Consider the following 144,179-nt stretch of genomic DNA (forward strand, 5'->3'; position numbering starts at 1 on the left):
TTAGTGTATATTGCCAGCCTCTCTGCTGTCTGAGCCTATCCAATGAATCACCTCATGCAGTACTGGCTTTATCCAGCAGATAGCGCCGTTGTATAACAGCAGAAAAAGAGTAAGCCCCCTAGAAAAACCAGAATACAAATTGGATTGGAAAGAGTTAATACCCGCCCATCATCAGGGAGCGGGATACAGCTGAAACAATAGTATCAGCTGTATCCCGCTGTGAATCCCCGATAAGGCTTATAGTCGTCTTTCAGCACGCTGAAAGACAATGATGAGTGACAGGATAACGAAAACTGCACGGTGTCAATGCAGTTACACACAACGATTATGAAAAGACGGCTTTTGAGCGAATTTTAAGCGATAATCGTTGTGTCTAAATAGGCCTTAACAGTGACAGAGGAGGCCGTCCACAGCTCTCCAGATACTTCCCAGGAAGGACTCGGTCCCATCACGATTTTCCCTGTGCATCCTCCATGCTGTGGAGCTCGCTCCCCCGACACATCAGACGCTCTCCTGCCATCGAAACCTTCAAAAGCGACCTGAAAACCTGCCTACAACCTGCAGTGACCCCTCTGCCCCCACTACATGAGCACCTTCTACCCCCACCTAGTGTCTCCTTCCCCCTCCATTGTAAGCCCTTGCAGACCGGGCCTCCGCTCACTTCGCACCAGTCTGGCACTCAGCAGCTCACATTTTCTCATCGTCTCACGTTATGAAATACCGAAGGGTTTCTCCACATATTGGGCAGCGCTGTGGGATTTACGCCCCCCTCCCCAAAATAAAGCTGTGGGACAACGTCTGTGCAGCATTGGGAGTGTTTAAAGGGTTAATCCCATCTCAAAGTAATGGTGTCTTGCTGATCACGTTATGATCAATGGGCGTCTGACCTCTGGGACCCCGACCAAGCCAGATAATGAAGGGGCACTTGGCGCCGATTCTCTGCCATGCGGATGCGTGTGGCGGTACCCTTTTGGCGCACATGTGCAGTACAGGGGTTTATCTTTTCAAACTCCTACCTTGCCATGGAATCCGCGGCCTGCCCACAATGTCAGCTGCAGATGGGTCGCGGATCAGATGGCTTCCATTGAAGCCTTCCGCACGGAATCCGCATTAGAACGGAGAACGCTGCGGAATCCGGAAAACACACCCGCATGTGTAAATTCAAGTGCGGACGCCCCGGCTCAGAGGAGTCGCCCAAGGATAGGACATGCGGTGATTTTTCAGTCTCGCCCATGTGAGCGCACACCTTGGGGTCCGTATGAACAACCCACGGGTTTCACCCATATCGCCATCGCCCAGCACTCACCTGTGTAAGTACGCCCTCAGATTGATGGACAGAAGCCACGCCCACTTACAGGTGGGAAATACTACAAACTGGCGGCTCCCTGACGCAAACTATTGGTAAATTTGTCTAAAGCTCCTCCGTTCTGGCGCATTTGTGGCCCCAGATGTGAGCTGCAGCCATGACAGAAGGGGCAGCACGGCCGCCACACAGCTGGAGCGCGTGCACACACCCGCGGGGACGCGCCCGCCGTTACTCACCTAGTGGGGCCGCTACGTGTCCCCTACTAACAGCCGCCGAGCCCGCTACAGGAGAGCCGCTCACTACGGGACGCAGGATGGAAGGAGAAGGGAGCCGGCGTCCTCTTCGCCACCGGCTCACAGCTGCTGTTGTGCCGCTAGTACTGAGTGGCCGGCTGCTGTGGCATTTCCTCGCTCGTCCTGCGCAGACTCGTCACCGCTGCTGCCTCCGCCCTGCGAGGATAGGATAAACAGTCGCCATATTTGAACTGGGCGGTACTATGGTGATGATTCACTATATAGTCTATTAGCCAACAGTAAAGATGGCGGCGCAAAATATTACGTCATCAACTTGTTACCGGCGGTGTGGAGTGGAGCGTGAGCGGGTGTCAGCGCGGTCCTAAGCGGAGCGGTGTTTAGTGTCCAGTGCAGCCCTTATTACACGGGTGATGTAATGTTCACCCTGTCACGGGTCACATGTAGGAACAAGTCATGTACAGGCACGGTCCTGTGAAGCCATTGGCCGCATGGCCTTAGGCCAGTGTCAGACCAACATATTTTGCACCTGCCATACACAAAAGACATATAACCCACTGATTTTAAGGGCAGCCCTCACGGCAGTGTATTTTACGTGTGCACTTGTGTTCCAAAAAAACGCAGCATGCCCTATATTTGCGCAGGAAAAGAACACGTCTTGAACTCATTAGGCTAATTAGCCATTTCAGTGCGTGTTTTTCTGCACTCACAAAAAATACAGTAAAAAACATGCATATAAAAACGCAACACCCCATGTGCAAAAACGTAGTGCAACTGCTCATGCGCGACCGTTAACAACCTACAGCTGGTGAGCGTGGAAGGGGCTTCCGGGACCTTTTATATTTACTTCAATTGATGACAGATCTGCTGAGTACTACTATCACCATAGAGACCAGGGCGCCGACCGCAGCACAGAGGCCCGGGTTGGTACAGCAGGCGCACCTCCCATTGCATTCAATAAGATCTGTGCCTGCAGTAGCAACCCGGGCCGCTGCGCTATAATCAGCGCGTTTTACGTCTTGCACTGCCCGGAGTGACAGTGGTACCAAGAATCAGCTGATCGGAGAGGATCCAACAGCGGGCGCCTGGCGGTCATCTAGCGATGCCTGTCCTAGGGCGTGAGAGGGAATAGAGGTAATGGGGCAATCTGCCCGAGCGGGTGACGTCACCGCTGTTTGTTGGCGCACGTGTGGAGTGTTTAGACAGGCAGATCCCCGCTGACTTCTCACTCAGCACTTCACATTCTATGTCAAACACACAGCGAGCGGTCAGCCATGATTTTTATGCTGGCTGAAAGTAAGCAATAATGAAAAGTGAACAAATAATAAACGATTTTTTTGCAGTTAGACATAACGATTATCGCTTATTTTTGGTCGTTTGAACAAATTTTGAGCGATAATCTTCCCGTACAAATGGCCCTCTTGAAGGAGAAAGCGAAAAGCAACAGTTCCCCCTCCCCCAGCGCACATCCAGGGCTCTTTTACACAGAACAATTATCGTTAAAAAAAATAATTGTTTGATCGTGTGAATTTGAATGATAATCGTTCAATGTGAACACGGCCGACGATTGAAAGACAAGCGAGAATTTGTTTGCTTCTCGTTTGTCCTTCGCTTTAGGGCAAAAACACATGGGTGTGTTAAAAAGCGCTGAAACGCCCTAAAATAGAGAGACAGCGTTCGAAAATCACGGTGATAGAATTGCCGTGTCTGAGAAGCCCCATGAAAATCAGTGGAGGCGTTTTACAGCACTAAGTGCGACGTTTGAAACGCCACACAATACGCTGTTAAGAACGGGCTGCATGAGAGTGGCTGCTAATACATGGGATCTCTCCACTGCAAAACACAGGCAGCGCTACACTGATTGCGGTCGGAACCCGGACTCGTCAATGAATATAACCGGTCGCTGGACGCAATCATCGCTCCACGTTCGTTTTGCAGCAGTGAAACAATGAGTGCCGTAGCAGCCATGCATGGATTCTATAGGAGAACTGGCTTGCTACACATTTTGCTGCTTACAGGGTCTTCCCACCTTGGACATTTACGGCACATCAACAGGCTATGCTATAATGTGTGATTGGTGTGGGGCTTCCCCTTAGGACTCACGCTTATCTACAGAAGGGGCTTCATGAGGCGGCCAGTGCCTCCGCATCCAAGCAGAGGGGGCCGCAGATCTCAACATTCACTTCTATTGGAGTTACTGAAACAAACCAAATTATGTGAGCCCCCCGTCGTCCACAAAGGCGCTGGTCCCAGAACCTGCATCTACTCCATGTATACACCATAAATCAGATTGGAATACCCCTTTAATACTTTATACAAACCCTATAAAAATGTTACCAAAGTGTTTGGCACAACTTGTTGTGTAGTCACCTCTTGAGGGGAAATGAAGCGTAGTAACTAGTGATGAGTGAGCATACTCGCTAAGGGCAATTGCTCGAGCGAGCATTGCCCTTAGCGAGTACCTGCCCGCTCGAGAGAAAAGGTTCGGCTGCCAGCAGCGGGCGGGGAGCTGCGGGGGAGAGCGAGGAGGAACGGGGGGGAGATCTCTCTCTCCCCCCCACTCCCCCCTACTGACTGCCGCAACTCACCGCTCCCCCGCGTCGGCACACAAACCTTTTCTTCCGAGCGGGCAGGTACTCGCTAAGGGCAATGCTCACTCGAGCAATTGCCCTTAGCGAGTATGTTCGCTCATCTCTAGTAGTAACTCTAGATCGGTGTAGTCTTCATAAACTACAGATCTCACCTAGTAGCACCATGTCACTGTTTTCTTTTCTCCTTTTTATTTTTTTTTTGTTATTTTTTGCTAATCCGGTAGAAAGCTTGAAGTCACAGATCAAAGTCTGAGGACAATACTGTTAAATATTGATAGAAGTACTTCTAGCCTCATTCTTCAGACTGGTGAAATAACACCTGATGCACTGCAAGTGTTTCTTCAGGAACTGAGTGAGTACCTACCTGATAATTACTTTATAACCTCTACAAGTGAGTATCTACCTGATAATTACTTTATGACCTCTACAAGTGAGTACCTACCTGATAATTACGTTATAACCTCAGAGCCCAGTGTTGTTCAGCATTTTTATAAATGATCTGGAGGAGGGAATTGATAGGAAACTGATCAAATTTGCCGACGACACAAAGCTAGAAGGGATAGCTAACACTAGGGAAGAGAGTATTCAAAAAGATCTAGAAAAGCTTGCACAGTGGGCGGCGACTTACAGAATGGTATTTAACAAGGAGAATTGCAAAGTCTTATATCTTGGTAAGAAAAATGAAAAAAGCACATACAGAATGGGAGGAATTGGGCTAAGCAGCAGCACATGTGAAAAAGACTTAGGTATACTAATAGATCATAGACTGAACATGAGTCCACAATGTGATGCAGCAGCCAAAAAGGCAAACACAATTCTGAGATGTATTAAGAGTAGCATAGAGTCTAGGTCATGTGAGGTCATTATCTCCCTCTACTCTTCCTTAGTCAGATCTCATCTGGAATACTGTGTCCAGCTCTGGGCACTCCACTTTAAAAAAGACATAGACAAACTGGAGCAAGTTGAGAGAAGAGCTACCAAGATTGTGAGCGGTCTGCAAATCATGTCCTATGAAGAACGGTTAAAGGATCTGGGAATGTTTAGCTTGCAAAAAAGAACGCTGAGAGGAGACTTAATAGCTGTCTACAAATATCTGAAGGGGTGTCACAGTGCAGAGGGATCAGCCCTATTCTCATTTGCACAAGGAAAGACTAGAAGCAATGGGATGAAACTGAAAGGGAGGAGACACAGATTAGATATTAGACAGTGAGAGTGATCAATGAGTGGAACAGGTTACCACGGGAGATGGTGAGTTCTCCTTCAATGGAAGTGTTCAAGCAAAGGCTGGACAGACATCTGTCTGGGATGATTTAGTAAATCCTGCACTGAGCAGGAGGTTAGACCCGATGACCCTGGAGGTCCCTTCCAACTCTACCATTCTATGATTCTATAATAAGTGATTACCTACCTGATAATTACTTTTATAACCTCTACAATAACCTGGACTTGCCAATGTATGAAGTTGCAAGTCCAGATACAGCTGAGCAATTAGTGGTAAATCACAAGCGCTATCCATGGCAGCTAATACTTGTATAATAGCACACTAAGGTGGTTTCTAAGCACAGCAGTTTGCATCAAATCTCAACTTTTTTGCAGCATTTTTTACCTGGTGTTTTATCTTACATTTTCTTTAAATAACTACATGAAAAACTGCATCTTTAAAAAAAAAAAAAAACTGTGTGTGAAACAGCCCTAAGGGGTCATGTCCACGGCAGATTTTTCATGCGGATTTCCGCAGCGGATACACTGCGAGGCATCATTGAATTGATTTTTTGATGTACTGCGGATCATCTGCGCAGACAAAATCCGCAACTCCACCTCCCAGCCTTTCTCCCACCTCCTAATTGATTTTAACCTTCAAATCCGCAGTGAATCTGCAAATGAAATAGCATGCTTTTTTTGAATGATGGCTGCATTTTGCTCGACAGGGTATTCCTCTTCCTTGTGGAGGAACTTGTTCTGATTTTTGAAGACATAAAAGTCCCCTGTAGAATTTCGAATTAAAGGGGTTATCTGGTTAATTTTTAAAAATGAAATGTCAGGTGCCAATGACCTAAAATAACTAATCAAACAGCATTTAGCCATCTCAGCCCTGGCAATGCAGTACTACAGCCCCGCCATTCACCCGGTATCTGTTGATATCAGAAGTCAGGTGATCGCTGCCTGCCAGTCAGAGGCCACAGTGTCACCATACGGAACTCCTGGCATCTTATTGGTAGGCAGCTGTCACCTGACAGAGAACAGGTGAACAGTGGGGCTACAGCACTGGATCGGCAAGGCCAAGGACAGGCAAGTAATGCTTAATTTGATATTTTAGGACATCTACACCTGACATAAAATTTTCAAAATGTAACCGGACAACCCCTTTAAAGGAACATTCCAGACAAAACTGATGCACTATGTTCTGCCTGGTGCAGAGCCTGATGAGGCCATGTGTGACAGAGAGCAATGCATAGAAAATCTGTCTCATGCCCCCTCTTTGTCTCAAGCCCTGCACTAAACACATCTCAGTGTATCAGTAGGGGCATGGCCAGAAGGCTGGTGGGGCATGTGCCCCAAGTGCTGGGTGCCAGGATGTTACACTGCCTTGTCCAGGGTATTTAGTTACAAGGCAAGGACAGCGAACTGAATTGTTGTTAGGAAAGTCTACCTATGACTCTGGTATCAGTTTTATCCAGCAGGAGAAACAGGTTGGGCATGTGCCCTGGGTGCAAGTAGGAGGGATGGCAGGGTGTGCCAGCACTAAATAGCTGATTGCTGAGTGAGCTGGAGATCTCTTTCTCCCACCCGCCTGCTTCCATTTAGAGTAAACAGGCAGTCACTCATAGATGAACAACTGCCTGTTTATATGGGCTGATTATCGTCAGGTTTTTATGTCTACATAAAATGAACGACTAACGATAAACAAACGAATTATCATTCATTGTTCATTCGCTAGCTGTGTTTACACTGAACCATTATCCTTCAGTTACACATGATCCAACAGATATTTGCTCCTGGGAAGAGGACTTTTAGATTCTGACACTTAGCAGCTGATAGCTCATACTAGGCAAGATCTCCAAATCCTGATAAGCTAGAAACTTCTCTTCTTCACACAAGATGTTGGTTCACTGGCTATGTTCTGTGAGAATTCGGATCCAGCACTTTGTGGGGCCAAAAAAATTGCAAACCCACCAACAGCCTCTCTCCTATAGGAATTAGTGGCAGATAGCGTCTCTGGATCCTGACAACTTAGAAACTTCTCTTCACACAAACATGCATGTTCAATGGATATGGTTGTTCATTATATTACTATATAAATTCACTTATACAGCATGTTTAGTCAGACCCAAGCAATTTTAACCCCTTAAGGACCAGACACTTTTTAGGGATTTTACCCATGTGGTGGTTTTACTACCCTATTTTTTTTTCCTTTAGCTATCAAAATTATTTTTGCTGTGTTTTTTTTTTTCCGTGACATAAAGGACTATTTTTTGATATCTTTTTCACTGACTTTTTTCCCGTTTTTTAGTTTTATTGGGCGTAAAAAGCTAAAAAAAATGATTTATTTAACATTTCTAGTTATTTCTTTAAAATTAGTATATTTACACTAAAATAAAGTACGGTAACGGATTCCTCATTTTTTTCCCCAGTTTCGGATGTTTTGATATAATATGTATGGTTTTGGATTACAGGGCGCTTATAGCGACGTTTTTGGTTGGTGTCGGTTTTGGGTTATTTTCTTTCTTTTGTATGTATTGTTGTTTTATTATGTTACAGATAGTCCCCGACTTGCGAACATTCGACTTGCGAATTTCGCTAGATACGAACTATCTGTTTTGCACAGTATGATGTAATGCTATGGCATTACATCATACTGTGCAGGGACCGGGCAGGCTTCTATCAAGCCTGATAGAAGCCTGTCCGGTCAGATCGCAGTTGCTGGGCAGCCGGGGGCCTTCTGAAAGGCCCTAGGGCTGTCTATGCAGAGCGCCTAGCAAGCCGTGCGCTTGATGGGCACTCTGCATAGGCAGCCCTGGGGCCTTTCAGGAGGTCCCCGGCTGCCTAGCAACCGCACAGCGTCCCGCGATCTCATCGTGGGACGCTGTACGGGCCCCCTGAACGTCGGGTGCAGGCTGTTTCTGACAGCGGGCTCCCGGCGGCAGCAGTTCCGACGAACCGCGCCGCTCGTCAGAACTGTTAGCACTTTAAATACCGCTGTCAGAGCGGTATTTAAAGTGTTAACAGTTCCGACAAGCGGCGCGGCTCGTCGGAACTGCTGCCGCCGGGTGCCCGCTGTAAGAACAGCCTGCACCCGACGTTGTATGGAGCGGGATCCACCCGCGATCCCGCTCCATACTACTACTTGTTCGACTTGCGAACAAAACGGACTTGCGAACGGGCTCCCGGAACGGAACCCGTTCGCAAGTCGGGGAGTATCTGTATTTTGTTTTACTTATGTATGTAATTATGTTCTTTATGATCTATGTCCCCCATGACGTCATGTAAGACCTCTGGGGGACATTCACATGTTTTTTATCTTTTTTTATTTGACACTTTCCCACTGTAGCTGGGGCATCCATAGGAGCCTCAGTTACAGGGGAAAGTAACCCTTAGTCACTGGCAGAGCTGCTCAGGGTCTAGTATGATCCTCCAGCTCTGCTGTAGCAGGGAACCCTGGTGGTCACATGACTCCCCGGGCTCCCGTAGGCATATATCTATATTACTCCCCAAATGCACACCATTCGCAACCTGATTGGTTGTTTGGATTTACTCATTCCCGGTGATTGGTTATTTGGGTTGGCTGATTCCCGGTGATTAGTTATTTGAGTTGGCTGATTCACGGTGATTGGTTATTTGGTTTGGCTGGTTCACGGTGATTGGTTGTTTAGGTTAGCTCGTGCAGAAGTGGAGAGTAATAGGCTAATATGCCTCCCGTAGTGAAAGTTACATGTTACTTTCACTTTCTAGTACACAGCGCTCATTGAGCACTGTGTACTCAGAGAAGCAGAAAGCAAAAAGGGTTAAATACCCCTCCTGCCTTCTCCTCTGGGTTATCAGCTGTTACTAACAACTGATAACCCGTCCTTCCTCTGATTGATTGCAGAGACAGGAGACTTAAAGCGCTGCCATAATTTTACATATGGCGGTGCTTTAAGCCCAGGACCAGGTGCCGTAAATTTACTGTGCCTGGTCCTTAATGGGTAAAATTGATTTTTACCACCTATCCATAGGATTGGTGATAAAAGTCTGATTGGTGGGGGTCCTACCGCTGAGGCCTGCACAGATCCCTAGAACAAGGGTTCTCTATCTCCTTCTCCTCCTCATTGTGGGCTTACTACACCCCCCCACAGTGTGGAGGAGCTTGAATGGAGCGGCAGTCACACATGTACGGTGTCACTTCATCCATCTTCAATGGGGCTGCTGCAGTACAAGCTCTTGGCTACTTTTGTCAGCCCCATTGGAATGAATGGAGCATAGCCACGCATGTGTGACCGTTGCTGCCTTCAGTCTCTATATATTGCTCCATAGTATTACACCTCTTTATTACCGTACCATTAAATTGTATTCTGAATCAATCAAATCTGATTTGTTAAATGATACAGCATGGGTTGAGTATTGTAATACTCAACTTCTCAAGGTTCACCTTTTGGGTACTTGCACATGGCGTAAATTCCACATGGATTTTGACATGAAATCCACATGACATTTGCATGGTTTCTGTGTCCCACTGTTACCTATGGGAATCCATGGATAGAACTGGGCTAACATACCTATAGGGTAGCTAGCTGTGCACAGCATAGAAAAGTCCGCCGCATATCTGCATCAAATCCGCATGTTAGATTAGCGTATTTTACCTCTGTATTAAAAGGGTTGAAATCTACAATGAAAGTCCACCGCGGAAATTGACATGCTATAGATTAAAAAATCCACAATGCAGATCAGTTTACATGTGGGAATGTTTTACTGCATGTAGATGAGATTTTTTTAAACTTTTTTAAAAATATAATCCACATGCATGGTACTGTGATCTTCTGCACATTTTACATCCGAAAACTCTTGACAGAAGATCCGCAGTTTTGCCACCCCTTGTGCAGCTCCCCTTACCTATCTGATATGTCACAGAGAGCCGTGTAGCCATACGTGTGCCTGGGACTGCTGTAAACTCTCTAAACTGCATTACAGAGATCAGCCTGAATACTACAAAGAAATGGATAACGTGGAACTAAGTGACCCTCCATTTGGCTTGGAAAAGGAGTTTAACGCGCTGCTCACTCCCGATGCCATCCGTTTTATAGCTCAGCTCACTTCTGCATTTAGTAATGATGTTGACAAGGTGAGAAATTGTGACAATGTTATTACCACATGTGTACGTAAATTCAATATATAAAGTATTTATGCAAAAATATCAATAAGATAGTGTACTTCTCACTACAGAGCCTCGTGTAGCACAGAGTTTTAAGGCAGCAGAAATGCAGTCCTAAGCTCTCGGTCATGACCTGAAGGTTGTGAGTTCAATCCCCATTTGGTTCAGGTAGCCAGCTCAAGGTTGACTCAGCCTTACGAGGTCAGTAAAATGAGTACCCAGCCTGGGGGGTAAAGGTTGCAATGGCAAATCACCCTGCAAAAACAGTCTGCCCAGAAAACGTCATAATGTGACGTCACCCTATGGGTCAGTCATGACTCGATGCTTGCACTAGGAGACTTTACCTTTACCTACCTCTCACTACACATTATATAATATTCTTCTCTATATGCCATGTTAAGGCTATGTTAGGAAATGTATTATTTCATTATAATACACACCTCTGCTGATGCTGGTCCTAAGTGCAGTCCTAAGCTCTCACTTACAACCTGAAGGTTGTGGGTTCAATCCCTATGTGGTTCAGGTAGCCAGCTCAAGGTTGACTTAGCCTTCCATCCTTCCGAGGTTGGTAAAACGAGTACCCAGCTTGCTGAAGGTTAAAGATGGCAATGGCAAATCCCCCCACAAAAACAGTCTGCCAAGAAAACGTCATAATGTGACGTCACCCTATGGGTCAGTCATGACTCGGTGCTTGCACCAGGGAACTTTACCTTTACCTACCTCTCACTACACATTATATAATATTCTTCTCTATATGCCATGTTAAGGCTATAGTAGGAAATGTGTTATTTATTATAATACGCACTTCAGCTGATGTAGGTCCTCTTTTTGATGTTGAGTCATGGCATGTAATTACCTCCTAAAAATAGTGGGGCACATCTACCAAATTATTTACACCAGTTTTGCATTATACAAAAGTCGCAAAAATTTGGATATGCCTTATTTGCGCCATAATTTGCGACCTTTTACTTTTTTTCGGCACTTTTGAAAAGTGGTGCAAAAAGGAGACAGAGATTAACAGTATGGGGAGCAGGGGCATAACTATAGAGGATGCGGTTGCACCCGGGCCCAGGAGCCTTATGGGGCCCATAAGGCTTCTCTTCTCCATATAGAGATCCCAGTACTATGAATAAAGCATTATAGTTGGGGGCCCTTTTATAGGTTTTGCATTGGGGCCCAGAAGCTTCAAGTTACGCCTCTGATGGGGAGGGCTTCTTATCATCTGACAATCTAATGTGTAAGGGATGCCCCTGACCCTTTGTTCCCTTGGGAAAGCAATGCTGTGAGATTTGAATGTGCACGTTTATGAGGAAGTCAGGGGAATCGTGATTGGCCCGCATTAAGGAATTCAGCTTTCACATGAATTATTCACATACTCACATTTCGATGTAACATAGTAGGCTGAATAAAGACTTATGTCCATCCTATTCAGCCTATTACCCCCAATGTTGATCCAGAGGAAGATAAAAAAACAGTCATGTAGACATGATGATGTGGTTCTCTGTTACAGATATTACGTTGGGTCAAGGAGCTTCAAATTATGCCTCTAGTTAGAAATTAAAGATTTTGTATATAGTAAGGTTTTTTCTATATCTTCCAGGTTTTGTGGAATCGAACAGCACGAAAAGTTGAGCTTGACTTAACCAATAGCTATCCTGATTTTTCACTGGATACTGCACATATTAGAAATGACACAAACTGGAGAGTGGCAGCTGTCCCCCGCAGACTTCAGAACAGACACGTGGATATTGGGGATACAGCACCATCCCAAACAGAACGTTTCCATAAAGCATTGATGTCCTCTGCTCAAGGAATACAGGTATGAAATAGACTTCTTATTCACATAAGAAAGTGACTTCTGGACCTCCACACACTTCTCCAACCCGGCTGTATCACCCCAGACAAGCCACAGCACTCAGTAATAACAAGCATGCAGTCTGTTAAGCTCTATTAATAAATTAGAGTCCAAAAGTACAATGAACTGCAATAAAGAAGTTTACAAGTGGTCGTAAGTTCAAGTTCCCTAGTGGGACTAAAAAAAATAAAAACGTTAAAATAAGTTTAATTAAATTTTTTAAAAGTATGAAATATGAAAAGTTCAGTTTTCACATAAGAAAAGAAATAAACATAATTGTTATAATAAAAGTCAAACATACTTAAATATTGCATTATTTATCTCGGATGGTGAATGTCGTAAAAAAAAATCATAACGCCAGAACTGTGTTTTTGGGCACCCCGTCTGCTAAGAGAATTGAATGAAAAGTAATCAAAAAGTCATATGAACCCCAAAGATGGTAGCAATAAAACCAAGAGGTAGCCCCATGAAAAACAAACCGCATACTGCTCCCAACAGCAGAAAATATAAAAAGTTATGGGTCTCAGAATATGGTTACAGTTAGACAGTAAAACACAAAAAGCTATATAAATTTAGAATCCCTGAATTAGTACAGACCTGCAGAATAAAGTTAATAAGTCATTTTTTCTGCACCATTAACACTGTAAAAACAAAACCCCAAAAGAGAATGCTTAATCAGCTCTCTTTTTCCTCACATTTCCCAGCATAACTCTCTCCCTCTTCTCAGTCCCCACCATGGTTCTCCCTCTCCTCAGTCCCCAGCATAACTCTCTCTCTCTTCTTAATCCCCAACATGGTTCTCCCTGTCCTCAGTCCCCAGCATGGTGTTCCCTCTCATCAGTCCCTAGCATAGTGTTCCCTCTCCTCAGTCCCCAGCATGGTGTTCCCTCTCCTCAGTCCCCAGCATGGTGTTCCCTCTCCTCAGTCCCCAGCATGGTGTTCCCTCTCCTCAATCTCCAGCATGGTTCTCCCTCTCCTCAGTTCCTAGCATAACTCTCCCTCTCCTTAGTCTCCAGCATGGTGTTCCTTCTCATCAGTCCCCATCATGGTGTTCCCTCTCATCAGTCCCCAGCATGGTGTTCCCTCTCCTCGGTCCCCAGCATGGTGTTCCCTCTCCTCAGTCCCCAGCATGGTGTTCCCTCTCCTCAATCTCCAGCATGGTTCTCCCTCTCCTCAGTTCCTAGCATAACTCTCCCTCTCCTTAGTCTCCAGCATGGTGTTCCTTCTCATTAGTCCCCATCATGGTGTTCCCTCTCCTCAGTCTCCACCATGGTTCTCCCTCTCCTCAGTCCTCAGCATAACTCTCTCCCTTTCCTCCCAACAGCAGGAAATATAAAAAGTTATGGGTCTCAGAATATGGCGACAGTTAGACAGTAAAACACAAAAAGCTATATAAATTTAGAATCCCTGAATTTGTACGGATCTGCAGAATAAAGTTAATAAGTCATTTTTTCTGCACCATAAACACTGTAAATACAAAACCCCAAAAGAGAATGCTTAATCAGCTCTCCTTTTTCTCACATTTCCCAGCATAGCTCTCTCCCTCTTCTCAGTCCCCAGCATGGTTCCCCCTCTCCTCAGTCCCCAGCATGGTTCTCTCTCTCCTCAGTCCCCAGCATAACTCTCCCTCTCCTCAGTCCCCAGCATGGTGTTCCCTCTCATCAGTCCCTAGCATAGTGTTCCCTCTCCTCAGTCCCCAGCATGGTGTTCCCTCTCCTCGGTCCCCAGCATGTTTCTCCCTCTCCTCAGTCTCCAGCATACTGTTCCCTCTCCTCGGTCCCCAGCATGTTTCTCCCTCTCCTCAGTCCCCAGCATGGTTCTCCCTCTCCTCGGTCCCCAGCATGGTTCTCCCTCTCCTCGGTCCCCAGCATGGTTCTCCCTCTCCTCGGTCCCCAGCATAGTTCTCCCTCTCTTGGGTTCCCAGCATGGTTCTCCCTCTCCTCGGCCCTCAGCATGGTTCTCCCTCTCCTCGGTCCCAACCATGGTTCTCCTTATCCTCGGTTGCCAGCATCGTTTTCCCTCACCTCGGCCCTCAGCATGCTTCTCCCTCTCCTCGGTCCCCAGCATGGTTCTCCTTCTCCTCGATTCCCAGCATGGTTCTCCCTCTCTTCGGTTCCCAGCATGGTTCTCCCTCTCCTCGGCCCTCAGCATGGTTCTCCCTCTCCTCAGTCCTCAGCATGGTTCTCCCCCTCTTCTCTGTCCCCAAGATGACTCTCCTTCTCGTCAGCACCCAGTATAACTCTCCTTTCTCAGTCCCCAGGATGGCTTTTGGTTATTGTAGGGAAGTTCTTTTCCCAAGAGCTGGTTTTCTAGAATGATTGCTTTGTGTTATGTAGTTTCATAGGTGTGTTTATTGAGTCAGTGCACTCACTCACAACATGTGTATCTGTTAGCTCATATAACAGGTAGCAAATAAAATCTGTTTTTATTGACCTTAAGCAGAATAGATTGCACACTGTGATTTCTGCTATTGTAAGGTATGTTCCATTTACAAGTCATTCTGACCTAGGTGGATTTTGATGATGGTAACTGTCCGACATTCTACAATCAGATCAAAGGGATTTTTAATATTTACCAAGTTGTTCATGGCCTGATACCAGGTAATACGAAGGGGGATTATACCTGATTATTTACATATGCCATGTTTTACTTATGTTTTACTTGTCATCTGCAGGTTTACCTCCAATCTCTGAGGCCCCTGTGTTAATGCTTAGACCAAGGGCTTGGAACATGGTAGAACATAACATGCTGGTAATATATCCTAATCTTTGTGCACAATATATCCCCTGATGTGTTTTGGACTAGACATTACTTGAGCTCTGATGTTACTGACTGTATTTCAGAATCACTGTGCATACAAGTGAATGCATGTATTGTTATATGTAATGCATCACCGTGGGCCAACAGCATTACACGTGTGTAAAGTACTTGTTCTCAGCAGCAGAAGAAGAAAATAAGATTTTGAAATGCAGTGTTTCCTTCAGGAACAACCCAAGCCAAATATACGGTTTTAGGCATGCCATTACTACATGTGTCAGTGATGCACACTTTTCTCAGTTGTACAATGTATAGCTGGCCGACATACCACTAAGGATCCAGGATCTTACTGTAACGCAAAATAGTAGTAATGTACAAGCAAAGTGGGGTTCTGGTGATATTTGGCATGAAAACAGCATTTAGGCCAGTTTCACATCTGAATTGGAACCTCCGGCCGGTTCCATCAGAGATCCGGCTCAAAATACCGGAAGAAAATGCGCTGCATGCAGAGCTTTATCTTCAATCCAAATGCTGGGCAGCTGAGACAGAGCTGTTTGGCCGCATGGATTCCCCTTTCCTGTTCCTCCCCGAATGAAGCAGGAAAGCAAAACCCCCAATGCAAGTGTGAAACCACGCTTAGAAGTACTTTTCTGAAAATTCCATGTAATGTTCTATATTTATAGAAATATAAATTGCATCTAAATACATGCATTAAGTGTGATTTCTCAGAACCTCTGTCCATCAACATGGGGCTGGCCATATATTACACCAGTAGAGGAAATGTAATATTACATGGCAAACACTCAAGATGCTCTTTGTTAGGGCCCTCTGTTCTGGCTAATATAAGGGATGCCAAGGAGTGGAGGCCCCTGTATGATATCATAACTCTACCCCTTTAAAAGGGTTTGCTCTTTAGCTATAGAGAAATGCCTAATGTTTCTTGTTTCTCTCTTTCTCAATAAATTCTACAAAAAAATTTATTATCAAAGTACAAAAAATGTGAAATATTAAAATATATTCCGGAAGTGAGTATAGCAATTTATAGTCTTCAGAGAGAACTGGAGACCACCTTGGTTTTTTTAGATGCACAATATAGTATGATACTTATGAGGGAGAGGTCTTTCAAACCCTCTATCTGCTTTTTACAAGGGTATAAAAGACTTTATCTTATAATTCAGTATATGCTGAACACAACTCTCTAAATGCAGATTTCTCATGACAGGTAAAGGGCAGGGAGGTCCCAGGCCCCCTCTTTGATTATGGCCTACTCATGTACCACACTGGAAGAAAGCTTTATGAAAGTGAATCTGGACCCTTTTTCTATTTATCAAAGGTTGGTTAAATTATTACTTTTCCCCATCAAAATACTTGAAGCTTTTGTCCAGGTCTAGATTAAAGGGTCTGCTATTTGTCCAGAAACAGGGCCACAGCTCTCTATATTCTGTGCCTGGTATTGCTACTCACCCCTATTCATGTGAATGGAGCTACGCACACAGCTCACAGACAGATTTAGCACTATTTCTGTAAAAACAGACTCTTTATTCTACTCCATGACAACCACCTTTTAAAGGGATTTTCTAGGACTTAGGATAAGCCACCAATGTTTTATTAGTTGGGGCCCCAGGAACCCTTCAATCAGCAGAATGAATGGGGCAAGCGTAGTGCCCTCTTCATTGTTCACACGAGCAAAGTGGCTTGTCTATAAGGACGGCTATGCCTGGTAATACAGCTTGTATATTTGTGTGCGGCTGGGGCTGGAGCACATTTAATGGAGCTTCTGGCTATTACATTGTACTGATCAGTGGGGGTTTTTCATAAACATTCTGGGAAATGTTTTTAAAGTACTTTTATGAATATTATACAATTTAAAGAGGTGACATTAGGTTATCCCCAAGAATTACCTGTGGCCAAGCACCTTTCTAGTCACAGACACAACATAAAACACATGAAAGTCACCATATTAAAAGGCAATATCAAGTCACAAAGCCATAGAAGAATTTGGGAGTATAAATTTATAACAACTTTTGACACTTTCAACAGAGGGTTAAATTCTCCAAGATGATAAATGTGTGACTGAGATGTATGAGAAATCTATAGCACAGATAACACTCTGGCCTGGTGACCCCCTAACACTATTTCAGAGACCATAAAACTGTCACATCTTTATCAGTGAACTATTTAAGTATTTATTTATTTGTGTGTGACCCACCATTTGTCAATTTTTATATTTTTCATAGTTAAAGATGTTTGATTTCTCTTTTTTTCCTCATTTACATAGAATCAACTGTTTTCAAAATCAGTTTGGTTGTTCTGGGAAGCAGCATCGGATTGCACAGACATTCCGTGAGATTTCCACAGGGGAAAGGCTGCTTCAAAATCCACGCCATTTGGCGCAGGGTTTGAAGCGGCTTTTTGGCCTATATTCCGCAGCGGAAATCTCTCCCCATAGAGAGAAGAGAGTCAGCAGGGGAAACTGCGCCAAAATTGACATGTTGTGGATTTCCACGCAGCTTGTCTACAGCGGTGACCAAGATTTTTGCAAATCTTGTCCATTTTGTTGCTTCGTCTCAGTTTTAAAAATGCATGCAGAATTTCCGTGCAGAGGATCCGTATGGAAATTCCGAAGCTGTGAACCCTTAGTGTTTGGTCAACAGCTATCTAAAGTGTATGCCATCTTTACTACAGCTCAGTAACAATATTTTTAGGAAAAGGAAGAATGTGATCTTCTGCTTAGACCTTACATGTTCATCATGATAAGAGTTGTGTTCCGTGAATGAAGCAGTGGCTGGACAGCCGAGGTTCGGCTTATTATACGCGGGGCAGGATGACTATAAGATGAGGTGGCTCTAATTTTAATTAATTGGGAAAATATTGCAGTTTTGTGCAGTAAAAATATATATTTTCTTCCAGGTGGAAAGTTTTCTAGAAGCTAGACTCTGGAATCAGATATTTGTCTGGACAGAAGAAAAGGTGAAGTTGGGAATGTTTGAGGACTCTGTTATTGGCACATTTTCATAATGAAGAATCCCATTCATATTTTGCATCTAAAGGCAGTTGGAGATCGTAATACACATTCTAATAATGTAACATCATTTCCTTACATATGTCTGCCACATCTGCCAAGCATACTGACAGATGTGATTAGTATTACAATATATGAGTAAAACATTTTTCCTTCATCGTTTGGACATTTCTGTTTTGGAATCACATGTATAAGGGCTCATCCACAGCAGCGGCAGAGGTTCTGTCCGAAACATTCTTCACTAACTTCCATTAAAAAACAGAATGAAATAGCGCCGCATGCTGCACTATTTTGTCCTGTAAAATGCTAGACGCTCGGACACGAACAGAACAGACTCCATTATAGTCAATCATATGACGGTTCAGTTCAGTTATTGGGTGCAGTTTTCCTGCTCCCATAACGGAACCCCGAAGAGCAAATGTGAAGAAGCCCTTACTGAGTGTAGCCAATATTTTCTATTACACTCCAGACCCCAGGGTTATTTCAGTGCTCTAAAGGGAATGTGTCAGCTATATAATTTTACTAATCAAAAATAGTTAAGAAAGAAAAATTGGGGCACATTTACTAATGTTGGGGCATCATGTGAGCAGTGGAGACACACCAGGAGAGCTCCCACCTGTCATGCCAGCTTGCTTTTCTACCTGAGGCGGTGTTTTTTTAACTCTTCTGTGCTGGCTGCCTTGCTGGTTCCCGGGCCTTTAGTTGTGCTGCACCACGGCTCCGGTTGTAGGGAAGCGGAGGAGCAGTGATAGCAGAGGCTGGTCTGTCGTAAGGCCTGTTTGTTGTTTAGTCAAGTTGCAATGACGAGAGGGAAAGAAGCCGGCGATGTACGTGCGCTTCATGATAGCGCTCAGGCATCTCTGAACGCTACTGCAAATACTTTGCACTGTGAAGCTGACTGTGCAATATTGGAGGCAATATCAAGTACTAAATGGGGCGATCGTGCAGAATGTATGAAACATTTTGACCATTCTGAGTAATGCCACGATACGGGGAATAGGTTCGTAGAATTTGCTCGTTCAACTCCTCCTGCCACGTTGGTAAGAATTGCTTAGGAAACATATATAGCTATATTTGCCTCCTCTGATGGGATGTTTAATATGTTATCCCACTCTGTAATTGAGAAGAATAAGCAGGGCCCTGTTTTATATACTTCATCTGCCTCTGCAAATACTATTATGCAGGCCATTTCAGTACAAGCTAGTGATGTGGATAGGCAAAATGATATAGAAAATGAACCTACCATACATGATGTTTAGCTGTCACTAAAAGCAATAATCAAATAAGGAAGATGGAATGCCACCTATTCAAAGGCAGCATTCCTGCAAATCAATGTCAGACCCTTTATACAAGTCTTTATAACAATGATTGGGAATTGAAAACCAAAAGCTACAAAATTATACACAGACAGCTGTTTTGGGGTTTTTGCCCCTCATCAGTGTGCAGTAGGTTTTGGGCTTGGCTAGTGAGAGGTCTATGACTTAGGTCAGGAAGGGTATCATTACTCCTTAAGGAGAGCAGTGAGGAGACTTATAAGGCCATATTTGCTCCTCTGGGAATTTTGCTAGATGGCCTTATAAGTCAGTCTCCTCACTCACCTCCTAGGTGTCTCCCCTCACACCTTCTAGGTGCTCTCCTTAAGGAAACATTATACCCTTCCTGGCCTAAAAGCAATGCTGTTTGGGCTTTCCTCTCTGCTCAGGTTGGTAACCTGGATGTTGCATTATTGAGACATGATTTGCACAAAGTTACTGAAAGATTGTCTAAAGCAGAGACATGTGTTAATGAAGTGGAAGAAAAAATTGATAATTGTAAGTAGTCCATCCGTAATTTGCAATATAAAGCAGATGATCTGGAAAATAGACTAAGGAGAAATGATTTGAGACTGGTGGGGGTCCCAGAAAAGGTGGAAGGATTGTATCTGAGATCATTTTCTGAGGGATGGCTGATGTCAACTATTGGCAAAGATATTTTGTCAGCTTTCTTTGCTGTGGAAAGGGCTCTTAGAAGTCCTGCTAAACCACCTCCAGCTGGTGCCATACCAAGAACGGTTTTGATAAAACTGCATTATAAAGATCAGTACATTATTTTAAAGTTAGCCATAGAAATTTAAGAGTTAGCTATGGATGGTCATCGTATAGCTGTCTTTCCAGATTATTTGTTGGATATACAGAAAAGCGAAGAGAAAGTTACAGGGTTTACAGCTGCCTTATGGCTCAGTCACACGGGCGCATCGGCACCCGTACACCGTCGCCGATGCGCCCATGTGACTGAGCCCTTCCTGCAGGAAGAAGACGGCTGTACCTCAAGACAGACGTCTCTCTACAGCGCTGAAGAAAGAACACATGACCGGCAATGAAGGCGGTCACATGTTCTTTCTCCCAGCGCTGCGGAGAGACATCTGTCTTGAGGTACGGCCGTCTTCCTCCTGCAGAAACATGGGCGCCGGCACGGCTGAGAGTTGTGATGCAGAGGAGATTTTTTTCTTCCTAGGGATGACCCTCCTGGATTGATAAACATGAGCAATATTCACATGGTCGTATGTGTAAAATGCTGCTAACTATCCCTGCGTATGGCAGCGATTGTGCACTGTGCATGAAAGCGTATTTCCACTGTCTCATAGCTGCACGCATGTAATACGTGGTAAAAGAGAACTTGCAATGTATACAATGTATATATGCTCATGTGAACGGATCAATGAAAATCAATGTACGTTCATTGACTCCATTCACCAGGTATTACGCGCACAACATCGTACGTAATACAAGATGAAAATACGTTTGTGGGAATGAGGGCTATTAAGTAGTCCTGTTTATTAGTGGATTATTAGTACAGAGTTTGATTTAAGACTGATTTTACCTTATCGCAGTGACTGTGCGGCACTTCAGCTCTTCTATAAGACCAGCTCTGGCCCGGTAAGCTCTGCCTGGCGGCTAGGTCCCCTTGCAGATTTCTCCTCTTGAAGTGCCCCTAGTAGTAGGCCTGTACAGCAGTGTGCTACCAAACACTGTCTGCGGCATTTAGCGCCATGTCTGACTCCCGAGCTGAAGGCTCCAGACAGGCCCCAGCCAGAGCCACTCACGTTGCATGCTCTTGCTGTAATTCCAAAATTTCATGGCAACTGTCTGAGTAGTTTTGTCACAATTGTTTTCCATTAAGAGAAGGCAGGCTACCGTTAAACTGCCTACATCCACCCCTGCCATCCAGCTGCCATAGGTTGCCTGTCACATGCAGTGTTGGACCTCACTAAAACGTTCATCTCCATCGTAGACAGGTTGGATCATACTAACCGACTACTGTCCCTGAACATGCCTGATGGAGATGAGTCCTCCACTCAAGATCTCTCTTGTGGTAGACCCCAGAAGAGAGCCAGGCTTTCTCGCTCAAGTCTTCCCAGTCCCAAGCATTGTGATCTTGCCCAGTCCCTATCGGGAAACGATCCATTTCCTCAGATTCTGACCCGGATGAATAACAGGCATCTAAAATCTGCATTATGGCCGATAGCCTGATAGTCGCCATGAGGGACACCCTTCAGGTGAAGGATCAGACATCTACAGCATCTGCAGAAGTATGTTCCTTCAGACGCCCAAAACATTCTCCAAAGGTTTTTCCCCCTCATACGGAGTTCAGGGATCTCTTAACCAGAGAATGGAACCATCCTGACAAATGCTTTACCAAACTAAAGCATTTGGATGTTAGGTACCCCTTCCTGGATGGGTTAGTCAAGACGTTTTCGTCTTCACCAGCTGTAAATCTCTCAGTGTCTCATTTATCATAACAAACTAGCCTTCCGATGGCGGATGCTTCGTTATTCAGGATGTGCGTGACAAAAAGCTGGAATCACTGACCAGACTTTCTTTGAGGCAGTGAGTTCAGCACTGCGACCGGTTTTCCCTTCAATAATAGTTTAATAATATGCTGGTTATTCCAGTTCACATAATACACTTTGTAGAATAGATCTTCTGATAGATACTCCATATATCCTTCCTTATGTTCGTAGAGTGGAATATCTACCGCAAACTATGTCTAATCACTCTCCACTCTATTTGTCGTTGATTATGAATGGTGGGGATTTGGTTTGGATAGAGTTTGGAGGGTAAATCCCTTTTGGTTGAATCTGTTTGATGGTAATGCTAGAATGGAGGGGCTTTATTGGATTTTTTTATTATTAATAATGGCTCTTCCTCAGTATCTACAGTGTGGGATGCTTTGAAGGCATTTGTACATGGTCATTACATACAGATTAGTCTACATAAGTTCCAATTTTGGGACGTTATTAGGGCCCTTTATTGACAAGCTTTAGATGCAGAGCAAGCGTGTATATATTTTTCCACTAATCAGCGACAATCCAAATATTCTTGATGCCACATGCTTTACAGAGAAGGCATGGTTTCACTTCTCTGGCTATGTAAGCTCTCAAAATATGCAGATGTGGGCAGCTGAAAATCCTCCGGACATCAATGAGACACCACTTCTTCCTTTCATCTGCTGCACAATATCATGTTGACATAATTGGCCCCATATTTTTTGACCAGTGCAGCATATGTTTGTAAAGCAATTGGACGTTGAGAAGATTAGCATTGGCTACTTTTAACAGGATTGGGCGACCTGTCACACCTCCAACGCGACTATGCCTGAGATCTGAGTTTTTTTGGGAGGTCGAATCACTTCTAAGGAACGTTGGCTGCCACGGTCACCTGATTTGACACCACTGGACTTTTTCAAGAAAATATATTTATTAGTCTTGTAGTTGCCGATGATATTTTTCCAGGCCTCCAGCGAGTAGAACACCCTATATTTACTATAACAGACTTGTCAGCAGAACTGACAGATCATCCTTAAATGCATTCTTCACACACAAGTAAAACAGCTATTGACAATATGTTTTTGTTGTTAACCACATAGTTACGTCTACCACTTGGAAGCATTAAAGCCACCGTGCTGATTGAAAATGTGCTGGCATCATTTGAGATGGAAGAAATCCTGTACGTGCTAAAGGAGCACTCCGCTGGCTTAAACTGCGGTATTTGGGATTACGCAGCGTCTTTTGTTAACAAGTTTGGTAAGTTGAGAATGAACGTGATGATTAACAAAGACTACAGCAAAACTATAATTTCTCATTTTTGACCCCCTAAACGTCTACATATATGCTGTGTAAGGACCTTCAAACATTTGTTATCATAAACCGATCCCACCGAAGAAAATTAACTTTCATTCACGGACGCGGTGCAGATGTTCATGTGTGAAGTTTTCTGAGTTATCGGCAATGTTGATTCACGGCTCCTGCGTCATCCAACATCCTTTCCAGGATAAGTCACTCAAGAGCGGAGGGATGGGGTTTAGGAGGTGTTGCCCCCAATAACTGAGGACACTTCACATACTTTGTGATTCTCTTGCATGTGTTACGGGACTGAATAAAAGTCTGTTTACTCAGATCTACTAGGTTTATGATGGTGGGCATAGGACATTTGAGCACTCCCTAGCCTACCATCAAGGCGATGGGAACTATCTCTTGTCATGCTCTGACCTCTTGAGCTCTCTATCTTTTTGTAGGGATTGCAGTCTATGAATTAATCTTGAGCATACTGGGGGATAGAAAGAGAAAACAGAAAAAAGGGGAAAAAAAAGGAGGGTGTTGGAAAAAATATTCCTTTGAGTATAGGGAGGATTGACTCCTTACCCTGCCACGCTATTTTTCTCATTGCATATATATGCATGAGTGGCTAGGGACTCTAGGACTTTGAACCTCCTTTACTTAACTATATGCAATTGGATCTGTTTTTGAGGTATTATTACCTCCAGTCCAAACTCTAAACCCAGGGATCTCATGCACGAAGTACTCTCTATCCCTACTCTCACTGAAAAGAGATCCTATTGACCATTTCATCTGGCATAGGATAACGTAAAGTGAGATTGATAGAGAAGAAGGGTTTAATACTTTGAAATAAATAACCTCGTACCTACAACCTTTATCTATCTCTATATCGAGGCTAAACCCTATTAGCTCTAATCGAACGCTAAGAGCTCACTCTCTGATTGAGGACTTTATACTTTAAGTGATACTCTAATTATTTACCATCATAACTCTTGAAATATTATCACTACAACTCTCTAAGTACCAAGTCTCCTGAGGATCCACGTACATTTAGTGGTGAAACGCGTAGAGTAGGAGTACTGTTTACAATGAGTAAAAATATTGATAATTAAAATCTCTGATACACCGCCCTTTTGAGCTGTTAACAACTTTTCAGCTCATTAGGCAGGAAGCTTTAACAGAGATAATTATTTCTCTAGGTTGAGTATTATTTTCTCTCAAACCTGAGAATTTCCGGTCAAATATTGTCGCTTTCAGTAGGAGTACTGTTCACAATGAATAAAAACATGGACTAAAATCCAAATGTCTGACACACTGCCTCTTAGAGCCGTTGATAACTCCTCAGCCCACTAGGCAGGAAGTTTTGACAGAGATAATTATTTCCTCGGGTTGAGTATTATTTTTTCTCAATCCGAGTATTTCTGTTCAAACATTGTCACTATATAAATAAAACTACAGATATCCCATTGGGGGCTTGTTTTAGGAAATTCCATGAACAGCTCCTTTGTAGTTTGTACTCCCAACTGATGTGCGACATCAATAAATACGGAGTATCAGAAGAAACACCAAGCTGTATTATTGAAACCCACCAGTCCATTTCCAATTGACTATTAGGTGGGCTGACGTCCTCTTTACAACTTGGAGTTTATGTCTGTCTTTTGTTGTGCCCAATTGTGTGTTTTTTTAAAATAAAATTTAATAAAATTTATTATTTTAACCAAGTCACGTCTGTGAATAGGGCCTTCTTAAATTTTCAGTTTGACTTGTGCTGCCCTCTCTGTGAATATAATATGGCATAGGACATTTGAGCTCGTTTCCTCAGCCTCTATTTATTGGTCTTACAAGTTTATGGAGGTCAAAACTGATAACAGGATCCCTTTAAATAGTTATGACATTGGTGTTGCTACAATTAATGTGTCAAGATATTAACACTCATAAAACCCAATATAAATACAGTATGACAATACATTCATTTTGCTGTGTGCATGAACTAATTTCTATACAGAAAATACGCCACTCACTGCCTACTAGTGATCCTAATTAGTCAATAAGTGGATTTTACAGCTGCTGTTATGTTGGCCATAAACATAAGAAGGCTGTCAGGTAAACGGTTGCTCGGTCCACAACTATTATATCTCCCTCATACGGCTGTTGGAGTATGCATGTTTATTCTATGGGGAGAGGGAGATAAGCCGCCGGCAGACACTTCCATCATGAGTAATTCAATGTGACTGAGCTTGGTATGCCCCCCCCCCCCCCCCCCCCCCATCAACATCAGTCAGCGGCCCCAAACACATCCGATTGCATCCCAAAGAAATAGTTTGATTTTGCTGAAATGAATCTAATGTAAACTGGCAGCTTTACCATTCCTTGTTGTTTATATCGGCCGAAAGTGCAGAAAAATAACATACTGCACCACAATAATACCTCATTGACCTGAAGATCCTTCTCTTGTAAAACCTCCTGAATCCTTATTATTGCTTTTTATAAAGGTTAAATATGTTCAGAGCTCCAATACATCCTCATGACTTGCACTTCTTCTATATGATTAGATATCTTATATATAATACATCATACCATGAAATACATAATTGATATTATTGTTCTTCAAACAATATTTTAGGCCATCGGCCAGAATTTCTACTGCCGGATCGGAGCAAGTATGTTAATATGGAGAAGCATTTTCTAAAAAGCTACATGGATTTGTTGGTGCAAACATGCCATCGAAGAGGAGCCTTAGCCACCGGCGGAATGGCTGCCCTACTTCTGCCAAAAGACAGAGGAAGTGCGGAGTATCAAAGTGTTATTGCAGCTGTTACACAGTAAGCGGGAGAATACGTACAAGACATTGACATCTCTAATGTGTCTAGTTCTGTCTTATGGAAGATTTGCCTTATTATTGAACTGCACATAAATTAAGAAGTAACTGCACTTTCCCAAAACATGTGAGGTCATAGACACATGCTAGAGGTCTTCATTGGTGAGGGGCTGGGTGCTGAGACCTTCACAGTTTGCTGAAATGAAAGGCAAGAAGCATTTAGCCAAGCACTGTGCCCTGTCAGCTGTGATTCTGTCTCCTCAGTAGCTGAAGGCTGACTTATTGAGGTCAACTAAGCCCTTGACTAGTTAGGATAGATAACTTCCATAGGCCTCATGCACACGGTTATATACATGGTTCCCGTATGCTGCCAATTTCATATAGAATTATGCAGAGAATTTACCTTTGGGATTTAGTAAGAATTGTGGCATGCTCCATTGGATGCCTTTAATAAGGTAGTCTTTCTTAAAGAGACTGTCATCTACATATTGCAGTGCTTGAGGGGGTTCAAAGAAGGGCAACTAAATTAATAATTGGAATGGGAGGACTGGAATACCCAGAGAGGTTATCAAAATTGGGATTGCTCAGCCTGGAAAAAAGACAGCTAAGGGGCGGTCAACTAACTATGTATAAATACATGAGGGGACAATACAAGGATCTCTCCCATGATCTGTCCATACCCAGGACTACGACGGTAATAAGAGGGCATCCGCTACGTCTAGAAGAAAGCAGGTTTCATCACCAACACAGAAGGGGGTTCCTTACTGTAAGAGCAGTGAGACTGTGGAACTCTCTGCCTGAGGACGTAGTGATGGAAAAATCTATTGAGGAGTTTACGAGGGGACTAGATGTCTTTCTAGAGTGCTATGATATTACAGGATATAGATATTAGGTAACCAGCGGGGTTGTTGATCTCGAATGTTGATCCAGGGATTACTCTGGCTGCCATTGTGGAGTCAGGATTTTTTTTTTTCTTCCTCCAAATAAGGCAAATTGGCTTGCTGTGTTTTTTTTATTTTTTTTTGCCTTCCTCTAGATCAACAAGGGCAGGGGATAGAAACAGGCTGAACTAGATGGACATTGTCTTCATTCAGTCTAACTTACTATGTTACTATGTATGTTACTTTTATCCTTTTAAGTTCAGCTTGTGGACTGAAAGTATGTGACCAGCTGAGTCCAGGGATGTAAGTGTCATATTTTCCATCCCCATTGTTTCCTCAATGTGAGCTCTAAAAGCGGCCGCTCAATATATAGAGATGCGCTGCTAAGTAAATAAAATTGAAACAGGCGGACTACCTAGCAGCGCCGCTCAATGCATTGAGCAGCAACTTTCAGCACTAACACTGGGGGAACCACGGGGAGATAAGTATAACACTTACATCCCCGGACTCAACGGGTCACTTACTTTCAGCACATAAGCTGAGCTTATAGGGTTAAAAATAAGTGACAGACCCCCTTTAGAGGCATTGCTTCTAGTTAAGAATAACCCCGTAATACAGCCCTGCATGGAGGCATCATACGTCTGCACAGAGAGTGTCTACAAAATGTGTAAATAGCCAGTCGAATATATTTTCTACAGAATGGCCTTACAAGTAACCATGAAAAATGTTACCTCCTGGATCTGGGATCATCAATTTATGCCTTACTTCTACCTCACAAATAGGAAGATTGCATGTTGGTAATATACTCCTAATTCTGCATTCCAGGTTGAAACTGTTTGAAATAAATGCTGGAGTGGATGGATTTATGGTCTATGACATCGACCTGGTTGCTCCAATGCAAAAGGTAAGAGCCAGCTCAATTGTTACATCATGTAGTATGTTAAAGGGATTTCCCTGGACTATTATGCAAAAGGCCCATCCTTAGGACAGGCTATCAATATCAGATCAGTGTGGGTAAAGCTTTTGGCACCCCTACCCATCAAGTGATTGTATGGCCTGTTGAACACTGGTAAACAATGAAAGGAAGACAGCACTTGCCAATAACAGCACTATACATTTTTAGTGGTTGTGCCTGGTATTGCAGATAAGCTTCATTCACCTGATTGCAGCCAGCTGATTGGTGATGGTGCCAGGAGTTGGATCCCGCTGATATATTGATGGACCAGCCTACAGGTAGTCCATTAATATTATAGTCGCAGAAATCCCCTTTAAAGAGCCACTGCAGTGATTTTAATTAATTCATTATGTAGCTATTCCCCCAGTATATATAAGTGAGCTAGTGTTACCCTGGTTAGTTATTTCTTTCTGTCTGAATCTCCTGGCCTCTTTTTCCTCAGATGGTCATGTGATCTCAGATCTACTTGGGGTTATGATTCATTTTCTAGTAATTTTCTCAGTTTGTGTGATGCTATTACATGGATCTACTGTGTTGAGGGGCACACAGACATTCCTGTCACAGTTACTGATCACACAGTTATAATAGAGGAGATCACAGCTCATCTTCCTGACTGTACACTTATGGGCTGTAGCTTAATAAGGTGAATACAGAAGGTAATGATGATTAAACTGTTCTTCCCTGGAGACAAAAATTGTATAGCCTTAAAGGGGTTGTCCCGCGAAAGCAAGTGGGGTTATAGACTTCTGTATGGCCATATTAATGCACTTTGTAATATACATCGTGCATTAAATATGAGCCATACTGAAGTTATATACTCACCTTCCCTGCGCTGGCGTCCCCGTCTCCATGGTGCCGTCTAATTTCAGCGTCTAATGCCCGATTAGACGCGCTTGCGCAGAAGGGTCTTCTCCCTTCTGGTCGGTCCGGGCACGAGCGGCGTTCTGGCTCCGCCCCTTCTACGCATCATCACGTAGCTCCGCCCTGCCATGTGTGCCGATTCCAGCCAATCAGGAGGCTGGAATCGGCAATGGACCGCGCAGAGCCCACGGTGCACCATGGGAGAAGACCTGCGGTGCATTGTGGGTGAAGATCCCCGTGGCCATCTTGGAGGAAAAGAAGGAAGAAGTTGCAGAGAGGGGATTCGGGTAAGTAAAAATTTTTTTTTAAATTTCAACACATCCCTTGGGTTTGTCCTGCGCTGAACGGGGGGCCTATGCAAAAAAAGAAAAAACCATTTCGGCGCGGGACAAGCCCTTTGACTAATGCTGGGCTGATGCAGCATGGGATTGATTCAAAATGAAAGTAAAAAATCTTCATCACAGTGGTGTCTGATAAGGGGGCTGCACTGCAGGGAAGTGACTGCAAAACACAGAGGAGACCTCCAGAGTGTGACAGACAATCAGATGGGGGGGGGGAAGCATGGATGGAAAAACGTGTTTTCGCTGGAGTGGTCCTTTAATAGACATTGCTATTTAATTAATATATTATAGACTATAGCAGTCAAGTTCAACTTTTTTTTCAATAAATGAAGCAAATAATGGTATATTCATAGTACAAATGTTGGTGACTGACAGCACTATTGAATACAGCTGAATGGGATGTTTCTACAGGAAGCTCATGCATTTCTGCAAGCCTCCTCAGATGTACGGGAAAACTGCAGAAATGCCTTCAACAAATCTCCAGAATGTGAACACACCCTGAAGCACCTACTGCTGGAGCTGCCAACATATAACTCTGAGCCCGACAGTAATTGGATCCTTTCTTGAAATCAATACCAGCTAGTGCTGCGTAGCTGTAAGCACTCTAAGGGGGACTACCCACTACAGTTTTTTTTCACTGAAATTCGCAGTGCTTTTTTTTTAATGCAGGGGTCTATGGGACTTGTAATGTTAAAATCACAATCGCGCAAAATCGCAATTTACCGCGAAATCGCGATTTTAACATTACAAGTCCCATAGACCCCTGCAGAAAAAAAACCGCTGCGAATTTCGCAGTGAAAAAAACTGTAGTGGGTAGTAGTCACCCTTAGGCTAACTTCATACGGGCGAAAGGGTTCATATTCGTGCAGGATTTGTGCATCTCATAACGCACAAATCTAACACGATTTTCTTGCTCGCGTGAAGCTGGCCTTACACATGGCTGTTTTGTGGCTCCATTTTTGATGGAGGCATAATAGGGCATCCATAGAAACGCATGAGACCTTACTGCACCTTCAGCTGCCTTCTTTTTTATATGGAGCCTTACAAAGGGGGTTTCTTGTCAGTCTGTCAGATTCTGTAAGGTCCAAGTGTTTGGAGAAAAAAAATGTAATTGACATGGGAAGACTAGCGCTGGGGTTATTAGTTCATTAAATGAGCGCATTTGGTGATGTAGTGGCTTGATAAATAGGATAGAGGAACAGCTCTTGCATGAACGGGTATTTACTGTGTCAGTCTGCTTTTATGTGGAAATAAGGAAAATGGAACAATACCTCTGCAGCACCACCTATTAGAAAACAGCATTCCTGCAAATCAATGCTAGACTCTTTATAAAAGCCTTGTAACAATGACTGGGAATAGAAAACCAAGCCAGAATCCATACACAGACAGCTGTTTCAGGGTGTTTTCCCCCTCATCAGTGTGCAGTAGGATTCTGGCTTGGCTAGTGAGAGGCCTATGATGTGGATGAGGAACGCTATCTTTTCTCCCTAGGGAGAGCACCTAGAAGGTGCGTGAGTGAGGAGACTTATAAGGCCACTTATACTCCTCTGGGTAATATGCAAATAAGGGAGGTGGAACAATACCTCCGCAGCGCCACCTATTAGAAGGCAGATTTGGTGGCAGTTTTGCATGCAGTTTTCAAGCCCAAGCCAGAAGTGGTTCCAGCAGGAAGGAGTTGAAGTCTTTCCTTTATATTTCCTGTATCTTTAAATGCAATTTTAGTTTTGGCTTAAAAAACTGCATGAAAAAACAGCCACAAAAACCATAAACCTGTTTAGCTTTTCCAGGAGCACACAAGTGGACCAAACCAGTTGCACGTCATTCCATCGGTGAAGATCTCCCAGTCTGACTTACTTCTGATGCCTGCCGTAAGTACAAATCAGCTGCGTTATCCCAGTAACAACAGCATTAACAATTGTTTTCCTATGCTTTACACGGGGTTACACGTTCTTGATGATAAATATCTATCTATATAGATATATTTGTAGAACAGTAGAAGTATCCTTTTTACTGTATCCGATTGACACATCCTTCTTCTCACTGAAGATCTCCGGTTTGTGTTCCTCAGGGAGGCGTCACACTGTTCGGGCTGAAGTACAATATTGCTGTTGGCATACTTTTCATTGACGCCTGGCTTAAAGGTAGATTTAGCATCTTATTGTCCGGCCTAAATCTTTTGTTATTGTACTGTTATTACTTTATAGTATTGTAATTCTTCATATATTTACATGTGGTAGGGGAAGGCCATTTCTTCTATTGTGGAAAAGTGGAGGACTCGGCCACGGCTGAAATATCTCGAGCTCAGGTATGAAAGACTTAGTAGATGCATTAGAGGGCTATGCCATTAAAGACTACCGTTGCCATTAAAGACTACCATTGGGGGCCAATTTTTTTTTCATTTAAATGCATGCAATTTGGATTAACAATCATTTCTGAAATATGGCTATCGACCAAGGGTAAAAAAAAACGCTGAAATAAGCAATTTTCAGTGATAGGTGTCCTGCGTGAACACGAGAGCGGACAGGTACTCAGTGAGAAATCACTCAGTAAGTGCTAGTCGCTCAGTGCAAACAGGCAGTCCCTCTTTAAATCACTGCCTGTTTACTGTGAAAGGTGGGTGGCTGGCAGAGATCTCTGGAGTCCTCTGTCTCCATTCACAACTAACACTCCTGTGTGAAAGCACAAGACCGATAATTCTTGGTACAACTGTTGGGCACTTATGTGCTCACATGTCTCCCTGGCAAAACCACCCCAAAGGCTTATTCAGACATCCATATATCGGCCGGGTGTGAAAACCCGGCCGATATATGCTGTTCCTCTCTGCAGGGGAAGGAAGCAGTGCAATCAGCTTCCGCCCCTCGCCACTATTTGCAATAGGAGGGGGTGGGACGGAGCGGAACTTAGCTCTGCCCCTGTCCCGCCCCTCCCATTGCAAACAGTGGCGAGGGGCGGGAGCTGATTGCACTGCTTCCGGCCCATCCTGCCTCCTCCCCCTGCAGAGGACAGCATATGTCGGCCGGGCGTGAAAACCTGGCCGATATACGCACATCTGAATAAGCCCTAAGTCTCAGTAAAAAAAAAAAATCCGGCTGTGAAGCTAGACTGGCAACCTATGCTTCTTTTAGGGCAAAACCACAAGGGGCATGCACTAATATGCTCATCGCTACGGAGCGCATGAACCAGTTTTTTTTTTAACTACTTTAAAAAAAAAAAAAAAAAAAAAGGTGGGAAGATCGGTCCTGTCCTATCTTTCTCACATGTTGTATTAACTGCGTGATAGAAAGATAGGGCCAGTCTTATTTTTTTCTCCTGCGTGGTACTAACGCGCGAGAATCCCGGTAGTGTAGATGAAACCATTAAAATCAGTGGTTTTGTTTCGTCCCGTTATGTGGCTGCGATTTTCACTGCGGCATGATGGGACACAATCATTCTCATCTGTTTAAGCCCTTACATTGCACGGTTTGCACTTGTGCAGCCTGTTTACACAGGCAGATTCATCGTTGACTCATTCAGTGACAATCGTTCACCTCTCGTTCAGCGTTCACATTCCCTATGCAAAATACTGACCGAGAAGTGTTTTAACGGAACCACAAGTGAACGAGCCGACGATGAGTTTTAGCCCTGCAGAAACTGAATTACGACCGAGAAGCGAAGGATTCTCGTCCATCATTGGCTCGTGTTTAGCCTGAACGATTATCATTCATTTTTCTTTGTTTGAACAGGTATCATTCCGTATAAACGCACCTTTAATTTTACTCCGCTCTCGTTTTCCACAACTTATCAGCTAATTTATGATCACAAAGTTTAAAGTGACCGTCTGGACCTGAACAAAGATGGCTGCAGCACTTCTCCGATTACCTGATGTGCATTAGTATGCATCATTACTCTAAGACACTACATCCTGATGTGATGGGCCATTGTTGTACTGGTCAGTCAGAGCAGCATGTAGTGTCTTATGGTCCATCTACACAGGACGAGCTGTCAGGCAACTAATACCCAACAGCTCATCCCAATGATGCCCGCTCCTGTGCCGGTACACAAAAATGAAACAAAACTAAGAGAAAAGGAACATATATAGACACATGCAAAAAGCAGCCATGTACTTATGAATGCACTGATACAGGAGCGCAGGTAGAAGCACCACAACCCTCAAATGCAGACAGCCAAACTGCTATATGGAGGAGCATAGCACAGGTGCAAGTGAACAGCCACTCACACCCCCTCCTTATATTGAGGGGGCAGCTGCTTAGTACTAGTCAGTGCATTCGAAAGTATATTATTTTTTTTTATTTTTTTTGTCAGACAGGAGCGAGTATTGTTGGCATCGCTCACAGCGCTGCCGGAATAAGGGCAGAGCGTTATCACCCCCCCCCCCCCCCCAACCGCCTCCATTCACGGCAAACAGTCGTTTGGTGTAAACAGCAGTCATTGACTTTTGAACGGCGTGTTGGTCAGTTTTCTGTATGCAGTAACTGAATGGCTGAACAATTTTCATTCAGTCGCTGCATGCATTTACATGGGATGATTATTGTTCAATTTCCAAAAAGCACCATAATGCTAGGTTCACACGGGATGGATTTGCCGCGGAAATTCCATGCGGAATTTCTGTGCGGCAAATCCACCCGTGGCTCCTAATCCCTGGATTTGCCAGCCATGTGGATGAGATTTTGCAAAAATCTCGTCCACACAGGGCGGCTAATCCATTGCAGCAAAGTCAGGCGGAGCTGGCGATGCGGCACAGAATTGATAGCCGCAGCATGTCAATTCTTTTTTTTTTTTTTTTCCATTGCAGCCTCACTCCTCTCTATGGGGAGAGAAAGCCGCAATGGAATGCCAGCGGTCGAACGGCTTCAATGTACTTCCGCAGGTTTTAAAGCTGTGGCTCTCCTGGGGAAATCTCACAGCTTTTGGGTGCAGCCAAGCCGCAAGATTTCCACGGCAAATCTGCCCTGTGTGAACCCAGCCTTAGCATGTTTGATCCTTTTACATTTTCCTTAGCAGCAGTAAAGCAATCGACTTCTCTCTGGTCTTAGGTCTGGCAGTGGATAAGGCACCAGGTAAAATTAGAAGATGACGGCAGAATGGTCACGAGGGGTCTAGTGGGCGCCCTAGCACAGCAAGTGGAGCGCTGGCTGGTGGATGAGTCACAGCTCCCTCATCTGTAAGTACATATAACCTCTTGTGACAGGAAAGAAGCTGGTTTGGGTTTGCAGAACAGTAGAATAGAAATTGCTTTGCTGTCACCTTTCTGCAAATGATACGTCTGCCTGTCATCCCCATCCACAAGTGCTTTACTAAAGCAATGAAATATTTCTTCACAAGTCAATACGGATTGTTTTTTGCCCCAGAAGCCTGGCCAGATGTTACACTGAACTAATGAAGATTCTGCATACATAGTGTTTTCAAAACACAAGATGCGCAAAGTTATGGCCTCTTTCTTTATATGCTCCTCCCTAGAACAAAGTGTCAAATGAGAACCATCATTGAAAAATGTTTGACGCACAAGGCATTTAAAGCACAGAACAAAAAAAAACTGCCGCCACCATCTGTGTATTCTTCTGGTCTTTCTAGTGACACATCACAACACCACCGATATGTCAACATTGTGTTTGTGTTTTGGTGTAAGAGAAATACAATGTCTCAGCCCCCAATCTGAATACATTTTCTCTTCTCAGGCAGGAAGAACGACTACACACCGCAGCTGAATTATTTATGGAAATTGTTCTTAAAAGAGATTTCCCAGAATTCATCACCACCTACCTCAATCTGGATCATACATTCCTCAGTAGCAAGTTCTGAGTGATGGAGGCTCTACATCAACAGGTCAATGACTTACATTGTGCATCGCAAGCTCACAACTAATCAATGTACCTCTAGGCGTATCCATTGGATAGGTACAAGGCCGCTAGCGACTTTTATCTGCATTTGGAAACCCTGAAGTTGCGGCACAGTTCCAATAATCCTGTGATTGACTTCCTATATTGCCCATGTCACATCATGATCCAATCAGTTCATGACATTCCATATCAACTAGTCTTCAAACACTCTTAAATGTAATTTTTCCAGTGCACTGCAGTATGAAAGGTTAATAAAATGTAAGTGATTAGAATACAAAGTATCGACCGCCTCCCTACCGCTTATTCATATGAAGCTCCTTCAGCGGGAATATATGGCTGTAACCGCCCCCACTGATTCACCGGCCTGGCTTCTGTTCAACAAGGGTTTGGCAAGTGGACAAAGTTTTCTATAAGCAAAGAATGATCACTGAGAAATTCTGCAACTTTCAAATAGATTTCCATTCCTCAACATCTAATCCATCAGCATGCGGTCAGTGTATTTCCTGACTGATGTAGTGACATGCGGTGGAGGTAGAAGTATCCAGTGACAACAGTCATCAATAGAGGAAAAAAATACCTACCCTCTGGGAACCTTTTTAACTGGATGCCCGTTAGTTATATCACAGTCTGCTTCCTATTCCGTGTAGAATTCTTTTTTTCTCCTCCCCGTTACGAGGGTGAGTCAAAAATTATCCACACTCCAGTTATTTTACACCTTCTCTTGGCCACACTATTTACACTTTCTGTTATAGGTCACTTTCTACCCAGTCACGGCTGTACAGGTTTGATCACGTTACATCGGTTAATTTGTGACTCCAGTGCAAGAAAAAATAGCTGCGCCACTTATTTGCACGAAGAACAACATGCAGGGATTTTTTTTTTTTGTGGTTGGAGAATGCATCTGATAGATATTTATCAAAGACAGTGCACAGTAGAGAGTTCATGGCTGACACTTGTGTGACCTTTCCTGAAGGAGGAGCGGGATGCTGGGACTATCAAGGGCCGGTATTGGACCATTATTAGGAAAAAGGTTCAACAATCACCAGTGCTTGTAAAAGTGATAGGCTCACTGATGAGTTGAAGCCTAAAACTTAAGACTACTATCCATAAGGTGTTGTGTTATAATGCACAGCCGCGCATACTGTCAATATTCGCCCAAACCTTTGTTTAGCGGTGTTAAAGTAACTTCTCTAGAGTCCCTAAACTCCAGCTGACTGGGGAAGGCACCGGCAAACCACCCTGCAAAAATAGTCTGCCAAGAAAATGTCACGATGCGATGTCACCCTAGGAGTCGGTCATGACTCGATGCTTGCACCAGGGGACTTTACCTTTGAGCCCTGATCTTGCCCCATTAGACTATCCTCCATTTGGTCCCCCAAAAGAAACACTAAGAGGCTGAAGATTCATGTCTAATGAAGTGAAGACAGCGGTGCATTTCTAACTCACAGCTCAACTAAAAATATTTAAAGAACTACAACAGATGGACAAAGTGTATTGAAAAGCAGGGAGTGTCCAAAAAAGGTATTCGTTTTTCTGAAAGTTGAGTAAAATTAATTTTACAGCCAGAATGCAGATAATTTTTGACTCTCGTATACTGATGTTCAGTAGCCCGATTGAGGCCTCTGACCTGAATCGGAGCCTATGTGTATTTGAGCTCTCGGCAAAATGCAGTATTAAAACACATAGCAGAGTGCTCTCCTGTAATGAGCTGTGCAACTGTTACACAAGCTACACAGTTCTCCATATGTCTCTTGTGGGTGAGATTTACCATGCCATGAAAAGTACATGCCTTGTGCCAAACTTGTGGGGAAAAAAATATTTTTTTTTCCGACTGACTCCCTACACCCTCATGGTGCTTTCCACAAGGAGAAACATTACCCCCAGCCCCACATCGATGGCCTCACCTAGCCACACTAGAATCCTACTTGAATAGATGCGGTGGGTATTGGACCTGAAACTTCTGTGTGTTTTCATGCTAGAAGTTCAGCTATAATGACTTCTAATTTGATATATATTGGTAAATCGACCTAGTTTGCAATCGAAAGGGGGGAAATTTATTGAGAGGTTTCAAATGCCAGTCTCATCATCCCTGTTGGCAAAGGATGTGCCCAATATATGAAGCAGCACACACCTCTTCATACATTAGGTGCATCTCAGCATCTCCACGGAAATCTACGCCAGGTACGATCTGGTGTAGAGTTTTGGTATAATTTACGCTATTTGCTGGCATAAACATGTTGTGACGGGGCAGCCACCCCTCCCCCTCCCCCTCCCAACAAGCTTATGCCCTTTTTTCAGGAAAGTGGCATGAGTTGGCATACCTGTCAAGTAGTTTAAAATTATTGCGCAAGCAGGCCTTGTGCAGAATTTTGTGTCTATTTTCTATACCAGAAACTGATGTAAAATGGTTTATAAGTTCTCCTCAAAGTTTTGATTTTCTCAGGTTGTCCATGTAGCACCAATATGGTGCAAACTCTGGTCATTACTAAACAGTCTGCAGAGCCACTACTGTGTTGGACAGGATAAATTCTCCAGAGACCAAAGAGTTCCCTGTAAAAGGCTCATTTACATGCATCAATTATCGCTCAAAATTTGTTCAATTGATGGCATATGAGTGATAATCGTTGCGTGTAAACCCTGCTATCATTCACTCTTTGGCTGAACGATGATTTTAAGGTGAGCTTAAAATCCATTGTTCAGCCGAAGAGACGATAACAGGGACCGCATGCTGTGTTCTGCATAGGAGTTGGAGATTACATTGTATTCAGCCGACAGCCCGTACGAGAACAAAAGGAGCTGCGTGCAGAGCTCAGACAACATGCTGAGTTCTGCAAACAGCTCCCGAAGGCTCGTTTTCATGCAAATGATTACAAAAGTGCTAATGCAAAACGATTGCTAAAACTGTTAATCTTTCAATCGTTTGAAAGATTGTCCGTGTGTAAATGGGCCTTAAGTCAGTTGTGCAAGGCACAAGGACAGCTACATCAACCCTCCAATGCATGGTCAGTTTACAAAGAGGCACGCTGTGCCACAGGAATGAGAGATATAGTAGTATGTACATATGGAGAAGTAGAAATGTGTATTAGAGAACAAGAATACCTCTATTATTGGCAGGGTCACAATTCTTCAGCTACTGGTCTCATAGTACACAGTGTGCATGATCTGTATGAACCAATTGTATTATCAGAGAAGGCAGGAAAAAAAAAAACCACACAGCTGGAAAAACAGTCATGAGAAGATAGAAATATGCTGGCGATCATTCCTGTACTCCATGTATCAAGCTGCATAGTCACAGCATGTCCACAACGCTGTCACCAATTGGTTCAACTCGTCAACTGTTTTTCAAAAGGTTTTATTGCATTATATTTGGTACCTTATGTTTGACAACAAAAAGGAAATGACATAAGTATCTGCAGAGATAAGAAGCTTGTCTGCTATTGGAAGAAGGGAATTCAGTATCTGTTGCTTCATTACAAAGCATAGAGCCTCTCTGGTAACTGAGCAAGAAAGTCATCTTAGAAAGAAAGGGCTTCAAGTATTACAAACCTGCCACTGTGGAAAAAAATCCAGAGGTATCTAAACTGCAGTTACTGTGTTTAATCTGCATAACGTGAACAAGGCCTGCTGAGGTTTACGTCTCGAAAGACCACCAGACCCATGGCAATCCACTCTTCACCAAGCCAGCTATGGAACACACCGTTTAAGAAAAAAAAAAAAACAGACAAGGCAGAGTCCTTTACCACCCGTTCAGTTGGTGTCCCAACACAGTGCGTGATTTCTTTTGGTACTTGCAATACAGTTCTGACATGTTTGGCAAAAAAAAAAAAAAAAAAAAGTTAAAAATTGTTGGGCGGGGCCTAGATTTCATCTCAAACAGTAAAGAGAACTCAAGTTTGTTGCAAATAGGTTATTCTAAAATTGATCAAAAAAAATCAAATTGTAAAAAAAAAACATTGTGTAAGCACAAATTAGGTATCCAGAGTGTCACCATACGGTACTTTGCAGGAAAGTCCTCAGTTCTGGAGATACTCACTTTATTATATGCCACGTGTAGTTCACACATTTCCTTTCTATGTATCAGCAAACTGCATTTCGTGTGGAGTATTTCAGATAGCCCGGTAGACCCCGAGTATCTCTTGTGCCAATAATAAAAAATAAAAAAAAAAATCCAGTGCTAAAACAGCAGTCTGACCCTGTGCAACATCCGAGGTGCCTGCAGGCATGGGGTTATGCTGCAGGCCCCTCTGACATCATTGGGAGCATGCTGTCCGAGATCAGCGATCTCTTAATAAAGGGGGGTTCGTTAATATTTCTGCCACACACCTGCTCTGACCGCTGTAACACTCATAGTGCCCATAAATTATGCATTTTTTAAAAAAAACAGTATTTTATTCATCTTTTATTCCCTCTTCAAATTTTAGCAGCAAAAGGTTAAATTTTAAGAACACGCTCCACCCATATCCTGTCATACATTGTATGGTTTTTTTTCTGCAGCAGGATATAAAACATTTAAAAAGAAAAAAAAAAAAAAAAAGTAAAACAATCTTTAAAGGCAACAACTCTTTTACTCCTGTCAATCTCCACATAAGTTACAGAGCAATACAGCAGGTGCGTGACAAAAATATTAGATTGTTGATATGGTCCAATGTCTGTTCGATATCAGCTGTTCACATTTCGTTAGCCAGTTCCTCTGGTTCTGCAGAACTATCTCCGTTAATTGTGATACTCATGTCGTCTTCATATCCAGGCGGCATGAAAGCTAAAGCGTATGGGTACAGCTTGTGGCAGCTCGCTCGGTAGGACTCGGCAACCTCTTTGTTGTCTCCTAAGCTGCCGTCACGCAAGGCTTCTAGAACCTCTGTACAAGTCTGCAAAATACAGTAAGTTAGAAGTATGAAATGCAGAGCACAATGCAAAGTCTATAGAACTACTAGAACTCAAGTGGTCAGCCCTGTTATCTATGACAGCACTGCAAAGCAGACCGTAGGGGTAACAGTCATTAAAGGGCCACTCCACTTCATTATAGAACGATCATCCTAGTATATCTAAGTCGGCTAGTGTTACCTTGGTTATTTCTGAAACTCCTGGCCTCTTTCTCCTCAGATGGTCATGTGATCTCAATTCTGACCAACTCAGATCTACTTGGGGTTATGTGTTCATTTTTTAGTCAGATTCTCAGTCTCTGATGCTATTATATGGCTTTACCATGGAAACTTCCTATTGGGAGATACAGGCACTCCTTACACAGTTACGGATGATAATCACACAGTTATAATAGAGGAGATCACAGCTCATCCTCCTGACTGTAGCTTATTTTGAAGGTAATGATAAACTGTACCCTCAGCCTTAGTTAATGCATCATAGGATTGATGTGAAATGTAAGATTAAATATTCTCAGCCTTAAAAGATGGTGTCTGATAAGCATCAGCTAGGAGGATGCACAGCCTGAAAGTGACTGGAATACACAGAGACAACCTCCAGAGTGATAGGCAATCAGGGGAAGGCAGGCATGGAAAAAAAAAAAGTGTTTTCGTTGGAGTGGCCCTTTAATGATCCAAATAAAAATGTACTAAAAAGTGTCCCAACCAATGTAAATCTGCTTAATGGGTCGGAAGACTTAATGGTTTTAAAAGGGTTCCACCAGAACCAACTTTTATCACCTATCTGTAGGATAGCTGATAAGTGATCGGTGGGGGTTGCACCACTAAGACCCCCACAGATGCCAGGGGTCCCGCATTTCCTTCTTCTCATCACTGTGGGGGGGTCGCTTCTACTTGCAGTGACATCAAACTGAATGGAGTAGCCGCCACTCCAATTTAATAGGGCTGATGGAAGCAGCAGAGTGCTTGTACTCAGTTATTCAGGGTCATGTGCAACCGCCCTTCCATTCAGTCTTGTCCTCACTGTTGGGGGTGCAGTAAAACAGCAGTGAGAAGTAGAAGCGGACAGAGGACACCTTATTCTTGGGATTGGTGGGGATCTCAGTGGTGAGACCCCTGCTGATCAGACTTAGCAGTTTTCCCATGGATAGGTGCAACCTTCTTAAACTAATCATATGTATGTAGCCTGGCTAGGGAAAAAAAAAAAAGGGGACCATGATGCTTCAGTGACCATCAGGGCCCCTTCATTTTGAACGCTCGGCATCCCAAAGTGGGACCCCATCAAGTATACATAGAATACACCCTAAAGGCCCATTTACACGGAGCAATGATCGCTCAAACGACAGTTTGAGTGACAGCTTTGAGCGATCATTTTGTATAAACTATTAAGTAGCTACTCAGTTATTTAATAGCTTATTAGCATGCAAATGAGGCCTTTAGCTGAATGCAGTTAATAGCCGGAGGTCTCTTATCTCCATTCAGCTTCTTTGTCCTCCAACGGGAAACAATCCTATCAGCACTACCCACGGAGAACTCAGCGTGTGGTCCTGATAAGACCGCACGACAATTTTTAGGCTGGCTTGAATTTAACAATCACTGAACAGTGCGCGAAAAATGCACGATGGACGCAATGATTCTCGCTCAAACGATCGTTTTAAGCGATATTTATTTGATCATCGCTTCGTATAAACGGGCTTTAAGAATATGTCATCAACGTAAAAAAAAAAAAAAAGTTATGATCAGTTGGGGTCTGACCTCTGACAAGTTGGTACAGTTGCCATTTATTGGGAAAAAACAGAAATGAATAATAGATGGCCTGGATGTATAAATGACAGCTTTATACATCACCTCTTTTATCCACTTAACATTTAGCTGAAAAAGGAAATCCATCAAACTACACACTCCAAAACCACCCTTTTAAGGCCTAAAGGCTGATTTAGACAACGATTTTTGCAAGCAAAAAAAAAAAAAACATTGCTCAAAGCAATCTTTTGAGCGATAGTCAGACATCGTGCAGTTTTCGTTAAGCAATCGCTGATCTTTCAGCATGTTGAAAGATCGGCGATCAGGAATTCACAGCGGGATACAGCTGATAGTATTGCTTCAGCTGTATCCCGTTCTGTGAAGACAGGCAGGGTATGAAGAACACAGCTGTCCAACTGTGTTCTTCATCCCCCGTTTGGAGCTCTCAGCTGTATAACAGCCAGGCACTCCGAGCAGAGAACAGCTGGAGTGCAAAGTGATCGCTTAACATTTGAGCGAACAGCTTGCGCTGTAAAAGCACACGATTATCGCTCAAAAGATTTTTACAAAGATAATCATTGTGTCTAAACCAGGCTTTACGTATACATGTCAGAGGGGGGGCAGAATTACCTGGAGGCTTCGGTTTGCCAGGGATTCATCCAGTGCGGTGCCCAACTCCACTGCTCGCTTCTGACTAGAAGGGTCCAGATAATACATCATTTTGGCAGCTGTAACAGACAATTCCTTATTAATACACCTCAAACAAGTACACAAAGATCTGGTCAGATACAACCAAACTGCTAAAAGCAGAAAAGTGCCAAGAAATGAAAAATTCTACGTCTCCGACTGATTCAATTATTGAAAAGTCTGTTCTACGGTGGTCATGGCTGGTGGGAGAGTCACAGTGCCCAATACTAAGTGGCACCAAAACAGATGCTTATTCATACCAGTGACAAGTTATTTAATGCTCATCCCTTCACTTACAGATTAACAGATGACTTTGGGGGCCGAGTTTACTAAAGGGCTTAGCTCCTCACCTCCTACTGAATGAACAGTGGAGAAAGGCGCCTTTTTGTGCACCCAGACAGCTTTGTGAGGGAAATAAGGGCCACATACAGACTTTTTTTGTAGACTTCTAAAAGGTTTAAGAACAATATGAGGCACAAGACCATGTTTAATATACATAAGCCTGCCTATCTCTAATAAGGCCAACCTTCCGCGTCGCTAGACAGTCAGCAGAAGTTATCCAACTGCTGACCAGTCAGCTCTGAGCACGTATTGGACTTTTTAATAATTTTTTAATGGAAGCCCATTTGGTTTTCACTCGAATCTCCCCATTAGTAATATCTCTACCACTGAGAACCTACCTGATAATCTGTGTGGTATAGAGCCAATATTCTCTTTCAGGAAATTGTTATTAAAGTTTGCAGGGCTTGTTTCACCAAAAAGTCTGTTCATCTCCTGCTTTAACACTGTTCTAACAGATTCATTTAGTTCTTTGCTTTCAGATACTGTCAGGGTGGAAGACAAAGTTATTAACAGCATCTACAATACATCCGTATATGTTGTACAGTATTACGGGTGCATATATGAGCCCCCCCCAACAATACAGATGACCGTGTGTAAACCTACCTGCACTAAAGAAACGGACCAAACACTGGTGGAGCCAAGGATGATTGGAGTCTATGGCAAACGCTCTCTTCACAGATTGCAACATCAAAAGGAATTTCTCTTAAAAAGGGCAAGAAAAGGAAATTGTGTCAATTGCCGTGAAGATACATAACTGCCAGCTCAATGTCATCTTCACTGTAAGTTAGTGGCCCACACAGGTTTCCATACCTTTCCTGAAGTAAATTTCAAAGGCATATAGATGTGTTTCTATTTTGTTCTTCACCAAATTCTTCAAAGGTGTTAAAAATTTAATAGCTTCTTCCAAAGGACTGTCAACCTGTTTTACAGATGGAGAATTCTTTAGAAGCATGGCTACGAGCCATGTCACTTATTCAACCTGTCCCACTTGTTTTCTACTGTCCGCACCAATATCCATCATTAAAAAGTTTAATTCTGGTTTTCTTACTTAGCTGCCAACAGGAAAAAAAAATGAAAAAAAGATAGACCATGCTGTTTATCTAACACTGCAATACCTTGGCCAGCTTCTCAGGGATAAGTTCTTCTTTTGGGCCACCAATTTCCTCATCATCGTCCTCTTTTTTCTTCTTCTGGTTCCTCTGCTGCTTCTCCTTCTCGGCATTCTTCTTCTCCTCCTCCAGCTGCGCTTTCTTCTGGGCTCGCCTTTGTTTGTTGCGCAGCTTCTTCAATTCTTTGTCAGACATATTGGCTGCAGTAGACAAGAAAAACTGCATTGTAAGTGAAAGCACACAAAATGTTGGCTAATACTAGCAGTCTCATAAAAGTAGATAACCATATCAGCTATTTAATACAAGTCTGCAGCTAAATCCCCTTTTCTCGTCTGTATTATTGGGGGACACAGCTCTAACCTTGGGTATAGCTTCTGCCACTAGGAGGAGACACTAAGCATAAAAGTGTTAACTCATCCCACTAGCTATACCCCTTCCTGCAAGCATCGTGCTAGCTCAGTTTTTAGCTTAGTGTCGTAGGAGGCAGACGTCTCGCCTACAGAGACTATTTTTATTTTTATTTTCCATTTGTCTCCAAAGCACCAGGGAATAACAGGGAGGCAGGACTCTTCCTGTTACCCACCGAGGAGGGCGGACAGAGGTAAGTATGCAGTTTTATTTTGTTAGTCCGCCGCTGTGCGGACCGTATTGGGTGCCCCCAGTTGTTCTTAGCTCTGGTGCATTGTGTTTGTTTTGTGGCATCGGCCGCTTAGGATGTGCCGCTGCTTCTGTGGGGCCGCCTGACTTGCGATGCGGGCCGTCCGCGGCTCGCATCCTGCCGCACCGGTGGGGCCGTCCGCTCCTCGCATCCTGCCGCACCGGTGGGGCCGTCCGCTCCTCGCATCCTGCCGCACCGGTGGGGCCGTCCGCTCCTCGCATCCTGCCGCACCGGTGGGGCCGTCCGCTCCTCGCATCCTGCCGCACCGGTGGGGCCGTCCGCTCCTCGCATCCTGCCGCACCGGTGGGGCCGTCCGCTCCTCGCATCCTGCCGCACCGGTGGGGCCGTCCGCTCCTCGCATCCTGCCGCACCGGTTATACTGTGTTTTTCTTACTGGCGCCGCGCGGCCATTCACAGTTGCCGCCACGTACGGTGGCGGGAGATGCAGCACCTCTTGCTGCACATACTATGTTGCGTGCTGTGCACCCATGATTGGCCAGCGCGCAACTATGTGCATAACCACTGCATGGCCACGGTAGGCGTTGCGCGGCCACTGTTTTGCGCGACCGCTGTTTGGACCGCGCAGTCTGCGCTTTTCCTCTGCAGCGCTTTCTGGGGCGCACGTAGGTGTACGTCTCTGCAAGGCAGGTGTATCTGTGCCGCCGGCCGGCTCGGAGGCTGGGCCGCCGGACGTTTTTCATTGATGTAATTGACGCTAGCCAGCATGCGTAGCTCTCTACGTAGAACTGGTTACATGGCTACATAGGCCTGGGTATCTTGAAGCTGTGCGGCCCGTCTTCGCCGGCATGCGGCAGTTGTTCATAGCTATGGTGACCTGCTGACCACTCCATGCGCAGCTCCACCTCCTAACCCAGATTCCCCCCACTTATCGAGACCTGTGGTACCTTCCCATAGAAGGAGTACCCATACCTGGAGTCTGGACTCATGGCTTCTCCTGTCTGCTCCAGACCAGCTTGAGCATTGGCTAGCTCCCCTGTTGTCCCTCCTGCAGTTCCCTGCAGCCAGCTACCGCAGTGTCTGTGTCCAGGAGGACATGCGGTCAGGGGCGGCCAGAGCCACGTACTAAGAACGCTCTCGCTACATATGAGATACATCCAGCTGAGGATCTCTTTTTCCTGACAACAGTGTTCAAACTGGTTGTCAGCATTACTTGGGGCTTACTGAAGAACACCGGGTTGAGCCAACACTATCGGTACCTCCCCGGTTGCCCCTCCTGCAGTTCCGTGCAGTCCCGGACGACACGCGGAAAGGGCTACAATATATGGCAACAGTGCACAAACTCTTGTCAGTATTACTCTGGGCTAGCTATGCCTGTGGTACCTTCCATACTGGAAAGAGTACTGTGCACAGGAATTCTCCGGATTCCTTGTGGCCCCTCCTGCAGTTCCCTGCAGGCAGCCTACTGCAGTGTCGGAGTCCTGGATGACACTGACAAGAGTGGCCAGAGCCACGTACCAAGTGCACTCTCGCTGCAGCACGAGAGTACATCTAGCAGAGAATATCTCGTCTTATTGACAAGGTTCGGACTGATTACTTCAGGCTTGCTGACACCTGTGGTACCTTCCATCCGGAAGGAGCACATACACAGGGATTCTCCGCACATCCAGGTCTGGTCCGGATTGGGTCGAGCTTTCACTAGTGGTAGCTCTGGCCCACCCACCCCCTGCGGTCCCTTGCAGATAGCCTAACGCAGTGTCTGTGTTCAGGAGCTGCAATACGAGATTTGCATCCGGCAGGGAGTTTCTACAGGCAATGCTACTCAAGCTGATGGTCAGCGGTACTCCAGCCTTGATGAGGGGACCTGTGGTACTTCCTTACCAGAAAGAGTACTTGCACAGGAATCCTTGCATGCATCGCTCCTCATGCTGGACTGGGGTGAGATTCGCCTAATGGCTAGGTATCCGGTCATTGTCACTCCTGCATTTACCTGCAGGTGTCCTACCACAGTGGCAGAATCCAGGATAACACCCGTCCAGAACCACGTACTACGTGCGCTCACTGCAATGGAGATTCACATCCACCAGAATAGGTCTTGGCCTATGAACAATATTACCAAGCTGCCAGTTGGCCCTTCACCGGCCTTCCTGAAGACCTGTGGTACCTTCCAGAGGGAAGAGCACTATTCATAGGAACTCTGAGCACATCGTGCCTCATCTCTGTTCTGCTGCGGGTGCGCTCGCGCACCGGACCTTTACCTAAGGCTAGCTTTCTCGCCATGACTGCTTGCACTTCCTGCAGGTGACCTTACTACAACCTCCGAATATGGGAGAGCCGCGGGCTGAAGCCGGCCACGAACGCATACTACATGCACTCCTGCCACAAACGAGAGTGACGTCAGTCAGAGCATCTCGTCTTCTGCACGGTCCGGTCTATGTATAGTGGCGATTCTGGGTCTTAACCAGACAGTGGGCTGGGAGGCTACAGATACATCTATAGAGCTCCCACCCTGTCATCTCTATGACATGCTGTTCCACTGTAAGTCCGTCCCCTCTCAGGTGGTCTCAGAACTACAAGGAGATTGGGAGACCATCTATACTTGTACTGTCGACAAGCCTTGGGGTTCGTCCCTTTCCAATATGGATTCCCGTACCAATGTGCCCGGGCAGTGCTGCCAAATTTGTTGTGCCTAGTTGATTCATCCGGTTGCACTGATATCTTGAGACAGGGCCAACCCTAGTTAACTAACCTGTCAGTCGCCATTCCCAGGCTAGACGTCTTCGGAAGCCCAGGACTTCATGCAGAAGGTGGATGCTGTGGGCCTTGTCACAGGATCATGGGGCTGAAGGATCTACGGACACAAGCCCTTTTTCCTCTACAGCTAACTAGGCAGCCGATGGCATGGATGGGGCCATCAGGATACGCAGCATCAGAGCCATGCTGCGCTTCAGCTCTAGGTCCCTCACATTCTGCTGTTAGTCAGCTGCAAAGACGACGACTGCAAGATAGTCGAAAGGTAACCAGGTACCTCCCGCCACAAGCTCTTTCAGCAATGGTCAACACGGGATTTCCACCAGAAGTGGTTATGGATCGCAAAAAGTTTTTCCTTCATTGTGTCCGGAATCGATCCGCTTCCTCCCTCGCGGCGGGACTGGGAAGGGGATATGGCAACCTGGAGTTATATGGAAGCTGACGTACCAATAGGTCGACTGTTGGAAGGCACGCAACTCCCTAAAGTTTCGACGCTGATGACTCTACAGATCTGTTTTGTATGTCGAATTTGTACCGAAGGTTGTCATCAGGAGACGGTAGTTATTGACCGGCTGTATATTCTCTTGTGGCTGCTGGTAGTGGGATCCACTTCAGTGAGGTGTTCGGTGGGCACCTTTCTCGGTAGTGCTCCATTCCGGGGAACGCTCCGGTGGCAAGTGGCCTTGGTCGAACTGCGCAAGAGTACCTCTTGCACATAGCATTCTTCAGTTGCGCTGACTCGATGCTGGTAATCTCGGCAACTCCGAGTAGACTCCTTGCACAGGCCCTGCTTCGCGGCAGTACAGGGTTACAGTACCAGTGAAGTTATGTTCTCAGGCCGGGTTACGGTTCATATTACTCGGACAGCGGGTGCCTTGTCGGAAGCTCTTAATCAAGAGTTTTTTTCCCTGTGGGGGCACGGCGCAGCTGGGACCGTTACATGGGCCTCTTTATGCTCTGTATTGGAGGATGCTGGATTTTTAGGCATCCATTAACGTTGAGGGGCAGTAAGGAACAAATTTGCTCCCTTACACCTGTGGCTTCTTATATTTTCCCGGCCCTTGGGTACTGCTCTAGAACGTCCCAAGGTCAGAGCTCTGTCCCCCAATGATACAATGATAAAGTCACACACTGTGTTGGAATGAGTTACAGTTCGTGAGTTTTGTACTATTATTGTTGTATCCTACTGGCTGCTCCTACTGCTTGCATACAAACTGAGCTAGCACGATGCTTGCAGGGGGCCTATAGCTAGTGGGAGGAGTTAACACTTTTATGCTTCGTGTCGCCTCCTAGTGGCAGAAGCTATACCCAAGGTCAGAGCTGTCTCACAGTTTGGGAAACGCTGGTCTAAGTACTCTGCACAAGTGCCAACAACCCTAGCGGTGACGTCAGCGCTCATCAGATCGTTTAGATGACTGTCGTCCCATGTAAAAGGGACATAAGATAGAAGGGAAACTTTTCCCTAGAAGGGTTTGGAAAGATTTCCCTTCTCTCCACGTTTTGTGATCTATTCCTATTTGAAAAAAACAAAACAAAAAAAAAAAAAACACATTTCAGGAGAGCGGATTTCTGTCACGTAGTTTTGGCCATATATTGACACGCACAAGAACAGTCTTCCGTTAGGTTTTACTAAAAATGGTGAAGAGGAACAACTTACCAGTGTCTGCCTCGAGCTCCTTATTCTCATCCGTTAAGGGGTTGTCATGAAGCTTGAGGTAAATTTCTATTGCGATCCGTGCTGCTTTGAAGTAAAATGGATGTTGTCTAAGTACATCTTCTAACTTTAGCAAATCCACATATGACCTGAGTGTAATTTTCCTCATACAGTAAGTATGAAAATCAAACTGATCATCTGTGATCTCCACAAAATGCTGAAAAAAACCAAAAATGTCTAGTTGTAGGATTAATACATTAGGCGTCATTACAATCTATCAGTATCCCTCAGAAACAGTTTTCTTGAGCACGGTACAATAGCTATATTTTTACACTATTTAGGACGTTTTGGGGAGACTTACTAAATACATAACAGATCACAATGGCCTGGCAAGCAGTGCCAGGTACAAAATGCCAGGTTCATTCTTGCCATACAACTTGAGCTGTAATAGGCCTTCTTTAGCATCAAAATGTAGATCTGGTCATTGCGCACCGCCTACTGATTACCCAAGCTGGTGCTTGATTTAGTAGAAAGAGACATTACTGTTTTGAGCAATAAGTGCCCAGGGCATCAGGGCAATTGACTGCAGAGGGAGCTGCCACTAAGGTGTAACTGAAAGTTACCTTTACACAAGGAGCGATAGTCGTTCAGTGACTAAGGCCGCCTGCAGACGGGCGGGTCGGATCCGGCGGCGAAGATTCTCGCCGCGGGACCCAACCCCAGCAGGGAGGAGCGCGTACTTACCCGCGCCCAGCGGCCCCGGCTCTTTCATGTGCCGACTGCCTGGTTGCCGGCACATGCACAGACCGGAGCCGGCGGCTGGGTGAGTGACGTCTGCGAGCCCCGCACAGAACTAGGACATGCCGCGGTTTGTTTGCTGCGCAAGATTTCGCGCGGCCGTCTGCATGGGAGTGCGTATTGTAATGCACTCCTATGCAGGCTTTCAGTGGCGGAAATCCCGCCGCGGGATTTCCGCCCATGTGCAGGCGGCCTTAATGTGGATTGTGCCGGAGATCTCTTCTGGTCACCCACTTCCATTAAACAACTGTTTGTTCAATGTAAAAGACTAACAACTCCTGTTTACATGGAATAAGTCACTCATTAGTCGCTTCATTTCAGTGAGCTGAAACGAAGAGACTAATGAGCGATTTCTCGCTCAGTGCCGTCAGTGGCTATGTGTACCATGGTATGACTAATGTAGAAAATTGCTGTTTCAAGCGGTTATTTGGTTGATAATCGCCCATCTGAAGGTACTTTTATATTGCAATGCGTTTAGAGCCACATTCTTGGTCTTGTTTTAAAGCTAAGGCTTTAGCTGCTATCCAGCCTGAGTTAGAGCAAGCAGAAGAGGGTTGTATACTTGCAAAATCCCACTACAGCCTGTATGAAGAAGCAGAGGAAGAGAAGGATCCCAGATCTTCTTGCTGTGCTGGTATGGCTTTACATGGTCTCAGGTGAGAGGATAACATGAATTTTTATTCATATCACCTTTTCGTAAAACAGAGCATACTTGCTTTTTGATTGTCATGTCAGGGCAAAGTTTTTTCCCCCTCTTCACTAAAGAGCTCATGGTCTCACTCCCTTACACATCTAATCACTCCATTGCCCGCAGCTAGGTTGCTTATTGACTCCACAATGCAGCTGTTTAACCCCTCAGACGCCACAGTCCTTTATACAATGTTTTAATATTGGAAAAAGAAGAAATATTTGTACAGACTTGTTCTATAAAAATTAATATGTCATTTCTACCTCTCCGACACGATAAAAACAAAACTAAAAAATATCAAAAACAGATGCTTTTCTGATCATCCCTTCTATAAAAAAAACAAAAAAACAATGTTTTTATTTCTCTAGCGACAGTTTGAGTCTTGAAATACACCCACACAAAACTTTATAAAAACACAAAAATATTTTATTTTTACTCAATGAAAAAAAAAATATGAACCCTGTATTGGCATAATAACCCATACAGTTAAGGCTAATGCCCATGGCAGGATTTCTGGCGCGTTCTCCGCGGCAGAATAACGCAGCTATTAGGTTCTATTGAACCCAATAGCTTTTCACATGCGTGATTCTACCATGGGGGGGGAAAATCGCTACATTTATGTAGTATTAATGGAGACCGTGGAAAACGTGCGTTTTTCTGCGATCACCAGCGGGGACTTTTTGTTTACTACTGCGGTACTCCCACAACATTAATCCACGGGCGTATCTCACTCTGTCCGTGGGTATAAGCCCTTACTATAGCATAATGTAAATACTGCAAAGATTATTTTTTTTTTTAAATCACAAATGGTGAAATTGCAATCAACCCCTTCCCCTCCAATTTTCCTCTCAAAAAAACTGTCAAGTCAGAATACTAATGACCATCTGTCAGTCCATTAGTGAGTTACATGCTCTGCCCCTGATCATATGACGGTGACATCATCACAGGTCCCTCATCCCTGTGCAGATTACATCCCCTACAAACCCCTGCGGTCTCAGTTGCTATGGAATACCAACGACCACCTGTCTGTAAGAGAGTGACTGGGTCAGTTACATGTGAAGATGCTACCATCATGGGATCAGTCACTGGGGCTCTGACAGCAGCTGTGTGCTTACAGGACCTGTGATGTCACCGTCATGTGATCAGTCACCTCTGAAGGAAGAGTCTGGGGTCACATGACCAGGGGTTGATCAGTGTGTGCAGGACTCTGCGGTGCTGGTTGGGATCCCTGTTGTATGGGAGGAAAAATGTATGTAGCAAAGCTGTATGTGATGTACATGTAGCAGAGGTGTGTGTGTGTGTGTGTGTGTGTGTGTGTGTGTGTGTGTGTGTGTGTGAGAGAGAGAGAGAGATGCATGTAGCAGAGCTGCGTGGCACATTGTGCCACCAGAAACACTAGTGCTATAATTTCCTAATTACTACTAGTATGTACCAAAGAACTCGTCCTATAAGATATGAGGTTTCATACTGTTAGATTAAAGTTTGAAAACAAATGTTTTTGACCCCTTAAGGACGCGCGCCCCCCCTTAATTTTTTACAGGACATCCTATAACTTCTACCGGTACCATTTTGAAGTACATATGACTTTTTTGATTGCTTTTAAATTACATTTTTAATTGAAGGGATGTCAAAAAAAACTCCCCAAAAAAACGGAATTCTGGCATTTATTTTTCTTTTCTGACAACGTTCATCGTTTTGGGTAAATAATGCGTTCCTTTGATCGGACTTTTAAAATATGGCACAAGTTGTTATTTTTTTTTAAACTTTTAATTACCTTTTATTTTTAATAAATTGTTTAAACTAAATTTTTTTCCCCCTAAATTTCCCATAGGTAACAAGAACTTGCGATAGTTTGATCGCTCCTGCAGTATGATATAATATCCTAGGATTACATTATACTGCGATCTGAAATGGCAACCCACGGCCGCCATGGCAACCCACGGCCGCCATGGCAACCCACGGCCTCATTGCAGGGAGGGGGGGGGGGCAGTGTGGGGCCCCCAGTCAGTCATCGAAGCCATTTGTCGGCGGGTGTTGGCTGTAAGAAACAGCCAGCACTGGCATTGTATGGAGCTGGATCGATTCTCGATCCTCATTAGAGATGAGCAAGCATACTCGCTAAGGACAATTACTCTATTGAGCATTGCCCTTAGCGAGTACCTGCCCGATCGGAAGAAAAGGTTCGGCTGCCGGCGGCGTGCGGGGAGGAACGGAGGGGAGATCTCTCTCCCTCTTGCTCACTGTCGCAACTCACCTCTCACCCGCGCCAGCAGCCGAACCTTTTCTCATCTCTAATGCTCATCCATACAAACCTTCCCCCGCCCCACTCACTGTTCAGACATTTATCATAAAATGTCATCAATTATAGTTTCCTAAGCAGAAAATCTACTTAAAAGGCTTAAATCAATTACATCAGTAAGGCAACTGATTTCTGCACAGACTAGATTAACTTGAGACAAATTTAATTTCCACAATAAAATAAGACCTTCTGATACGCATTTCTGCAGTAAATTCTAGATGGAATAGATGTGCGTTGCTCTCACTGATTATAGAGTAGATGCCAGTGATACATGTCAAGAACCGAACAAACACATGCACATAAAAAAGATCAATGGTGTGATTAATCACTGCTCACTAGGTTATCCGGTAATTAGAGCCAAGGCTGGTGGTGTATCTGGAAAACAAGACTGTCTGCAGAGGCGAACCCCAACCAGCTGAGTAGGGGGAGCCGATAGAAGCAGTGATGTCATGATGACGTGTCAGATGCTCACTAGGATGGATGTAAATGAAGGGGAGAAGCTGTACTTTTAAAAGCTCCGTTTATGACCAGGCAACTCAGTGCTGCTTAGATTATGTGACACCGAGTTGGTAAATACTTTGAGCTAAATACATTACAGGTTAATAATAATACACTCACTCTTTCAATCTCGTGGCATTTCTTAAGTGCTTCACCAAACTTGTTCATAGATCTGTATGCCTGCGCACACTCCGTCTGGAACCACATACACTGCATCTCATTCAGGTTCTCCACAGCAGATGTTCCCTCCTGCAAAGGGAAACCAGATTTAGTAAACAATTACACTTCATTTCCCACATTTTTAGTAACACAGCATACTGATTAGGGTAATTGTGCAGTGCTTTTACTGCCCATTTACTTTTCATGTCTGCATTAATATTTCCGCGTACCAGTATATACTAACCCTTGTAAACTTTGAGCACATTTCCTCCGCCTCTTTTACCATGTTGGCTTTTAGCATGTACTTTGCACATTTTGAGTTGATAAACCTATCTGCCGTGTCCAGAGCTTGCGCTTCATCCATCCACCGAGCGGCCTCTTTGATGTTACCAGCGTGCTAAAACATGAGAGAAACTACATTACAGGAAGAAAACAGATCAACTTATTGGTACTAGCATCTTTGTACAAAACCGTGCTTCTCCTACAGTTCCTACTAGTTCATGTGAATAAGCCCCATATGGCCAATAAAGCACAGCTTGAATTACCAAAACAGCAGCATGGTCCCTATGTGATTAACCCGCTCCGTGCATATTTTCGTTTGTTATTTATGTACAGTGACACTTCAGTAGCTAAGAATGTATGAGATACATATTTGCTTTAAACGGCTATATCTCAGGTTGTATTGCAGACAGAGTTTTGGTTGTCATCTGTATCTATAATAGAGCCTGAGATATAGAAGTTTAAAGTGCAAATTGCAATTACCTGCTTCTCTCACACACAACTATACTTAGGTTTTCTAGCGATGGGAGAGTGAGTGAAAACGCATGATTATGAAACCAATGATTTTCAATGGTTTCACTGTCATTTGCGATGTGTTTACTCAAGCCTCGCTGCGATACAAAAAGCTTTGATGTCTCCCATTGAAATCAATGGGAGAAGATCGCTCAACAGCCTTGCAATAACCAATAATGAGGAGGGGGGGGGGGGGGGGAAGAGAGCTACAGGGGATCTTTTACATATCTTGCCATATTTGGAAAGATAGGGGCATGGCTAAAAGGCTTTCCCAGAGAACGGAGGTGGGGCTAGAGGAATTCTCCTAGTGATTCTTCTTTAGCAAAGAGGGTGTGGCTTGCGGGCAGATCCCACTAGCCCCGCCCACTCTAAGCCAGCGATTTAATAACTATGAGAATCCCTCTGGCCCCGCACCATTCCCCCGCTCTTGGGGAAACCATGAGAAAGTCCTTTGGCTCTGCCCCCTTTCTCTCCTAGCTATGGGGGATTCCAAGGCTGTTGAGCGATCTTCTCCCACTGATTTCAATGGGGCCCCGGCCCCATTCAAAATAATGGGTGATATCGCAAGCTTTTTTGCATCACAACGAGGCTTGAGTGAATGCATCGCAAATGAGAATGAAACCATTGAAAAATCATTTCTTTCATAATCATGTGTTTTCACTCACTCTCGCATCGCTGGAAAACCTATCGCCAGTGGGTAGGAGCCCTTATACAGCATGCATCTGAGGCATTATTGCAGATAGAGCTTTGATTGTGGTCTTGTTTTAAAAGGGCCACAACCGGTGATTTTTTTTTCTATTCATTATGTAGCTATCCCCCTAGTGTATATATAAGTGAGCTAAGTTTTATCTTGGTTATTCCTCTCTGAGACCTTCTCCTTAGATGGTCATGTGATCTCAGTTCTGACCAGCTCAGATCTACTTGTGTGTACGTGAAGTTTCTACTCAATTAGTCTATGTGAGGCATGAATCCTAGCACAGAAACTGCCTGGAGGAGGTGGTGGGAAACACAGAATCTCGATCACAGTGTTATAATAAAGGAAGCCACAGTGTTATAATAAAGGAAGCCACAGCTCATTTCCCTGACTATGGTCTGTAGCTTCTTTAAGTGACTATAAAAGGTAATAATTAAACTTGCCCCCCCAGCAGGCAGAAATGGTATAGCCCCCTAACTAATGTTGTGCTGATGCATCATTGGATGGATTGCAAGTGAAAGTTAAAAGATCTCACTCACAAGATGGTACCTGATAAGCATTAGACAGGGGGGCTGCACTGCATGGAAGTGGCTCCAAAACACAAAAAGGAGACCTCCAGAGTGTGACGGGGATTTAAAAAAAAACAAAAAAACGTTTTCTTGCCGGAGTTGCCCTTTAAAGATAAGAATCTTAGTTTTAAAACACCACCAGCCTAAGATACAGTTAGCTGATGTGAGTTTTAGGCACTAATGCATATAAAAAGATATAAACTTCAGTTTGTCGCAAAATTACAAGAAGGAGCACATCGCTGTCAACAGCCCAAGAAAACTGCAATCAGCAGGTCGTTCTCTTTCAGGAAATGTAGAGCGTTCAGGGCTGCACTTACTGTAACAATGTGTGCAATTCCTGTAATTTATAGCTTGTCATTTTTTTTTCAAATTACAGCCTGAAATGAGAATTTTGGCTTTTCCAGTTCTGAGGAGATTATGAAAATATCTAAGCGGAATATATGAACTTTACACATATTAAATGTATTTTAGGGAGGTGTTGTGCACACTTAGCTACCAATCTAAAATAAACATAAGCATTTATGGAAAACTACGCTTTGATGCAAAATAGCATGAAGGTGCCAGCGTGTATAAAATGCCGATTAGCATTTTTACAATGTGCAAGATGTCTATTTTCAGAAAATACATGTGTATGGGAGTTTAGTCTGTACATGTCAAAAGGCTGAAAATTGACCTGGTCACTGGAAGTGCAAAAGGTCCAAAAAAACCCCAGCAGCAAAATGGTTAATATAAAGAGCCCGTTAGATTTTCTCATTTCCGAAGGCGTCATTTGAAGGAAAAGTAGAACGAAGCCACAGGGTGGAGACATCACTCCCGTACCTTATAGATTTTCGCTTTTACAAGGAAGAGTTCTATCAGGGTTGGTGTGCTCTCTATGGCAGCATTTATGTACTCCAGGGCGAAAGAAGGCTGTCCGATCTTGTCATAGTGCTGAGCTAAATAGTACTGAACCCATAGTAATGTAGTTGGAGGTTCTTCTTTACCATCATCTACGTTTAGAAGAAACAAAACAATTGATGAATAGAACAAAAGATTTTACTTGGCACAGTTCTAGAAGTGAATCTATTGAACATGCGGTCCAAACTGCAGGCATCATGTTGTAGAACAGGAAGAGCGGAGCAGATTATATATAGTTTTATGAGCAAAGAGTCAATATAACCTGTACTTTTTATTCATTTGAACCTCTGCATATTCTGAGCTTAACAGTCCAATGGGCGGAGCCATCAGTGATTGACAGCCATTTCTGTACAAGCTGTCAAGCACCAATAGCATTTTGTGCATTGCCAGGATTCCCAGTCATCCCCGCAGCACAGCTTCATTCTAGAGATAGGTTATAATATTACTATATAAAGATTACCCCTTTAAACAGGGATTTCCTGGACTCCAATATGGATGGCCTATCCTTATTTTAACAGATATCCGATTGTGGGATCTGATTCCCAGTACTGGGGGAGCACTGTGGTCGCATTCATTTTTCACCAGACAAAACTTCGTATGTTTGGTAGTGGCTGTGCACTCAGTCCCATTTACTTTATAAGGTCTGAACTGCAGTACCAGGCATAGCCACTACAAAATGTACAGCACTGTGCTTCATAAAGAATGAAAAGACCTTGCCCAAGTGCTGCAGTGACATCAATTATCTGATTGGTTGAGGTGCTGGGAGTCTATAAAGAACACTGATCTCATATTGATGCCCTAGTCTGAAGGATATGCCATCAATATTCAAGGTTCAAAAAAAAAACCAAAAAAAAAAAAAAAAACAAACCCTTAAAGCTGGAATCAAAAACAGTTTTCAGAGCCAAAGTCACTAATTATTACAGATAACAGGAGAAATCCATCAATGTGTCCTTCACATTTTTTATTCCTTTTGGATCTACTCCAGGCTTTGGTTCATAAAACTGTCCCAAAAACCTCAGGTGAAATTTCAGCTCAAGGGAATTTTACTGTAATGATGTATTCAGCTGTTATATGCAAAAACGTGACCTGCTGTAATAGTACCCACATCCTGTGGTCTCATCAATAAACTTTTTTATGAGACACGTTTCACTGGAAATTTGGTTTAAATTATTGTGCTTGAAAAAGTCCAGATCCTTCAATGTAATGATCCAAATACCTACATGTCTGACATCACATGGACGCTTCACATGCAAGGTGCTCAGATCATGACTTCTACTCAGGACTGGACACAGACAGATAAGAGTAGCCGACTAAAGGCCCATTTACACGGAGCGATGATCGCTCAAACGACAGTTTGAGTGAAGACTTTGATGGATCATTTTGTTTTGTTTGCGGTTTTCATGCACCTGCAGTATGTTTTGGCATTAACGCATGATTCGCTTAGCATTAGATGTGTTTTTCATGCACAAGAGGGGAAGAAAAAATAAATATAGAATTGAAAGGGCATCTAATAGCTAACTTGCTAAAGAAAAAAAATCATCACATGGGCAAATCACATAGCATCTGAGTGCGATCGCTTCACGCTGCCATAGAAAATAATGGTCGATTCTTGCAGAAGAATTGGCCAAAAATAGGACATGCTGCAATTTTCCGATTTCATACTACTAGTGCAAGGGAAAAAAAAATATCGGTCATGTAAATTAACCCACTGAAAATAATTGATGCTTTTCACATGTGAGTTCTATCCAACTGCAAGCACAGAACTCATAATTGAAAGTTTGTATAAATGCAGCCTAAATTCTGCCGCATTTCCGCATTTAAAAGTGTCAAAGTCCGAACCATTGGTGAAAATTTTGACTTGAAATCAGCTGGGTATCCAAAGCCGATTTCAGAAGATATCGCGCTCCCCTCACCTTCGAGGTCTCTGCGCTGTCAGCGCTCCCCAGTATCTGGTAGCTTGTATTGAACGCCGCTGGTGAGGCGATGCCACTTCCACATCGCCTGACCCGCAGTGGAATACTCATTAGAGGCCAAGTACCAAAGATCACTGAAGGCATGAAGACTTCAGCAGTGAGGGGAGCGCGGCATCATCTGAAGTCAGCTGCAGATTTTGACTGTTTTGGATGCTGCCTACATGCTGATTGGTGTACTGGATACATTGCTGTCTGTGTAAATATATTGTATTGAATAGGTGCAGAGTAAGAACGTAATATAAAACATACAAACCATTGATGTTGAACAGCCGGCAACTTTTTAACGATGTATCGTAACCCACTACAAGGTCTTCAATAATCTCCACCTAAGTAACACCATAACAATGCAAACAGATAATAGCAGCACTGCAGTAACACATCGGATGGCAAAACAAATCACCCAAGCTATTTAAAACATATCAATATCAATTGTGGCTATATAGCTATATCTTCTTCATCGGTCACATTTTCTTTGTTGAACACTTAATGCAAGTAAAAGTAGAGTAAAGGGCTACAGAAATAAGACACTGAGTAACTGCACTTAAAGGAACCCTAAACCTAGAAGTGAGGGAAGTCTGGAGTATCCTTTAAAAGAACACATTCCAGTGACTAACTCGATTGTCGGAGGAGCATGCTACAAGCCTTATGCATGAAGTTGTATTTACCTTCTCTTTGTCACTGTACAGCGATCGCAAAGTGTTGAAGACAGGAGGGCAGCCTTTACTAAAGTTCATCCGCAAATACTTATCCAGGCAGAATCTAAATTTTTCACCTGAGGAAAAAAACTTCAATTAGCATAAAGGCTCATTCCAGAAGAGATCACAACGCATGGAAGTTGGCTAAAGAAAGGTTAAGTCCGTCACCTGTTAAGAAGTTTAAAGGCAATCGTCTTGGCACCAAACCTCTGGGGTATTTAATCCAGCTGTCCTCATAAATCTTCAACCTTTCTTCCATAGTGGCTGCATAAAGGGACAAAGGACCATTTTACAACATTTATACAGCAACGTTAAAACGGCAGTTTTTAAAAGGGTTTCTGTTGCAGTTTTGCTGCAGGGAGAAATTAAATGTTCCCCATATGAACACTTCCATAACGCCCCTGTATTAAATCGTGCGAACATGACTGGAGCTTTATGCTATAGGAAGCTTGTATTCTTATGGAGAGCTTTAGAACGGACTGCGACAATACATTGGAAATGCATGGCAACATCTTAAGCCCCTAATGATGCGGCCCATTTTTGACCTAAGGACATAACTATTATTTGGAATTTTCATCTCCACTTTTCAAAAGCCACAACTTTATTTTACTGTCAATGTAGCCATATGAGGGCTTGTTTGCTGCATAGAGAGCTGCAGTTTCTATTGATACCATTTTGGGGTACATATAACGCATTATATAACTTACCAAATGTGATACATTTTTTTTTGCTTAAAAAATAAAATAAGATAAAAAACAAGGGAAATGTGCTAAAAGGTTTACCCCCCCCCCCCCCCGCCTTACAATTTTTTATTTATTTTATTACACCTTTATGTCCCTGTGATCTTATGATTGCTGAAATAATACACAGCAGCACTTCTGTGCTGCTGTGTATTATCTCTATTCATTTACATTAGAAGCCATAGCCCTCCACGATTAGCTGGCTATGCAGTGGGACCCCAGCTGTTACAGCCAGCTTTCGATGCAGATGGCACGGGCCAGCCGTACAAGACATGCCACAGGAACCCTTTTCCTGCCACGACGTACACATACGTCATGAGGTGGGAAGGCGTTCTAGTTTTTGTTCCCACAACCAAGTGGGTTGGATACTCTGTTAGTCTGTTGCAGATTTCACCTTTTCAAAACGACAGATCCAAAGCTAGCAGCACATTTCTAAACACAATGGCTACTTCTCTTTTGGCGTTCTCCAGGCCTGGGCATCTGAACTATCGAGTAAGGCTTCGTTCCCACAGTGTTTTTCACTACGCTGCTGGATTCGGTCACAGGTGCAGAAAAAGCAGCATGGTGATGGAAACCTTCACTGTCATACACTATTTTATACTCTAAATAGAACAGAAACTAAGTGAACCCATGTCAGACAGATACTAAGCTGGTGTCCATTTTTCTGACAACGAGGGGTCCCATCACAATGCTGTTTTTGGCACATGTGACAGAGACCCCAGACAGATCTCACAGCATGTACAGATACCTGTGTGATTGCTCCCTAACGCACCAAGATGAAAAAGACAATTCTGGAAGATGGCGAAATATTTAAGGAGTACCTGAAATGGCTGTTTAATCATTTAGTTCAGACACAGCTTAGAACAGACGTAGGAGTTTACATCTTACCCTTCTATACAATCAGAGCCTTACCGGGCTTTATAGCCTTCTCTAACCCCTTGTAATAAGCCCAGTTCTCCGGGCTCCTGTCCAGCAGACCTCTGTAGACATCTGCAGCTTCTTCGAGGCGGCCCAGGCGCAGCAGCAATTCACCTGCGCATAAGACAGAATACAGGTCTCAAATATTAGGCACAAGCGGAATACATACAGATAGTCACAACAGCACAATATAGCGCTTTAGTAACATTTTCTAGCTGCAGGAAAGCATTTTACCATGTCAGATTGTGGACATATTCACAAGGTGGAATCCAATGCTTATTTTTCTGCTTTGATTCTGCCTAAAAAATTTTTTTTTAAAATGCGGCAGAAATCCGCAGCGAAGCAACGAACTTCTGCTGTATGTTTTGCTGCAGAGCTGAAAATTCCCAACATGGATTTTGCCCATTCACAGGGATAAATCCATGCGTGAATCCACAGCAAAAATTCACTACTTACCCAAGGATTTCTGCCAGGCTTTTAGAGGCAGAATCTGCACAGAAATCCACATTGCATTCCACCATGTAAAATAATATTAACCCCTAAAGGACCAAGCGCTGCAGATTTACAGCGTTTGATTCTGGGCTTTCATCCCAGCTGACAGCGAAAATACAACGTGGAATTAAAGCCTCTGCTGCTGCAATCAAGCAGAAGCAGGTTGGGTCCTCGGCTATCAGACACAGCTGAGAACCTGGAGAAGTGTTTATGCACTTCTGCCTTCTTTCCTGGGTACACAGCGCTCAATGAGCACTATGTACTAAGAAGTGAAGGTGGAAGAGTTTCTTCCACTTCGCGACCCGGCGATCATGGGACCGCTGAGATCTACTGTTAAAGCAGAGCTGCAGGGTTCTAGTAGACCCAGATCAGCTCTGCCAGTGACTATTGTCGCTACAGGGGAATATTTCCCCCTGTAACTGGGGCTCCTATGGACGCCCCAACAATGGAAAAGTGTGTAAAAAAAACGACCATATGAATGACCCCCAGAGGTCTAATTTTAAGATGGTAAAAAAACTCAGTTACATAAATAAAAGTGAAAAAAGATTACAGAATAAAATAAAAATATATGCATAAAATAGAAAATGAACCAAAGCAGACGCCAACCATAACCATCGCCATATGCACCCTGTAATCTGAAACTACACATTATATAGCAAACGTCCAAAACAAAATGAGAAACCCATTCCCATAATATCTTGGCATAAAATTTACTAATTTGAAAAAAAACAAAACACTATAAATGTTAAGAAAGTCTTCTTTAGTCTTTTACTCCCAACTAAGAAAACTGAAAAAAATAAGATATTATAAAAATAACCCTAAATGTTAGAGAGGGAAAAAAAAAGCAGCAAAAATAATTTTTGTATCTAAAAAGGAAAAAAAAAAAAAATAGGGCAGTAAAATCACCATATGGGTAAAAATCCCTAAAAAAAAAAAAAAAAGTATCTGATCCTTTAGGTACAAAACAGCCTTGTCCTTAAGGGGTTAAATGCAAGAAAAGCACAAACTGCTGCCTAGAACAAGTACCTTTAGTTTCCTCCACTGCCAGCTTGTCACAGATCTGCTTTTCATAGGTACAGAGGTGATCCAGTGCCTCCTTGTAGAGTTCGGCTTCCCGGAGAACCTGGTTCTGGTAGAGCAGCAGCTCGCTGTACTCATAGTCAACCTTGTCTGGAGACGTCTAAGAACAAGAAGCACATTGGCTTTTAGATCAAAATGAAGCCGTCGCCGTGGAGCGTAGAGGGCAGGCTGCGCAATATCAACTGGCTGAGAGGAGCTGAAAATGCTATACATGGTTTACCCCATGCAGGATGAACATGACACAGCTCTGTAGATGGAAAATAAAAACGCTCTGGCTCTTGGAATGTGCCAACACAGAAGAAAATCTTTAATAATAATAAAAAAAGTTGTGTACAAAAATAGCAGAACATAAAAACAAAAACAGCACTTTATAAACTTGGTGTCACCGGAATTGCGCCGACCCAGAACATGTTATTGCTTTATTTTGCACACTGGCCACCGTAAAAATCAAATCCAAGAAGCAAAATGACAATCTTTTTTCCTTCCCCAAATCCTTTCATTTTATTTTTTATTAAAGTTGTACATTATATGTGCTGAAAAATGATGCAATTAAAAAAATACAACTCGTCCCACAAAAACAAGCCCTCATACAGCTACGTTGGCAAAAATAAGAAGTTACGGCTCCTGGAATGCGACAATGAAAAAAAAAAAAAAGTTGAAATTAGTTGGTCATGCAGATGCAAAAAGGCTGTCACCAAGGTTAAAAACAGGAAAGTATGTCACCGGGCCGGTCACAAAGCTACAGGGGAATATTCTTCATGTAACCTTTTCCTGACGTGGGCCGTCCATGTAAGCCACTTATTGCAGGATGTGCAGGCACAGCAGCTGCACTCATAGCTATAGCATTACATCATACTGCACTCTGACAGGCAGCCTATCAAGCCACCCCATGGGGACGGCTTGATAGGCAGTCTCCCAAGGCAACCCTGGGGCTTTTTAGAAGGCCCCCGGCTGCCATGACACCTGCATGGCTTCCCCGATCTCAACGCGGGGGAGGGGCTGTGCGGGACCCCCAAACATCGTTCGGGGCATTTAACGGGTTAATGGTCGCGATCAGCCGCAAGGCCGATTGCAGCTATTGCCCGTGGGTGTCAGCTATAATAAACAGCTGACGCCTGCACTGTATGGAGGGCAATAGCAGCGCTATCTCCCTCCATACACATCCTGCAACAGCAGGTCATAAAAACATTATAGAGCCATCACTAAGGGGTTAAGATGTAATTTTTGCCACACAATGAATGCCATTAACCCCTTAAGGACATAAGGACAACGATTTTTCACAGATTTTCATCTGCATTTTTCAAAAGCCATAAAACTTTCATTTTTCTGTCGACACAGCTGTAGGAGGGCTTGTTTTTAGCGTGGCGAACTGTAGTTTTTACTGGATTCATTTTTGGGTACATTGACTATATTGGAAAACGTATTCATTTTTTAATGATAGGGAGAGAAATCGCATCAATTCTGCCATTGATATTTTTTTTATTTATTTACAGTGTTAATTACTGAGCATAAATGACAATACTTTTTTTCTGTGGGTCAGTACGGTTACAACAATACCAAAATGCTTATATTTTTTAAGGGTTTTTTCCACTTTTCCGCAATAAAGACTTTGTTTAGAAATTAATTTTTTCTAAAACGAACCATTTTAGGGTACATATGGCTTTTTTGATCACTTTTGTGTTTTTTGGGAGACAAAATGAAAAAAATAAGCATTTTGCCTCCATTTTTCAGTTTGCTTTTTGAAACACGTTTTTTTTACCGGGTGTTACGGATAGGACGATACTAAATACGTGGAATTTTAATTAAAAAAAAAATTTCATGCGAATACGGGAAATTCCCGCGGCCGGATAGCACGGGATCTCTTCTGATCTTGCGCTATCCTCAGGATGCAAGTGTACGCCCTGTTGCGTTAAGTACCCCGCAGCCAGGATGTACATTTATGTTCTGTGGCGTCATTGCCTTAAAAACTTTAAAAAATTGCAGGAAAAAAAAAACTGAAACAAAAACTATGGCTCAATTGTGTTTTTTTTTCCCCTTCAGTTCATTCCCACAAAGGTTTTTGAATACATTACACGGTGCCATTAAAACATACAATGCACCCTATAAAAAATAAGCCTTCTTACAACTATGGTAGGTCTATGGAAAAATAAAGTTCTGGTCTTGTGAAGCTGAGATGAAAAAACAAAAACCCAAACTGGCTGAAGAGGAAAGGCGTTTAGGATGTAGAAGGGGCCATGAATACAGCTCATTTTCTTACTAAGCCAACTATGCGTTCAAGCACAGCTGGTGGGTGTAGATTTGGTGCACCAATAGGGTTGTTGTACCTGCTGAGTCTTCCGAAACTCCTCGAGAATCTTTGCTGCCATCTCATAATCCTCTAGTAAATGGTAAGCGATAGCGTATCCGATCCAGGAGGCTCTCTGTGCCGGCCGTAGCTGGAGCAGCTGATATCTGGTTTCCTGAAACACAGTTTCATAACTACTATATTACAATAATTCTTGACATTAAACCTTGTATTCATTTAGCAAACACACACTGTAGCAGCAATACTGCCAACCGGGCAGGTGGGAAGCCACTGAACGGGGAGCAGATAATTAGCCATTGGCAGCTGTAGGGGCAGGTTTCAAATGGGCGTTAGATTGACCTGATCTATGGTGCTTATCACATAAGTCAGGTCAAGTGATACTTTTAGGTTAATTATGCAAGAAGTATATGCCAATTAAGGATGCCTGTCCACGGCGGGTTTTCATTGCGTTCCCCACAGCGATAATCCAGCTGCAGGGAACGCAGTGTAAGCTATCCATAGAGTTGCTATGAAGAGCACTCCCCCCCCCCCCCCCCCCTCTGTCCATGACGGAGAATCATAGCGATTCTACACTTGCTGCCGGCAAATCGCAGCATGCTGCGATTCTCCGCGATTAACCCATCTGTCAGACAGGCTGAAAGCAAAGATCCGTCTGCCGGCCCCTGCTCCCGGGTTGCGGTATCCCATGGCGAAAATCCGCCACAGGATACCACAACGCCCGTGGATAGGCAGCCTAACTCGCTCTGTGACAGACTCTAAGGATACATCTACATGAAGCGGAAATGCTGTGAAATTTCCCCTGCAAAGCCCACAGCATTTCCTCACCAAAACAAATCAAATTCTGTATCATTGGTGCAGATTTTGACTCTAAATAGGCTGTGTATCCGCAGAAGACTTCAAAAGATACCGTGCTCCCCTCACCTTTGACATTTTTGTGCTGTCAGCACTCCCCGGTACCTGGCAGCCTGTACTGAGTGCAGCACTGCTGGTCAGGTGATGCCACTTCCACATCCCCTGACCAGCGGTCCTGCACTTACTACAGGCTGCCAGGTACTGGGGAGTGCTTACAGCACAAAAACATCAGAGGCGAGGTGAGAGCTGCATCTTTCGAGACGATTTCGAGTCAAAGTCCGCACCAATCTTACAGATCAAATCAGTTGTGGATGAGGAAATGCTGCAGAATTTGCCATGTAATTTTCCGCTGCAGAAATTCCACAGGATTTCTGCTACTTGTAAACGTACCCCAAGACAGGGTGCGTTACTAATGTAGCAGATGTGCGTTAACTAGTAGTACTGACCACGTCACTTAGGAAGTATGAGAAAACTGCACGTACCCGGTAGCCTTCCAGGTCCCTCATTTGAATCTGAAGTAACGAAAGGTCCCGCAAGATCTGCAGATTGTCCTTGTCCCATTTCAGAGCATTCCTGTAACACTTGATAGCTTCATCATATTTTTTATCAGATCTCTGCAATAAGCCGTACACATGCCAGCCTAAATGACCAAAGTTAAGGCAAACAACTCATACATAGAATTAACACAAGTCACTAAAACAACAGAAACGCGGCATACACAACACACGTCTATGTGGTCCGCGTGATCCCATTGGGAACGTGAAATGTTTCTAGCAACGTTAAGGTGGTCACATTCATTATATAGACGGCGGCTGATTTTGGCTCAGCACCCCCATACACAGTAGGCCAAGTATGTGTGTGTTGTGAATGGGCAGAAAGCTGCAGCCAGACTCCTGTGTTGGAGGCTTACGTCCCGAGAACAAAGGGATCGGGGAGTTCAACTCCAACAGCAAGATCCTTATCTCTCCCAATATTTGCCATTACACATTAGATCTATAGGTTCTGTCCCTATACACTGTATATATGTATACGGCCACCTTTATAGGACGGTCTGATTACTATTATGAAGAGTTCTCACAGTAACGGCATGAATGAGTGTTCGGGTACAAATGACAGATGGAAGCTAATTAGTTCAGGAGAGTCCCGAACATTACATAGGCGGGGGAATTCCTTTGACATTACATTTTATAATCCAAAAAGTTTAATAGTCCAGCAAATAACTAACAAAATATGGAATTCTGGTCCCCAAACATTATACACTTGCTTTTTCATAGTATTTCCAAGTGTCACAATTCTACAGCACTGTAATAATGCATAGAAGGATACAGACATGACTTTTGAGGTCATTCCTAAGTCCTCGGCGTACAAGATCGTAAGCGTCTTCTTTCTTCCCAAGACAATTTAAAGTCAATCCTTTCATTGCTAACGTTTCTAAAGGAGAAAGGAGGAAAAAAAAATAAAACACGCGCTTGCATGTATGAAAATATTACAATGAGTAGCAAGGTTTGATGGCACATGGCTGTTAGTAATATGGAGGCCTTAGCAATTCAGGTGTGGTTGTTGCCAAGTAAATGTTGTGTATGTGAAAGTGCAGAGCTTCTTGGAAAGCTTCCCGTTACTATGTAACAGCCGTTGGCACTAAGCACATGTATGAGATTGTTGGTGAAGACCGGCAGCACAAGCTGCAGTCACGTATGGTGGAGTCTGCTGCGGCATGGCCTTGCTAGTGGCATCAACGGCAGTTGTAAAGTCCATTAGGGATCGTCTTGAGGCTTTTGTTAAGGCTACTAATACCCCTTAGCCCCATGTTGCTTTGGGTCCTATATCAGGGAACCCATCTGTGCAACTTTGCATGCTACGGGACGGATACTATATAGGAGGGTGGCGTCAGTTATTCGTCACCAGTTCTGTATTCTCTTACACACAGCTTTTCCTCTCAATTTACAATACACATTCGATTGATATCGAATTCAGTCTCATCTAGGCTCCCGTATCTCCTGAAGATCCGCCATATTGGCAGTGAAACGCGTAGAGCTAGAGGAGCAAAATAATTAGTTGGCAGAGTTAGCAATCGACACTATGAGCTAGAGGAGCTGCAACAAGTTGGCAGCGTTAGTAATAGAAATTATCCGACCCACTGAGTGGACAGTACTATATTCTCAGTGTCTCTATAGTAGACACATTGAGTCTATCAGGGTTCTCCCCTCTCTATCTGAGCTGAGAGCTGTTGCTCTCCCCTTTATGTGTGTCTGAGCATTTTTTGTCCGTCTTGTCGCTGGAGCGTTGCGGTTTTCCTACTACGTCCGGATACCCCACCCCAGCTGTCTAGCTACTGTGTATGTTTTTAGTAGATTCTAATAAAGGGTATCAATAGGGATCTTTTAACAAGTCTAATCTGTGAAAGGCCCAATATGTAGAAGTATAGCCATAAGAGAGTAGAGTGGAATAAAAAGTTTAATTTTCTGTTTCCTGAAGGTAACATTCAGTTATATTGTAGCGCATATTTACCTCCATGTTCGGTAAATTTCGGATTGGACAGGATCTGTTTGCAAAACTTCAACCCATTTCGATATTGCTTGTGTTCATAACATCTCTGAAAAATACATAGAATATAGGACATTAGTAGTGTGCAAGCCCATCATTTATACAGCCTCTGTGCTATGGCGAGAAGTCACCCCAACTCCGGGTATAAAGGACCAGAGCCTTGTGCTCAAGGTGACCACGTAAACGTTACCGGTAGGGATACGTCACTTCCCAACCATCCGCGTTGAGAGCGCGCAGCAGTACGCAATGCATCATGTACTTCTACATGCTGACAAATCCCCATACGCCATCCTGGCGTGTATGCGCATGTAATACGTGGCAAGATAGAGCGTACTAAGTTCTTTTTCTGGTGCACATTTCATGCGCTATATTGTGTGCCCAAAATCCGCATGTGTAATGCACGGTAAAAAAACACTCATGTGAGAGCCCTGAGGAGATAGCGGGTTAAGCATAAGCACATACAGGCCATGAGTGAGGAGGGAAGTAGATCACACGTGACCGCCATTGCTGGGGTGGAGGCGCTGGGACGGCACTTCTCATACTACTCATGTGGATAGCACTTAGTGGGAGCTTCCTCCAAGGTAACAGTAGTGGTGGAGATGTTTAAGGGCCTTTTACATGGCTAGACTACAGAGCAAGAACTGTCCCCTGCATGTTGGTGTCATCGGGCCACGTAAAAGGTCAGTCAGCCCACAAACGAGCAAACCCTCATCTGCTGGCTAATCAGGTCTTACAGCAAGCATGGAAATAGTCACGGCTCCTCTTCCCGTGTTAAGGCTAAGCTGTGCAGCGGACCCATGATAGCAGTACGGAGATGACCGATAGACCCCATAGAAGTCTATAGGAGAGAGCACAGCGATGACAGTGGGTCAGATTTTCAGATTTCACACGACCTTCACCGGCGAGTATAAGAAATACATCCTCGGCTCCCCCATAACTTAGTTTACGGTGCTGCTCAGAGGTGACAGGGTCCGTTGAAGAATGTTTAGTAATTCAATTACAGATATTAGTTAATGCCAAAAAAAAAAAAAAAAAAACGGATTTATACGATCCAGTTATTATTCTGAACGATAACCGTCCCATGAACACACCTTTATACGGGCAGCGCAAAAACTCCACTGTTCCACAGAATCACAATTAGTTCAGCGCGGTCTATGTGCTGCGGCCGTATTCCGGGTCTCCTTAAAGCAGTAGTCCCAGAGGTTGGTCCCAAGAATGATCCCAGTGAGATCCCCCCAGCACGACATAACTGTGTGCAGCAGACAGACGCTGTGCAGCTACATATATCCTCCATCTCTCGGACGGGAGACTTCCTGGCTTCTGCTGTGACTACAGAACGGCTCGTCCTTGCAGGCTCTCGGCACCAGCTAAATACAACACATCATGCAGTCGGTTCCTCCTGGTATACGTGGGCACACAGTTCCGTCACATAGCTGTGGTAAGTGGAGACGCGCGGGCAGCCATCCTTCATGGAGGAAACAGGTGGGGAGTTATAAATACAAGTGCTGGCTCTGTGTAATGCGTGCGGCTACACCGCCGGCAACTGCTAACACCCAGGACTTATCCCAACGTCTTAGTGTACTTGTGGTGGCTGCACGTTCGATGCTGCGACTACTGGCACGTGCCCACCATCATACCCCATGGCGGCATCTCAAGCATTAGGTCGGGCCGACTGACAAGCGGCTGCGATGCGACATTCCTGAGAGGCGAAGTCAGGTGTGCGAACGCAGCAACACCGATGTGCACTTCAGGTCTTAAAAGTTTAAAGGACTCTGTACCCCCCGACAATGTCCGTAATGTATCCTGTACTCGTCCGCATCTACAAGAATAAGAATACTGCACCCAGATAGAAATGGCAGATGGCTGCAGAACTCCGTTATGTCTCAGGCAGTCATGTCGAGAATTACAGCTGTGGTCCGATTAGACACGGGGTCTTCCCACCAGAGACCATAAAAGTTCTTCCCCTATAAAAGAGGCTACTTTTCGTGTACCTCTTGTTGGGAGATCGATGACTACTAGATATGCCTCTACGATGTACTAGAAGACATTTTGCCCAGTTGACAGAGAGGGCACATCATTGGAATGAAGAAGCAGGATGCCCCCATATAGGCCCTCTGACCAAGCTGTTATGAGGCGTTGGGCGTAGTGGTTGTGTGGGCACACATGGTGCGGACGGCCTAGAGCCTGCCTTTACCGTGAAGTGACAGAACTGCTGGCGTAACCATCTAGGCAGCCCTCATATGACAGCTGTCACCCCTAGTGGTGATCGAGGGACAATGACAGCTCAGTGAGGTGTGCTGGAAATCCTTCTCATGCCAGGGCTTCCAACAGACATTGTTCACCGGGATAATGCTTGCCCACACTGCGAGGGTTTTCCAGTAATTGCTCCACCAGGGTGCCACACTTCCTTGGCTGCCCAGTCAGATGTATTGCCGATCAAACAATTATGGGACCAGTTGGAACGCCAGCTTCAGCCGCCCATGAGTGTGCAGGACCTAAAGGCCCAGTTGTAAAGTCTATGGGCAAACGTGCTGCAGGATAACATACAGAGTCTGTATGCCAGACCGTACTTCATCATGTACCCGGGCTATAGGTGGCCCAGCAGGGTACTAGAGGCTCCGTTGAATTGTACAGTTTCCCCTTCATAAAGGCATCCTCTCGCTCTAATACAGTAATTACTTGTATAGATCATTACTTCATTCACACACATTAACCCCTTCCGACAGCTCCTCCTTGCAGCGTTACCTTGTGTCAGTGACTGTATATACAGAATGCTATGAAGGGAAGGTAATAAACAGGGGCTCAATAGTAATGCAGATCAGGAGACGGTTTAGTGATGCAAAGCTGAACATATCATTGTGAAGGAGCAGTATAGGAGTCCCAGACGCCTCTCCGCCCCGTACCTGTCCGCGCAGAGCTACAATTTACTATGTGGGCGGATGGCAGAGATGCTGAACCAGCAGGATTCCACTTGCAGGCTTGTTTCTGCCTCCCATGGGAGGTCCATGAAGAGGAAGCATAATGTGCAGGTCCCAGCCTGCCGGCCTCACACTATACCCTTGTTGGCAGCGGCCTCCGCACATAGCATACAGCGGGCTGGTAACTTACTGTACATGACCAACAAGGTGTGTGTTGTCAGGATATGTACGCCAATCTTTTACAGGCGATGCAGAAAAGAAGTCGCAGCATATTCTATTCGTCTGCGTGCTTTTGCATCGTATCTCCCATTGTCTTCAATAGGCCGGCGGTAGCAGCGCTCCAGGTACACGCAAGGCGATGTTCCCCATCGAGGACCGCTTATTTCCCGAAGTGATGCCAGGCAGTTTTGACTTACCACCACTTCACATCCGCAGGGAAATTACACATTGGCGAGTGTGATATTGGGCCTAAGTCCCAACCAGATATTGTGCTCGCCCGTGTGATTACATGTCCCATTGTAGTGCGATTCGTCTTCAAGGGTCGCCTATTTTCTATGGGAATGTTAAAAAAAGACACATAACAATCGCATACCGTGAGATCTGCATGCATTTATCATCATAGGTTACTATGCGGACCACATGGGGAAAAAAAAAAGAACCAAGTAGTAAAAAAGAGAAACCGGCGCACGGAAATTACATAGAAAATGGTAAAGGTTTTCACGGAACAGAATCCCAGTTGCCTGTGTGACTACCCCCTCAGGGCTCCTTCACACGGCCGTATTGGTAGAGTATTCCGCATGCAGATTGTGTGTGCGCAATACACTGTACCAATCTGCGATACAGGCAACCATGCTGGCGATCACACGCATCGCGCTACATATACGCTTTAAGATGGCAGCGTGTTCTATCTTGGCGTGAATACACACCGCGACAATGACAACCCGCAGCAAGTACAGTGCATGGCATACTTGTGTGCCGGCCTCGGTGTCAGCGGTGACTACCCGCCTGCTTGGTACCAGGCTACATGTCTCCATTCAACAGAAGTGTAAGAAAAAAGGCTTATTTATAGTTTGCTGCTGAGAGAGAAGTCGCTGGCAACTTTAGATGGCATTGCGCAAATCTTAACACTGAACTGCGTATCTGACAACGGTACATCTCCCCAAAACTGGAAAAAAGTTAATAACTCTGAAATTTACTTTTGGTCAAAATTTTCTTCAGTTTCCGCCGGTCTCCATTGAGTTGAGGTATATAATAGTGACAGAATGACTGACCGTATGAGGTCTAGCATCCACCAGGCTGGAGCAAAGTCAGGCCCGGACGCGAGGGGCCGGGGGTTACACGAGGCCCGGACGCGAGGGGCCGGGGGTTACACGAGGCCCGGACGCGAGGGGCCGGGGGTTACACGAGGCCCGGACGCGAGGGGCCGGGGGTTACACGAGGCCCGGACGCGAGGGGCCGGGGGTTACACGAGGCCCGGACGCGAGGGGCCGGGGGTTACACGAGGCCCGGACGCGAGGGGCCGGGGGTTACACGAGGCCCGGACGCGAGGGGCCGGGGGTTACACGAGGCCCGGACGCGAGGGGCCGGGGGTTACACGAGGCCCGGACGCGAGGGGCCGGGGGTTACACGAGGCCCGGACGCGAGGGGCCGGGGGTTACACGAGGCCCGGACGCGAGGGGCCGGGGGTTACACGAGGCCCGGACGCGAGGGGCCGGGGGTTACACGAGGCCCGGACGCGAGGGGCCGGGGGTTACACGAGGCCCGGACGCGAGGGGCCGGGGGTTACACGAGGCCCGGACGCGAGGGGCCGGGGGTTACACGAGGCCCGGACGCGAGGGGCCGGGGGTTACACGAGGCCCGGACGCGAGGGGCCGGGGGTTACACGAGGCCCGGACGCGAGGGGCCGGGGGTTACACGAGGCCCGGACGCGAGGGGCCGGGGGTTACACGAGGCCCGGACGCGAGGGGCCGGGGGTTACACGAGGCCCGGACGCGAGGGGCCGGGGGTTACATGAGGCCCGGACGCGAGGGGCCGGGGGTTACCCGAGCCATTACTTCCTAAGCTGATTTAGCACGGTTGCCCCCATTTCTCAGGCTGATTTAGTGTATAAGCTCACACATGACTGAGACTAGACGGGAGGGGACGACTGAAAGTATATTACATAGTTTTCTCTTCCCTTAGGTCTGAGGCAGTGCTGGGTAATGTCTGATCACACTGTAGGGGGCGCTCACACCTGCTGGATTTGGATACAAGGATGTGGGGTGTAACAGATACTGCGTTCCTCTACTGAACTCGCACAATGTAGTTCTGTGTCACCACCGGGGAGCAGCGAAGATACGGGCCTTGTACACGGGACCATAAATCCTTCAGATTCCTGCGATCAGGGAGAATCTGAGCCATTGTCGTTCCATGTAAACGCAGGCGCCGACTGAGCGAATTATCGGTCATCCTCCAGTTTATGCTTCAGAACTAAACCACCATCAGCCCGTGTATCATCTATCACCGACTGTCCGTCTACTGTGAATGGAGGCCGGTGGGCTGGAACGATCCCGGCCCGCTCCCTGCCTCTGTTCACTGAGTGATGAGCAATACTGCGCTTTTACACAGCAGCGATCATCACTGGGATGGGATGTTGGGCCTCGGCTCCTGACAGGGTGTTCCGTGTACAAGAGCAATAAGTTATGCTTCTGAGGAGTCCGGGGATGTCGTTTCTATACCCACTCGGCTCCTCGCTCCAGTGCTGTCACGCGTGGGAGTCAGCACCAGCGGACTTATCTCTGCAGCTGTGCATGCACACTCCCACAGAGGACAGCGGGTGCGCAGCCTACACGGAGGAGCCCGCTGTGCATGCACACTCCCATAGAGGACAGTGGGTGCGCAGCCTGCAGGGAGGAGTCCGCTGTGCATGCACACTCCCATAGAGGACAGTGGGTGCGCAGCCTGCAGGGAGGAGTCCGCTGTGCATGCACACTCCCATAGAGGACAGTAGGTGCACGGCCTGCAGGAAGGAGCCCGCTGTGCATGCACACTCCCATAGAGGACAGCGGGTGCGCAGCCTGCACGGAGGAGCCCGCTGTCCATGCACACACATTGCTGGTGCCGGCTTCCATGGGCGACAGTATGGGAATGAAGAGCTGGGCGAGTATAAAAACTGCAGCTCCTCGGGGCCTGCCCTATGGCTTAGTTTATGGTGCGCACTGGTGGTAACAGGTTCCCTTTGAAATGAAAGGGTGAATCTGCTGTGGCTCCACATCACCATCGGCACCCGCGGCACACATCAGCACACATCTGGACTCTGTCACAGCATTGCTGCAGATTTTCTGCTGTGGAGAATTCCCACCATTCTTCACTGCAGGTCAGTGTACCCCAGGAGCAGCAATACACAGCGGTGCTGCTATCTCCAGGACTACACTTTAGGACGTGAGCCCCAACGGCGCGATACGACGCAAGGGTGCCTTTACACGGGACCATCTGTTGGGCAACAGATGTATGACAGCGCGTCCCAGCAATAATCACTGTGCCCTCATACAGGACTGAGACGGCCATGGATCGCTCCAGCCCGCTGGCCTCCATTCACGGTGCGCAGACCATCGTTCATAAGTGATACTGCCCGCTTCCATGGAACATTACATCGCCCAGTCTCCGGCATGCTTGTCGTTCAGTCGGCAGTCGCCCCGTGTGAGAGCAGCGCACCGCTGTCCCCCCACTTCACTCATCATAGTAGGTTTGAGTGGTACTCGCTGGTATCAGCCTGGACCTTTCCCCTGTGATTCTGTGAGCTCCCAGACAGAAGTGATGGGAGAGGTTCTGCCTCTTATCCCCTCACAGTAATAACATGTGCTCAGCCCATCTTAAAGGGGATGACAGGACAGACTGCTATTGGCCAGCAGAGTAGTAGTTCCAGTAACCCCCCAGCTCCGCAGGGCCTGGCCATGTAGTAGCGCTGCATGCTGCGTCAGCGTGGATGCAGACTGCCAGGTACAAGATCATCCAGATGTGTTACCCCGCTGCCTGTCAGGGATGTCGGCCCTCTTACTGGACGACTGCACGCTCGCATCCATTGACTTAGAGAGGCCGTCCTCGCGGAACTCGCGCTAACATATGAGCGTGCTGCAGTTTATCCTACACTAGTGGAATCCGTGATTCCTAGCCGCATGTCTGAGCGACAGCCCGTGCCTTTCAGCGCCCACTTACTGTCTGGGCGGGCACGATCATGGAATCTGTAGTTCCAACCCGCCTGTGTGCGCCCGGCCTAAGAGCACACAGAGGCCGGGGGGACAGCAAGTTGCAGACTTGCCCATTGCGTCCATGCCCGCCGCACACCTGTATGCCGCCATCCCAGGCACCGTTCCCATGGTTACAGTCCGGCTGTCACACATGAAGGACCTGCCAGATAGTGGCGCCATCTCCCCGGAATCATCTATTACCTGTAGCCACAGATGGGTAATATAAGAGCTGCCCCTACAGCGCCCTCCGCTGGGCACCAACCACATATCTGACCTGCAGCTGATGCAACCCCCCCATAATACAGGCAGACCCCCACAAGGGCGAGCAGAGTACAGGCCGCTGAAGGAGCCCTCCAGCATTACAGCGCCCTCCACAGGTCACCGACCACATCACCGGTCTGCAGCTGATGCAACCCCCCCATATACAGGCCGACCCCAACCAGAGAGAGCAAAGTACAGACTGCCGCAGGAGCCCCCAGCACCACAGCGCCCCCCTCCTCACCAGGATCCTTTTGAACAGCGCGTTCTCCTTGGGCGGGAGGCTGACGCTCGGCATTGCGCGGCCGCTCCTCTCCCGTCCACACGAGCTGCTCCCGCCGTCCGGGGACTCACAATGGCCGCCTGCACCGGCCCGCTGTCACCGCTCACACCAGCGCCGGCCTGACCGCTCCTCTCCCCCTCCCTGGCCTGTCAGGGCCCCGGCCGGGTACTTCACGTGGTAACAGAACAGAACCGACAAGAAGCAGAGGCCAAAATGGCGGAAGGAGGAGGGACGGCTTCCCGGGTCACGGGGAGATCTGCGCCTGCGCCGTGACCCGGCGCTCTGCTGCTTCCGCTGATACCTGGACACGCCCATAGCGCGGGCGGCGGAGCAGCCCATCCCGTGTGTGAGGGGGGGAAGACGTGCTACAGGTTGTAGAAGCTGGAGCTCCGGGCGGTGACAGCCCTCCAGCGCCCACTGCTGTCACCGCCCTACTACTACAGCAGCTGACCCTACCTGCTGCGGATTAGGGATTGGACAACAGATTTTAACCCCTTGAGTACAGTCACTTTTTTGTTTGCTCCTCTCCACTAAAGAGAAATCTTATTTTCCCCCTTTCCCGCTGATGGAGTTCTCACAGCTTCTGTTTTTCTTTGGGATGAGTTGTATTTCTTTTGTATTACCGTATAATGTACTGGAAAACTTTTGAAAAGTCCAGTGAGATTGGCAATAATAAACTATTTAGCGGGACGGCTCGTTTTACGGCAAATGCTTTATTCCGTGGATCAGTACAATTATGAGGATAGGAAATCTATAGTTATAAATTAATTTTTTTTTAGAAAAAAATATGTCTGTCATCCCCGTCTGACAAGTATTGTTCTGGCAGCGCAGCGGGGTGACGGCTGGGTTGTTGGGTGACGACCGGACGTTTTTGTTGGCACCATTTGGGGTACATACAACTTTTTGATCACTTTTTAGTAAATGTTTCTTGGAGATAGGTGACCAAAAAAGCGCAATTCTGGAGTTGTGCATTTTTTATACTGATGGTGTTCACCCTATGGGATAAATAATGCGTGATGTTAGGGCGGTCACGGACGCGGTCCTACCAAATATGTTTCTATTTTTTGATCAAAATAGGAAAATGATTTTTTTTTTTTTACCCTAAGGGGTTGTCTGAGTCGTAAGAACTTTGGACAACCCTTCCCCATGCATTAATATAACAGTGATCTACTCCCCGGGGCATTCAGCCCCCCGCTGCGGCCTCTGTGTACAGGACATCACATGGGCTCCAGCCAACTAGCCCAGCAAGGAAGCTCAAGTGATGTCCGTTTTGTCACAACCTACAGAAACCGGTGCGTAAAACCCCCCCACAGTGAACACCGATAGAAATGCGTGTTCGTAACGTTTTTTTAAAATCTTTTTTGCGCACCCATAAACTTTAATGGGCGATTTTGGTCCACGGATAAACCGAATATAGGATATACTAAGATTTTTTTTCTAAAACACACAACATTGGTCTGAGCACAAAAAGTTGCACATCTGAAATCCACCAATTTAATTCAGCGGTTCCGTGTGCCGGCCGGTTGGTAAAAAGTACAGACTGAATATCTCCAGAAACGGGTTGTTCACACTTTGTTTCGGTCTATATCCAGGTTGTCTATCGAAATCCTAGTTTCAGGGATTCAAATGGGACTCGGGATGTGGATGAAGGCAAGGTGTGAACCCTAAGATGGTCTGATTGGGTTGTGGATGACGGCAGGGCGTGAAGCCTAAGATGGTCTGATTGGATTGTGGATGAAGGCAAGGTGTGAACCCTAAGCTGGTCTGATTGGGTTGTGGATGACGGCAGGGTGTGAACCCTAAGATGGTCTGATTGGGTTGTGGATGACGGCAGGGCGTGAAGCCTAAGCTGGTCTGATTGGGTTGTGGATGACGGCAGGGTGTGAACCCTAAGATGGTCTGATTGGGTTGTGGATGACGGCAGGGCGTGAAGCCTAAGCTGGTCTGATTGGGTTGTGGATGACGGCAGGGCATGAACCCTAAGCTGGTCTGATTGGGTTGTGGATGACGGCAGGGCGTGAACCCTAAGCTGGTCTGATTGGGTTGTGGATGACGGCAGGGCGTGAACCCTAAGCTGGTCTGATTGGGTTGTGGATGACGGCAGGGCGTGAAGCCTAAGCTGGTCTGATTGGGTTGTGGATGACGGCAGGGCGTGAAGCCTAAGCTGGTGTGATTCGCTCCACAGAACCTCCGGAATTTTACGGTTTTCTTGTCTAAAACTTTCACAAACCAGACTCTTGCTCTGGACTTCTAGATCACAGATTTTGGCCAAAATAACGCCCCATGCTACAAATGCGCCTGGACAGTAATAACACGTCTTGATCAGCGGTACCTATACGTCCATATGGCCAGTGGTGCCCCCCACACATATAGCAGGTGCTCCTTATGTTCTTCAAAAACTTGTGAAGGGCTTTGGAGAAATGATACAGTTAGTAGAGAAGAGCGCAGCATTATTGTAGCCCACAGGAGAGGACACACAGCCACAACTATAAACTGTTAATCCAGGGCTAGGCAAATATCCAGAATGGCCACCCAACTCTTCTCCCCTCACCATGTAAGTCCATCCAGCTCAACAATCACCTACCTTGCCAACACGTCTCACCAGTCGCTCTACTACACCCCTCCAACAACTCCACAATCCACTCAACCCAGAAAATACACCAAAGTCAGTTTGTTTGAATTACATTTTTTTTTCAGTAAACTTCCATTTTTGAACTTTTTTGACAATAATACTAATAAAAGCAAAGCAAAATACACCAAAAGAGAACCCTACTTCTCCATAAACTCAGTGGGGCCACTAGATAAGGGTGCACTGCCAAAAAACAAAAGGCCCATTTACACTGAGCTATAAAATCGCAAAAAAACGATCGTTTGAGCGATAATCGCCGCGTCTGAACATGCAGCCATCATGCACGTTTCGGGCACTGCTAGTTGATCGTTAAATTCAGTCCAACCTAAAAATCGTCCATCAACCTTATCAGCAGTTCTCCACAGGAAGTGCTGATAGCATTGTTTCCCGCTGGAGAACAAAGGATATGAGCGCTATTAAAGGGGTTGTCTCGCGAAAGCAAGTGGGGTTATACACTTCTGTATGGCCATATTAATGCACTTTGTAATATACATCGTGCATTAAATATGAGCCATACAGAAGTTATTCACTTACTTGCTCCGTTGCTGGCGTCCCCGACGCCATGGATCCGTCTAATTTCGCTGGCTTCTTGCTTTTTTAGACGCGCTTGCGCTGTGCGGTCTTCTGCCTGGTGAATGGGGCCGATCGTGCCAGAGAGCTGCTCACCGCGTCGTCATCGTAGCTCCGCCCCGTCACGTGTGCCGATTCCAGCCAATCAGGAGGCTGGAATCGGCAATGGAACGCAAGGAAGGAGAAGAAAATCCACGGTGCACCATGGGAGAAGACCCGCGGTCCACCGTGGGAGAAGACCAGCGGCGCCATCTTTAAAAGAAGAATAGAAGAAGCTGCAGAACGCTGATGCAGGTAAGTGCAATGTGCTTTTTAAAAACTAACCTATGCTTTCTTTTTAACAGGGCAGAATGTGGGGGTAAGTGAAAAAAATTTTTTTTCGCTTTCGCCGCGAGACAACCCCTTTAACTGTATTCAGCTAAAGGCTTCATTTGCACACTAAATTGCTATTAAGTAGCTGAGTAGCTACTTAATAGTTTATGCAAAATGATCGCTCAAAGCTGTCACTCAAACTGTCGTTTGAGCGAACTTCGAGCAATGATCGCTCCGTGTAAATGGGCCTTAAGCCACTGCTCAGCTTGTCGAAGTGCAGTTGAATAGTGTGGGTTGGCCTGGAAGGAAAGGCCAGAAGGTGGTGGGTCGGCCAGGTGAGTAATATGGGCCATGATACTGGTCCAAAACCCTGTAATAAAGAGCCCCCTAATATGACCTGACCATGAAAGGAGTACTTATCATATTCCATTGGTATTTGGTATGATGTGGGAGGTGGAGGAGTCATCGCTGTTTGGGACCACAAAAAAAGATCTACTGTTGGATGGCACTAAAGAATTCTGATGGACTGTTAAGGTCCATTTACACTGGACAACTGTCAGGCAAACCATACCTAAAACTCGTCCCTGTGTGTCCTCAGTCCCGTGCTGTCACACGGGAGCTACTGGTGCTGGCTCGCTCACAGAGCGGCCAGCAGGGGCGGCTGCAGGAGATTTCTCTCCTCTCGCTCCCCTGCCCCTCTCCATTGAGATAACACAGTGGCCATTCACTATTGAACGTCCGCTATTTAAACTGAACGATGAGCGATCAGCTCATCGTTTATCCAGAATAAACCATGGACGATCAGCTCATCGCCCTTTGTTCAGTTTAAACAGCGGCTGTTCAGTAGTGAATGCCGCTGTGTTATGTGAATGGGAAGGGGGGGCGAGAGGAGACAAATCCCCTGCTGCCCGCTCTGTGAGTGAGCCAGCACCAGTAGCGCCCGTGTGACAGCACGGGAGTGCAGACACACAGGGACGAGTGTCAGGCATCGTTTGCCCGACAGTCGTCCCGTGTAAATGGACCTTTAGGCAGTATTGCTGCTGATATGGCCAACTGTATGTGGATTAGTCAATTCACCAGAAGTCTTTGAAGATTTCATTTAGCACAACGATTATCGCTCAAAAGCTGTTTTTTGAGCGATAATCGTTGTGTCTATCTGCACTGACACCGTGCAGTTTTCGTTAAGCCATCGCTGATCTTTCAGCATGCTGACATACAACGATCAGCCTTATGAGGAATTCACAGCGGGATACAGCTGATACTATTGTTTTAGCTGTATCCCACTCCCTAAACACAGCCAGGTTATGAAGAACACAGCGGTCCAGCTGTGTTCTGCATACCCCGCTCAGAGAGCTCAGCTGTATAACAGCCGGGCGCTCCGAACAGAGCACAAATAGATGCAGAAGACAAGCAACCGCACTTGTCTTCTGCATACCCCCGTTTGGAGCGCAAAGTGATCACTCAACGTTTGAGCGATCATCTTTCGCTGTAAAGGCACACAACGATTATCGCTCAAAAGACATCTTTTGAGCAATAATCATTGTGTCTAAACCAGGCTTTAGGAAAGGAGTCGTTCAGGGGGATATAAAACAGAAAGTTAGGGTCTAGCAGTCTACTGTACTAGAGGAAGTGAGAAGGCTCTGCCGCTTGATCCTGGTTTTGGACAGACTCCGTACAACTACAAAAGTTGGTTAGGTTTGACCAGCTATTGCTCAGTGGAAAATATTTTTGCAGATTTTGGTACGGATCTGTGTTAAAATGCACACGTTACATGCGGATCTCACCTCCTCATTAGTAGAGGTAAAGTCCACCGAAAATCAGTGGCATAAATTGACATGCTGTTGATTTTTTCAATACCACGTTGATTAGTTTTGTTAAAATCTCTTCCCCATGGCTTGTATGTAGTCTTATAGGGTCTTACCACAATCAAAAAATATCACTCATCTAAACGATAGGTGAAAAATATCAGAAAGCAGGGACCTATCACTAGAACTAGGGGGTATTTGTGTAATATGTTGACCCCGGAAGTTTTGGCATGCCCTGGCTGAGCTAGAGGTAACGCCCAGGTCACGCCCACAGCTCCCGATTGGCAGCAGCGTACTCAGTTTGACCTAGCTGTTGCCGAGAGCTCAGTACATCATAGGGACGTTGGTAATCGCTTACCTGCCGCGATCTATGTTGATCGCGGCATGTAAAGCGTTTTCACAGAGAGAGCATGCTCCCTTCATGAGGTTATCGGACCCCCACAAGAAAAATTTGCAGAGAGCCGATGGGTCGCCATGGCAACAGGACGCCAGATACATGTGTCCTGCTTTGCCATCGCTTTCACTGAGCTATCTCCCGTCAGCTCAGTGAAGGTGTATGCGTCCCACAGCCAATCAGGAGCTGTGGGCGTGACCTGGGCGTTACTTCTAGGTCAGCTTGGTCATGCCCACACTTCCGGTGGAGACATATTACACTAATACCATACTAGGGTCCCTAGTTCTTCCTGCCAGCATGACCATAGAAGGGAAGAAAATTAAGTATGATACAAAATCTTTGAGTTACACAAACAGCCAAGTGTTTCATTTGTTTGTTTCCATGTGGAATAATAGAGCTCAGGCTTGATCACTGCTACATATAAAGTCCTCTTCACGATTGTGATGTAAAACTCATACATAAGTTTTTTTTGTGAATTACTATGATAGCATCCAAAAGGGTTGTCCTCCAGCATTCCACTTAACTCAGTTGTAACATTCCATAAGGCATCACATTAATACCATATGCCGTATAATGTGTAGATCCCCCTCATGCCAGTCAAACAGCTCTGATTTGTCGAGGCATGCGCCCACAAGTCCTCTGGAGGTATTCTGTGACAAGTAGCACTAAGATCTTAAGTCCTGTAACACAAGTCTGGAGACCCTGCAGGCCACTCCTTGTCTTCTTAAGCAGTTCATCATGATCTTGCTGTAATATGAACCCCTGACCAACTAGGCATACACCAGAGGATATTGCATGGATGTAGAGAAAAGTATGGCAGCAAACCAGGTGCAGATAAATGATGCAGAGCTTTATTCCTCCTCAAGTCACAGATACATGACGTTTCGACACAAAGTCTTTTTCAAATGCAATGAAAGCAATGGTACAACAGGGTATATATGCAGTCAAACAGCCAATCAGTTGTTAATTGCAAATTAGTACCTCATGTGGAGGGTTTAGAATCAATGCATGGATACTTGTGGGCACTTCTGGCATCAGGCGTCGTCATGGAGAAAGTCATGTGATAGAACGTCATGATGTCACGACGTACCACGCATAGGGGCCTCATACAGCGTGTCTACACTGTCACGTGAACACATGTCATTGAATGTGCCACATGTGCGCATCACAATAAGCGCTTCCAAATAGGGCGCATAAATTAATCGCAAGCTTGCGAAAAAAGGCCTGCGTGTCAAAATGTGCGTTCCAAAGCGGGACGCATAAATACTACGTATTCAATGCGAAAAAAGGTCAAAAAAAGCCCAAAGTGTCAACAAAAGTCCATGCATTAATTAGTCAAATACAAAAAATAATTCATACAATACAGGAGGAACAAGGGCAAAACACAGAGCAAACATCCAAATATCGCAATGTATAGAAACATAACAAATATAACAGCTGGGATTAGTAGCACCAAGGAAAAGGATGCATAATGTACAAATCGCTACAAAAACGCAGCAGAAACCGCTGTATATGCATATGTACAAAATGTGTTTGCAAATAAAGGATGTAAGTCTCCATGTGTGGCTCCAAGTTCACTCCGGTAGATTCCAATATCTCAAACGCATATATATTTCACCACTATAACAAAAGAAAAAAGTATAAATAAGCAAAAATATGACAAACATATCAAAATAAATACCAAATACAAAAAAATGCACAAATAAAAGTAAGACAGATACAGTGAGGATCAACAGCACTATAGATATTGCGTGATATTGTAATCTATATTGAGGCCACGTGGCGTCAAAGTGTCTAAAGTATAGATCCAGCTGAGTTCTTTTTTAAGGAGAATTTTTTCACGATCGCCACCACGTGAGAGCGGGGGCACACAGTCGATCACCCTAAATCGTAGTTGACCGACCGTGTGACCACTCTCCACAAAATGGCGCGAAACAGGTAATGATAGGTTCTTAGTACGAATAGAGCTTTTATGTCCATTAATTCTAGTACGAACTTCAAGCGTTGTTTCTCCTACGTACTGCAGTCCACATGGACAACACAAAAGGTAAATTACGTAAGAAGAGGAACACGTGAAGAAACCTTTAATCGAGAAAGCAGCACCCGTTGATGAATGGTGAAATTTATCACCCTTAAGCATATTATTGCAGCAAGAGCACCCTAGGCACGGGAAATTTCCCGAGCGGCGGGGTGCTAATAATGTTTGCTGTAATCCTGATTTCTTTTCATACAATGAGTGTACCAAGATGTCTCGCAAGTTCTTACCCCTTTTGTAGGACATCATGGGGGGATTAACAAACTCCTCAATGTTATTGTCGGCCATGCGTAGCAATGACCAATGTTTTCTGAGAACAGCAGATAATCGTGTACTTACAGGATTGTATACCGATACAAAAGGGATCCGTCTGGCGGTAGATTGGAAACCGATCTTTATGTTAAAGAAACGGACCGTAATAGTTTACTAGAATACAATAGCTTTCACCCTCGCTCCATGGTAAGGTCTTTACCGTGGAGCCAGTTAATTAGGGTTAAACGAGTTACCATTGACCACAAACTTGATATTCGTTTGTCACAGATGTGCACTAAATTTCTATCACGTGGATATCCTCAAAATGTAATCACTATGGCCACACAAAGACTGACTAATGTTCAACGTGTTGATTTGTTGTCCCCTAGATCCAGGGTGGAGGGTCCAAAACGGATCCCTTTTGTATCGGTATACAATCCTGTAAGTACACGATTATCTGCTGTTCTCAGAAAACATTGGTCATTGCTACGCATGGCCGACAATAACATTGAGGAGTTTGTTAATCCCCCCATGATGTCCTACAAAAGGGGTAAGAACTTGCGAGACATCTTGGTACACTCATTGTATGAAAAGAAATCAGGATTACAGCAAACATTATTAGCACCCCGCCGCTCGGGAAATTTCCCGTGCCTAGGGTGCTCTTGCTGCAATAATATGCTTAAGGGTGATAAATTTCACCATTCATCAACGGGTGCTGCTTTCTCGATTAAAGGTTTCTTCACGTGTTCCTCTTCTTACGTAATTTACCTTTTGTGTTGTCCATGTGGACTGCAGTACGTAGGAGAAACAACGCTTGAAGTTCGTACTAGAATTAATGGACATAAAAGCTCTATTCGTACTAAGAACCTATCATTACCTGTTTCGCGCCATTTTGTGGAGAGTGGTCACACGGTCGGTCAACTACGATTTAGGGTGATCGACTGTGTGCCCCCGCTCTCACGTGGTGGCGATCGTGAAAAAATTCTCCTTAAAAAAGAACTCAGCTGGATCTATACTTTAGACACTTTGACGCCACGTGGCCTCAATATAGATTACAATATCACGCAATATCTATAGTGCTGTTGATCCTCACTGTATCTGTCTTACTTTTATTTGTGCATTTTTTTGTATTTGGTATTTATTTTGATATGTTTGTCATATTTTTGCTTATTTATACTTTTTTCTTTTGTTATAGTGGTGAAATATATATGCGTTTGAGATATTGGAATCTACCGGAGTGAACTTGGAGCCACACATGGAGACTTACATCCTTTATTTGCAAACACATTTTGTACATATGCATATACAGCGGTTTCTGCTGCGTTTTTGTAGCGATTTGTACATTATGCATCTTTTTCCTTGGTGCTACTAATCCCAGCTGTTATATTTGTTATGTTTCTATACATTGCGATATTTGGATGTTTGCTCTGTGTTTTGCTCCTGTTCCTCCTGTATTGTATGAATTATTTTTTGTATTTGACTAATTAATGCATGGACTTTTGTTGACACTTTGGGCTTTTTTTGACCTTTTTTCGCATTGAATACGTAGTATTTATGCGTCCCGCTTTGGAACGCACATTTTGACACGCAGGCCTTTTTTCGCAAGCTTGCGATTAATTTATGCGCCCTATTTGGAAGCGCTTATTCTGATGCGCACATGTGGCACATTCAATGACGTGTTCACGTGACAGTGTAGACACGCTGTATGAGGCCCCTTTGCGTGGTACGTCGTGACATCATGACGTTCTATCACATGACTTTCTCCATGACGACGCCTGATGCCAGAAGTGCCCACAAGGATCCATGCATTGATTCTAAACCCTCCACATGAGGTACTAATTTGCAATTAACAACTGATTGGCTGTTTGACTGCATATATACCCTGTTGTACCATTGCTTTCATTGCATTTGAAAAAGACTTTGTGTTGAAACGACATGTATCTGTGACTTGAGGAGGAATAAAGCTCTGCATCATTTATCTGCACCTGGTTTGCTGCCATACTTTTCTCTACATACTTGGATTACTTTGGAAATTATTTGGATCAATTTCCTTGTGGCGATTGCAAGTTACCAGTTCATCCCTTATTGGGTTAAGGTTGTGCTGTCTGCAACTCTGCTTCTCTTTAGAGGATATTGCATGGTATATCAAAATGCTGTAGTAGCCCTTTTTGCCCAGTGTACCAGTCACCCTGTTTAGGTTGGCAACTCTGGATCCAGCAAAAGAGTCCCAGGCCATCACGCTTCCTCCTCCATGTTTGACAGTTGGTGTTCACCTCCTTGGCTGCGTACAAAAACCCTGCGTGATGTAACAAAGATGTCAAATCTTGATTCATCAGTCCATAAGACCTTCTGGAGTCCACTGGAGGTGCTGCTTGGCCCAGGCAAGTCTTTTTACATTTTGCAATCCTAGCAGTGGCTTCTTACTAGAGATGAGCGAGCACGCTCGTTTAAGGCTGCTGCTCGAGCGAGCATCGGCATTTTCGAGTAACTGATTACTCGTCCGAGCACCATGCGGGAGGGGGGGGGGGGGGAGTGGTAGAGATCTCTCCTCCCCCCCCCCCCCCCCCGTACCCCCGCATGGTGCTCGGACGATTAATCAGTTACTCGAAAAGACCGAAGCTCGTTGCGTGCTCGCTCATCTCTACTTCTTACTGATCCTCTACCTGTCAAACCTGCAGATAGAAGTTTTCTCATCACAGCTGAAATGGAAACCTATTTATTTTTTGCTGCATTACGCTGTACTTGAAGATTTTGTGCTCTGTTGACTCAAAAGCTAGTCATCTGATTTTGCAGCTTGTTCTGCCAGACCTTTTCCCGTCTGTTTCCTCCATTTTTCAAGTGCCTTTTGGTATAGCAAACTGTACTGACTGCCACCTTGGCCATTTCTCTGTAGGACAGAGCTACACTTCTAAGGCTTATGATTGTCTGTCTTCTTGGGTTAATTGCCTTTTTCTTGCCCTTACGACAACAATGTGCTCTGTCCTGAAGAACAAACACTCTCCACATTCTGCCCTGGAGGTTTTTATGTTTCTAACTTACTTTTGAACTATTTCACATTATTTGCTGGCCCATGTGTGTTAATGTCTGAAGGAACTTGTTAACATCAAAAATAACTGGAAAAATGGAGGGGTTCTAAAACATTTGACCGGTAGGGTACGTTGTCATGGTAATTATCTTACACTTTTGGTGTAGAATCTGCATGAACTTGCTTACTTCTAATCTGAGATACGATGAATTGAAGTTTTACGCCCAAAGTCTGAGGCTGTGCTACTGAGAGAGTCATAAAGATCTGATGTGGATACAGATTGACATCCCTACCGGTGGTGTTTTTCGCCCCTGACTTGTGTTCGTGGTGTGAGGGTATGAGGCTGCAACATGGAGCATTTTATGTACACTGAGGAGCAGAGCACGGGCACTGCTTGGTGTAGTGTATGCAGATGGAAAGTTGAGCATCTCATGTGGTACCAAGGCTGCCAGTTTCCCATTACAGACCTATATTAGTGTTCACACATAGTTGCCATTGTTCTAGGACAAATATATTAACCCTTTCCAATCCAATGTTAGCCCTCATCCAACATTAAGATTTCCCTGCATAGCTCCGATGTCGGACGTGGGCCGACATATATTTCTAGCAGTATGCAGGACAGTGCTCCAATGTCAGAAATAGGCTGGCACGTTTCTAGCAGTATGCAGGACAGCGCTCCAACATCAGATGTGGGCTGACACGTTTCTAGCAGTATGCAGGACAGCGCTCCAATGTCAGACGTGGGCTGACACGTTTCTAGCAGTATGCAGGACAGCGCTCCAACGTCAGACATGGCCTTACACATATTTCTAACAGTATGCAGGACAGTTCTCCGATGTCGGACGTGGGCTGACACATGTTTCTAACAGTAGAGTCATTCCATGTCAAGTAGTCTAATGCTCCCCACCTTCATATGTTAAATTTTGAACAAAATTTGTGTATTATACGCCCATGGTATCAAAAGAAATTTCCCAAAGTTCCCTAAAACTTTGGGAAATTTCTTTTGATACCACTGGCGTGTAATACACAAATTCTGAACGAAATCTGAGATAGGAAGGTGGGGACTTTCTTGTTTTAGACCACTTGACATGGAATGACTCATGCAGGACAGCGCTCTGATGTCGGAGGCTGTTCTGCATATGTATATAACAGTATACAGGACAGTGCAGTATTATTTAGACATGGACCGCTGATGGACAGGTCAGGTCATGTGACCCTCCATCAGTGGCCATGTTATGGACGGGAGTTCAGAGCTGGCAGTGAGTCAGAGGTGGCGGTATTCTAGAAGAGTGACGTGCCGGGCTGTGATGGTAAAACCCATTTATTCCTCCTATTAATTTACATCTGTCTCCCCAATCCCACAGTCTTCCCTTACAAACATTTAATCCTTTCCCAACATATAACGTACATGTATGTCATGAGCAGGAAGTAATGTGTGACACGTACGACTGTGTGGTCACTGCAGGAGCCTGGCTGTGACTGGCAGCTACGATAGGAGAGAACAGAAAAGTTACAATGTTAGGAGTCCTTGAATTTGGTGACATGCACAACATTTTTAAAAATATGTTCATTGTTAAGGTGACCAGATTTTCTCAGGGTCAAAACAGGACAGAGGGGTGTGGTCAGGGGCGGGGCTTATCACAATGTAGGATTTCACCTCCGTCGTTATATAAAGGATTTTGCCTTTGATGCGGATTTTATCACATATCTTTGTGCGAAATTCACCCCCACATCGAGAAGAGGTGAATTCTGCAATGGAAAAGGAAATAAATGTGACATGCTGCAGAATTAAATTCCACATTGTATGTCAATTTCCGCATGGATATTGTGCAGATTTTTTCCGCAGAGTGTGGATGAAATTTTCCCAAATCTCACCCACTTTGCTGCTACAGCTACTGTAAATTCCACAGCAAATCCACCCCGTGTAGTAATAGTGTCTCCTATATTGGCCCCAGTAATAGCTTCCCCCATGTTGGTGGCCCCATTAGTAAAAGTGTCTCCTATATTGGCCCCAGTAGTAGTGTCCCTCATGTTGGTGGCCCCAGTAGTAATGTCTCCAAAAACGGCCCCAGTAGTAATAGTGTCTACTATATTGGCCCCAGTAGTAGTGTCCCCCATGCTGGTGGTCCCAGTAGTAATAGTGTCTCCTATATTGGCCCCAGTAGTAGTGTCACCATGTTGGTGGTCCCAGTAGTAGTGTCACCATGTTGGTGGCCCCAGTAGTAATAGTGTCTTCTATATTGGCCCCAGTAGTAGTGTCCCCCATGTTGGTGGCCCCAGTAGTAGTGTCCCTCATGTTGGTGGCCCCAGTAGTAATGTCTCCAAAAACGGCCCCAGTAGTAATAGTACCCCACATATTGGTGACCCCAATAGTAATAGTGTCCCCTATATTGGCTCTAGTAGTAATGTCCCCCATATTGGTTGCCCTAGTAACAATAGCGCCCCCCTCAGACAGACATACTCACCCTCCCCCTGGTCTTCAAAGCGCCCCTGCTCAGCATTGCTGCAGGCGGAAGTGTGTGCGCCCGGACTCCACCCACAGAACCAATAAGAAGAAGTCAGGGGAGGAGGATCCCGGGTGCACATCCTGCAGTAGCGCCACTGAGTGATTACCAGCTGGGGAGCCGCGGCAGCCCGACTGATATCAATTTTATTTTGACCCGACGTTCCAAAAGCCGAACAAAAGCGGAACAGACATCCTTAAAGCCGGACAAAATGCTATCCTGCTTAGGGACTCTGGAGCAAAGGAGACACAGGGTCGCAACGCGGGACTGTCCCGCCTAAATGGGGACATCCGGTCACCGTATTCATTGTACACAGTAAACTACATAAATTTGGTATTGCCCTAATAACTGATCTGCGGAACACATTTTAGGTGTCATTTTATAGTTAAAATAACTGAAAACAACGACTGAATTGCGGTTCGATGATCAACTTGCCTTCTAAAAAGGGAATAAAGTGATGAAAAAGCCATATACACCCAAAACAGAAGTGATAAAACCTACAGCGCCTCCGGCAAAAACATGGAGCGCGGATCGGAAGGCAGGGAGGAAAAATGCAGGAAATAAATTGCCAAAACTTACTGCAAGGGGTTAAAAATTCCCTGAGTTGCTCCTTAGCATCGGTTAGCAGTGTCAGTACTATGCAGCTGATCAGGGCGGGACATGCAGGGGGATGACAGACTAGTGACTAGTCTCCTGCCGCTCCGCCCTCATCTATCTTCTCTGAGGATCGGCGCTCTGCTGCTCTGGTCTAGTCGCTGGAGAGGAGATTGCCGAGTGAGCGGATCGCGCTCTGTACTTGCCGCCATGTTGGTGTCCCCGGTTAGCAGGCTGCTGAGAGGTCCGGCTACAAGAGGTAAGTGCGCCCCGCGGAGGTATACATTGTGCCTGTGTGTAGTGTCGGAGGTGCTGCGGTTGTGTGCCGGCTGTTACACGGTGGAGTGGGTGGCTGCAGGGAGACTGGATGTCCTTGTCATGTACTCTCCGCAGCACCGAGGACAGCGGCTCTGTGGCTTCACTGCTGCGGAATGTACTGTGGGGAGAGGACATAAGGCTTCATACATATCCGAGGAGGCTGCCTGCACCCCATTATACTTCCCCCGCGTCCTATTATATCCCCCTGCACCCCAGTATACCTCCCCGCGCCCCGTTATGTCGAACATACTGAAACCTCCGTGTCGCTCCGGTGAAGAACACATTTTTACATCCCCGCGCCCCCTGCCTGACTGTCACATTCTGGACATTTCCTATGTATATTGCAGTCACTTTCATGCAGTGCTGCCTCCTGTCTGATGCTTATCAATCATCTTGATCCTGACGTTTCTTCCTCCTCCCTTCCTCTGCTAACACATAATGCATCAGCACAGCATCACATGCCAGCTAGAGTCAGTACCATCTCTGCCTGCTGGGAGGACACTGCCATTAGCATCTGTCATTTCTATTCATCTAAATAAGATGCAAACCCCATGCAGTCAGAAGGGTGAACCTCCCTACAGCTGTGTGCTCCTCACCAGTAACCATCAGGGTCTGTCCACACGCAGCTAAAGCGCTGCAGAATTTTCAGCTTCCCCTCACCTTGCAATACATCGCGTCCAGTTACACGTCACGGCAGGCTTTAGTGAGGGCCAGGCCGCTGGTCATGTAATGCCACTTCCAACTCCCCTGACCAGCGGCTCGGCGCTCACTTGAGGCTGCCGGATGATGCGTGACGGGCGCCATGTAGTGCAAGGTCAGTTTTTTTTAGTTGTCGAAAATCTGCAGAAAATCAGCTATGTGTGACAACGCCCTGGGGGGGGGGGGGGGAGATGTTCACACAAAGATTTTCAACAACAAAAATGTGCACCAAAATGCACTTTATTTGGTGCGGATCCACAGCAGACTTTACCCCTTCAATTGCAAGTGCGAAATCTGTTGAGTGATCAGTGGGCATCCCCATGGTCTGGAGAAAGGAGCTATGCAATTCTCCTCCTCAGTTATCCAGCTCTGCCCGATTGAGGTAGGGATCATTCTTCATGATCGTGGGCGTCCCGGAGCCGGACTTCCATCTATCACACACTGATATGTTATTCTAAGAATACCAGCATGTATCTCTATAAAATGGCTTCATAGTGGTTGTCCAATTTCAAACTATTGATGGCCTATCTCCTTCCTCAGGATAGGCCATGGGAAGACTGGTACTGGTGTATTATGTCGCCACCGAAACTAAGGGGTGGTGACATAATACAGCTCGGTCAAAATGTAGTAATACCCCCAGCGTGTGATTGGCTGGAGGCCCGTCAGCGGTAAGGCTGGGAACTGCGGCGGCCTGCCCTCTGAAGTAGTGGTGCTCAGGGCTGTGTAACAGCCCGCCACGCACTGTCCCAAGCTTCAGCGGAGGTGCCCGCTGATGGCAACTCCGCTCTCCTGCCTCCACTGCCTTCAGCAGCTGTGACGGGAGCTGCTGCTGAAAGGAGCATTGAGGGTGGAGTAGCTGTCAGCGGCTGCACTCCCCCAATGCGCTCCAGGGCCACTGATGCAGACAGGCGCTGTCCGTAGGGCGATGGAGCACAGGGCATGGATGGGCAGGACTTGCAGCCAGGAGCGCAAAGGGAAGGCCGGCGCGGTCGGGGGCGGATACCTTTTGGCTGTATGTGCAGGACTTGTGTATGGGAGCACAGAGGGGAGGATGCCGGCGGGAGAGGGAGACTTTTGCCATGGGATGGAGGGTTAGGGGTCGTTTCACAGGCTTACATTATTAGTAAGCCTAACAGTAAAACTAACCATCAATTCCACAGCAAAAGTCCTTCCATGCTGCTGCCCTCTAAGCTCTGCTGGGTCGCCACCCAATCAGAAGCTTGGGGTGTGTCAGGGGAGTTCCTCCATCTCAGCCCTGGCAAACCCCTAACTTCCGGTGGTGTCAAGGTACAATAGTACCAGAAAGACCTACTATTGGCCTGAGTGAGGATAGGCCATCCATAATGTAAAGCTTGACAACTCTTTTTAAGGCTCTGCTCACACTTAGCTTATGCAAAATGTAATTTAAAAAAACTAAGTGTATCCATAGGGCCCCATGTACCAACCAGCGTATGGCAAAATAGCGTCTTTTTGGCATACATCCAACTGGTATGTGTTGCCGTACAGTGACACATGCGGCTACTATACGGAAGCCGTTAGACTCAATGGATGGAAACTATACAGAAGCCGTTCGACTCATTGAATGGAAATTATACGCAAGCGGTTATACTTAAAAAAAAGTCTGCGGATCCGGTCTGTCAGAGGATTTCCCTTTCCCTCAACCATAATGGAGCAGGAGAACAGAAGCCCCAAACGCAGGTGTGAACATAGCCGTAATGTCCTTTTCTTTTGTCTTTTCAGTTCTTTCGCGGTCGATGTTTACCGCAAGGCCTCGTGACCCTTCACAGCCGAACTGGTTTGCTGTCTCCCTAGCCTTCGGGACTTCCGCGGCTCTTTGGGTTTTAGTGAGTATTTTACTTCATAAGTGCTACGTACAGGGTTCAGAAAGGAGGAAAAACTTTGTGTAGAGAAAATATGACCCTGAGGCCTCCGGCACACTAACATGTTTGGGTCCGTGTGCTGCCTGTGTTAATTCATGGGCTACACATGGCCTGATTATAGCCTATGAACATAGATGCTTTTTTTTGGACCGATGGTCCACATGAAAGATCTCATCATCTGTCCTATTCCAGACTGTATCACGGACGAGAAATAGGGCATGTGCATCCTGTGTATAAACTGGAGAGTATACGAATGGGTATGCATGTCCTGTCTGATGCCTATCGGGCGCAACTCACACGCAGGGGAAGTGTGCTGGAGGCCCCCCGTAAATGGAAAATGCTGCACAAGTTCGATAAACTCTGGGCTGGCTAGTCCCGGGCTGGCGCCACCACATTAAATCCAAGGTTGAATACTTTTAGTATGAGGGTATTTCTTGCTAACTTGCGGTTATCCCAAGGCAGCTGAGGGTCTTCAAATCATTGATTATGTTTGCTTCCTCTGGAGTAATAAGGTCTTCCTTAGTTTTCATGGGGTTTGGTGCGTGTGAAACAGGTTCAAGGGGAAAGGAAATGTAGATCAAAAAAACAAAACGGGAAACATGACAGCGTACTGTTCTGAAGATGATGGATAATACGCACACTTTTTCTGTGTTTGGGTTTTGACACCTTTATTATAACACAATTGTTGCCAGCACTACAAAGCTGTAAGGGGTAAGGAGTGGGTTTATAAGTGGGGGAGGAGGAGGTCTGGGTAGTTCTGTTTTTTTTTGTTTTTTTTTAAAGTTATTTTCTGAATATGCAATAACAAAAACTTAAAGGGGTTGTCCCGCGCCGAAACGTTGTTTTTTTTAAATTCAATAGGCCCCCCATTCGACGCGAGACAAACCCAAGGGATGGGTTAAAAAAAAAAAAAGTTTAGTACTTACCCGAATCCCCGCGCTGCGGCGACTTCTTACTTACCTTAGCAAGATGGCCGCCGGGATCTTCACCCACGATGCACCGTGGGTCTTCTCCCATGGTGCACCGTGGGCTCTGTGCGGTCCATTGCCGATTCCAGCCTCCTGATTGGCTGGAATCGGCACACGGGGCGGAGCTACGAGGACCAGCTCTCCGGCACGAGCGGCCCCATTCACCAGGGAGAAGACCGGACTGCGCAAGTGCATCTAATCGGGCGATTAGACGCTGAAATTAGACGGATCCATGGCGACGGGGACGCTAGCAACGGAGCAGGTAAGTGAATAACTTCTGTATGGCTCATATTTAATGCACGATGTATATTACAAAGTGCATTAATATGGCCATACAGAAGTGTATAACCCCACTTGCTATCGCGGGACAACCCCTTTAAATGCATAAATAAATAATAAACTGTCCAAAGTAGACCATCCCATTAAGGCCGGCTGTACACGACCAGGTCGGATTCCGGATGTGGGATCCCGTGCGGTAATCCGACCCTGTGCATGGCCGGTGACCTTGCGTACCTGTCAGTCGTCTTTTTCTTCTGTACTGCAGATGGTCTGGACAGCTTGCGGTCAGACATGCGCAATACAGATTTTCCAGCGCCATCGCTAGGCAATAACGCAGGTCCCGCGACCTTTCTGTAATATTGCGGTAGGTCCGCTGATCGAAACACTTCTATTGAATTCAATGGAAGCCGTTTGTGCGGAGCCCGCACAAAAATAGAACATGCTGCGCTTTGTTTTCCCTCCGCAAGTGGAAAATCGCGATTGATTTCTGCTCGTGTGCAGGAAAAAACGCTTTTCCATAGCATGCTATAGATGGTATTTGCGGCGGAACCTGCGGGCAGGTGCCCTCCCTGGATTCCACAATGCAATTATGCCCATGTGCATGCGGCCTAAGGGATGTTATTTATTTTAGCACCTGGCACTTTTCAATGCTTTCATATTACCGTATATTTGTGTTCCTTTTTGCAGCTTTTCAAACAACACAATGATGATGTTACAGAGTATAAAAGGAGAAATGGATTGCAGTGAACCAGAGGTCATGTCCTAATACTGTAAGTAATAGATAATAAATATATATTGATTATTGCTCAAATTGGTGAAAGATGTCCATGTTTATAATCTAACATAGCCAAAATTAAAATAACCTCCCTCCTGTAAGTGCAAACAAAACTATTTACTATACGATATGCTTTTGGGGTCCAAATTCTTAGTTAGAGGATAAGCTGAGCTCGGGAAAAAACTTTCAGCGCAACACATTGGACGTGACCAAAAGTCATCTATTTATTGATTGACAAGCAGCAGCTTTTATGGAGGCACATGCTTCGATTACAATAATTCAAATTTAGTATTTATTTATTACCATTGGTCAATAAAACAAACACAATATGAATATGCAAGATAAGGAATTTAACATGTAAAATGCCAAACAAATGCAGCACAGGCGAAGTAGAATCATACATGATTAACTTCTCAGAACACAAAAGTACAGTAATTCTAAACAATAAGTTGTTTATAGAAACTATTTTGGAACATGTGAACATCGAGAAACCTGTCATCTCGACTCGCCAGCCAGTCTAAATGCCACATGGCTATCTCCTGCAGCTCTGTCCTCGGTTATTCACTCAAGGCTTTTCAGTAACTATTTTAATATCTATAAAGTCCTCAAGAAAGAGGACAAATGAATATAATGGAAAGAGGCATACAAGATGGCTACCTTACAGAAGATGGCTGCGCATAGGTTAGAACATGAAGTCATATTTATTTAACTAACACTCCCAAGAAAAGTTCTTGATTTGTCTTTTTATTGGCACTTTGTAAAAACAATTGTATTCAGTTGTTTATGATTATATCTTCTGGGAAACCCAGCAAATAGTCAACAAAGCCATCATTACACCCCCACAGAATATATGGACCGCACCTCTTACTGTATACTGAGAATCCAGAAAGCTTATTCACCAAATCATGTGACGTTTTGGCTCATATTAAGCCTTTTCCAACCATTCTTTAAAAGACCGCACAACGACCCCAAACTTTGCATGGTTTAGTGAATAAAGTTTATGGATTCTTTGCATACAGTAAGTACTGCTGAAGTCAATGGGAGCTCTACCTTCTATTGTACTTCCTGCTCAGAACCCAACATGGACAGAGCTGTCAACATATAGCCTACTGCAGTGAGCGTGGGGGCTGAGATTGGTTGATCGCTGGGTTCCTGACCAAATGTTGCATGAACACGACCATGGAAACTGTCCAGAGGGAGATATAGGATCTCTTTTCACAGTTATATTAGAGGAGATCACCGTTCATCCTCCTGAGTGTATAATTATGGTCTGTAGCTTATTTAGGTGGCTGTAGAAGGTAATGATAATTAAACTGTCCCTCCCAGCAGGCAGGATTGGTATAGCCTCAGCTAATGCAGTGCTAATGCTTATTCCCCATTCTCATGCATTGTACTGTACTTTGCTTCTGAGTTTTGCATTAAAAAACTGCAATGTAGATGCCACACGTCAATGTAACTAAAATATACAGCTTGAGTGTTTGTGTGTAGATATTAACATATTCATTATCTCTATTATTTCTTTCAGATGGATTATTAAACCTACCGTGATGAATTCCTGTATACTGTTCGGTGCTCAAAGATTTCAATAAACTAGTTATTATCTACCAATCCATAGCCTTTTTTTCCCCCTATGAATTAGCTTTTTGAAGTGTGTGTATGTGTGTGCGCGCGTGTGTGTGTGTGTGTGTATATATATATATATATATATATATATATATATATATATATATATATATATATATATATATATATATATATATATATATATATATATATATATATAGTGTGTGTGTGTATATATAATATATATATATATAATGTGTGTGTGTGTGTGTGTACATTGCATTATTCCTGCGGGTCTAACTGGTCTGTGCTACACAGGCTGCTATTTTCTTACTCCTTAAAGAACTACTGTATTTTTCACAGGTACTATTTCATTTATGTTATAGGGTATTCAAAAAATTTAAGTTGAGTGAAATAGAAAAACACACCTTCACCATTTTGGGGTTTTTTTTATATGGAGTTCACAGTGCAATAAAAACCACCTTATTTTTCCATCATAGGGCCAGGTGAGGGCTTGTGTTTTGTGGGATGAGCTGTAGTTTCTATTGGTACCATTTTTAACCCCTTAAGGACCAGGCTGTTTTGTACCTTAAGGACCAGACACCTTTTAGGGATTTTATCCATGTGGCGGTTTTACTGCCCTATTTTTTTTTTTTTGGCCTTCAGCTACCAACATTTTTTTTTTTGTAAATCAGATTTTATTGAAGTTTTATTAATACAGAAGTTATCTCTCTAAGTGGGAAGTCTCATATTAACGAAGAATAGACAATCATTACAAATCATTATGCAAATGATTAAGTGTCATAGGCGACAGCAGATATTATTAAATCAGTGCCCATGACTGGATTTTGAAAAACAATCTTTCAGCTACCAATATCTACTTCTATTTACTTCTGCGTTTGTTTTATTTCTTGTGACATATAGGGCGCTTTTTTTTTTTTTCTCCTCTAAATATCTTTTTCACTGACTCCCCCCCTCCCCTTTTGCTTTATTGGGGATAAAAAGCAAAAAAAAAAATATTTTTAACATTTATAGTTTTCTTGTTTGTTTTTTTAAAGTAGTATATTTATGCTAAAAAAAAAGTATGGGAACGGGTTCCTCTATTTATTTCGCATGTTTTGATATATAACATGTATGGCTTTGCATAACAGGGCGCTTATAGTGACAGTTTTGATTGGCATCGGCTTTGGGGGTTTTTCTTTCTTGTATATGTTGTTGTATTCTGTAATTTTGTTTTACTGATGTATGTCATTACGTTTTTTTTACTATCTGCCCTCCATGACGTCATATAAGACCTCCTGGGGAACATTCACATGTGACAATGCTACTAGCTTCAATACAAGATTTAATACGGGCAGGCATGGAGGCTCTAGTACCCTGTTGTACAGCGTCTAGCTTGGATACAAGATGTGATATGGGCGGGCATGGAGGCTCTAGTACCCTGTTGTACAGCGTCTAGCTTAGATACAAGATGTGATATGGGCGGGCATGGAGGCATACAGGTTCTGTATAGTATCCTGTGGCATATCAGCCCACATTTGCTGTAACTGAGCCTCTAGATTGTGCAAACTTGTAGGTTGCTGAAGTTGGTGTCTCAGATGGTCCCATACACGTCTATTGGTGATAAATCTAGCTACTCCATTTACTACTCAACAGCAAAAACAAGATTGAGGTGCTTACCTCTAGGTCTCCAGACACAAACACTGCCACCGTCAGCATCCAAACTAAACCTGGATTCGTAGCTGAAGACAACGAGTGGAACCAGGTTAGCTGTCCAGTTTCATTGTTCACGATGCCATTGCAAACGGAAGCGATAGCAGGTAGGTGCCAAAGGCTGTACACTAGAGATGAGCGAGCATACTCGCTAAGGGCAATTACTCGATCGAGCATTGCCCTTAGCGAGTACCTGCCCGCTCGGAAGAAAAGATTCGGTGGCGGGCGTAGAGCGGCTGGGGAGAGCGGAACGGAGGTGGGAGATCTCTCCCCCCCCCCCCCCCCCGCCGGCAGCCAAACCTTTTCTTCCGAGCGGGGAGATACTCACTAAGGACAATGCTCGATCGAGTAATTGTCTTTAGCGAGTATGCTCGCTCATGTCTACTGTACACGTAATGGGCGCTGTGAGACCAAATGTCCTTCAGTCAAACACCCTGAAAGTTCAGATTGCGCCACCACCCTTCATGATGGCTGTGGTCCACTCAGAACTTTCTGCTGCATTTGCTGCATTGTTGGGCTTCAAGTAGTCCACAGATGCAGCTCTAGACACTCATGCATGTTGTTGGACTTGTAACACCTATATCTATTCTACAATCCAAGGGATCGCAGCACTCCCAGATTATTAGGAAAAAATGTTCTTTATTCCCACAGTGTGGCACAGTAACCGTATGTAAGGGCGGAAAAAGACACATGTCCATCCAGCCTGTTCTCCTGTAATGTTAGTCCAAAGAGGGGCAACCCCTCTTCCCCCCAATGAGGTAGAAGCCAAACATTTCAGCCTATTTACTGGGCCTCAGGGGACAAGACCTGTCAGCTAATCACCACAGCTCTAATCCTTTGTATATCTGCCTGAGATGTAACTGCATGCACTAAAACAACAACTTCTAGTTTATTTTACTAAGAGTGTAAAAAGGCTTCAGTAGGGACCTCTCACACGGGATGGAATTGTCTGCAGGACGCAGCGCGGATGAAGATTTCATCAATTAGTGCAGATTTTGTGGGGTTTCTTTTTTAACTGCGGAATGCGTTCTGAGGAACGTCTGGAGAATTACTTGTATTTTTTTCCATGCAGACTTTAATTGCGGCCTGAGGCTGTTTTCACGCGGGCTCCACAGTCGTCGTGAGCCCAGTCCATTGAGCTTTAGTTATTGTGGAAAGCAGAACAAAAGAAAGTATAGTGTCTTCTCACCGCTGACCAACACCCTAATGGGCCATTTACATGTAACCATTATCACTCAAAAATTGTTCAAGCAAACGAATTTGAGCAATAATCGTGCCGTGTAAATGCGAAAAAAAAAAATGCTCCGTATTCATTCACGTTATCGCTGACTTTCAGTCAACAAAATGGCTATTCGTGGATCACTGGCTTCTCGCTGAGTGTGAACGCTCAGCGCTTCACATAGAGGGTGAAGCGCTGAGTGATAAGGTCGCGATCCAGCGGTGACGACTGTCATAGTAAACGCTCTGCACGAGCGTTAACGACCTTAGCGGTAACATCAGCGCTTGTGCGGTCGTTTAGCTGACTGTCGTCTCGAGTAAAAGGAGCATTACAAAAGTCTAACACTTACAAATTAATACAGTATGTGATGTGTTGCTTACATCCCTTTCACTGATAAGTGCATGCAACGCAATGTAAGGTCTTCCATTGAAAACCATGGGAGAAGCTCTGCAATCCTCACCATGGTTCTCAACCGCGGCGACGGATTCCTTGCATCCCCAAAGTGATACGAGGCTATATTGACATACAAACGCCTCAAATCCTCAGGGAATTGACATGGTGGGTAGTGTGATATGGGGACATGATTCAGAGCCCATACCGCACTCACCCGTGTGAACTTAGCCTTAAAGTTGTATTAACCCATGGATGACAAGTGTAAGGCCTCCTTCACACGTCGCGCTGTGACAATGCTACAAACCGCGTGTATGTGAAGCCCATGCTTTCCTATGGGTTAATTCACACCTGCTATGTGTAGCATGCAATATCCCGACACAAAAACCTTGCGGGTCCGTCGATAGGCCCGCGACTTGTGAGGTTTTGTAGCCCATGTTTCCCTATGGAGCCTTCCTCTCCGTTGCATTGCATGAAAACGCGATTTTAGTGCGCTGCGATGTGTAGGAAATTCTACTGTTAAAGCCCTAGCTGCAGGGGAAAAAATAAAAAAAAATAACAGTATACATCACCTTAGAAGCAGTCACCCCGGCCGCATCTTCTTCATTTCCGTGCAGACTTTCAGTATGGAAATTCCGCCAGCAATTTTAAGCCCAAGATTAACCAGCAAAGTGGACGAGATTTGTAAAAATCTTGTCCACACGTTGTGGCCAGTCTCTCGCGGCTGAGCTCGCTGAAATTGACATACTGTGCAGAATTCAGAGCCACAGCATGTCAATTGCATCGCCGTCTCTGCTGTGGCCATCGCTCCTCTCTATAGGGAAGAGATAGGCGCAGCGGAATACAGGCGGATGAAGCCGCTTCAAAACCCATGGGCTTTGAAGCTGCATTTCTGCTGTGGAAACCTCATGGTACTTCAATGTGGTCATTCTGCAGGATTTCGGTCCCGTGGGACCACAGCCTAAATGTATGATGGCTAGTGGTCTAACCACTGGGACCCCCAGCGATCACAAGAACGGCTGTCCCCAAGTCCCCTGTGTGAATGTAGCAGTAGTACATATGCATGTTCACCACTCAATTTGCTTCTATCAGACTGATGAAGATGGCTGAGTGCTGTGCTTAGCTATCTACATGGAAGGGAACAGAGCAGTGGTCACACTTGCATACTCCCCTTCCATTTACACAGGGGTCTCTGCAGAGATCATGAGATTGGTGGTCCCAGTTCCCAACAGTTGAACTCCTGGTGATCAGACATTTACTACCAACTCAGTGGATAGGTGATAAACGTACTTAGTGGAAAAACCCCTTTAAAAATTCAGCAGGAATTGTGAAACAAACTTGCCTTTAAATGTATAAGAATATCAGACATGTCAAAATGAGAAAGCTTGACAAATTACTAACATTTCCCTAATTGACGCCCAGCCGTTCTGTATACATACAGTAGTAATATCAGTTCTTGATCGGACTACCTCCTCCCTGCACTGATAGTGTGTTGTGTGTGCTACCTCCACACAGTGCTATGTCAGCTCCCTAGTGCTGCGCTTGTGACCTTGGCTCTTACCACTGTTGGGCGAGTCTTAGTAGCCCGTGTGCTGCTGCTAGAAGAATACTGCAGGTTTACAGCTGTAGCTGAGTGCCTTGTCACACTTGTGTGTATATATATGCATGTCTCTTCGGATATATTTCAGTCTGCCTGAGGAAGAAACCTGAGTAGGTTGGAAAGCTCGCTATAACATCATGTATTTTTGTTAGCCATTAAAAGGTATCATATCTACAAGATTACTTGGTTTCTCTTGCTGAGAACAATCAGATGAGTACATTATACCATGATGTGACAAAGTGTTGTCAAAGAGTTATCTAATTTACACTGTACTACTACGGTATATACACAGAGTAGCAGAAATACAGAAAAAACATTGGTGTGTTTTATGATGCTCCCTTTTTCTTGCTATGCTACAGAGGCTTTCTTGTTGCTATTGGCCCAGCAGTAACAGCTGATTGTGGGGGTCCTCTGACTACAGGACTCCCTATGTAGAGTTTAACTCCTGGAAGAGTTTTTTTATTGGTAATTATATTACATCAAGAGGTTGCGTACAAAGTTCCTTCAGCCATTGTAGCCATTGAGTTGGGCAAATCAGGACCTCAGCACTTTTCTCTCTAAGGCCTTGGTCAGACGGGCGTTTTTAGCCGCGATTTGCGCATGCGCATGCGTCCGGCGATTTTATAAAACCATTGCTTTGCAATGGTATCGGACACATGAGCGCTTTTCATGCGCTCGTCCGATAAATTATAGAACAAAAAAATCGCAGATCGCACCTATCTGCGATCTGCGATTCCTGTTCTCTTCTCTATATGCGCTCAATGGGGCCGGCGGCAGCAGCGCCGACCCCATTGAGAACATATAGAAGACAAATCATTCTTCTCTGCCACAGCTGTAACAGCTGTGGCAGAGAAGAACGATGTTTGCCCATTGAATTCAATGGAGTGGCAATACAGCCGCTCCATTGAAAGCAATGGGCTGCCGGCGTGCGCGGGGTGAATTGTCGGGAAGGGGTTAAATATATAAGCCCTTCCCTGCAATTCATCCTAAAATGTGTTAAAATAAAAAAAAATTGTATACTCACCTTTCCGCTGCAGCCGGAGTCCAGCCGCGGCCGCTGTCAGTTCTCCTGAACTGCTTCTCGGCACTATTCAGCTGGCGGGGCTTTAAAATCCCCGCCTGCTGAATGATCTTCCTCTGATTGGTCACAGCCCTGACCAATCAGAGGCCGGTTTCACTCACACACCCATTCATGAATGGGTGAGTGACTGCTGCCTCTCAGCGCTGAGCCAATCAGGGGCAGGTCTGACTCACATCCATTCATGAATTCATGAATGGGTGTGAGTGAGGCATGCCTCTGATTGGCTCAGCGCTGAGCCAATCAGGGGGCAGGTCTGACTCACACCACCTTCACACCCACTGCAGGACGGCCGCGCGGAGCTCCAGCTGCCGGGAGAAGGTGAGTATACAATTTTTTTTTATTTTAACACATTTTAGGATGAATTGCAGGGAAGGGCTTATATATTTAAGCCCTTACCGACAATTCATCCCGGGCTCGCCCGCAGCGCATTGCTTTAAATGGAGGCGGCTCTATTGCCGTCTCCATTGAATGCAATGCGCTGGACAGCTCCGGCCCGTTTCTAATGAAACGCGGCTAGGAGCAGATTTTCGGGCGACTTGCGCGCACCGGTCACGCGATTTGCGGATGCGCATCCGTCATGCGATCCGGAAATCGCGCGAAAAAACGCCCGTCTGACTAAGGCCTAAGGGCGTGTTTGCATCACAATTGAATGCTACATTAATGGTATGTCTGGGGAAATCTCCCAGTGCATATGCTGAGCGTATTCATAAAGCTCCACTGACCCAACAGAAAGCAAAACAGTGCTCATAGGGCCATTGCACACAACCGGGTCAGATTCTGGATGCGAGATCGCACACTGGAATCTGACCTGTGCCTGGCCGGTGACCTTGCGTACCTGTAATTTCTGGTCATGTCCAGGCAGTCTTCTGTACTGCAGATGGTCCAGACGGCGAGACGGTGGACATGCGCAGTACACATTTTCCTGTGAAGTTGCTAGGCAATGACACGGGTCCCGTGACCTTTCTGCAATGTTAGTTGTGAAAGGGCCGCGGGTCCGATGCCTTCCATTAACTTCAATGGAAGCTGTCCATACGAAGCCGCGCAAAAAAGGAGCATGCTGCGATCTTTTTTTTCCCCCTTCTGCGAGCAGAAAATCGCAGTCGTGTGAGCAGACATGCAGATGCTCCATGGGTTTGAATTGGTGTGGAATGCCGTGGATCATCTGCGCAGGAGACTGTTGCAGATTCCGCAATTTAAACCCAGTCATGTGCAGCCGGCCTATGGCATGGGACGTAGATATCTATACTTTTTTTGCCTTTATCAAATTGCGTAATAGCCTGTGCTATTTCATACAGAGGCATCCAGGCTCTGTAGTGGCATATGTTGGAGCCTTCCCAGATCTATATCAGGAAATACTCCCAAGTTCAAACATATACAGTACCTCTGATACCATGATGTGAACCTGTTCTAAGCCTGTAATGGTGAAGAGCATCAAATATTAATGCACATGGTCCTAATAGCTGGTCTGCAGCACTGAAGGGGTAAGTTGCAACATATCAGTTCTTCTATGGCAGTGAAGAATTTATGTCAAGATTCCTGGTGGTCTAGGGTAGTGAAACGGGTTAATGTTATAATCCTTTGAGCTCTAGGGCAGTGGCTCTCAACGTGGGCGTTATTGCCCTCTGGGGGGCATTTTTACTTCTCAAGGGGGTGGTGGAGTGAAAAGGGGCATCAGGGGGGCTGTTGGAACATAAAGGGGTGGTAGGGGGGTGTTCTGTGTTTGCTTTTTGTTGATTTTTTTTTTGTCTAGTAACTACAGTACATATTTCTAAAAAATTAGTAGTGATACCTTGGTTTTCGTCCGAAAACAATCGGTGAAATCCGGAACCGACGAAAAACCGAGACAATTGTTTCCATATGAATCACTTACATGTATTGGGAGTTGTGTGCATCCTGCGCGCCTCTATCATATAATGTATGACTTTTTTAACTCCATGACTCCGCTGCAGATCAATCACACTTTATAACACTGGATAAGCTACAGCACAACCTAACCCGCTGTATTCCATAATGCTGCTGATTGGCTGGAACCGCTTCAAATTTTCACTTGTGTGGGTCTTTGGGAGTTGGCGTCCATGAAGACTACAAGTGTCTTTTCAGAACACTGATATGCCATCAATATTCAAATGAATTCTTGAAATACGGATTCGTCCTTTCTCCTACAAACGGACAGCTTCCCTTGTGCCTCATTTGTAAAAGGCATTTTCGAATGAAGCTATGAAACCTTCATAGTTTGAGTGATCACTTTGCAAAAATGCATTCAGACAAAGTGGGTAAGCCTATTTCATGTTTCCAAGGTTTAAAGTCAAAGTTTGAGAACTGCAGCACTGTAGGCAAGCTATTTGGAAAATCTGCTCTCAATGCTGACAAAGGTCTCCTTGCTTCCTATAAAGTCTCTTTGTTAATAGCGCAAAGCAACTAATCACATACTATTGTGGAAACACTTGTGTTACCCGCAGTAAAAGGATTGTCAGTACTATGCTGGGGCATGACGCGTGTGCCATGGTGAAATCGATTCCTTTGAGTAATGACACCGTTTCAAGTAGAATTGACGAGATGGCTGCTGATGTGAAAGAAATGCTTTTTGGACGTGTTAAAGAACACAGAATTTATGATGCAAATTGACAAGTCTACGGTTAGAGACAATGAAGCATTGCTGCTAGTTTATGTTTGTTTCATGAATTGGAATGAAGAGGTAGTGGAGGAACTGTTTAGGAGAAATCTAACCACCGATACCAAAGGCTCCTCTATATACAAAGAGTGGAAGAATTTTTCCAAGAAAAAAACCTCACTTTAACAAATGTTCTTGCTTGTGCAACCGACGGAGCTGCATCCATGATTGGTCGATATCGTGGATTTATAGCCCATTTAAAATCTGCTATACCTGGCATAATGGCAGTCCACTGTGCGATCCATCGGCAGCACCTTGTTGCTAAACATTTATGTGAAAAAAATGTATGATACTCTGCGCTATGTAATTAATGCTATTTACAAGATAAAAGCGCACTCTTTGAACGAACGTCTTTTCCGCAAGCTCTGTCAAGACCATGACGAAGAATTTTAACGTCTACTCCTACACACCGAAGTGAGGTAGCTGTCAAGAGGAAAGTGCTTACGATGTTTCCCTGAACTTTTTGACACAGTAGTTGAGTTTCTTCGGCCGCATGACTCAAGCCTTTGTGATGTAATTGAACTACAACGTCTTGATGTTGTCTATCTCGCAGATATATTTGATAAACTCAACGAGGTCAACACAAAACTACAAGGAGACAAAATGAATTTACTTCAGGCTAAAGGTATAATCTCTTCCTTCATTGCCAAACTGGACCTTCACATCAATAACCTGAGTTGACACGAGCTCTGTCAGTTTCTGAGTCTTCAAGAATTGCAAGCGAAGATGGAGACAAACTTCAAGATGCAGACTAAAAACTGATTTAGACACAACGATTGTCGCTCGAAATTCACTCAAAAGCCATCATTCAAGTGATAATCGTTGTCTATCTTGCGCCCGTCGTGCAGTTTTTTCATTAAAGATTCGCTCATCGTTGTCTTTCAGTCCGCTTAAAATCCATCGTTCAGCTGTTCGCTTTTCGTTTAGTCTAAATGACATTGTTCAGTCGTTCAGCGATTTTAGGGAAGTTTTCAATGCAAACACTACACAACGATAATACAACTGAAAAGCCTGAAATTTTTCATTGATTTTCGTTAGGTTAAAAACGTCCGTCTTCAAAAGCAAACCCATCGCTCACTTTTATCGTTATAACGAATTTTGAGCGATAATCTATGTTTCTAAATGGGACTTTAGAAGGTTTTGCTCACACCTCAAACAAGCCGAAGCAGATATGCAAACTAGGTTTCATGATCTGTGTACCCTTGAAATACCAACATAGGTACTCAATCCATTTCCAGCAGACGCAGAAGAATTTCATTCCAAATTACAAGAGCAGTTGATCAACTTGAAACATGATATCGAAGCCCAAGCCCTTTTCCAACAATGCGCTATGAATGTTTTTGGGTGAAAGTGAAGGATTCCTATCCTGTGGCAGGAAGTTAAGTTGCTCGTATTATCTTTTCCATCTATGTACTTAGTGGAGAGGGGCTTCAGCGCGGTTCAGCAGCATCTGACAAAAGCGAGAAACAAACTTCAGATATGTGTAAGGGGCGACTTGAGTCCGCGGTTGACAAAGATAGAACCAGATATTGCGAAATTGGCGTCCACTCATCAGGCCCAAGGCAGCCATTAATGACACAGATTGGTTTGGGCAAACATTATTATTATTAGTTGAATTTCATTGTTCTTGCATTTTAATTAGTTTTCTAACCATTAAGGTGTATCTTGCATTTTTTGTATACGTTGTACGTGTCTATCGAATGATAATTAAAGATGGTATTACTGCTTGCTTCCCCCAAAAAATATCTTCTGCAATAAAACCTACTTATTATTGTATCCACAATTCACCTGTTTTTTAAATATTTATCACCTACATTTGACCACCTGCACATGGCCGGGAATCCTCACAGCGGGATGCGACCCGTACCCCAGTATTGAGCTTAGTTCAATGAAGAAAGCGATGAAGGCAGCAGTCGTGGTGCAATAAAGTGGTGGTTTACTCCTACCAATACAGAAAACGACGTTTCGACTCCTTTCTTAGTCTTTGTCAGGTCCCCGGGCCCGCAATCGCCACTAGCCAGTGGATAGCGGTGATCGCGAAAAAGTTTTTAAAAAAGTTTTAAAAAGTGTTCGTTTCACCTCCCCTCATGGATCGGATCCATGAGGGGAGGTGAAAATACTCACCTCGGGTCCTCCACGATGTCCTGGTCTCCCAGGTCCCAAGGTCCCCTTCTGCGCATGCGCGCCCGATGTCAATCATCAGACGCGTGCACAGAGGGGCTCGAGCTCCGGGAAATTCAAAATCCCTCTGCTCCTGGCTGCCATGTGTAGCCAGGAGCAGATGGATGTCACTGGGCACATGATCACTGTTATCCAATGGATAACTGTGATCATTTAAGGTAAAAAAAAGGTGTAAAAAGAAGAAAAAAAGGTTTTAAAAAGTAAAAAATAAAAGTTAAAAAAGCTTACGTTGCATCTCCTTCCACGGATCATATCTGTGAGGGAGGATGAAATGACATACCTAAGGCCCCCGGATTTATCCGCGGACCTTACCCCAGCTTCTGCGCACGCCCCTGTCGCCAGAATGGCGGACGCATGTGCAAAAGCCGTGGATTGCCAGGGTAATTTAAAAATGTCCCTGCTCCTGGCTACAAAACTGAGCCAAGAGCCTGGAGATTTCACGGAAAGCCGCAGTGAGCGGTTCCTGATCACCTGTTTGCCGTTATCCAATGGATACTGGCGATCACGTAAAAGTAAAAAAAAGGTGAAGCTTCATCTCGCCTCACCGATGCGAGCGGTGAGAGGAGACGAAACTTTTTACCGGAGGCCTCCGTATTTGTACCCCGACGCGATCTTCCTCCGTGAACTTTCCCGGATTCTGCACATGCAACCACCGGCAAAAAATCGGACACATGCGCAGGAGTCGGGGAACGCAGGAAACTTAAAATCTCCTTACTCCCAGCGACCAATGGTCACCGAGAGCCTGGAGCAGTGACCTTGTTGAGCGGTCGCCGGTCACGTGATAAAAAGGTAGCGATCTACCTTAGGCCGGTCTCACATGACCAGATAGGAATTACGGATTCCGCATGCGTCTGATCCGCGGTAATACGCAGATCAATCGCATTGGATTACACAATTCTGCTCACAGTGGGTCGGAATTGCGTAATTCACTCGCAGAAAAGAGAACGCAGCAGGTTCTATTTTACCGCGGATCTCTGCAACATAGAGCCCATTGTGCTCCATGGTCGCGGATATACCCGCAGCCCATATGCAACTACATTGTATACGGGCTGCGGGTACCCGTGTCATCGCTAAGCGTCGATGCGGGAAATACGAACAAAAAAAAAGTGTACTGCGAATGACCGCCTGTGTGAGTAGGCAGTTATGCGCAGTACAATACGCGGTCGTAAGCAGGGCTCACAGCTGGGATCCGCTGCGGGCCTCCGCCCGCGGGCAGTGTCAGCCCGGCGTTATTCAGACCGCTACCTGTAATATGTAATTTACAAGAAGCCTCGGGAATGCTTGCCTTCCTGCAGTTCCAGGAGCACCTTGTTGAGCGCCTTCTGTGTGAGACTGCCGCACCTCAGCGAGCTTACGGAGACTCACAGAGTGACACTTTTTACCGCCTCTAGCTTGGATACAAGGTGTGATACTGGCAGGCATGGGGGCTCTAGTACTCTGTTGTACCGCCTCTAGCTTGGCTGCAAGATGTGATACGGGTAGGCATACAGGTTCTTTATGGTATCCTCTGACATATCGGTCCACTTTTGCTGTAACTGAGCCTCTAGATCAGACCTGGGCAAAGCACGGCCCGCGGGCCACATCCGGCCCGCTGAATAGCTCGGACCGGCCCGCAAAGAGTGTCCTGGTGACTCACCAATGAGTCCGGTGTCAGCAACGGGAAGCAGCGAAACTATGCACTCCGAAGCCTTGTCCATTTTGTTCACTTCTGTGCTGTGCTAATAGTTATTCAGGCCTTACTTATTCAAGCACCTCTACCAATGACGTAGGCTTGAATAACTTTATTAAACAGCACATAAGTTAACAAAATGGACAAGGCTTCGGAGTTTGTAGTTTCACTGCTTCCCGATGCTGAGTAAGTGATGCCACTGTAACTTCTGAGTGCCAGGATGCTCGTTGCGGACCTTGGGGAGTGCCAGGACAATCGTTCCACGCTCGTCATTGGTAAGTGTCAGGACTTTTCCCTTTGCATTGTAATTAGAATAATAATACTAATAATATTCACTTTTTAATCTCTCTTCTTGGGGCAGCTCTCTGTGCCCTCTCCTAGGAGCATACTACTGTGTATTAAAAAAATCTATTTTCCGAGGTTAGCTGTTAACCCTTAAATATGGCGGCTAACATTAAAAAAAGAAAAATTGATGCAGAATGCCGAGTTTTTAACAAAGAATGGACTTCTAAATATCTATTTACTGAAACCAAAGGTAAAGCTGTGTGTTTAGTTTGTGGAGAGCAGATAGCTGTATTTAAAGATTACAATTTGCATCGCCATTATGAGACTAAACACGGAGAGAAATACAAGAACTTGACGGAGGCAGAGCGGGCACGGGTATCTGAAGATTTGCTAGCAAAACTGCAAAGTCAGCAAGGATTTTTTAAAAAGCTTCACTCATCCAGGGATGCAGCCGTAAAGACCTGCTTTGTAGTATCCTACAAAATTGCAAGAAACAGTAAGCCATTCTCTGATGGGGAGTTGTCAAAGAATGTTTGGTGGACTCTGCAGCGCTAATTTGTCCTGAGAAAAAAGAAGCATTCGCAAATGTGCCCCTCTCCAGGCGAACTATGGAGCCTTCGTATGTTGGTCTGGCCCTCTAAAACCATTCCAATTTCTCATGTGGCCCCATGGGAAAATTAATTGCCCACCCCTGCTCTAGATCATGCAAACTCTTGAACTGTCGAAGTCGGCATCCCAGATGGCCCCATACATGTTCTATTAGCGATAAATCTGGTGACCAGGCAGCCACGGAAATGGGACAATGTTGCGGAAATATTCCTGTGCTACCATTGCTGTGTGCGGCTGAGCATTATCCTGCTGCCTCTTGGAAAACGCCATGAGAGGAACACATGTGGCTGCAGGATGTCCTGAACATATCACTGAGCTGCTATTGTCCCTTGTACCACTACTAGCCCGATTCTCTGAAAATAAGACGGGGTCTTATATTAATATTTTCTGCAGAAGATTTTACTTTTTCACATGTATAGCTGCCTGGACACTATTTGAATTTACTGTTTTTTTAACAGTAACTTTGGCTTATTTTTGGAACAGGGCTTATATTTCCAGCATCTTCAAAAATCCTGAAAAATCATGCTAGGGCTTATTTTTGGGTAGGTCTTATTTTCAGGAAAACGGAGCTGGGGTGAGCGACTATTGTACACAATGGCCCCCCAGCAGTGTGGGGCTTCATAGAAAGGCAGGATTGAGGTGCTTAGCCCGGGACTCTAACACAACTGCAGTCATCAGTGCCAAACTAAACCTAGATTTGTCGCTGAAGACAACCCGGTTCCACTCTGTAGAAATCCAGTTCATGATACCAGTGCAAACAGGGGCGACGGTGGGGGTCAAAGGCAGTACAGGACCAAATGTCCTTCAGCCAAGCGCCTGGCAATGGTTCGGACAGACACAACAGTGTAATGGTGGCACCACCAGTCTCTGGATGGCAGACAATGAAACAGTTGGAGCTGCTTGTCCTTGTCGAACGATCAGACTCTACTGGTGGCCTGTGGAAGGCGTCCTGAGCCCGATCACCTTGTGTACCCTCACACATCCACTGGTCCCATCATCTCCTAACAGTCTGGTCAGACGCTCCTCTCTACTGGTGGCCTGTAGGGGGTGTCCTGAGCCCGGTCTCCTTGTGTGCCCTCACACATCCACTGGTCCCATCATCTCCTAACAGTCTGGTCAGATGCTCCTCTCTACTGGTGGCCTGTAGGGGGTGTCCTGAGCCCGGTCTCCTTGTGTGCCCTCACACATCCACTGGTCCCATCATCTCCTAACAGTCTGGTCAGATGCTCCTCTCTACTGGTGGCCTGTAGGGGGTGTCCTGAGCCCGGTCTCCTTGTGTGCCCTCACACATCCCCTGGTCCCATCACCTCCTAACAGTCTGGTCAGAGGCTCCTCTCTACTGGTGGCCTGTAGGGGGCGTCCTGAGCCCGGTCTCCTTGTGTGCCCTCACACATCCCCTGGTCCCATCATCTCCTAACAGTCTGGTCAGACGCTCCTCTCTACTGGTGGCCTGTAGGGGGCATCCTGAGCCCGGTCTCCTTGTGTGCCCTCACACAACCCCTGGTCCCATCATCTCCTAACAGTCTGGTCAGAACGGCCGGTGGGGGGACAATTCATGGATATGACCATCCAGCTGCTCACATCCCAGTAATGCGCCCCTCTCAGACTCTGGTCACTGGGTGAAATCTCTTCTCTGCGTCGTAGAGGCGTCTAGTGGTCAACAAGCTCCACACAAGTGGAAGAAGAGGTCACTGCACACAAGGAGCCTCTAAGAGCCTCTTATAGGCCATGGGGGGAACCACTTTTAGGGCCTTAGATGACAAAACCGTTCATCTAATCACCACAGCTCTCATCATTTGCCTATCTGCCTGAGATGGAACTGCAGGCCCAGTTTCGCAGCAACAAACCACTCCTTCTAGGGGCCTACAATGAGCTTTGTGAGGACCTGCAGCTAGGTATGAGGCGCTGGTGATGCGGTACATCTCTAGTCACAAGTAACTCGGCTCCTCAGCGCTTCTCTATCATTTTCCCGGTTTTTCTGTCCCACGTGACCCCCCCTTCCGCACGAGCATGTGAGAACGGCGCATGCGCACTGCCGCTTGCCTTTCACATCCGGCTCGGACTTCCAACCAATAGAATGCCTCTGCACGTCACCTGTAGAGGGGAGGTGACCCCGCCCCGTGACGTCACGTGCCCTTGCTCGATCTCCGGCTCCTCCTCCCCGCAGTCCGTCGTCCTCTCCCGCAGTGTAGACGCCAGTAGTCAGCATGCATCTGTGTCGGAGCGCCTGGCAAAAGCTGTCCCCCCTCACCCACCGGGGTGCGGCCGCCCTTCTCCGCAACGGTGAGCACTTACCTCCTGGCCCTCCTTGTGTCATTGCAGTCGCTTTCCGGTCATGGAAGTCGCCATGAAGGGCATGAGTGTAATGGAAGGAGAGAGCCGGCGTGCTTCCATCGCCGTGCAGGCTGCTGCATTGTGTGCTCTTACTCACTTGGTCAGGGGGGATAGAAGGGCAGCAGTGAGCTGGTAACCCCTCGGGTCAGTTAGAGGTCAGCAGGGGAGGATGTGCTAGTAACCTGCTGCAGCGCCTCTGTAGTGCTGGTGAATATGCTGTATTTACCACCCCGTCAGATACGGGATACGTAGAGTAGTGAAGGTCACCTGATAATGGTGTGGTTCCTGTAGAGATGAGGGTTGTATATGGAGGCGGTGTGGTATATAGCTGCAGGGTTGTATATGGAGGCGGTGTGGTATATAGCTGCAGGGTTGTATATGGAGGCGGTGTGGTATATATCTGCAGGGTTGTATATGGAGGCGGTGTGGTATATATCTGCAGGGTTGTATATGGAGGCGGTGTGGTATATATCTGCAGGGTTGTATATGGAGGCGGTGTGGTATATATCTGCAGGGTTGTATATGGAGGCGGTGTGGTATATATCTGCAGGGTTGTATATGGAGGCGGTGTGGTATATATCTGCAGGGTTGTATATGGAGGCGGTGTGGTATATATCTGCAGGGTTGTATATGGAGGCGGTGTGGTATATATCTGCAGGGTTGTATATGGAGGCGGTGTGGTATATATCTGCAGGGTTGTATATGGAGGCGGTGTGGTATATATCTGCAGGGTTGTATATGGAGGCGGTGTGGTATATATCTGCAGGGTTGTATATGGAGGCGGTGTGGTATATATCTGCAGGGTTGTATATGGAGGCGGTGTGGTATATATCTGCAGGGTTGTATATGGAGGCGGTGTGGTATATATCTGCAGTGGGTCCCTGCCTGGCTACGTGGTATATAGCTGCAGGGTTGCACACGGAGGCGGTGTGGTATATAGCTGCAGGGTTGCACACGGAGGCGGTGTGGTATATAGCTGCAGGGTTGCACACGGAGGCGGTGTGGTATATAGCTGCAGGGTTGCACACGGAGGCGGTGTGGTATATAGCTGCAGTGGGTCCCCGCCTGGCTACGTGGTATATAGCTGCAGGGTTGCACACGGAGGCGGTGTGGTATATAGCTGCAGGGTTGCACACGGAGGCGGTGTGGTATATAGCTGCAGTGGGTCCCCGCCTGGCTACGTGGTATATATCTGCAGGGTTGCACACGGAGGCGGTGCGGTATATAGCTGCAGGGTTGCACACGGAGGCGGTGCGGTATATAGCTGCAGGGTTGCACACGGAGGCGGTGCGGTATATAGCTGCAGGGTTGCACACGGAGGCGGTGCGGTGTATAGCTGCAGTGGGTCCCCGCCTGGTCACGTATCGCCATCTCTACGCACCGATGTCCTGTAGCGGTGTCTGGCTTACGTCTGCTGACTGCCAGGCTGATCTGATTTACACCTCGCTGCCTGTTCTGGCGTGGGCTGTCAGCGCCTTCCTCATACCTGTGCAGGACTGCGCAAAAGATTTAGGCAGGTGTAGGGAGATGCTGCAGTGTAAAGGCCCCTTTACATGGAACGATTATGGCTCTAATGAGTGACAGTGACCCGTAAGGGTTTGAGGTAACCGCGGCGACAGCCAATGATAAGGCCTTCACTCTTCATTCGTTTTATGCAGCCGTTAAAATCCCTTTGTTGGCTTATTCAGTTTTAATGACGCCCGTTCTGTCCTCTTCAGTCACTTATGCAGCGGATGTAAACGGTATCCTGTTTGATCGAGCTAACGCTGTATCGGCTGCACGAACAAAGTCTGACATCGTACAAACGAGACGTCGTTAGGGGTAAACGGACCCTAAGAAAGCGTCCAAAACTAGACGTGGTAATAGCTGGTCATGTGGCAAAGTGGCTGGACTAAAAGATCAAAATCAAATCAGTATTCCGTGTGATCGCCCTTTGTCTTCAAAATGGCATCAGTTCTTCTAGGTACACTTGCACACCGTTTTTGAAGGAACTCAGCAGGGAGGTTTTTCCAAACATCTTGGAGAACTAACCACAGGTCTTCTGTGGATGTCGGTTTAGGCTGCCTGTCCCCGGATGTTGCGATATCCCGCGGCAGATCTCCACCGCCGGGGAGCAGGAGACAGCTGACGGATCTCCGTGGTGAGCCTATCTGACAGGCTCACCGCGGAGAATCGCTATGATTCTCCGCTCGTGGACAGGGAAGCTGCACTTTCTATAGCAACGCTATGGGAAGTGTTCATCTTGACATCACTTTCAGGTCTCCTTGCTCTTCTTTATACTGGTTAGTTCTTAATGACATTGGTTGTATGTTGGGGTTGTTCTGCTGTAGAATACATTTGGCGCCAATGGGCTGCCTCCCTGATGGTATAACATAAGTATCTGCTGGTATTTCTCAGCATTGAGGACATAATTAGGGCCTCATGTCCATGGGTGGGACGGGTTCTGTGGGCAGGAGCCCCACCACAGGATCCCACCCTGCCCGCGCCATGAGGACATTACTTGCCAGTCTGGATGTGTGCGGGTCGTCTGTCTTCTCTGTGCATGTGGGCGGGCGTGCCGACGGACACCCCCCCACACCCCTCGCACATGCGCAGTGGAGACTTTTTTTTTAATCTCCTGCTTTCCCGCAGTACACCCGAAGTGAAAGTTCTGGGGGTGCTGCAGATCGGACTATTTCTATTGACCTCAATGGAAGCTGTCTTTGAGGGATCCGCGGCAAAACGGAGCATGCTGCGATATGTTTTTCGGACCGGAAGGTCCGAAAACAAACCCGCAGCCTTGATTAAGTTGCGGGCACCCCTGGTTGTCTATGGGTGGCTTGAACTCCGGGTCAACCGCTCAGGTACCCCATGCAAATCCCGGAATTCAAACCTGCCTGTGCACATGAGCCCTAAGGCCTCATGTCCACGGGGAAAATCAGGCCCGCTACGGATTCTCCATGTTGAATCAGTAGCGGGTCCCTCCTGCCCCGCGGACATGAGGCATAAAAATAAGAATTAACTCACCTCTCGCCTGCTCCGGATCTTCCCTTCGCCGCGGCTTCATCTTCTCTCCGTCGTGGCCGGATCTTCTTTCTTCGGCCCGGCGGATGCGCAGGGCACGTCGGTTACGTGCCCCGCGCATGTGCCGGCCCGAAGAAAAAAGATCCGGCCGCGACGGAGAGAAGATGAAGCCGCGGCGAAGGGAAGATCCGGAGCAGGTGAGTAAATTCCTATTTTGGTCTCCCGCGGATCCGGACGGCTTTCATAGGCTTCAATAGAAGCCCGCGGGAGACCCGCACGAAAATGGAGCATGGTCCAGATTTTTTCATGCTCCATTTTTTTTTTAAATCACTTTTATTGACCATCCGCGGGTATTTACCCGCGGGTGGTCAATGCATCCCTATGGGATGCAGATCCGCGGGCAGGAGAAGAGTTAAAATCCGCAGTGGATATTAATTCTTCTTTTGCCCGTGGACATGAGGCCTAATACTGACTAAATCTCCAACTCCATCTGATGAAATGCTGCCGCAAACCTGCAAGGGCCTTCCACCATGAATCATAGAATGGTAGAGTTGGCAGGGACCTCCAGGGTCATCGGGTCCAACCCCCTGCTCAGTGCAGGATTCACTAAATCATCACAGACATCTGTCTGTACAGCCTTTGTTTGAACACTTCCATTAAAGGAGAACTCACCACCTCCCGTGGTAAGCTGCTCCACTCACTGATCACCCTTGCTGCCTAATATCTAAATTGTGCCTCCTCGCTTTCAGTTTCATCCTATTGCTTCTAGTCTTTCCTTGTGCAAATGAGAATAGGGCTTATCCCTGTACACTGTGACGGCCCTTCAGATATTTGTAGACCGCTATTAAGTCTTCTCTCAGCCTTCTTTTTTACAAGCTAAACATTCCCAGATCCTTTAACCGTTCCTCATAGGACATGATTTGCAGACCGCTCACCATCTTAGTAACTCTTCTCTGAACTTGTTCCAGTTGGTCTGCCTTTTTAAAAGTAGGGTGCCCAGAACTGGACACAGTATTCGAGATGAGGTCTGACTAAGGAAGAGTAGAGGGGGATAATGACCTCACGTGATCTAGACTCTGTGCTTCTCTTAATACATCCCAGAATAGTGTTTGCCTTTTTGGCTGCTGCATCACATTGTTGACTCATGTTCAGTCTATGATCTATTACTATACCCAAGTCTTTTTCACATGTGATGCTGCTTAGCCCAATTCCTCCCATTCCGTATATGCTTTTTTTTCATTTTTCTTGCCCAGATGTAGGACTTTGCATTTCTCTTTGTTAAATACCATCCTGTTAGTCACCGCCCACTGTGCAAGCTTTTCTAGATCTTTTTGAATCCTCTCACTCTTCTCTAGTATTAGGCCCCCTGTCCACGGGCGAGGCGGAATATAGTTAGCGATATTCCACCGCAGGGGAGAGAACTGTCAGTTCTCTGCGGTGAGCCTGTCAGACAGGCTCGCTGCGGACAATCACGGCAAATCGCAGCATGCCACGATTTGAGTCCCGCAAGCGGAGAATCCCTATGATTCTCCACTCGTGGACAGGGGGCTGCGCTTTCCATAGTAACACTATGGAAAGCGTGCACTGCGTTACTCGCGGGCGGATTATCGCCGCAGGGAACACAATGCACTATCGCTCGTGGACAGGAACCCTTAGCTATCCTTCCTAGCTTTGTATTGTCGGCAAATTTGCCTGTAGACACTCACCATTGTACCGCTCTTCAGCCCTTTGGTGAACAAACTGCCTTCTATTACTGCCAAATACTTCGAATTTTGACTCCTCAGTCCAGAGCAGGTGCTGCCATTTTTTTGCATACATAGTTGAGTCGCTTGTCCTTCCTATATCGGAGGTTTGCCTTCTTGGCTGCAATTCTTCTATGAAGACCACTTTTGGCCAGAGTTCTGCAAACAGATGGGCTGTATCTGGGTCCCACTGCTTTCTGCCAGTTCTGAGCTGATGTCACTGCTGAACATCTACCAATTTCGAAGTGAAGTAGGCATGACGTCTCCTCTATTGCACAGTTTCCTTGGCCGACCATTGTGTCTACGGTTCTCGGCGTTACCTGTTTCTTTGTGCTGCTTGAACAGCACTTCTGGAAACCCCAGTCTGCCTTGAAATCTTTGCTTGGGTAGACCTTGATGATGCAGTAAAACTACTGTCTTGTTGCTACGCTCAGTGTTGCCATGGTGTATGACCTGTGACAAGAATCTGTCTTCCACAACCTCACCTTTGTAGCGATTTGGCTGTTCCAACACATCGGTCTGTTTCAGTTAATGACTATATTTCAACCTACATATGAAAATGATTATTTTGATTTCTGTTTTGTTCATTCACTTTGCATTTTGTTAATTGACAAAAAAATTGACACTTCTATGACTGCAAGCGTTTTCACTGCTGCTGAGTAAGCTACCTTCCACCGCTCTTGTGGTGATACTGTATAATAGTTTGTATCCGGCATTTCGATTTGGAAAGAGTCATAAAACAGCAGTCAAAGTTCTTAGTAATGTATGGCTGAATATGGGAATGCTCCCAGTATGATGGCTGCAGACTTTTCACAAGGCTGCCACCACCCAGCTTTCCTGGACTCCTGTCTAGTTGTGTAGCGATGCATGATCAAACTTGCCATTTTTAAAATTAGGTTTACTAAAAGGGGTTGTCCATTTGTAAACTATTGATGGCCTAGCCTCAGAATAGATCATCAATACTAGAGTGGTGGTCTGTTGCCGGGGACCCCTGCCAATCAGTTGTTTATTGGGCTTGTGTGCTTGTGCACGGAGCTCATTTTTGCAGGAAGCAGCTTTGTTCGCACGGTGGTGGCCAGACTTTGTATTGCAGGTTCAGCTCGCATTGAAGTGAATAAGAACTTGTCCTGCAATACCAGGTCTTGCCAGTGCAGTGGGAATAGAGCTGTCTGCTTCCTGCAGAAATACACTCATTGTATTAACGCACAGACCCAGCAAAAAGCTGATTTGGTGGGGGTCCTGGTTGGCAGACTCTGCTGACTTAATACTGATGACCTATTCTGCTGCTATGTCATCAGTAGTTTATAACTGGACAAGCACTTTGAAGGAGTTTCCCCCCAGCGAGGAATAGATATAAACGAATGCCAACCAATACAACCCATTGACTATAAAGGGGGGCATCTGGCATGCCACGTGGCATTTTCCCGACTGAAACTGCACAACATGCCATGTTCATCCAATGCAGATGTGAACAACGCCCGAGGCTGTAGGAGTTGTGGCCCTACTGGTTTGCATATACAGCATGTACTCTGTTATGTGACTGCTAAGCTGCAGCCACGCCGGGTAGAGTTTTTCCAGCAATTCTGTAGCGAAATCTGCATTTTACATTTTTTTTTTTTTTTTTTTGACTGCAGATTCACCACTTATTCACCCCATTCATTGAAAGGGGGAAAAACTTGCAGCATGTGGATGAGGTTTTCAAAAAAACAAACAAAAAAAACCCCCATCTACTGATGGCACTGTAATATTCTAGAACGTGCATTAGCTGTATATGAACGCACGCTTACAGTCCGGATTGTCCGTCTGTCAGTGAGGTTGTGACTCGGTCATACACGGGTTGTACGGCGCAGTCTGTTTCCTGCCTCACTAAACATGAGCCGACCCCTGATCCTGCGGGTGATCGGCACCAGCCGGCACTGCTGTCATGGTGGCTGCAGGGAAGGACAGCGGGTCTCTGCACTGACGGCCATTGCAGGATGACAAGCTGTGTAGTAAAGCTGTTTCTGCAGGAGTAGCGCAGTATACAGTGGTGCATTAGACCTCCTTTGGCATTGAGAATTGCAGCAAGTTGTAATATGGGGGTACCCACGTGTGACATGAATACCTTCTTCCCCCCTCCCTACTGTTACTCAATCTCTACCTGCCTGATGACCCTGACAGGAAAGGGTTCAGCAAGTCATGCTTCCTGTGCCAAATTCTGATCCTTCCATTAGCCTGGTGCAACCGAACTCTGGATTCATCTGACCAGACTATTCTTGCACTAATTTTTATTTAACGATAATCCTTACATCTGAAAGGTCCCTCAGACAGCAGTGGCACCAGCGCTGGTCCTCCGCTGTTAGTCCATCCGTACTAAGGAACGATGAGTTATACATTCAGGCCTGTTAGCTGCAGCACCAGCCTTGTATTCCGCTGCACTTTGCCTGGATGTGCACTGCCCGCTCGTTAGCAAGATTCTTCACATCCTCCTCTGACTCCTTTAGTTGCTGAGTAGTTTCCATTTTTGCTGGATGTCTCTCCATTCTCAGAATGTTCTCCGCCCTATTCCATGAGATAATACCACAAGGTTGGCAGTTCTTGAAATACTTGGCCTAGTGAGTCGAGCACTAGTGGTCGTGTCTCTTTTGAAGTAACTAGGGTCACTTGTGATTTTTTTTTTTTTTTTGCCTTCTAATGTGGATTTATGCATAAACTCAAGGGAAAGCTTGTCCCTTAATTTTATGCTGCATTCTGGGTTTTTCTCATTTCCATACAAGGAGGCTCCAATTGTGAAAGCACAGGTGTCTCTATTAAAGTTGCCATTTTTATTGTTTACGGAGTGCCATGTGACTTGCATGTGTGTAATGCACTTTTTTAACCAAGATTTTTAACCCATGATAAAACACATGTACATCAATGCCAACTGCGTTTTTTAATGCCAAAGCGCATCGTACATGGCTGAAAGTTCCAGGGAAATCGCTGGCAGGCGAGTGCGATGTAGGTCCGTTTTTCTTTTTTCTCTGACCTACATTGCACTCACCCGTGTGAATACAGCTTTAGGGGTCACTGTTACATATAAGCAGCATTGTTGTTCATCAGCTCTAGGGGGTCTGTGCAAACAGCAGCTGCTTACGGCCACCAATCTGGCATCAGGTGTTCAAGTAGGAATAATGAAGGACATAGAATTTGAGTAATGACTGTTTCTCTCTGTAGCTCCTGTCCGTCAGATGTCATCCAGCAGTGTGCCGGAGTCTAGTGGAGGGTCTCTGCCTTACTACCTGTTTATTGGGGGTTCTCTGGTTGGTGGTGGATATTATGTAAGTATTAATCTGATGTTCACCTGGCTTTATGTACATCACCTATATGGGTTTTTCCTGTCCTGTAACTTTTAGTTGTACCTTTACACCTAGTAGATTGCCTTATAGAAGTAAACTATTTCTTCATAAAAAGTAGTACAAACTAAAGGGTGCATAGAGATAAAGAAATATTCGACTCGGGGAGGGGGGGACCTCTGTAAATACGTTTTTGCCAGTTTCCAGAATAAAAGTAGCAGAATTTGGCTCAAGGCTTGCGCAAGAATTATGAGACTTTTAGCGGTCTGCATGCCAGTCCAATTTTTCTTGAAAAGGGGGAGTGGCTTGCTGGAAGTGGCGTGGTCATATCAAATCAACATATTTTGGTAGCTCACAAATGTAGCTCTACTTTGCAGTAGACACTGTGCGGGGCCTTGCACTTTGGAATATGGCTTGTTCAGGGTGCTCTCTTGTAATGGCGCAGAGTGTTAAGGCAGCAGAAATGCAGTCCTAAGCTCTGGCTCACGACCTGAAGGTTGCGGGTTCAATCCCCGCGTGGTTCCGGTAGCCGGCTCAAAGTTGACCCGAGGATGATACAGGAGTACCCAGCTTGCTGGGGAGTAAGAGATAAATTACTTGAAAGCGCTGCAGAATAAGTTGGCGTTATACAAATAACAAGATGGTCCTTTACTGGAAACTTTCCAATCCATTACAGTAAGCAGAGATGTTATAAATGAGGTATAACTATAGTTGCATAATGTCTATAGTACATAACGAGCTTTACTGACATTGCTGTCAGCTGTAACTGTTGGATGATGTCGGGAGCTGTGAGTCGATGGGTCGCCCAGGAAGGTGTCTGGAACGAGGCGTCGGGTCAGGGCGGCACGGACTACTTGAGCGCTAGCTGTGCGGCAGCCGTCTGTGGTGGACATGCAGCAGCTGTCTCTGCTTAGGACTGGGCTCTGATAAATATCCTGCAGGCAGAAGTTCTCATTTCCTGAGAAGTCGGGGTTAGAAGATTGTTGGCGCAGGCTTCCAGGATTTAGTTTTGGGCAGACAGTGTTTTATCTCTACCGGAGATGGCGGTGACGTTACACTAGCATGTACTTTGCCATCTTATGACTTCCTAACTTCCCCATGCCATTGCAGGTTTACCACAAATTGCGCCAGGACAAAGAATATTTGGGAGACCGCTATGAATTTGTCTATGGAAAACTGAGACCTGAAATCGAAGACGACGGTAAGATTATACAGGTCGTCGGGCTGCAGATGTGAAATCTAAACTTACAGTTGAATGTGGAAAAGTCTTCTATATGAGTAAATTAACTAATTTGTAGTTTGGTTGCAGAATGCTGTAAACTAGTCCAGTGCTGCTGTGACCCATGCCGTGCTTCCCTCACACACCAGGTCGTTGTGCCAGCCTGGTTATCCTGATTGCAGCCAACATGTCATATACTAATATGCAATGAATGCATATGGTGGAAAAATGCCTCCTAAAGCAACTCTGTGATCCTGGGACAAAACTTGCCCCAGGATGGGTGGTAGGGGTAATATTACCTGGCGCCATCCTCTTCTTATTCTTACTTTCATACATGCAAGATGGCCATGGTGCTCCTGTCAATTCTTGATGCACACTGCATCAGTAGGCATTAGTAGTCAGACGGTAGATACTGCTTCCTGATTGGCAACCACTGCTAAAGTGAGCATTGCCAGCCAATCAGGGCAGCGTGGGATCTCTTAGACTACTTGATGCACACTGAGCACTGGTGGTGGATTGGTAATCTTAGAATCGACATGGCCATCTTGGATGTGTGTAGAGGGGCCTCAGGAACAGGGGGCTGAACCAGTAAGAGCACGGCTCCAGGTAATATAACCCCCCCTCTCATCTGTAGGTAATATCTACAGTAGCGGGCGAGTGGATGGAATCTTACAAATCTCATCCATATGCAGAGGAAATTTTTCCGCGGGGGATTTTAAAACCTGCAGATTTTCACTGGATTTCACCCTTTGATGAAAATTCCAGTTGAGAATTGCTACGGAAAACTTGCAATAACTCGTATGCATTTTGATGTAGACTGGTTGCTGCACATTTTCCCAGAGATTATGCAAAAATCGGTAAATAAAAAAGGGCTTTTGAAGTCGATATTAGCACATCTTGCTGTGGATCCACCGGCAATCTGCAACCGTTGAATGTTGTAACGGATTTTGATTCGCTCATTAAACTTAATGGCAACAAACGTGCAACCAATGTGTGACAAAAATTGCAAAGTTGAAGATTTCAACATCATAGCAAGTCCGTTTTTACACGGGCATTTTTCACTTCATGTGGATGAGATTTGTTAAACTCTCATCCACATGGCTAGTACTACCCTGCTTCCCTGAAAATAAGACCTCCCCTGAAAATTACTCTGAATTTTTTTTTAAAGGGAGCCTTCAGATATAAGCCCTACCCTGAAAATAAGCCCTAAATGCATTATATTAAAAAAACCCAATACATTACCTAGCAGGCTCGGTCCGCATCCCTTCCTCTGCACTCTGGAACTCTGATGTTCTACTTGCAGTCCTCGGCCGCCCATAGAAGGTCACTTCCTAGTTACGGGATTCATGAATCCCACCTCCAGGAAGCAATGGCTGTGATTGGTTTTTTGACTGCTGTTCAGTCAAGCAATGCAGCGCTAGATGAACCAATGTGTTGGCTGTGATTAGCTCATCGAGCGTTGCATTGGTTTGGCTAAGCAGCAGTTGAAGAACTAATCACAGCCATCAGATTGTGGAGATTAGACTCATGAATCCCGTAACCAGGAAGTGATCTTCTGTTGGTGGCTGAGGACTACAGGATGCGCGGCGGAGTTCCAGAGAGCAGCGTGAGGACCTGGACCGAGACTGCTAGGTAAGTGTAACAAGACATCCCCTAAAAATAAGACCTAGTGCATCTTTTGGGGCAAAAATTAATATAAGACAGGGTCTTATTTTCAGGGAAACACAGTACATGTGGATCCGTGGTGGATTTTCTCTGCGGTCAATCTTGCGTACGAGGGCGTGCTGGGAAGTCCCTGGCTTTGATGACAGAAAAGTTGTCTTGGAACAATGACATTTTTACAGTTATTCTGCATTGCCCCTCTGATATCAGTGCACTTCTGACTACGGTGTTGCAATATCTTGACAAAGAATTGCTTTGGTTAGGTGGTCAACCAGGCATCGGCCACTGCAATTGCATGAGAAATGGTGGCAAATTTGGTTCCCTTGAGGCGTTTCTTCAAACTTTAAAACCCATGATGGTTTGAGGATGCCTGATCAGGAGAATGAGGATGATCCAGCACTTTGAAGCCTAGTTCAACCAGTTTGCTCTGGGTGATGGCTGCTATGTGGGATGAGGCATTGTTGTGCAAGAGCATGACACCTTGGGTCAACTTTCTGGGTCTTTTAGACTTCAATGCCTCGTTCAATTTATCCCAAAGTGTTGTGTAATTCACAGCTGTAATAGTAAATCCCCTCAGACAGTAGTCCACAAGCGGAATTCCAGAAGGCAGATGCCATTACCTTGGATAATGACTTCTGTACTCTAAATCTTTGGATGCAGGGAACCACTGTGTCTCCATTCTTTTGACTGTGGTTCATACATTAAAATCAAAGTCTCGTCCATTGTCGTGTTTTTGATCTGCTGACAGACCTTTCGGGACTCTTAGCAGACATCTTCCTCATGTCCAGGTGATCATGAATTATGGAGACAACTTGATCTCTTGACAGCCTAGCCTATTGTCTTACCATAAATTCGACAGTCTCCCAGAATTATTTCATGGATGGTGTCTCTGGGTTTTGGGGGTCTCCTGGAATGGTCTGTCAGGTTAAAAGTGGTCTGTTTTAAATTTAGCACCCCAATTTTTCATTGTGGAGTACGAATGGCACTTATGGCCTAATGTATGCACCATGAATGTCTTTGGCCACCATCCTTTTCAGCAATAGGAGCTTCATCACTGCTCGCTCACCTTCGCAGTGAAATCTGCTGCAGACTCCGCTATGTTGTCTTTAGACCTGCTTAAGCTAAGAATCACACATGAGATCATGCAAAATTTGCTCAAGTTTTACAAAGATTGAGCTTTCAAATAATATAGCTTTCATTGATGTGAAAACAAACGAAGATCGCAAAGCCGAGGACTTATCAGCACCCCCTCGTAGAACTTGCTGATTTTGCAACGGATAGCTGCCAAATTCATACAGTGCATGTTTGCAAGATTCACTGCTTTCTCTAAAAGGAATGAAAACGTTATAAAAAAAAAATATATATATATTATTGGCTTGAACTTTTAGGCTGGGTTCACACAGGGCAGTTTTGCTGCGTTTTTTCTGTTGCGGTTTTGCCGCAGAACTGCTTCTGTGGCAAAACCGCTTCAAAGGTTATTTTTGTCTTGTGGATTTTCTTGCGGAAAAATCCGCAAGCGGTTTTTCTTTTTCAGCGCTTTTTTACTTTTTGCAGCTTATTTTGGTGCGGATTTTGCTGCTTCCATAGAGGTCTATGGACAAAAAAGCGCTGTGGAAAAGTCAAAAGAATGGACATGCTGCATCTTGAAAAACCGCGCCGCAGTTGCATTTCCGCACTGCGGCTGTGTGGAAAAAATCGTCCTGTGAGAAAAGCTTTTTGCCCAAACACATTTGTGCTGCATTACACTGCAAACGCAGCGGTTTTGCCGCAGTGCGGATATGCAACGGCAATCCGCAGCAAATCCGCCCTGTGTGAACCCAGGCTTAATATAATAGCTTGCTTCCCAAAAATTAAGAAGGAAGGGTGGAAACTTCTACAACTTCTATTTTTGAATTGATTAAAATTAATAATTTTACACTTTTTTTTCAGTATAAAAGTTATAACTTGTTAACTGTATTTTTTTTTTCTCTTTCCATTCAGAGCGCAAAAGTAAGTGGATTTCTCTTAAACTCTGCCTCCCTATATATGTGCTTTTCCTCTAATCTGTTCCTAGTATTTGCACAATGTATTGCTTGGCCTGATTAGATGCACCTGTAAAGTTTCTTCCAAACTTGGTGAGATCTCTGAAGTCGGTAGTTTTCTCCCGTCCGATCCGTTATCTATTGTGCATACATGGGGCACCCAGGCCACGCAGTACATACGGCAAGGAAGCGCATCCCTTCTGAACAAGGATTTTTGTGGCTGTGGTTCTGGATTCATGAAGAACTAATGCCTTATATATACTGTAAGTCTTGTAGTTAATACATACATATGAGCTGACCATGTTGGATCACTTCACCTTGTTCACAACGGAGCGCGCCTCTTGTCTTCTTTCTGTGGATGGAAGTGTTTGTGGCGTCTGATAATTCTGGTTAGTTTGTGAACACCGTTTCACTGCATTTAAAAAAAAAATATATATAAAAAATGGCATGAGCATAACACACTTTATTTTTGGCTCATGTGAATATATTTTTCTCTAATTGTCACTTTTGCTTTTTACAATTTTCAGACTAAAGTCCATAGGATATCAACCCAAACTTGGAGATATAGGAGCAAAAAAAAAAAAAGGGACAGTCCATCTTGCCGTGCAGCCTAACTAGTGATGATTATAGTGTCATGCCAGCCCTTTAAAAACACCAACACGTTACTGTTTTTGTTTTTACGGGATCTCCTGTTTTAGTAATGGATATTCAGATCACTTGGTGAATGAGGGGCTGGATCCGGATATGATTCTGTATAACGCCCATCTGATAATACGTCCAGTGATTAGGTTATGGCTGGGAGCTTTATCTGTGTGTAATGACTGTCCAATAAAAAGACCACACTGAATGTCGCCTTTTGGCCGAATGTCCTTATTTTTCTATGTCCGGGATTTCTGGGTTGTGACTTTGAGGTGACTAAACATTTTCTAGAATGAGACTAACTTGCGAAGTGTGTGGCTTGTGTGTTCTGTGTAACTAATGCCTTTGCTTCGCTTGCCTTCCTTAACGCACAAGGCTTGATCTCTGTAGATTTAGTCTAGTTTCAAGCAATATCCTAAAGTGCCGATTTCTAATAAAAGCATTTTGTAATATTCCTAGATTTCCTAGAGTTGCTCATATAATACTGTACTTCTGCCCTGGTATATATATCTACCGCATGGCCATAAGTATAGTGGACATTCCTTGCGCCTAGTGGGTTTTGATCATTTGTCACTCCTACCAGTAACTATAACATAACTTCAAACACGCAGCCACCTGATCTATATTGATGAAGAGGAACAAGTCTTACTGAAGTTGTCAGCGAGTTTTGAGGGCTCGTTCATTCAAGTGTATAGACGAACAGTTTTTTACGCACGTAATACCCATGAATAGAATCCATTGATTTCAATGGGTTCATTCACATTTGCATATTTTTGCGGCATGTTTTGGTCACACAAACGGCCGTGTTCTATCTTCATGCGTATTTACATACTCAAATATTGTAATTTTTTTACGCCACCCCACAATACACCCAAGTGATTGATCCTAATGTGATATTGTTATAGGATGCTAGATGAGCTCTTGAACCCAGCTATCTCCTTCAGTCTTAATGAATAGAGCAGCAGTGTAAATACTCACTCCCACTGCATTCATTTTGGGATTAGCTGGGGTTCCAGCAGTCGGCTACCACTGATCAGATGGTTATACTTTATCCTATGGATAGGGAATAACTTTTTTCATGTGGCAACCCCTTTTAAACTATTGTTACAAGTTATGTTCGTATGAAGAATAAAGTTATATACTAGTCAATACTATGGATGCTTTTATTGCATTCTTGTTTCATATCCTCTTAAAGGGAATCGGTCAGCTACTTGGAGCCCTATAAGCTAAGCAAATGGGTTCAAAGTAGCTGACCCGCAGAGACTGGGGATGTACTGTTTTATATTTGCCTTTACCGCTATTTCCCTGGTGTCAGCACTAAAACCCACTGCTGAATGCATTGAGTGGACTACATGGGCACGTGCTAAGTAGTCCTCCCGTTTTACGAATGGAGTGGGAGGATTGCTTGGTGCACGCCTCATTGCATTCAGTGGCTGATTTGAATGCGGGCATCAGAGGAATAGTGGGGAAGGTAAGTATAAAACCTAACGTAGCTGATACGCTGAGTCTAGGAATGCAAGTCCATAAGTTTAGCTTACAGGGTCAAAGTGGCTGAGTGTCTCTAACTTCCCCCTTAGGTTAGTGTTGGGTGACCCTGCACGGCCTGGGAGTTGTAGTATAGCTACCTGACTGAAATAGTCCTCTATAGGGGTCAAATGTTGCAAGCAGCTCTACACCCATCCGAATCAGACAGTGTTATCCATAGACAAACATTGTAGTCATACAGTAACTGCAATGTGTAGCCTAAAGTAGATTTCCCCTCCCAACCATCTGGATACAGAATGCCGGCAGCTTTCCAGAACAAGAGCTACGTCTTGCACTCGTTTTCCACCTTGGCTAAGAAAAGTAGGTCACTAGTGAGGAATATTGAGTTATCCAAAGAAGGGAAACTCTTTAAACTGGTCAATGTTGTACTTAACATTGCAAAATCTCTACATGATAAACCTGATGTATATCTGTTAATAATGGCCACCATCCTTGTAGAAACCAGTCTTGGAATGTAACTAGGATGAGCATGGAGCTCTAGACTGGAAGGGTGAAAGTGAAACCTGATGCCACGCATCAAAATCCACAGCAGATCGGTAACGTGTTAACGCACCCTTAGGCTAATTACACACGGGCAAGTGCAATATCAGAACGTGAAACTCGGCTCAATATCACGCTCGGGAATGTGCTAGTTCTCTGCGGATACAGCGCATTTTTGTGTCAAACACTTCGCCACATGTTCAGTGGGAAACATCACATTGCACGCCATGCAATGCTTTTGCCGGCCCCATTGCAAAGAATGGGCCAGGTGTTCTGAGGGAATGCCCAAAGATAGGACGTGCCACAATTTTTTTCCTGCATCACAATGCGGGTTCATATTCATGCAACGCACAAATCTCATGCTATTTTGTCTGTGTAAGCGGCCTTAGACTGGTTTTTCACAGGCTGCAGGGAGAGACTTTGTTCAGTTCCTGCAAAACTCCTTAATTATAGGGGTCCTTAGCCAGAGATTTCACACAAAGTGAACAATGTTTTTCACATATCAATTAACTAGAAGATCAGTGATTTCTGCAGAAATCTCACTGGCGCGGTGCCATGTCTGCCAATATAATGCCATAGAGCAGCTTCTATCACGTGTGTTAGAAATTACCTTAAATACAACAGTTCTTTAAAATCCATAGGGTCATCCTTTAGTAGGTTTAATGATTACCCTCCTGGCAGCAGGGTGATGCTATCCAGATTGTTCCCGGGTTACCCGCCCCCTCCTTATAACTGCAAATCCTGTGCAGGGTGGTTATACTGTTACACTTGTGCATGCTCAATATTGTCCCAATCACAACTGACTGCATGGTATTGATTATCGGGCTGCTAATCATCCCTGTTGGCTGTCCAGGTTTGCCCACTGGTATAGTTTGGAAGAGCCGTACTGTTTTACACTATGTGCAACCAGAATGCTGTCTCTTCACCTGCTGTTCTTCACCCTACTCCTCACCTGTCTACTGTTCACCCCTTACAGTTTGTTGCATGCACTTATGCAAAATGGAGTATGTAAGACCCATTGGAGCTGTTTGTGATGATACAGTTAAGGGTGCATTCATACAGTTGAGCCTGATATCTCGGACCATTATCATGCCTGTAAAATTACGACGTTCACTGCCAGTATGTTGTGATTTGCCAGAACACTGCAACTCGGATGAAAATGGATGGATTTTCAATAGGAAAAATTTTTAAAAATCGCATCGCGCTTGCATGTACATGTGAGATGCAATGCGGGTTTTTTTTCTTCCTCTGGAAACAATCAAGATTCTGCAGAAAAATAGAACCTGCTGCGATTTTTGAAAGCAATGGGATCTATTTTACTGTGAGTTTTGTGCGACTCGCAGCGCACTGGTTCATGTGAATGCACCCTTAACGCTTTCTTATAAGGTAAGGTAATCAAGAACCAACATCAGGGCTCTAGGAATATGTTGCCTAATCCTAATTAAGGCCCAATGCACATGGGCATATTTGTACTGCGGAATCTGGAGCGGGCGTTCGCCTCCGGATTCCGCAGCAAATACTGCCCATAGGCATGCTATGCAAAACATGCTTTTCCATATCCACGAGTGGAAATCAATAGCGATTCTCCCCCCCCCCCCCTTGTGGAGCGAAAGTCGCAGCATGCCTCTTAGTGCGATTTCCACATGGAAGTCAATGGAAGCTGTCCGATCTGCAGCCCGTCCACAGTGATAGTTGCAGACGGGCCACGGAATCTGCATCATCGCCTAGCGACGGCACAGTGTGAATGTGCCGACCGATGTGGCAGGCACACCCGCATACAGATGAAAAGCTCTACGGACAGGTACACTGGGGGTCACCGGCTGGGCACTGTATGAATTCGGCCTTAGATTGTCTACATAACGCCCTGTGACCATGTCTTCTAGAGATAAGTGAGCGGTGTTGTCTGATGCCAGTCCCCAAAATAAGGATGAATTGACTTTCCCAAATTGAATTGATGTGCTAAAATTAATTTGCAAACCAAGTGCCAAAATCCGGTGTTATCTTCTATTTATTCACGGATGCGGCAGTCTGGCCATAAGAGACTGTCGTGGGCAACTCACGGTACACAAAGCAATTGTTGCACAAAACTCATTCAAGTGAACGAAAATGCGTGGTAATGGTTACGTCTAAATGCAAAGCCATCGTGCTGTATTTGTCTACTTTTTGTCTGTCGCTCAGTATCAACTAGCATAAAAGCCATCGCCGGCTTGGTGACTTCTCGCTGTGTCTAAACGCTCCCCCCTCAGTGCATACATAGAATGTAAGTAATAAGTGGGGGAGATTACCGCTGAGAATCGCTATCTAAACGTTCTGCACGAGTGCAAACACCTAGCAGGGACATCACCCGCTCGTGCAGACCGTTTAGTCAACAGCCGCCTCGTGTAAAGGGGGCATTAGACTCAGAGTTTACAGAGATAAATCGCCCTTCTACTTTCATGGTGATGAAAGCCCCTTTTTGCATCAAATATGAGAGCTGCTGTCTTGTATAATTTTAAATTAAATGGATGATTGGCGCTGGCCACGAGGGACGGGGAGAAGTGTCCCCTAATGTTTCGTTGACAACTATTTTTTCTCTGCTTTGAACAGTTCAGTGATCCTCAGCCTCGATGAATGTAGGATTTCCTAATGCGTTTTCTAAGGCCCACAGAAAGTGCTACTCCAGTGCAAACACACTTCCATCCCTGACCGGTTTGCCTGTCACTCTGCACATCTCCTATGTGTATTGCAGTGCAGCCTCCTGTCTGATATTTATCAGGCACCATTAACATGCTGAGATTTCTCTTCTCACTTTCTTTATGCTCTAACACTCCCATGATACAGTGAATTGACTGCAAAGTTAGATCACATGATCCACCTGAGAAGGCCTTCAGGAAGGTTGTGAATGACCGTTCTAAATTTTAATTTGAGTACAATTTGTTTTATTGGAAAACTACAAAAAACCTCAGACAAATATAGAATTATACAAGGGGTGTTCATTAAAGGTTTCCCCCTGACCTACTTCCTGTGGACTGAGAGCAATGAAACTTGGCACAGTTATTAGTGCTCCTCTACATCCGTGCCCCCTGGGGACACGCACTTCTTTATACAACTGTAAGCACCTCGCTTGTAGAAGTCACTCCAAAAGCCATGTTGTGACTTCGGAAATCAGAATCTCATCAGCTGGAAAATGCCTGCTCTTCAAAAATGACTTAATTGTTGGAAAGAGGTGGAAGTTTGATCGTGTGAGGTTGGGGGAATAAGGGAGAGCCGGTAAAATTTCATACCTACAACAGCATGCCTCTAGCTGGGCAACATGTGAGTTGCGAACTGGGCATTGTCTCACAGACGGCAGATACCTTTTGGTGATCATGCCACATCTCTTGGTTTTGATGGACTCCCGCAATTTCCGCAGCAGTGAAGCATAGTATGCCCAAGTAACGTGGTGTCCTTTGCTAGGTAATCCATCAAGACTACTCGGTGGTGGTGACAAAAGACTGAGCATGCCCTTGCCTGCCAAAAGTTGGGCACGTGCTTTGGAGGCGGTAAGTCCCCATGCTTCCATTGCATCAACTGGACTTTAGTCTACAGATCATAGTGCTGGACCCAGACTTCATCCTGTGTGATCAGTCTGTTGGAAAAGTCCTCCTGGTTTCCATGGTACATCTTCAAGAGCTTGGGAGCATTCGACTCGTTCCTGCTTCTGGAAAGGTGTGAGCAGCTGGGGAACCCAGCGAGTGGATACCTTATGCATATAAAGATGGTCTTGGATGATTTTTTCCACGGACCCCACACTAAGCTTGATATATTGGGCTAGGTCGCCAATGGTTATGCGTCGATTTTTCCAAAAGGGTGGCCTCCACTTGTTGGATGGTGTGTTTATTGATAGTGGACAGGTGTCGCCCTGGAATTGGAGCGGTTTCCACCGAAGTCCGACCACATTTGAATTGAAGATGCCAGTTCATGACTACATCCTATGTTGGAGAATTCTCCCTATCAACCTCTTTTATCTCATCAAAGTCTCCCTTGGTGGACGGCCTTCTAAGTAAAGGAACTTGACGAATGCTCTGTATTCCACTGTGTCTGTTATCATACCTCGCAGCACTTCAGCACCTGTAAAAGAATGACCGTTATCAGTTCAGAGTTGCAATTTGGCACGTTACCTATAGAGACTTATATCATTACATATGCGAGAAATAGAAGTGGGTCACCGGAAATTTTTAATGAGCGCCCCTCATATCAAAATTGCATTGCATTCTAACACTAAAATCATGAGAACGGGGGACCAGTTAGTTCCAGAATAAAGAAAGCGGTGGTCTGCCAGTGCAGGAACCACAGGTCCAGCAAGCACATTGTACTCCACTAACTTCAGCGAGAGCGCAGAAGATTTTCAAGCGCTTGACGCTGGATTCTTCAGTGCTCTCATTTATTGGGGGGTCCCAGTGGTCAGACCCTCACCAATCAGATAGTTATCCCCTATCCGTTGGAACGGGTATTCCTTTTTAATGAACATTGTTCACTTAGCTGGTGTCACATTTGATCCCCTAGGTATTTACACTGTGTAGTTCAGCTGCAGACATACAAACTTGTTGCGTTTTTTGATGACCTCATTGGGTTAGTTGGAGTACATGCACTTTCAGAAAACTTTTGACATTTCACAAGTCTCTGACACGTATTGATCAGTTGGGGTTCTGCTACTGAAAACCCCATACACCCACCCATCCTTTCTTGCTGATTGATGGAATTAGGAGACTGTAGTAATCACCCTAGCGCTGGACCGCCGTGGCTTTGTTCACTCGTTTTCGTCTCCTGACAGCTGAAGACAGCCTCGTCGAGGTGGGTACAGGCTTTCTATACACCTACTGTATATGAGGCAGTCTTCCGCTGTTGTAATCAGCCGAAAGTGAACAAACCTAGCCGAGGGGGCACAGTGCTCGGGTGAACACTGCAGCCCTCTCATTCTAGTGATCAGCGAGGTTGCAGCAGTGGGCCCCCCAATGCTCAATTGTTCTGACATGTCAAAAGTTTTCTGAAGTGTAGGTACTCGTTAATATAGAAAGGAATAACCAAGCTAATACTAACTGACTCTATATATGCTGTGGCACTAGTAACATAATGAAGGGAGAAAAAAAATCACTGGAGTGGCCCTTTAATAGCAGTTTAATAACTCCTGATGCAGATATCAGAGTAATACTTAATTTGTTCGTAAAGTTCTAGTAAAAAAAACAAAAAACAGCCCGGTGTCACCTGTTTGGGGAGGGTGAATGCTCCTACATACTGATCGATCACTGCTGACTGTACCAGGGTCTAGAGGGGGACACACCTTTGACGAGAAGAATTACAATTGGGTGTTACTATATTGCTCATAAGTTTCTTCGAGGAACAACGGCGGAACCGCACAGACTTATAAGAAGCGCTGCTCCAGAGTGGTTCATGAGGAAGCAGGTATGTTCTGACGAGCCCTCGTTAAGCATGACTATTATAAATACAACAAGCTTATCTACGGTTGACAATTTGACAGTTTTCTGGTGCAAATTACCCCAGAAATCTGTCAAACATGCTTTGTGTCACACTTACTCTGCATTTTAGACACTTTCTTCATGGTGTCTGACAGGGGTGTTCTTTTGTGGAGTTTGGCCTAAATGTGACATTGTGCCCCCCAAAAATTGCACAATTTTTGTTGTAAACTACGCCAAAGTAAAAGGTAGTGTAAACTTAGATAAGTCTATGTAAAATTTGACATAGCAGAACTCCTGTGATAAATCTTGCACATTTCTAAGACTGGCTAATCTGAGTTTGCACTATTGGGGGATGTCCAGATGGCATGGAGTGTGCTGTGGACATTCCGCAGCAGATTCAGGGTGCCACATCCATGTTCAAATCCATACTGTTTGAGCAGTTCACCCTCTCAGTTGAAGAGGTGGAATTAACACTGAAAATCTGATGCTGTAATTGACCGACACAGCTAGAACGGATGTAGATTATCCTTATGAAGGGTGCGGCTTGAATGCCATTCTTGAAGCACCAGTAGGTTGAATATAGTGGAGCCAAGCCCCTTGTATGCGTTCCTACATAACCAAGTGCTGGCATGCTTCTCAGCTCTTCATTTTGCATAAGTGCTTTAGAGTGCTCCTAGAATATATAAGTTGTCTTGGAGACGTATCATCTTTGCTCACCTCCTTTAAAAGGTAACGAGGAAGCCAGTGCAGTGTCTGAGACCATTGAGGAGGTTGTGGAAGTGGCTGTAGAGACTCCTGCAGAAGAGGCCACGGAGCAGGAGGCTGCCCCCATCGAAACTTTGGAGCAGGAGCCAACGGCGGTTGAAGACGAAACGGCATCAGCACCTACAGAGCAGGAGTCGGCAGCGAGCACAGAGATTGCTTCAGAGCAAGGTTAAAGCAAACATATATCCACTAATGTTGCATTAGTTGGACGCAGATATGAAAAGTTGCTATGCCTAGTTACTAGTTGTATAGTTAGTAATGAGCATACAAAGTAGTCTCTCTATAAATGTTCCAAATGATTTATGGTTTAATGGCAAATGTATATAAAGCAAAGAAAATGAGTGGATGTAGACTATTGTTTTTCGCTTCTAGCAAGTGTTGCTTTGTCTAATAAACAGATGGAAGAGAGAGATGCATTGCTGGTACACAATTCTCAGGCTCATTTTAATATGAATATCAAGATAGTCTTTAAGATTTACCAAAAGGAAACACATTACACAACATAAAGAAGAGAATTGTGTATCTGGAATCTCCACGTTACATGACCAACCATTCTATACATCTCTCTCTAATTTGCCTCTTTAATTTTTGTTTCGCAAACCCTGGCATGCCATATTTCGAACACATGCAAAGGTAAGTAGGCAACTGAAAGAGTATTTCCATATGTATATAGCTGCGAGTTGTGCCCAAATAACTCCGATACAGAACGCATTGGAAAGTACACAGACCCCCCAATGTATGTGCAGATGAGACTAGGACAGGCAGCGATTCCCCGACAGACCATTGTAAATCCCCCAACAGACCAAAAAAAATGACAATCGACATGGCAGGATTTCTGTTATTACGTAAAAAAATGATTCCCTCAACAAAGGAGAAAGTTGCAATATTTCTATACGGGCTTATTCAGACAAGCGTATATCGGTCTGGTTTTCACGCCCGGCCGATATACACTGTCTCTCTCTGCAGAGGGAGGAGGTGGGCCTGGCTGTGAGCTAGTGCACTGAGCTCCTGCCCCTTGCCACTGCTTGCAATAGGAGGGTGGGATGGGGCGGAGCTAAGTTCTGCCTCTCCTATTGCAAACAGGGGCGGAAGCTCAGTGCACTAGCTCCCGGCCAGGCCTGCCTCCTCTCCTTGCAGAGAGGGACAGCGTATATCGTCCGGGTGTGAAAACCCAACCGATATACGCCTGTCTGAAACAAGCCCTAAAAGAGACAAAATGACCAAATTCTAGCTCCCGTAACCTCAGATTTACTATTATATGGCTGTTGAATAGTATAAATTTCGGTGATGGAGTTTTCCGCTGTGGGAATTACTCCATGTATGAAACCAACTTCTAATAGGTGGCACCCTGGAAGCATTGTACCGTCTTCATTTGCATACTGAATTTCCCAGAGGAGCATGCATGACCGTCTTCTACTAGGTCCTCTCTACAAGGAGAGCCTATCCCACCCTGAACCCATCCTCCAATGCCTTAATCCAAACAAGCCACATTGGGGTTAACTACACACATTAAATCAGTCTTGAACTGCCCTGCAGAGGAACAGGTGAATCCAAGTGAACCCCCCAGCCCCTCACAGGAACTATGCACAGGATCTGCATATATTGGGTAAATGGGAGTCTACCAACTCCTGCCTACTGCATTCTTCATATACTTAAGCGGAGACAGGGTTGTATGCACACGCAGCTACCTTTCTCTTGAAGTTTATGGAGAATGAAGCGGTGACAACTTCGTGAGTGGGGATCACATAATATTTGTATGGACCTATACATAGGGCCCCCAGAATGAACTTTACTGGTAGGGTGGACCATGGGAAGTTTGGAGAAACCCCACATAAATGCTTGTGATAGAGCAAACTAATGTTTCACTGACTCAATACTGCATATTGAATAAAAAGTAATATTGTCACATCAATAAATAAATCTAACTTCACGTTTAGCAGCTGCCACCCATATAGGTGAAGAGGTCCCATAAAGTTGCCGTCTGCTGCAGTTTTCAGCATGCAGGGTTACTTGTGGCTAATGCAGGGCAAGAAAATTCCACTGGAGTTACTGAACATTACATTATGTCAGCTTGGTTTAGCTTTCCTGTGTCAGCTTTTGGACATGACAACACGCATTAGTTGAAGTTGTGCCACTGGCAGCTTGACAGGTGCTAGCCCATTGTCTGTGGGAAGCCATGTGTGCCCTGATGTTTAGCGTGAATCCTCAGTCACCATTGTGCCAATTACCGTATGGAGGGATTTACAGTGAAATCATATTGAGCACCGAATTTGTTCTTTCATATTCTGCAGCGACTCATAAACGGTCTTTAATATTAGAAGAATAAAGTATAAGGAACATATAAACTTCTTTCAGAACTTAGTACAGATTTTAGAATTAATACTCCACTTATATAAACTGGTGTAAAGTCAAATGAAGTAAAAACTTTTGTAGATCAATATTGTCAAATGTGAGCCCTCCATAACCGTGCAGCCCAAATACCTCCAGAATAAGGGCACTCTGCCTATAAACCTGTAATAGATGCAGCCGACCTGTGCTGCAAGATAAGAAAATATACCTTCTCCACGCTCTTGCATATGTAGGTGTGTGTCCTTCCTTTTGTAAAGGGGAAGGGATTGATGGATAACTACTTGGGTCCCCCACTACAAAACGTCTAGATTTTGTCTCTCCAGAAGTACAAAAATTACTGACTTTTTAAACTTAGTTTCTATAAAATAGTACAAGGCATGATAAGGGAAATTTATTAATACCGGCATGTCAAACGCTGGTCTTAATATGGTTTTCCTAATATGCATGACCTCTTCATATTTTAGGCACATTTTGGAATCTCCATGCGCCTGCACAGAAATGTATGCCAGTCTAGGGTGGCCATGTCCCCTCCCAACAAGCTCCGCCAACACCTGCTTGTACACACGGCCCCTGACAGAGCGAGAAGTCATTCAGTTGCTAGTCTTTGCTTTTGGCCTCGTTCACATGATCGCTGTTTTTGTGCACTAAAGGCACGTGAAAATAGCACTTCTATAAGAACCAGTGGTCTCCTATAGAAACGTTAACATGAAGGAATTTTAGACGCGCAAAATACTCACTCCAGTCAAAGATAGGACATGTGTGGCTACAATGCCCGCATCTAAGGTCTGTGTTGTAAGAAAAGATAGGACCTGACCTATCTTTGGTGCGAGCTGTGCAGGAGTTTCCATAGACTCCTATGGGAGCAGGAGTCCATGGAAACTCCTGTGCAGGAAAAGAAGATTTCTGCTGACTGAGGGAATTCCCTGCTGCTTACAGCAGGACATTTTAATTGTCCCGCTGTAAACTCCTGTTGGTCCCTGCAGGGATGAGGGGACTCTCCGAGGGTTCTCTTAATCCCCGCGTGGACTAACAGGAATTTACGAGACATTGAAAATGTGCTTCTGGGCAGCAGGTTTTAAATGTCCTGCTGTAAGCAATGGGGTATACCTCCAGCCCCACTGCTTGGCAATTCTCCAGCAGCGGGGGGCAGTAGGGGATGCCCTCCACATCTCTCCCCAAGGAATTTCCCTATAGCAGGAAGATAAAGGAGGTGGGGTTATAATGCTTTCTCTGTATTTGCTATGGGGAATCTCTCTAGCCCCGCCACCTCTCTCTGGCCCTGCCCTCTCTCCCTCTGTGCTACAGGGATATCCCTCAGGGATCCGCAGATCAGGGAGAGAGAGCGACACTATCGGTTAACCCGCAATAGCCCTGTTCTCTCTCCCTGTTATGGGGAAATCCTGAAGCCCTGCAGGGTTTCTCTCTCACCTGGAGCATCTGCCTGTTCACGCGATTTTTTTCATGCACCTATACTTTGCTAAAACAGTGCTTGTGTGAACGAGGCCTTTCAGTGAGCTGAAATGGAATGACTACTGAGTGACTTCTCGTTCAGTGTAAACAGGGGTCACTCAATCTTTGAGCAACCACTTATTTGCAGTGAATGGAGGGAGGTGGCCAGAAGTGATCCCCGGACCGCTCCACCTCCATTCACTGACAGTAACAGTGTATAAGGGGAAGAAATGTCATATGCCCATCCAGTTCAGCTTATTACCCATACAATATTGATCCAGAGGAAGGCAAAAACCCTAATGAGGTAGAAGCCAATTTTTCTCATTTTAGGGGAAAGTATTCCTTCCTGACTCCAATCTGGCAATCATAATAAATCACTAGATCACCGACCCTTCTGAAATAAACTGAAATGTATATAATGTAACGTGCAAGAAAGACGTCCAGGCTCGTCTTGAACTCCTTTATCGATGTCACCATCGCCACATCCTCAGCAGAGAGATCCATAGTCTAACTGCTCTTACAGTAAAGAACCCCATTCTATGTTGGTGTAGAAACTGTCTTTCCTCTAGTCTAGACGTACAGAATGGTACAGTGGGTATAAACAAATCATGGGAGAGATCCCTGTATTGCCCCCTGATATATTTATACATAGTTATTAGGTCGCCCCTCAGCCTTTCTTTTTCTAAAGTAAATACCGTAACCCCAATTTTGATAACCTCTCAGGGTATTGTAGCCCACCCATTCCATTTATTACTTTAGTTGCCTGCCTTTATACCATCTCAAGCTCTGATATGTCCTACTTGAGTACTGGTGCCCAAAACTGTCCACAATATTCCATGTGTGGTCTGACCAGTGACTTGTAAAGAGGAAGGACAATGTTCTTGTCATGTGTCCCTAGTCCTCTTTTGATGCACCCCATGATCCTACTTGCCTTGGCAGCAGCTGCCTGACACTGGTTGCTCAAGTCAAACTTACAGTTAAAGGGGTTGTCCCGCGCCGAAACGTTTTTTGTTTTTTTTTGCATAGGCCCCCCATTCAGCGCAGGACAAACCCAAGGGATGTGTTGAAATAAAAAAAAAAAATTACTTACCCAAATCCCCTCTCTGCAACTTCTTCCTTCTTTTCCTCCAAGATGGCCGCCGGGATCTTCACCCACGATGCACCACGGGTCTTCTCCCATGGTGCACCGTGGGCTCTATGCGGTCCATTGCCGATTCCAGCCTCCTGATTGGCTGGAATCGGCACACGTGACGGGGCGGAGCTACGCAATGACGCGTAGAAGGGGGCGGAGCCAGAACGCCGCTCGTGCCCGGACCGACCAGAAGGGAGAAGACCCTTCTGCGCAAGTGCGTCTAATCGGGCGATTAGATGCTGAAATTAGACGGCACCATGGAGACGGGGACGCCAGCGCAGGGAAGGTGAGTATATAACTTCTGTATGGCTCATATTTAATGCACGATGTACATTACAAAGTGCATTAATATGGCCATACAGAAGTGTATAACCCCACTTGCTTTCGCGGGACAACCCCTTTAACTAAAATCCCGAAGTCCTTTTCCATGTCAGTTTTGCCCAGTGGTTTCCCATTTACTGGTAATGCTGACATGTATTTCCCTGCCCATGTGCATAACCTTACATTTATTAGTCTTAAACCTCATTTACCACTTTTCTGGCCAAACCCCCAATTTATCCAGATCCATGTGCTACCGTATTCTGTCCTCTTGTGTTAATTACATTACATAGTTTTGTATCATCTGCAAATATTGTTATTTTAGGCTGAGTTCACACAAGGCGGATTTGCCGCGGTTTAGCCGTGCGGAATTTCGCCGCGGCAAATCCGCCCACGGCCGCTAATCTCGGGATTAGCCAGCCATGTGGACGAGATTTCTCAGAAATCTCGTCCACACGGGACGGTTAATCCGCTGCGATAAGTCTGGCTGAAACCGCGGCTGGCAGCCGCGGTTTCAAAAGATGCAGCATGTCTGTTTATTATTTACTTTCGTCGCAGCCGCGCTCTCCTCTATGAGAGCGCCGGCCGCAACGGAAAAGCGAGCGGCCGGGCCGCTTCAAAGCCTCCGCGGCAGTTCTCCCGGCGGAAATCTTGCGGTTTTTGCTGCAGCCAAACCGCAAGATTTCCGACGGGAATACGCCCCGTGTGAACCCAGCCTTACTGTGTAATCTCTCAACAAGGTCCTAAATAGACATATTAAAAAGAGTGTCGTGCGCCCTCTCCTATACAAGTCTATCAGCATGGGACTCTGAAGAGAGTTGGATTTTCTGCCAGCGCACTGACTTAAGTGGCGGGCACCAGGAAGTGGGTGAGTATGAAAAAAACAGCTCCCTGTCACCTCATCTAACAAGACTATAAATTAGACTATAGTGCTTTAGGCGGGTGACAGGTTTTCTTTAAGTCCTTAAGGCCGGCTTCCCACGGCCGTGACGGGCTCCGCCATGGAATTCCGCGGCGGAGCCCGTCACGGCGCCCCCCCAGAGACCCCGATACTTACCTCCAGATCCGGCGTCCTCCATCCCGCATGACGCTTCGGCGCGCATGCGCAATAGAGCGCGTGACGCGCCGGCCGCGTCATATGGCGGTGGGCGGAGAAGCGGTTTCACGCTATCTTCCGCTGTGCTACAGCGGAAGATAGTGTGACGGATGGCTGCCATTGACTGCAATGGAAGCCGGACGGGACATTTCACGGTGCGGAATTCCGCGATGGAATTCCGCACCGTGAGCATTGAGCTGTTAGGCTCAATAGAACCTAATAGCTGCAGGCAACGCGGCGGAAATCTGTCCGTGGGAAGGAGCCCTAAGTCTAGTTTAAAAAAGTTAGTTTCTAACCAGACAACCCTTTAGGGCTCCTTCCCACGGACGGATATCCGGCGCGTTGCCCGCAGCTATTAGGTTCTATTGAACCTAATAGCTCAATGCTCACGGTGTGGAATTCCATTGCGAAATCACCTGACCTCACCCGCGGCATGCTCTATTTGCCGCGGGTGTATGTGCGGGCGGCTTCCATTGCAGTCAATGGCAGCCGTCCGTCACACTATCTTCCGCTGTAGCACAGTGGAAGATAGTGTGAAACCGCTTCCCCGCCCACCGCCAGCCGCTTCACATGACGTGGCCGGTGCGTCATGTGACGCTGTGGGCGTGTCATATGATGCGACCGGCGTGTTACGCGCTCTATTGCGCATGCGCGACGAAGCGTCATGCCGGACAGAGGACGCCGGGTCCGGAGGTAAGTATTGGGGTCTCTGGGGGGCGCCGTGACGGGCTCCGCCGCGGAATTCCGCGGCGGAGCCCGTCACGGCTGTGGGAAGCCGGCCTTGTATTTACTTGTACATATGCTGCTGTTGCTAAAATCATAGCAAAAGAAGCACCAAAAAACAGCACATGTAAATACACCCCTGGGCTAGACGCAACCGGCCCAACTACGACCTGTGAGGCTGCACATATGGTCGTGTTTTTCACACAATTCCAAATCATATTCCTGTCCGTTTCATGGACGAGAAATAGAATATGCCATGCCCATGAATGTGCATTGGCCATGTATATCGGACTGCACACCGGTAGGGGGTGTCCATGTGCTGTCCGATGTGAGTCCAAAAGCCGCAACTCGCAGTAATCGTTGTGTGCACCTAGCCTTAGGCTAACGTCATATGGGCAAGTCTGATATCGCTGCGAGAAACTCGCATATATCGCATATTTCCTCATGCAATATTTGAGCATCAGCGATGCTTTTTCCTGGAAAATAAGTTTGCATTGCAGTCTGCGATTTTCTCGTGCGATAGACTACAATAGAAGTTGCTGATATTAAAATCGCATTGCACGTACATCGCAAGTTCGTGCATTGTGATGTGATAATCGGAGGCTGCATAGGAAAACATAGGCAAAAAAATGGCAAGCGCAGAAAGGTAGGGCATGCAGCGATTTACAAATCCCACAATATCGCATGACCGGAAACATCGCAGATGGGAATATAGTTATTGAAAATTATGGATTTCACAATTCTGTGTCTTCTCGCACTCTCGCATAGATCACGTGATTTTCTCGCCCGTTTGAAGGCGGCCTTAGCGTAGGTTTACACTAGGCTAAAGCTCACCTTTAAGCTCTTTGGTAGGTGGTTCTGTTGGAATACCTGGAAACGCTACTCACATAGAACCATTTATTGGTGGAGCCCAAAAGGTACAAGGGAAGTTCAGCAGGAAGCTTTAATGCAGTGTGAACTGACCCTTAGGATATGTTCACACAGCGGTAAATGCCACGGATTCTTTTGCATGAATTCTGCCTGGAATCTACAGCAATGCAACAGATTTCTTGACCTAGATCTAACATTTGGCGGCTTATCCAGCCTAAAGAGGCCTTTACCATTAGGAAATACATTTGCCAATAAGGGGTGTACTTGGTCCGTACAATATTTAGGTAGGCAGTATTTGTCAATGTAACAATCACATGAATGTCAGGATCCACATTTTCCCAGCAGAACATTCCTCAGGGAACCCATTGCCTCTGCTGGCTCACCTTCTTATCCCGGTGCCATCTCTTCCCCAAGTAAGCGGCACACATGTACCCAAAAATCCATGGTAAAAAAAAAGTGATTCATCAGTCCAGGCCATCACACGGGGGATTTATACATGGATCCATGTCGCTTCCACCTCAAATCGGTGGCAAAATCTACGTAAAAAAGTGTACCATTTATTTAAATGGAGATCTGCGTAATCTATACAGCGTCATATGTCGAAAAAAAAGAAGTGATCTGTTACTCCTTGTAGATTCTGTGTTCGGAAATCTGCACACCAATTTGCCCCATTGAAGGCGGTAATCCAAATGCTTGTCCAAGGCATAGCCAAAGTCTATAGTCAAATGGTGAAAGCTGATACAGATCCGCCTCATAACCTGCAGCAGAAACCTGTGGCTGAGCCACAGTTTACTGTCACGGATTTTCATATGCTGCTGCCATGGATCTGCATGTGGATTATCTCGATTCAGTAGGGTTAATCAACGTCAAGAAGTGACATGTCGCATCTCTTTTACCCCATGAGTATTGGAATGCTATGATGCTCGGAGTTCTGTCAGACCGGGACGCTCGTCGCATTATGGACCTAAGAACGCAGCCAAAATACGGTGGTCTGTCAGCAGCCTAAGGAGATTTAACTGAAGAAAATTGTAAATGGCCCTTCAGTGTTCAATACAAAATATGTGAACATTTTCCTTATGTTTTATGCGGTAGTTGAACAAACATTTAACTCCCCGATATTTCCCATAAAAGTAACACAGTTGGTAAGATTGGCAGTCATTCCTACTCTAAGGCTACTTTCACATGAGCAAGAATCTCGCGTGAATATGAACACCATTCTTTTGAATGGAGTTATACACACATCCAATTTTTGGACCATTCTGTTCAGGAATTGCCCATTAGTTCCTATGGGAGAAAAAACGAAATTGCAGCGCACTCATATGTAGATGCAAGTTTCATGCAAGTGCGATGCACTTTTTCTACTTTTACTATTGAAATACAGCAATGTAGTTTTCTCACAAAACGCATCGCAATGGCAGGAAAAATCTCTGGTTTACAAACACAATATCAGTCCAAGTTTCTCAGACCGGTATCAGACTCGCCCATGCAAATACAGCATCAAGGCTCACTCACATGGGTGTATTGGCACTGTGTATTACACATTTATCTTTTACGCGTGTAAAACGCAGTGCTGAGAGACCATTAATTTACATTGGGCCACTCACACCTGCGTCTTTCTCAAACACATATTACGTGAGCGAAAAACATAGCATGTCCTATTTTGGTGCTTGATACACCCAATATAGGCTATTGAAGCTAAAATACATAAAAAATAAGTATGTCGCATGCATATTTGCTACGTACAGCATATTATGTGCGTAAAAAATATGCACATAATATGTCGTGATAATACGCCTGTGTGAGTGCGCCATTACCGTTGTTTTTGTCAATTAGCGAAATGCAAAGTGAATGAACAAAAGAGAAATGTACATCACAAATACTTGGTGTGATCCCTCTTTGCCTTCTAAAACGGCATCGGTTCTTCTAGGTACACTTGCACACAGGTTTTGAAGGAGCTAAGAAGAGAAGTTGTTCCAAACATCTTGGAGAACTAAACACAGATCTTCTGTGAATGTAGGTTACTGCAGTCCTTCTGTCTCTTCATGTAATCCGGGAAACACTGGATGATGATGAGATCAGGACTCTGTGGTCATCACTTCCAGGACTCCTTGTTCTTCTTACCACTGCAGATAGTTCTTACTGACATTGGCTGGATGTTTGGGGTCTTTATCCTGCAGCAGAATGAATTTGGAGCCAATCAAACGCTTTCCTGATGTTATTACATGATGAATATGTATCTGCCGGTATTTCTCAGCATTGAGGACACCATTAATACTGACTTAATCCCCAACTCTATCTGATGAAATGCAGCCCCAAACTTGTAAAGTACCTTCATCATGATTTACTGCTGCCTGCAGACACTCATTATGGTAGTGCTCTCCACCGTACTCCACTGCTGCTGCAGACACTCATTATTGTACCGCTCTCCACCATGCTTCGCTGCTGCCTGCAGACACTCATTATTGTACAGCTCTCTACCATGCTTCACTGCTGCCTGCAGACACTCATTATTGTACTGCTCTTCACCATGCTTCACTGCTGCCTGCAGACACTCATTATTGTACCACTCTCCACCATGCTTCACTGCTGCCTGCAGACACTCATTATTGTACCACTCTCCACCATGCTTCACTGCTGCCTGCAGGCACTCATTATTATACTGCTCTTCACCATGCTTCACTGCTGCCTAC

At 45.4% G+C, this 144,179-nt stretch overlaps 4 protein-coding genes across 4 annotated transcripts in view; 2 read left to right on the top strand and 2 right to left on the bottom strand.

Moving 5' to 3' along the window:
* Positions 1-1,764, bottom strand: part of RAB33B (RAB33B, member RAS oncogene family) — a 7,419-nt gene extending 5,655 nt beyond the window's left edge. The window contains exon 1 of the mRNA XM_066573736.1: positions 1,543-1,764. The gene's annotated coding sequence lies outside the window, so the exon portion shown is untranslated. The remainder of the gene's footprint in view (positions 1-1,542) is intronic.
* Positions 1,765-10,324: 8,560 nt separating this feature from the next.
* Positions 10,325-35,194, top strand: LOC136573396 (malate synthase-like). The gene is made up of 14 exons (XM_066574691.1): positions 10,325-10,464; positions 12,095-12,313; positions 14,859-14,949; positions 15,024-15,100; positions 16,329-16,439; positions 18,017-18,076; positions 23,034-23,190; positions 25,847-26,045; positions 27,748-27,826; positions 30,858-30,947; positions 31,148-31,220; positions 31,317-31,384; positions 34,113-34,240; positions 34,755-35,194. The coding sequence occupies exons 1-14, from the start codon at positions 10,339-10,341 to the stop codon at positions 34,876-34,878; spliced, it is 1,602 nt and encodes a 533-aa protein (XP_066430788.1). The 5' UTR covers positions 10,325-10,338; the 3' UTR covers positions 34,879-35,194.
* Positions 35,195-38,252: 3,058 nt separating this feature from the next.
* On the bottom strand, positions 38,253-75,628 carry NAA15 (N-alpha-acetyltransferase 15, NatA auxiliary subunit). The gene is made up of 20 exons (XM_066573737.1): positions 75,338-75,628; positions 67,656-67,740; positions 66,474-66,578; positions 65,630-65,787; positions 64,315-64,449; positions 61,937-62,090; positions 60,413-60,532; positions 58,929-59,024; positions 58,731-58,837; positions 58,319-58,391; positions 56,015-56,184; positions 53,385-53,537; positions 53,102-53,230; positions 48,702-48,915; positions 43,684-43,877; positions 43,379-43,487; positions 43,172-43,270; positions 42,907-43,050; positions 42,170-42,267; positions 38,253-39,784 (listed from the first exon to the last, which is right to left on the bottom strand). The coding sequence occupies exons 1-20, from the start codon at positions 75,389-75,391 to the stop codon at positions 39,584-39,586; spliced, it is 2,598 nt and encodes an 865-aa protein (XP_066429834.1). The 5' UTR covers positions 75,392-75,628; the 3' UTR covers positions 38,253-39,583.
* A 35,893-nt stretch (positions 75,629-111,521) lies between these two features.
* On the top strand, positions 111,522-133,982 carry MGARP (mitochondria localized glutamic acid rich protein). Its single transcript, XM_066574818.1, has 6 exons — positions 111,522-111,679; positions 119,668-119,771; positions 120,897-121,018; positions 124,648-124,656; positions 127,108-127,326; positions 133,473-133,982. The coding sequence occupies exons 1-6, from the start codon at positions 111,604-111,606 to the stop codon at positions 133,723-133,725; spliced, it is 783 nt and encodes a 260-aa protein (XP_066430915.1). The 5' UTR covers positions 111,522-111,603; the 3' UTR covers positions 133,726-133,982.
* Positions 133,983-144,179: the final 10,197 nt, after the last annotated feature.

The sequence above is a fragment of the Eleutherodactylus coqui genome, chromosome 7, assembly GCF_035609145.1.
Source record: "Eleutherodactylus coqui strain aEleCoq1 chromosome 7, aEleCoq1.hap1, whole genome shotgun sequence".
Taxonomy (NCBI): domain Eukaryota; kingdom Metazoa; phylum Chordata; class Amphibia; order Anura; family Eleutherodactylidae; genus Eleutherodactylus; species Eleutherodactylus coqui.

Excerpts from the sequence above, each read along its gene's own strand:
- NAA15 (XM_066573737.1), bottom strand. The coding sequence starts at position 75,391 with ATGCCGAGCGTCAGCCTCCCGCCCAAGGAGAACGCGCTGTTCAAAAGG. Across the intron at positions 67,741-75,337 it reads CGCTGTTCAAAAGGATCCTG|AGATGTTATGAACACAAGCA; the intron begins GTGAGGAGGGGG and ends TGTATTTTTCAG. Across the intron at positions 62,091-64,314 it reads AGTTTCGGAAGACTCAGCAG|ACGTCTCCAGACAAGGTTGA; the intron begins GTACAACAACCC and ends TCTTGTTCTTAG.
- MGARP (XM_066574818.1), top strand. The coding sequence starts at position 111,604 with ATGCATCTGTGTCGGAGCGCCTGGCAAAAGCTGTCCCCCCTCACCCAC. Across the intron at positions 119,772-120,896 it reads TGGTTGGTGGTGGATATTAT|GTTTACCACAAATTGCGCCA; the intron begins GTAAGTATTAAT and ends ATGCCATTGCAG. Across the intron at positions 127,327-133,472 it reads GTAGAAACCAGTCTTGGAAT|AGTTGTCTTGGAGACGTATC; the intron begins GTAACTAGGATG and ends CTAGAATATATA.
- LOC136573396 (XM_066574691.1), top strand. The coding sequence starts at position 10,339 with ATGGATAACGTGGAACTAAGTGACCCTCCATTTGGCTTGGAAAAGGAG. Across the intron at positions 10,465-12,094 it reads TTAGTAATGATGTTGACAAG|GTTTTGTGGAATCGAACAGC; the intron begins GTGAGAAATTGT and ends TATATCTTCCAG. Across the intron at positions 14,950-15,023 it reads TGTTCATGGCCTGATACCAG|GTTTACCTCCAATCTCTGAG; the intron begins GTAATACGAAGG and ends TGTCATCTGCAG.